Source organism: Marmota flaviventris, chromosome X, assembly GCF_047511675.1.
Source record: "Marmota flaviventris isolate mMarFla1 chromosome X, mMarFla1.hap1, whole genome shotgun sequence".
Taxonomy (NCBI): domain Eukaryota; kingdom Metazoa; phylum Chordata; class Mammalia; order Rodentia; family Sciuridae; genus Marmota; species Marmota flaviventris.
Window position 1 is genome coordinate 103,343,378 of NC_092518.1, and position 118,236 is coordinate 103,461,613.

Sequence of the window (118,236 nt, forward strand, 5' to 3'; positions counted from 1 at the left end):
CATTAACCATCACCTACTCTCAAGGTCTATGAGATCAACTTTTTTAGATTTTGCCTGAATGATGTAATGCAACGTTAATTTGCTTAAGACTCAAACCCAGAAGTGTCTAAGCTTTTACAAAATTCTGAGACAAGCGTTTTCTTGTGAGCGTCATGGTTTCTTTGAAAGATGTCCCTGAAAAACATGTCTGGACCACCCTTCAGAGGCAAAATGTCCCACAGCCCACTGATGGTCTCTTGGGTGTACTATTAAGGAGTGAGAACAGTAAATGCTGAAATTGTTAACCAGACTCAGATTTGTAGGTTTATTTGTGCTGCTCCTGCTGGTTATTAATTAAATCACCTCATTAGGTCAGGTATAACACAATTGGCATTTGTTGTTGTTGTTGTTATTGGCATCTTAACTGAGAAATTTCCAGGCACAGGAAAAAAAAAAAAAAAAAATCACTCATGAGAAAACAAAACCTGATCGAAAAGGAGTGTAAAAATGATAATTGGGCGCCCTCTTCTGGATTATCTGTGCAAGGGCTTTCCCAAAGAAATCTCCAGGTCTGCTTAATAATGGGACTTTAAAGAAAGATTGAGTTCCCACTAAGGAACTCAGGGCCAGAGGTACCAGGCCATGGGGAACTCAATAAGTCGTTCAGCTAGGGTCTGCATGGTGATAGCCTTCCACCTCCTGGTGAATTTTTATATAAACTGGAGAGCCAAACAACTATTTCTCACACCATTTGGATTTCAAATATAAACATGATTAGGGACTACACCAAAATTTCCCTTTTTCCATAGGGCCTAGAGGCCCTGTCCCAAGGTTAGAGGTCAGTGGTAAAATGGACAAGAATTGCATATCTTGGGCCTTTTACAAACCAGTACACAAATGACCATGGTCCTCACAATACCTGGCATCATGACAAGGGGATAACAGATAATATTCTCTGATTTTGTGTCCCTACTAACTTTATTATTATGGCTCCCACTACTGAATGATATGTTAGCATTTATGTGTTGTTTATGTGTACCCTCAATTACTTTTGCCCCCAAGCCCTGATAGGAATTATAATCATTATGGCCAGCTTAGTGGGAGCACATAGAAGACTATAAACCAGTGGGATGAATAACACCTATTGTCTCCGCAAAACAAGGTTAGCTTACTGGTGGAAAAAAGAAATTGGGGGCTGGGGCTGTAGCTCAGCAGTAGATTGCTTGCCTAGTAGATTGCTTGCGAGGCGCTGGGTTCGATCCTCAGCACCACATAAAAAGAAAGAAAGAAAATAAAGGTATTGTGTCCAACTACAACTAAAACATTATTTTAAAAAAAATAACTGCCCTTGCTGCTGAGCTTCAGGGAGCCAAAGTGCTCCATGAGACTAATTCTCCATTCCAGAGCCCCATTTGGCGCATGCATAATACCTGGTGCTTGTAGACTTACCATTAATTATAGACAGCTCAGTGAATATTGCCACTTTTAGCACCAATAGTACCAGACCTTGGAGCTGTTACAGAGGTTATTGTCCAAGCTGAGGAAACTTAGTATGTAGCAATCAATGTTACAAATGATGAGGATCCCTTTTCCTTTTATACTTTAAAAAATTTTTTTTTAGTTGTAGATGGACACAATACTTTTATTTATCATTATGTGGTGCTGAGGATCAAACCCATGGCCTCACACATGCTAGGCAAGAGCTCTACCACTGAGCCCCTTAAAATACACTTTTAAGGTCCTTCTACAAGGCTCATTTCTCTGGGTAAACAAAGATATGTTCCCAGCAAAGCTGTCTTCAGATAAGAAAGAAAAAGATTTTCACGAACAAATAAACAAAAAAGCTGAGGGATTTTCTTCATAAGAAATGTTAAAGGGAATTCTTCAAACTGAAAGAAAAGTACAGTAATATGTAACAAGAAATAGCTGAAGGCATAAAAGGCACTAGTAAAATTATGCAGATTTATATACATTAATACAGTGATTATGGTATATAATTCATTTATATCCACAATATGAAAGCTAAAAATAGAAACATTTAAAAAACAACAAAAACAACAGGCCTAGGGGCTGGGGATATAGCTCAGTTGGTAGAGTGCTTGCCTAGGCCCTGGGTTCAATCCAAGCATCACAAAAAAGCAACAACAAGGGGCTGAGATTGTGGCTCAGCGGTAGAGAGCTCTCGCCTAGCACCAGCGCGACCCGGATTGATTCTCAGCACCACATAAAAATAAAGACTTTGTGTTGTGTCCATCTACAAAAAAGATTCTCTCTCAAAAAAAAAAAAAAAAAAAAGGCAACAACAACAGGCCGTTTGCATGCAGATCACTCTCCACCCATTTGCCCACTTTTAGCCTGTACATCACCTGATGTTCACCTGCCAAGCACCCCCACCCCCACCCCCGGCAAACACCCCTCCCCCTATTTGCCGGCAGACCACCCATAGAGTGCCTGCAGAATGCCTGCTGCCCTTGCTGCCTCAAAGTCCATTGTCAGGGAACCCGCCATCTTGGGACATTGGCCAGGCCCTGGGAGTCCAGGGCCAAGGGGACTGCACATTTGCTGCTGCCACGACCACCATCTTGGAGCATGGCTGCCTTAGTCTGGGGACACCAGCCAGGGCCTGGAGATATATTGTTGGGGTACTTGCAGGTCTGGTTGCACCAAAGGTCTTCCTTTTGGGTGTGCTAGTGGCCACCATCTGGCTGCCTCTTTGCAGGGTCACTCCTTTGTGTGAGCACATCCCTGGTGGTCTTTCTGTAAGATAGAACAGCATTGACATCTTGGGACTGCAGCAAGACAGAACCCGGGGAATCTGAAGCCCAGCTTCGTCAGATTGCAGCTGGGTCTGGCAAGCCTGTGGAAAGCCAGAGACTGGGGACAACTCCCCAGGGAGAACACAAGTTGGAGAAACTGAAGAAGGGCTCAGTGAGCCCTGAAGTGCATGGGGATGGAAGGGGCCAGCTACAATGGGTGGGAAGACTGGAAGAGGGTGTGAAAGCATTTTGCTATCCACTCGCTCACCCAACAGGTCAGGCACCTACAGGATTGGGGAGCTACGACCAAATTTCATACAACCCCCACCTACCAGCAGAAAGGGGAACCTAAGAAAATTTTTGGAAGCCAGCAGAAGCAATCAGTCAATTTTCCACTGAGACTTTCCTTCCCTGCCCCTCTCATCTCTACCATCTTTGAATCCAAATATTTTTCATGCATCAATTAATTGAGGTGTGAGATATTTGAATAGTATATTACAGTTTGATTGTGTATTCTTATATTTTTACTTTTTAAATTCTTTTATTTTTATTTTAAAACTCTGTATGTATTTTTCTATCAATTATCTGTCTTTCTTACCTCTCTGAATTCTTTCTTACCTCTCTCATGCTAACAGCCAACCTCTATTAATTCCTCCTTTGCTCTTGCTATAAATTTTTACCCCTATCTTCTCTCCTTCTCCCCCATAAGCATCACATCCTACACTACTTCAGTTTCCTCTTTGTCCACTATTTGAAATGGTAACCCTTTTAGCAAACTTACCATTTATATTGTAGACAATAATTGAACACATCATTTCTCTTTATTGTGACAAAACTGTAGATGCCTTCATAGGAGCTATTTGATTTAAGGTTGTATATTGTTTGCATTGGGTCCTGTTAATATTGGTTTCCCTCTTAAAGGTGAGACACTGGAAGCCTTCAGGGACACGATAAGACTACAGAGTAGAAACTGTACTGCCTCAGATCCATACTGCTAGATGGGAAGATGTACAAACTACATGAAAAAAACAAGGGAACAAAGTTCCTCAAACAAACCAAGATGTTCCAACAACAGAATCTGTAGGCAACACAGTAGAAGAAATGTCAGAGAAAGAGTTTAAAATGTATATAGTTCAACTGATCTGTGAAGTAAAAGATAGTATAAGGAGTGAAATCCAAAAGAAAATGGAGGAAGCAAAAGATCACTTCAATAAAGAGTTAAAGATTGTGGGGAAAAAAACAAGCAGAACTCCTCAAAATGAATGAATCAATAAACCAAATTATAAATTCAATAGAAAAGCATCACCAACAGATGAGGCCACTTGGAAGACAGAACTTCAGGCAATGAAAACAAAATATATACTCTGGAAAATAAAGTCAATCATTCAGAGAAGATGGTAAGAAACCATGAAGAGAGGGCTGGGCTGGGGTTGTGGCTTAGTGGTAGCGCACTTGCCTGGCATGTGTGAGGCACTGGGTTCAATTCTCAGCACCACAAATAAATAAATAAAGGTCCATCAACATCTTAAAAAAAAAGAAACCATGAACAGAACTTCCAAGAAATATGGAATAACATGAAAAGACCAAATTCAAGATTTATTGGAATAGACAAAGGTATGGAGATACAAACCAAAGGAATGCACAGTCTTTTCATGACATAATATCAGAAAATTTCCCAAATCTAAAGAATGAAATGGAAAATCAACCACAAAGAGGTTTACAGGACCCTAAATTTACAAGATTACAGCAGACCTACACTAAGGGACATTATAATGAGAATGACTAACATACAGAATAAGGATAGAATTTTAAAAGCTATGGGAGAAAAAAAAATCAAATTACATATAGGGGAAACCAATTCAGATCTCAGCTGATTTCCCAATCCAGACATTCAATGCCAGAATGTCCTGGAATAACATACCAAGTTCTGAAAGAAAATGGATGCCAACTGAGAATTTTATGTCCAGCAAAACTAAGCTTCAGATTTGAATATGAAATAAAAACATTTCATGATAAACAAAAGTTAAAATAATTCACAACTAAAAACTATACAACATTCTAAACAAAATATTCCATGAGGAGGAAATGGAAAATAAACAATGAAAACCAGAAAAGGGAGGAACTACACTAAAGGAAAAGTCAATCAAAGGAAAAATCAAGTCAAGTTAAAAACCAAAAATAAACCAGAATGGCCAGGAATATAAATCATATCTCAATAATAACCCTGAATGTTAATGTTCTAAACTCATCAACTAAAAGACCAGCAGATTGGATTTAAAAAAGACCAAACAATATGCTGTTTCTAGAGACTCACCTCCTAGGAAAAGATATCCACAGACTGAAGGTGAAAGATTGGGAAAAAACATATCACATGGACTGTGGAAACAAGTGGGGGTTTCTATGCTCATATCAAATGAGGTAGACTTTAAGCCAAAGTTAATCAAAAGGGATAAAGGAGGATATTACATACTGCTTAAGGGAATCTGATATCAACAAGATTTAACAATCGCAAATATATATGCCCCAAACAATGGAGCATCTATGTACATGGAACAAACCCTTCTCAACTTCAAGAATAGAAAAGACCACACACAATAATAATAGATGACTTTAACACACCTTTCTCACCACTGGGTAGATCTTCCAAAATGAAAAAACAAACAAACAAACAAAAAACCTAAACAAAGAAACTGTAGAACTAAAAAATACAATCAATAATATAGACTTAATGGACATACATAGAGTATTTCATCCATCATTGAGCTAACACACTTTCTTCTCAGCAGCACATGGATCCTTCTCTAAAATAGACCATATGTTATGCCACAAAGCAACTCTTAGAAAATACAAAAAATAGAAATACTACCCTGCATTCTTTCAGATCATAATGAAATGAAACTAGAAATCCATGACAAAATAAAAAATAGAAGCTACACCTGGAGACTAAATAACATGCTATTGAATGATGAATGGATAACAGAAGAAATCAGGAGGAAATGAAAAATACTTAGAGGTAAATGAGAACACCAATATAACTTATCAAAATCTCTGGGACAGGCTGGGGTTGTGGCTCAGTGGTAGAGCCCTTGTCTGTCACGCATGAGGCCCTGTGTTTGATACTCAGCACCACATTAAATAAATAAATAAATAAATAAAAATAAAGATGTTTCATCCATCTACAACTAAAAAAACATTTTAAAAAAATCTCTGGGACACTAAGAAGACAGTGCTAAGAGGAAAGTTTATTGTATTGAGCTCATTCATTAAAAGAATAAAAAGTCAACAAATAAATGACCTAACATTACATCTCAAAGCCCTAGAAAAAGAAAAAAATAAAAAAAACCCAGAAGACAAAAAGAAATTAAAATCAGAGCTGAAATCAATGAAATTGAAACAAAAGAAACAATTCAAAAAATTGACAAAATGAAAAGTTGGTTCTTTGAAAAAAATAAACAAAATTGATAAATCCTTAGCTACACTAATGAAGAGAAAGAGAGAAAACCCAAATTACTAAAATTTGTCATGAAGAAGGAACTATCACAACGAACACTACTGAAATACAGAAGATAATTAGAAACTATTTTGAAAATTTATACTCCAATAAAATAGAAAATCTCAAAGACACTGACAAATTTCTAGAGATATATGAACTTCCCAAACTGAGTCAAAGGGACACATACATTTTAAACAGATCAATTTCAAGCAACGAAATAGAAGACACCATCAAAAGCTTACTAACCAAGAAAAGCCCAGGACTAGATGGATTCTCAGCTGAGTTCTACAAGACCTTCACAGAAGAATTAATGCCAACATTCCTCAAATTATTTCATGAAATAGAAAAGAGGGAACCCTCCCAAACTCATTCTATGAGGCTAATATCACCCTGGTATCAAAACCAGACAAAGACACATCAAGGAAAAAAAAAAAACTTCAGACCAATATCCCTGATGAACATAGATGCAAAAATTCTCAATAAAATTCAGGCAAATTGCATACAAAAACATATTAAAAAGATAGTGCATCATAATCGAGTGGTGTTCATCCCAGGGATGCAGGGTTGGTTCAACATATGGAAATCAATTTGGAAGATGGAAAGATCTCCCTTGTTCTTGGATAGGCAGAATTAATAAAACGACTAAAGCATTATACAGATTTAACGCAATTCCAATCAAAATCCCAGTGACATTTCTCACAGAAATAGAAAAAGCAATCATGAAATTCATCTGGAAAAATAAGAGACCCAGAATAGCCAAAGCAATCCTTAGCAAGAAGAGTGAAGCAGGTAGCATCACAATACCAGAACTTAAACTATACTACAGAGCAATCCAAACACAATGGGGTGTTGCCTTATATACTCTCTGTGAGTACCCCCTTTACATGTTAGCCCCTTTCTCTCCCCTATATGCTAACATACATTCTGATTGGGTGTTCTATACCATAGAGTTGCAATAGAGTTATAACAAAAGTTGCACACTAACACATAGACACTGACTGTACCACACTACCTGACAGACTCATGTAGTGCACATAGTTACTGAGTGCACCATGTCATCTTCTATTTGTTTTGGGAGAGCCCTTACCACATCCCTTCATGGTATCTTACCCAATGGTAGAGGACAAGCCTCATTAGGATAGTTCCTTGGATCACAGATTGAGAGAAGCTCAGTGTGATCTGAAAACTCCAAGGCAAAGCCCTACCCATCAATTTACCAGTGCGTGGGTGAGTTGCCCCCTTTCTCTTTATCTGCCTTGCAACAACCTCCCCCAGTCTCAGACCCTGTCCTACTGACCCTCAGTTTTACCAGTTTATACTTTATCAGACTACAGGGAAAGATAATCTTATTTCCTTAGGAAGAGTAGTGGGTCGCCCCTCCCATCTTTCTCCCTGGTGTGCTCCCACTTACAAGAAGGGTCCCATTCCCTAGGTTTCTAAACCTCCCAGTTTCCCTAGGAAAAAGTCCCATGGGTCTCCTGATGATAATTGATTCTCTAAGACATTTTGTCCATTGCTCCCCAACACTTATTGTTACTTGTATTCTTGATAATTGCCATTCTGACTGGAGTGAGATGAAATCTCATGTGGTTTTAATTTGCATTTCTCTAATTGCTAGTGATGTTGAACATTTTTTTCATATATTTGTCTACCATTTGTATTTTTTCTTCTGTGAAGTGTCTGTTCAGTTCCTTTGCCCATTTGTTGATTGTATTTTTTTATCATTGTTGTTGTTTATTTGGTTTTTGAGTTCTTTTTATATCCTGGAGATTTATGCTCTATCCGAGGTGCAGATGGCAAGGATTTTCTCCCATTCTGTAGGCTCTATCTCTTCATGCTCAAGTTTTATCTAAGTGCTATATAAAAGTTTGTGAAATGAAAGCTTATGCAAGTCTAATTCAGGTCAGCTAACTAATAAGTGCTGACTTTTAGGCATTGTGTCTGACATAAAGGGGCCGCATTGACATTTTAAAACCTGGTTTTACATGTGGTTGCTTTGAGCACACAAAGATTTCATTATCATATAAATGGGATGATTTATATATCAGATAATAAGTCTATTTCTTATCATTAACACTGTTTCTCTTATTAATTTCATTTTGTGTTTTCCTTATAAAACTTTATAATAGTGTTGCATATTAGTGTTTTGCAGAAGTACAACCAGACTGTATAATTTTTACTCCTGAGATAAGGGATGCAGTGTTACATGCAGCCCCTCTGTCCATTTGTGGTGCCCTGGTATCAATGTTATCCCCATTAGTAGGGCAGCACCTACAGCAAGAAACACAATTGATAGCAAATCCAAAAGAGACAGGAAAATTGTGGCAGAAAACCCAGCCCAAACTGGAAGGACCTCTCCAAGTGTCTAGTAGACAGATGTGGGTAGACTTAATAGCAGCAGGAGTAGATGAGAGGAAAAGAGATGAATAATGGCTGGTACACTCTGGAATCAATTGCCAAAGGACAAGAGGATTAAGTCATTGTTTTTCAATAAGAACAAAAAAGAGGAGACATTAAGATAGAATGGACTCATACTCCAAATGGACTTCTACTTTGTCTCCAAAAAGGGACAAAGACAATCCTCTCCTATTAGGAGATGTAATGGAAGCAGAGTCCATGGCTCTCCCTGACTTTTTTTTTTAATTTTAGTATTTTTTTTTTTATATTTAAGTATTTTATTTAAGTATATTATATTTAAGTATATTATAGTATTTTTTTATATTTAGTATTTGAGCCCTTGGTTATGGGCTGACTAGGGGTGAGGTCAAAGTTCAGTGGTCTGAGCCATGTCTCTGAACCAGAGACCATTTATAGAATTGGCAATACACTGGTCTTGCAAAAACAATCAGAGCCACATGCAGTGGCACATGCCTGTGACCCCAGTGACACAAGAGACTGAGGCAGGGGTATTGCAAGTTTGAGGCCAGCCTCAGCAACTTAGCAAGATCTTATCTCAAAATAAAAAGTAAAAAGAGCTGAGGCTGCAACTCGGTAGTAAAGGACCCCTGTGTCCACTCCCCACTACTGATAAATAAATAAATAAATAAAGTCAGAGAGTAACATCATTGGTTGGACATGGGAGCTGGGTGTACATTGATATATGGTAATCTTGACAAGTTCTGGGCAGGTTAACTGCTATTGATGGATATGGGAAGAAAACAGTGAATCTGAGCCGGAATATTGATGCTGTGACTTAGATTCCCACCACCCACCCACTACCTGGTGTCCATAGCTTTCATTCCTGAATATATTGTAGATATCAATATTTTATGGGGCAAACACCTACAAATTAGTATAGGGGAGTTTCATATGCATTGTCAGGGGATTAAGCATGTGCCAGCTGTAAAGTCAATATTAAGGGAACATGCCAAACGCCGCTCTGTTGTTTTGTCTATGCCACATTAGTTCCCTTGTTGCCATCAAGAGATAACAGAGACCAATCCCAATGGCCTGGGAGGCTGAGACAGGAGGATTGCGAGTTCAAAGACAGCCTCAGTAAAAAGCAAGGCGCTAAGCAACTCAATGAGACCCTGTCTCTAAATAAAATACAAAATAGGGCTGGGGATGTGGCTCAGTGGTTGAGTGCCCTTGAGTTCAATTCCCTGTACCCCCGCCCCCCCCAAAAAAAAAGAGTTAACAGAGACCATACTCCAATTGACTAAAGTAAACATAATTGGCCCAACCTACAGCCCTTTTAACTTCCCTGTGTGGCCAGTAGGATGGAATTTGGCATGTAATAGTGGGTTGCAGAGAATTAAATAAGTTGATTCTTTCACTTATCCAGCCTTTCACAACATGTCCACCATTCTAGGAGAGCTCAGCACGCATCTGGCAGCATATTGTTGTGTACCAGGTCTTGCTAATGCCTTCTTTAGCACAGATATAGCCCCTGAGAGTCAAGACCCCATTCGCCTTCATGTGAGAAGGCCTACAAAGGACCATTACCAGGCTACGTCAATGATGTCTCCATAGCCCCATCTAGTGTCCATGGTGTGGTAGCACAAAATTTAGAAACCTGGTCCTGACTTCTTTTTTTTTAAAGACAATTTTTTTTTTTTTTCAAAAAGAAGGAAGCACTGTTGTATATCTATTTATTTGCACTGCTAAGGATTGAACCCAGGGATTCATGCATGCCAGGCAGATACACTGCCACATCCTCAGCCCTGGTCCTGACTTCTATTGGTAAAAAGTTTTTGCATTTAAAAATTTTTTTTTTTAGTTGTAGATGGACACAATACCTTTATTTTATTTATTTACTTTTTATGTGGTCCTGGGGATCGAACCCAGTGCCTCGTGCATGCTAGGCAAGTGCTCTACCACTGAGCCATAACCATGGCCCCAGTTTTTGCATATTGATGACATCCTTCTCTCTTCTTCTTCTCCTCCTCCTTCCTCCTCCCACCTCCTCCTCTTCCTCTGCCTCCTCCTCCTCCTCCTCTTCCTTCTTCTTTTTCTGTGACTCATTTGCAAGGCTGAAAATGGGTCATGAACCCTAACAAAGTGCAGGGCCCTGGTTTATCAGTGAAATTCTTGGGTGTTATCTGGTCAGGTAAGATAAAATTTATACCAGTTGGAAATACAAGAATTTGTGGGGCTATTGGGTTTTTGAAGGGATTTCATTTCTCATCTGGCTCAATTATTATGACCCATATATAATTTGTGTGGGAGGGGTACATTATGGGACTGGACTGACTGGCATATTGAGGCATTTAATGAGGCCAAATGGACAGTAGAACAGGCACAAGGAACACTAGACACACCAAAACCTGCTGAACTTACTGTCCATGTCACTCTAGACAGCTATGATTAGGTATTATGGCAGTGGATTAAGAGACATAAGACCCCCCATCAGCTTTTAGCCACAGTTATAGAAGGGGGCAGAAGAATGTTATAACTTCTTGGAAAGACAACTGCATGTGGCTTATGCTGCATCCCTTGCCATGGAACTCATCACCAGAGAAGCATCAGTCAAGGTCATACAATTGGTAAAGATGGCTGGAGAAAGCTCCAGGAGAGGAAATTGCCACTGGGCTACTTCATAAAGCAAAGCATGCATGACAAAAGACTGTGTAGGCAGTAGTTACATGTTGGGGACTGCCCATATAGATGTCTGAGGTTGTTGCTGCATGCCACAACTGCCTTGCTTGCTCTCAGTACTACCCACGACAACAGGATGCCACTGAGAGGGCATATAAAACAAGGTGATGTCCTTGTTCAGTGAGAGCAGATAGACTGTAGGCCCAGTATCAGAGGGGCCAAATAAATATGCTTCGACTGTGTGGACACAGCTACAGGATTGATGTAAGCATTCCCAAGCCAAAGAGCCAATCAAAAGGCAATTATTAAGGGGCTGGGGTTGTGGCTCAGCAGTAGAGCGCTCACCTAGCATGTGCAAGGTGCTGGGCTTGATCCTAAGCACCACATAAAAATAAATAAATAAAATAAAGGTATTGTGTCCAACTACAACTAAAAAAAAATTTTTAAAGGCAACTATTAAGGGATGAGTCTAGCTGAGTGCCATGTATGGCACATCATAGGTAACTGAGAGTGACCAAGGAACCTACTTCACAGGCCATGACATACAACAGTGGGCTCAAGACCAGGATATAGATTTCCCCCTGCCACACAATCCAACAGGAGCTGGATTAATTGAAATCATGCCTGGCCTGCTGGGACAAGCCTTAAGGACTGAGGGTAACAATGCAGGGATGGCCTGCTCATCTGCCTGAGGCACTGAGGACCCTAAAGGACAAACCCAGATGTCAGCAGCCTGTAGCTGTTTCTATGTTATTTCACCCATGGCCACCAGCATAAAGGTTACAGATAAAGGAAACTTCCACTGAACATTTTCTCAAGTTGTCCTGGGCAACAAGTAACAATTTACTGTTGCCAGCATCTCAAAACATCACATCAGAGACAAGGAATCATGGAATGTGCAAGTAAGCCCCTGGTGGTTGCCTTACTGACTCCTTGCGGGGAGAGAGAATGTCTAAAATACAAGTAAAATTTACTGTGTTGGGAACTTGGCCCTTGCAAGAACAGGTGATGCTACCTTCAGGTGTCATCACCTGAGGAACACTTTGTGTTAGTTTAAGATGGTAATATGTTTCAGAGGGTTTTTTATTCTTTTTATATCACAAAGTTCAAACATACATTTGCCCCAGGAAAGCCTACTGTGCAGGCTACTTTACCAATACAAGATCATACAATAACCTGTATACTGCCTCAGCCCATTTTCCATTATTGATCCCTATTAAACATTTGTCATATTCTCCATAGATCAGCTACAAGGAACCTATTCCTGGACCGGACATACCAACCAGACAACTGACTATTGGCTCTCCTCAGAATTTCCTGGGATTGTAGCACAAGGACTTCCTGGGTAGTCCAACCTGCAAATGAGACCAAAAGGACTTAGATAAAACAGAATTGGAAGGCTGGGGTTGTGGCTCAGCAGTAGAGCACTTGCCTAGCATGTGTGAGGCCCTGGGTTCAATCCTCAGCACCACATAAAAATAAATAAATAAAATAAAGGTGCAAGGCGAGCTGAACCACAACCCCAGCCCAAGATCTTTATTTTATTTTTATGTGGTGCTGAGGATCGAACCCAGTGCCTCACACATGGTAGGTGAGCGCTCTACCACTGAGCCACAACCTCAGCCCACAAACTCCCTTTATAAGAGCATCTAATCCCATTTACGTAAGTCAATTCCAATACTATTGCATTGGGGCAAAAAGGTCATAAGGATAGGATTGATGGCCTTATAAGAAAATAAAGGCTTGTACTCTCTCCCACTCTCCCTCTCACTTTCCCCCCGCCCTCTCCTTCTCTCTTTCTCCCTTCACTCATATACACTAAAGAAAGGCCATGTGGTAAGCACACAGGGAGAAGGCAACCATTTGCAAACCAGGAAGAGACCACAGCATAACCTGACTATGTTATCACCTTGATCTCAGACTTTAAGCCACTGAGTCTGTGATATTTTATTGTAGCAGCATGAACAGACTAAGATACCATTCATGATGCCTTATTCTTCCTCAATCCCCACATATTATGTCAGTATATCCTGTCTTCCCTTCCTTCAAAATATGCTATGAATCTGATTACTTCTTACCACTTTCACTGTTACTACCCTGTTGCGGTTTAGATATGTAGTGTCCCCAAAACTCATGTGTGAGATAATAAAAAAGAGTTTAGAGGTGAAAAGTTTGGATTATGAGAGCCTTAACCTAATCACTGCATCAATCCACTTTGAATGGATTAAGTGGATGGTAGCTGTAGGAAGGTTACTGGAGGAGGTGAGTAACTGGGGGCATTCCTTTGGGGTTTATATTTTGTCCCTGGTGAGCAAAGCTCTTTGTTTCCTGATTTCTATGTCCTGAGCTGCTTTCCTCTATCACACTCTTCTGCCTTGATGTTCCACCTCATCTTGGGTCCAAGGCAATGGAGCCGGTCTTCTATGGACTAAGACCTCTGACATGAACCCCCAAATAAACTTTTCCTCCTTTAAAATTGTTCTTGTCAGGTTTTTTGGTCACAGTGATGAAAAAGCTAACTAAAACACTCCCATAACTAATTTATTATTAGCTCTTTGAACACCTGTAGTAGCTCCTTACTAGTCTTCAGGTCTCATTCTTTCCTTTCTCCCATCTAATATATTGGCCAAGGTCTCTTTTCAATACCTATATCAGTCACGTCAGTGATTAAAAGTAAACAAATTGAATTTCCACTATACCTTAGGATTTGATTTGAAATTTTTAGCACATCCTTTAAGTTTTTGTTTAATCTGTCTCTTGCTTAACTCTCCAAACTCCTTTGGACCATCTTTTCTCTTCACTCCTCATAATTTGGCCACTGGCCTCTCTTGGAATATATGAAACCTTCTGGGGGCCCAGGTTGTGTGTCAGTGGTAGAGCACTGGGTTCAATCCTCAGCACCACATAAAAATAAATAAATAAAATAAAGGTATTGTGTCAAACTACAACTAAAAATATATATTAAAAAAGAATACATGAAACCTTCCTGTATTAGACATTTTTCTGTCACTGTGACAAAATATCTGAGAAAATCATCTCACAGGAAGAAAGATTTATTTTAGCTCACGATTTCAGAGGTTTCATTCCATGGTTGGCTGGCTTCATCGCTTTGGGCCTGAAGTGAGGCAAAATAGTATGACAGTGGGAGTACGTGGTGGAGGAGGTTGCTTACCTCATGACAGCCAGCAAACAGAGACAGGAAGAGGCCAGGGACAAGATAGAGTCTCCAAGGGCATGCCATTCCCACAGTGACCTACTTCCTCAATTGGGCCCCACATCCTACAGTTTCCACTATGTCCCAGTAGTCCATTCAGCTACTGTTTTAATCAGCATTTGTGCTGCTGTGACCAAAATACCTGACAGAACAACTTATAAGAGGAAAAGTTTATTTGGAGCTCACAGTTTCAGAGGTCTCAGTTCAAGACGTCTAATTCTATTGCTCTGGGCCCAAGGTGAGGCAGCATACTGTGCTAGGGCAGAGAACTGTTGTGCTCATGGCAAGATCAGGAAGCAGATGGGGAAAGGGAATCACAGGAAAGATGCACCCTTCCAGGACATGTCCCAATGTCCCATCTCCTGCAGCCATGCCCCACCTACCTACAGTTACCACCCAGCCAATTCATTCAAACTAGGATAGAGTGATTAAGTTACAGCTCTCACAATCCAATCATTTTACCTCAGAACATTCCCGCATGATCTATGATTTAATCAGTTCCCACATCTGAATATTGTTGCAATGGGGATAAAGCCTTCAACACGTGAGCCTTTGGGGGACATTCTAGATCCAAACTATAAGGTTTCCCAACTCAGGATCTTTGACCAGTATCTTATCACCTGGCTTATTCTTATTTATCCTTGAGGTTCATCTTTCATATCCTTTCCTTGGAGTGAACTCCCATGGTCTACAGCCAAAATTAGAATCCATTGCATTTAGCTGGGTGTGGTGGCCCACTTCTGTAATCCCAGTGATTCAGGAGGCTGAGGCAGGAGGATCAAATATTTGAGGCCAGCTTCAGCAACTTAGTGAGACACTGTGTCAAAATAAAATTTAAAAAATGTTGGAGATTGTGGCTCAGTGGTAGTGTGTCTCTGGGTTAAATCCTCAGTACCAAAAAAAAAAAAAAAAATCTATTATATTCTATTTGTACCATGTTCCTTACATTGGCATACATACCACCATTTTTGTATTTATTGGATTATTATCTGACACCCCTAATGGGTGAAAGTAAGGAAAACATCTGTGTTGTTCACATATGTATTCCCAGCACTTAGCCTAGGTTCACCTAGAGTAAGTTCCCAGTTGACATGTGTTGAATAAGTAAATAAATGAATGGACTCTATGATGTTGATGTTATTAGCTCAGAGTAGTTTAGTGCCTTATTTGCTGCCATACAGCAAACAGACATAAGTGGATAAGAACCCAGAAATACAGTTCCTAGGTGAATATACATTTAGGAGACTGCTAGCTAGGAGGATGGGAAAAAGAAAGGGGGTATAAAGTGTGGATTGTGCAGGTGAGCAGATTCCAGATCTTTGATTCTCAGGGAGATGTTTATCTGGGGGTGGGAGAGTGAGAGTGAGTAAGATACATATTCAATATTTACATTAGTTGAAAAATATCTTTTGTTTTCATAATACAGATTGCTCTCCGACTCTTCTCGCTAGGAAAGATAACAGAAAATGTAACACTTCTCTGAGGGCAGATTTTTCTTTTGGTTTATCTTAAGGAAGCAATTTAAAAGGTGACTGGAAACTGCACTCGGGATTTCTGTCATTTGTCTGAACGGGGCATAGGGCTTTAGGTGTAGGTGTCATGGGTTGTGCCAGGACCATGCTCACATAGGGAAAAATATGACTTAGTGACATGGCAACCTAGAAGCTGCACATTCCCACCTTGCAGGCTGCACAGCCTCCTTCCCCAACTGCACATGACCCATCATCACACCAGAGACTTCTCTTTACACACACACCTGTCTCTACATTACCTGTCAGTTTCCACAAACACCCCATGACAGCTCCCCCAAGCTTCCCTTCACCGCACATCATCCCTAGGCCTCATCAGCTCGCAGACCCATGCCACCCCCAAAATGTCAAGAAATGTCCAGTTGTGAAAAACAAATATGAAGGACCTGGGTTGTGGCTCAGTGGGAGAGCACTTGCCTAGCACGTGTGAGGCACCGGGTTTGATTCTCAGCATCACATAGAAATGAATAATAAAGGTCTATCCGCAGCTGGGAAAAAAAAAAAAAAAAGGAAATACGGAAGATGTGGCAACAGGGGGGAGAGTTTGTGGCAGCCAGGAAGATCCTTGGGCAGAGGAGGCATTACGCCAACTCAACAGCAGAGGGCGCCCGAGGACATCGCCTCTCGGGACACTCAGGGACAGGAATTCCGGCAGGTGCCGCCTTCCGGTCTGGGTTAATTCTTTTGACAGGTGGTGAGCCAAACTCAGTCAGTCACTGCCTTTTTAAAAAGATAAACTACTCTTTCTTCTTCATCTCCTCTGCTTGGCCTTGAGTTCATTATACTTGTCTGTGAGAACATTTAAAATGGCCCTATGGACGCCTGTAAAATAAAGGCGAGTCACCTTCATTATTATCATTAACCAAATATGTAGGTAACAGATGATTTTAAGAATGAAGAAGGGTGGATGGAGACTGAATCGTTTGCTTTTGTTCTTTTTTTGTGGGATATCATGTTTCAATATATTTTATTTGTCCGTTTGTTAATATATCAGGTAGAAATTGTCTTTCGGGGGAAGGGCACTTACTTTTCTAGAGTGATTTGATACATTTCGGGTGAAACACATTAATTTTCCCTTCTCAAAAGATTGATGGGAAGGGAATAATGGGAACAACAAGTTCATATGCCAAAGAACACAGGTAAGACATGAAGAGGCCATTTATCAACATTTAAATCCCCATATGCCATTTATTCTTTTCTTTTAAAACTTCACTACAAATGAGATTCATGAGGTCAAAGAATATTAGAGCTGAAAGGAACCTTTGAAGTTAAACCAACTGCTTGTTATATATGTAGAACTGGAGGCCCAGAGAGGATAAATGACTTGTCAAAGGTCAAAGAGCATTTGAGTGCAGTCAGGGCTGATTTCCAGTCTGCATCTTAAGAGGGAAGCAGTGTTTCTCAGTGAAAGCACAATGGTGTGCATTTTAAAGATCTTATTCTATTCCTTTCCCCATGATTATTGTGGGAAAAATTAATGTTTTACATTACCTAGGGTCTCACTACCACAAGACGATAGTTATTAGTATTTTTTGCTATACAATTTTCCAGACTTTTAATGTACATGAATACTGGAAAATTGAATTTACTAAAATGAGTTGCACAGCCATATTTTTTTGTAATATGATTCCTAACAGATGCATAACAATTCCGGTGAATAGATGTATCAGGTTAATCAATCTCTTATTGATAGACATATAAATTTTACAAATGTTAAAAAATTCGCTGTAATAAACATTCTTATTCATACATCTTTTGTTGAAGCAGCATCCACCTACTGATCAGTGTGAATTTTTGTAGGAATGTAATGCAATGGTATAGGCTGAGTTTGAACTCTGGTTCTGAAACTTACTGTTTGTCTTTATATAAGTCACAACTTTTCTGGGCTCCGATTTCCTTATCTCCAAGTGGAATTGTCATACTACCAATCACTTAGGGATGTTGAGAGGATTTAATAAGGTAATACATGTAAAATAATTGTTTAGTGTCTAGCACATAGCAGATTCTAAATATATATTATGTATTATTATTATTGCCACAACCCCTGAAGAACATTGGCTTTTCAAATGAACACCCATAATTATTTATTACTCTTTTTAAATATTTCCCATATTTTTGTCAATGCATTAGAGTTGTACATAGTGGTGGAATTCATTGTTACATATGCATACATGCATAAAACATAACAATATGTATGTAATAATATCATTCTCTATTACTCTTCAAAAGAGAATAACCAAAATTTTATGAAGATGTTTTTAGGTGCAAAATTTTAGTAGCTAAATTAGTATTTCCTTTTTTTCTAACAATTTATCTAGAGGAAACATAGTAAATTTAAACTAGGTATAAGCTGTTTAATTACTTACCATGTTCTGGTTATAATTTAGTGACAGTCAAAACAAGAAGAATGTAGTATTTCATTGAAGGTTTTTAAGTAAAAATCAACTTTTGGTGATGAAGCCTTTTCTAATTCTTTCCACTTTAGAAAATGCTCAATGGGTCAGGTGCTATGGGACACACCTCTAATCCCAGTGGCTCGGGAGGCTGAGGCAGGAGGATTGTGCATTCAAAACCAGTTTCAACAACTTAGTGAGTCGCTAAGCAACTTAGGGAGACCCTGTCCCTAAATAAAATATAAAAAAGGGCTTGGGGTGTGATTCAGTGGTTAAGTGCCCCTGGGTTCAATTCCTGATTCAAAAAAAAAAAAAAAAAAAACCACCCCAAAAACCCTCAATGCACAGCTTATGCCATAAAATCAGCAAAATATCTTTGCATTCCCCCATCAAGCTTCCTAGTACCTTCAAGATGTTCTCCCATGTTTCTCTTGTGTCCCTGAGACCTATCACTATTTCATATTCCTAATAGGTGTGGCTAGCACAGAGGCAGAGATTTTGCCTCTGAAACTTTGCTTTTAATCTAGGAAGATACCAGGCGTCACACTGGGATGGATTTCAGGTTCATATTCCCATCTGAAGCTTTGGAAACTAATTACTGTTCCTACCAAAGCCTATACAGTTAACCCAACTTATGTGTCACTCTTATTTCTCCCAAGGTTGTAAAAACAATAAGGAATACCATCTTCTTTGTAAAGGTGGGTGGAAGGTTCAGCTTTTGATGGCCTATCTCAGAAGTCAGAGGTAAGTGACCAAAGATCATAGTGACCAGAAGCTTCCCCAAACCCTGCTAGTAACTGTCCTATTTTTCTGCTGCTCCACTGAATATTGTGGATATAGTCACTCAGCAGGATTTTGGGGGTGGATATAACTAGTTAAATGGGTCCTTCCTGGACACAGCTTTGGTTGATTTTGAGCACCAAACAATGGGAAGTCTTTGTCTATAACTGATGCACAGAATGGCCTGCATGTGTTTTTTGCCATGGTAGGTCATCCTTTCCGTCAATAGTGACCAGTTACGTTTTATCATGTCTCACATCTGTTATGGTGGCTTTGCCAACTTAGCTAAACTAGGTGTCTCAAGATTGCCTTCCTTATATAATTCTGAGTTAAGATTGACCAGAAGAATTTGTGCAAGATTTGGGAGGTAGAAGCGAAGAAATGGAGAAATAGACACCTTTGGGGAGGATGCTAGAAATGGAATCCAAGGGTGTTTTACCACTGAGCTATATTCTCAGCCCTTTTTTATTTTTTGAGACAGAGTCTCTCTAAGTTGCCCAGGCTGGCCTTGAACTTGTGATCCTCCTGCCTCAGCCTCTGAACTTATGGGATTACAGGCAATGTGCTACTACACCTGACTAGAAATGGACATTTCTAATATTGGGTGTAAAACTAGGCACTATTACTACTTATATACAGTGGCACACTTTGGTGATATGGGGCAGCAGTAACTTCAACTCCAAGATGTCTTTCCTCAAATTTTCTATGTACTGGGTTGGACATAAGGGCAACTCCATGTCAAAGGACACTGCCAGCTCCTTTGCCAGGCTGGTGGTAGTAAGAGACAGATGCAGGTTCCCATAAGTTTTCATAGATTTTAGCTTGTCCCTTGTGAATCCTCCCAGGTTCTAGATCATCTTTACTTTCCCCCATGTCACATCTTTCTTCCCAACCATGGGCCCTAAGTATATCTACAGGGACTTCAGGGACTTCAGGGTACCATCAAATGCAAAGGCACTAGCCTTCCATTGATGTCTTTTCCAGCTCCCACAATTGCACAAGGTCTAATTCCTAGAGTAATCATATTGCTTTTCACTTTCCTTCTCTGATCAACCCTACAGCTGAGCTCAGGTGATTTTCATTTTACACCCAAATTTGCAATTCAGATACAAGATTATACATACTATAAAAGATTTTTTTTATTTTGCAAAAAAGTCTTGTACATGAAACTTAAGTAACCATTTATTACCCTTGTTTCTTTTCTTTTTGATGTCAAACTTCTTGTATTAGAAACTTATTGTCAACTTATTTCTCTTCTCATTTTCTCTGAAATCTATTGGATATGACTTCTGCCTTACAAAACACTCTTTTAATTCTTCAGGGACTTAAAAAACACTAAATAGAAGTCTCAGTATACTTTATTATTTCTTGGGAGGTAGGTACTGGAGATGGAACCCAGGATTGCTTTACCTCTGACCTAGTCCTTTTTATTTTTTATTTTGAGATAGCGTCTTGCTAAGTTGTTTAGGGCTTTGCTGAGTTGCTGGGGCTGCTTCTGAACTTGTGATCCTCCTGCCTTAGCCTCCCAAGTCACTGGGATTACAGGTGTGCACCACCAGGCCTGGCTATTTCTTCATACACTTAACATTGTTGCACCCTTCCTCTTTTTCGAATTTCTCTTTTCTCTTGGTTTCCTGTACTCTTTGAGATTGTCTCCTATCTCTCTGTTCCCTCTCTGATTTGCCAGCTTCTCTTTTCTCCACCTGCAAAGTATAGAAGTACGTTACCCAAACTTTGTTGCCCCAAATCCAGTTCTTGGCACTTTTGAATCCTCACTCTATTTTCTCTACCTTTATGATCCTCTGTACTCTCATTGATTCAGCCACTATCCCTTTACACTAGTGACTTACAGATCTATGCCTTTATCTTTGCTCTCTCTCCTGAATCTCAGGGTCCTATTATAAACAGTTCATTGACTCACACATGATTCTCAAATTCAACATGCATAAACTGAATGATTTGTTTACCACAATGTCCCATGTTCCCTAACTTGGATAATGGCATTACCACTCAGATATTCACACTCCAAACTTCAGTTATTCAGCACTTTTCCTTATAACCAGTCTCTAGATCCTTGAATTCTCTGGTTTTTCCCTTTTTTATCAAATTTACATTGCAAGATTGTCATTAAGTTGTGTTGCTATTGAACTATTCCAACAAATTCCTACTTGATTCCTAATTTTAGCTTCCACCTCTCTTTTTCCCTACCCCCCAGCATTACCTTCCCAAAATATGAATGGGCTTATGTAACTCCTTTGCTCAAAATATCTCTTGGTTCCCCAGATATACAGTTTTGTACAGCATGGCCATATTTTGATTACCTTTTCAACCTTATAATTTCCTTTTCATCACACACACAATCTATGAATCCCTTTTACCCTCCATTTCTTGAATAACTCAATCCTTTCTGCTTGAGCTCTGTACTACACTGAATCCCTAATCAACCTCCCTATCCAGGCTCACTTCTCATTCCTAACTGAAAGATTTAGGTAAGAGTCTCTGACTTAGAGATAATTTCCATCAATAACGTGAGAGTAACAATGCATATAATAGCTCACATGGATCAAGCACTTACTGTGCCAGGCACAGTTAATTAATGACAAAAAATGATTAATGTCTTCCAGGATGAAAGAAGCTAAGAGATGGTTTGATCAAATTTCCTTGTTCTCCCAAAGCAGGTTTTATGACACAACAAGCCTGGCTTCTGTCTATGCACTCTTACCTTTCTATTCCAACTTGCTAGTGGAAAAGGGGCCATATCCTCTTAAGTTCAGTGAGTGGAACTGCTTCATCCATCAAGGAAAGAAATGACTTGTCTATGAGTGAGGTAGAGCCATTCCACCCTGGTTTAATTTATTTATCATGAGGATGATGACAAGGGTTGTTGTGAAGGTAAAAATAGGATGAATCATGTACAGTGTTAAGAATAGTTCATAGGGTTAGAAATTAATTTCAATATTCAGAAGATTAACACATTCTGGGCATTTGAGGAAACCCAGTGTATGAAAACTGGCTACCAAGGGTGGAAAATGGCAAGAGACTGAAGGAAGAGGTGGACGAATCCAGGATAGTGGAGAATACAATTTGGCACAGGACCAAGTGTTGGTCTTGTAGAGCCAGCATGCCAGGCCGCTAACTGTTCCATGGGTCATTGTCAGGGCTTTGCTCACCTTCCAGAATGGCCTGGAGGAGATCCAAGATGGCAGAATAGAGGAGGTCATGTTCCTGGATGCTCTGTGGCATTAAGCCAAGAAAACAGCTAGGCAGCTTCTCCACAAGTGAGGTACTAGAAATCTTCAGGGACATTATAAGTCTATAGATTCATACCGTTAGATGGGTAGACACACAAACAACATGAAAAAGCAAGGGAACAAAGCACCCAAGCAAACCAAGAAATTCCAATAAGAAAATCCATCCACACCACAGTGGAAGAAATGTCAGAGAAGGATTTAGAATGTACATAGTTAAACTGATCTGCAAAGTAAAGGATAATGTAAGAAAGCAAATATAGGTAGCAAAAGATCACTTCAATAAAGAGATAGAGATTTTGAAAACAAACAAATAGAAATCCTTGAAATGAAGGAAACAATAAACCAAATTAAAAATTCAATAGAAATCACCAACAGACTAGACCTCTTGGAAGACAGAACCTCAGGCAATGAAAATAACATATATACTCTTAAAAATAGAGTTGACCATGGAGAGAAGATTTCAAGAAAACATGAATAGAACTTCCAAGAATTATGGGATAACATGAAAAGACTAAATTTAAGATTTATTGGGATAGATGAAGACTCAGAGATACAAACCAAAGGAATGCATGATCTTTTTTAAAATTAATTTTTATTATTATTTTATATTTTTACGTGGTGCTGAGGATTGAACCCAGGGCCTCGCCCATGCTAGGCAAGCACTCTACTGCTGAGCCACAACCCCAGCCCTGCATGATCTTTTCAATGAAATAATATCAGAAAATTTCCCAAATCTAAAGAATGAAATGGAAAATCAAATACAAGAGGCTTACAGGACCCCAAATGTGAAAAATTACAAGAGACTCACATCAAGACACATTTTGAAAATGCCCATCATACAGAATAAGGATAAAATTTAAAAGGCTGTGAGAGACTATCAGATTACATATAGGGGGAAACCAATTTGGATCTCAGCTGATTTCTCAACCCAGACCCTAAAAGCTAGGAAGTCCTGGAATAACATATACCAAGTTCTGAAAGAAAATGGGTACCGACCAGGAATCCTATGTCCAGCAAAATTAAGCTTCAGATTGTAAGATGAAAAAAAACCTTCTATGATAAACAAAAATTAAAAGAATTCATGGGCTGGGGTTCTGGCTCAGTGGTAGAGTGCTTGTCTGGTATGTGTGAGGCACTGGGTTCGATCCTTAGCACCACATATAAATAAATAAAAATAAAAGCTTATCAACAACTTAAAAAAATTAAAAAAAAGAATTCATAACCAGAAAGCCTGCACTTCAGAATATTCTCAACAAACTATTCCATGAAGATGAAATGAAAAAAAAAGTGAAAACCAGCAAAGGGAGGAACTACACTAAAAGATAAGTCAATCAAAGGAGAAACTAATTCAAATCAAAAGCTAGAAATAAACCAAAATGACCAGGAACACAAATCATATCTCAATAATAATCTTGAACATGAGTGGCTTAAGCTCATCAATCAAAAGACACAGGCTGGCAAATTGGATTAAAAAACAAGACCCTACAATATGCTGTCTCTAGGTGAAAGGATCGGAAAAAATATATCACTCACATGGATTGTGTAAACAAGCAGGGTTTGTTATGTAAGTTATGTAAGCTATAAAATTGTAATTATACAATTGTAATATTACCTTAATACATTTTTAGCGTCTGTATGGTTGTTTTGATAGCTCCCACAGGTAGCTATTGATATTTTTTCTTGATTAGACTTGTTAGATTTTTATCAACTTTTAGCTGTATTATTATTTTTTTCTATTTCACATATTTGTGCTCCTACTTTGATTTTTTTCCTTGCTCCTAGATATTATATTTGGAAATAATTTGGGCTGGGGATGTGGCTCAAGCGGTAGCTCGCTCGCCTGGCATGCGTGCGGCCTGGGTTCGATCCTCAGCACCACATACAAACAAAGATGTTGTGTCCGCCGAAAACTAAAAAATAAATATTAAAATTCTCTCTCTCTCTCTTTAAAAAAAAGAAAAGAAAAAGAAAATAATTTAATTGGTAATCTATCTTCTTTCTGATACAAATACTTTTAAGTTATAAATATTCATCTGCGTAGTATTTTGTCCCAGAGATTCCGCTATTTTAAGATTTTATTATTACTTAGTTCAAAGCACTTTGTATTTACTTTTCTTGTGCTTTCTTCTTTGATCTGTGAGATATTTATAAGTGTGCCATTTAATTTTGAAGTAGTTGTGATATGGGGGTGGGGTTCTATATATCTTAAGGTGATTGATTGAATTCTTTCTTTCTTTTTTTTTTTTGGTGCTGGGGATTGAACACAGGGCCTTGTGCATTTGAGGGAAGCACTCTACTAACTGAGCCATATCCCCTAAGGTGATTGATTTATAATCTAAAAAATAATGCAGGAAACAATCTGCATAACTTCAAATTTTAAAAATATCGCAAAGCTTATTTTATGATAGAATATAGTCTATTCTTATTAATTTTCTACTTGTCATTTTTGTGTATAGTTCTCTATAAATAACAAGTAGGTCAAGGTGGCTGATAATGTTGATAAGCCTTTTATATCATTACTCCTTCCAGCAAACTGAGGGTGCTTAAAAATCTCCAAATATGATTGTGGATTTGTCTTTCTAGTTTTATTAATTTTTACTTCATGTATGTTGAAATTTTGTTATTAGGTACATACACATTTAGGATTGTTATACTTTGTTGAAGAAGTTACCCTATTATGGTTATGAAATATTCCCCTTTATCTTTGAAAGTACTTTTTCTTGAAATTTATTTTAGATTAATAGCTCTACTTCAGATTTCTCATGCTTATTTTCCCCTTCTTTTGCTTTTATTCTATTGGTGTATTGATATTTAAATTGTGACATATGTATACAGCATATAATCACTGTTTGCTTTTTACACATCACATGTTGAACCTTTTAATTACAATATCTGGTTCATTTATGTTTAAATTAATTATTGATATTGTTGAAAAAAAGAACACCTTCCATGAAGGTCAGTGGAAAATTGGGTAAATGATAGGTTTGATGATGCAGTATTTTGAAAAACGGGTTTAATAGTCTTGCTGTCAGGTTCAGAGAGAAGATTGTTGGAATGCTTTTGTTGCAATTGTTCATTCTCTCATCATATGGTATACAGCAACAGATTTATTTTATTATTTGTTATCACTTTTTATTTTTCAAATAAAAAATAATATGTACATATATGCATATATATGTATGTATGTGTGTGGGTATACTCACACACACACACACACACACACACATTACCATAGGAAATCTCTTAGGTATCCCTCATGGATTTAATGTGAAATTCTCTAACAACAAATAATGCTGGGGTATTTTTTCATATGCTTATTTGCCATTTGATTATCCTCTTCAATGAAATACCTGTTTATGTGTTTTGTTAATTTTTAATTGTATTACTTGCTGATTGTCGAGTTTTCCAGTCTTTGTACATTTTGTAAATAAATATGCAAATGTTTATTCACCGACTATGTATTGCTCCTTTATAAATGATTTGTTGACTAAAATAAAATAATAATTTAAAAAGGATGCAATTTATTAGGAACTTTCACACAGATGCAAGTGTTGAGCAGCAGCAAGACAGGAGGATCCTTGCACCTTGAGGCAGAAAGAAGTGGTTTATAGGGCTGGGGATGTGGCTCAAGAGGTAGCGCGCTCGCATGGCATGTGTGCGGCCCGGGTTCGATCCTCAGCACCACATGCAAGCAGGGATGTTGTGTCCGCCGAAAACTAATAAAATAAAATAAAATATTAAAAAAAAAGAAGGGGTTTATAAACTAATGCAGACAAACATGGCCTGCAGCCAAGTGGAATGTATCTGGGCTTTCTCCAACAACAACAAAACAACTTTTAATGTCAAATGTCAACTAAGAAGCAATCTGGGTGTTTGTGGCTGGTACAAAATCTTGCCTGTCAAACTTAACTTTGCTTTTCCTATAGGAATATGTGCCAGGGTTACCTGGCAGGCAAAATGGTGGTTATGATCAAGATGGATGTAGTCATGTCAAGTTGTAAAACATGTCTTGTGGAACCTTAGAGCCCTCACCCTAGGAAGATTTGACTGCTGGTATATTTGAATCCCCCCAACGTGAGCTGTACTCATTGGCCTTCTTTAAATTATATATTCATACAAAGGATCTTAAATCCTAAAACAAGAGAGTAAAAGCAAGGAATAAGACAGGGAGAAGAGGTTCATAATGTCACAATTTGCAGTTTGGGGACTTCCTAAAAGATTAAATATAATGTAAATCCCGTAACTAGGTTGCTAAGTGGACAGTAAAGCCTAAATATGGGGTTCTTTTCTTTTATTTTTAAATGTCAGGCATTTAAGGAAAAGCCTTGTCTGTTGTTGATCTTGTACTAAAATGCCTAGTTCCCCTTTCTTCCCTTAGGAATTGGGGATGTGATAAAAGTGGGATCTCCTAGTTGAGGAGTAGTTTGGCAAGATCCAGGGTTCCCTGCCACACTGGGCAATATCAGCCTCTATCCAGAATTCTGAATATAGCTAGAAAAGTGATAGCTGACAGTGTCCTAAACCCAGGAAAATTTGGAGCATGTGACAGATTAAAGCATGCAGAACTGACAGTGGTATGCCTCTCTCTCTCTCTTCAAATCATTGTGCAGAATTTTGAGTTTTAATGAATTTGAATTCAGTTGAGGTACACTTTCCATAGCATTATTGGATAATATCATGGCAGTAGTCAGAGCTTTAGGAACTATTATATCTCAGCAAGACCAGTCATAACCCCCACACTGGCCCCATGGCCAGGCATAAGTCTCAAGAGGATTCAGAGAATAAATTATCCTTTAATTGTGGTTTAAGGAAACCTGTCTAAAAAGTCAACATGCTCACATTGATTAGTTAATTCAGATTAAAGATGGACTTTTCAAATACAGAACTTTTTATTTTTTTATTTAAAAAAACTTTAAAACCTTTATTTTGTTTATTTAGTTTTCTTATGTGGTGCTGAGGACTGAACCCAGTGCCTCACGTGTGCTAGGCAAGTGCTCTACCACTGAGCCACAACCCCAGCCTCTTATTTTTTAATTTTTTTTTAAAGAGAGGAGGGAAAGAGAGAGAGAGAGAGAGACAGAGAGAGAGAGAGAGAGAGAAATTTATAATATTTATTTTTCAGTTTTCGGTGGACACAACATCTTTATTTTATTTTTATGTGGTGCTGAGGATCAAAGCCAGTGCTGCGTGCATGCCAGGTAAGCGCGTTACCGCTTGAGCCACATCCCCAGCCCCTATTTTAAAAAATTTTTTAAAAATATTTTTTAGTTGTAAATGGACACAATACTTTTATTTTATTTTTATTTATTTTTATATGGTGCTGAGGATTGAACCCAATGACTCATATGTACTAGACAAGCACTCTACCACTGAGCCACAACCCAAGCCCCCCCTTTTAAAAATATTTATTTTTTAGTTGTAGTTGGACACAAAAAATACCTTTGTTTTATTTATTTATTTTATGTAGTGCTAAGGTTCAAACCCAGGACCTCGCACATGCTAGGTGAGCACCCCACTGCTGAGCCACAACCTGAGCCCCAAATAGGGGACTTTCAAAGGAAAAAAAAATTTTTCCACTATTCTCACAGTTAATACAATAGTCAACATAGAACACTTTTTAACTTTTTTTTAGTTGTCAATGGACCTTTATTTTTATTTATTTGTATGTAGTGTTGTTATGCTCGAATTCGGGACCCCCAAAAGACCACCAGAGACCAAGATCGATGTAAGCAGCAAAGAAGTGTTTATTGCGAGCTAGCTCGGTCCTCCGCGCGCGCACACAGCAACTGGTGATGCTGAGAGGCCCGGAGCCCAGGGTTTGCACTCTTTGGGGAAGGCAGGGACTTCACATACATCATAGCATTTCTTAGCAAATCATTCCATACCGTGGGAAAGTCAAACAACAACTCTTAACATTGATTAGCACATTCACTGGCGGGAACAAGTTGGGTAGGGGTGATTGGTTACTATAAGAGGGGGATTCCTTTGAACTGATTGGTTTAAGCCACGAGGGGTGTACGTGCTTAACTACATGGTTTCCCAACATGTCCCTGTCTCATGCTGATTGGTGGTTGCTAGGGGTTGCTATGGCTCCTCACCTAGCCTGACTAAGTCAGGGACACCTGGCGCAGCAGATCTCTCCAGTTATTTGTAGATGAACAACTCAGCAGGGAGGGTTTGTGCTAGGAGTGCTCTGTGGGTCTTTCCAAGGGCAAGGGTCACGCCCCCTTCCTTGGACAGGCTTTGCTCTGAGGTAGAGGCTGGTTTTTCAGTGTTGAGAATCAAACCCAGAGCCTCACACATGCTAGGCAAGCGCTCTACCACTGAGCTACAACCCCAGCTCCACAGAGCACTTTTGATACCAGATTCTTCAGCAGACAGTACCAACTGGGAGCCCTATTATTTAATTCAGTTCTGACGCTATCTACCTAGAAATAGCAACAGGTCTCATGGGACTGCTCCACACGTCAGATGCCAGTCACAAGTTCTAGTTTGTCATCTAAACTTCTGACTGACAAGTTATAAATTGGGAGTTCCTACAACCTCCTCCTTGAGTTCAATTAATTTGCTAGAGCAGCTCAGAGGACTTAAGAAAAACAATTTACCAATGTATTATTGCCGGGTTTCTGTTCTGGTGACTAAGAGGCTCAGTCAGGGTTTACTCCAGTTGAACTGGGCTGACTGGGCTGCGCAAAATAACCACACAAGAGACACAAATACCTTTTTCTTTCGGGTCCCTGTGACAGCTCCTCTGACCTTAAGGGTCTGCAGGAAGAGAGAGCTTTAGAGTACGTGCTGACCCCTTTTATTGAGGAGAAGCTATTCAAAAGAGGCAAGGGGTCAGGTTTCAGGGGGCTGAGTCTATCTTCATGATGTCCACTGTCAGCATCATGAGTAGACCACATCCAAGGACACAGTAAGAGAAGGGGACACACACAAGGCACTTCCATGGAAGATTCTATCCTAAACAGGGCAAGGGGTTATATTACAAAGGAACAGGTGAGCTTAGCTTCACCCATGGGGCTGTAGCAAGACACACCCATGCACGAGACACCCACCCTCGAACCCAAGAAGGGTGGGGAAAGTTCTGCCACATTTCTGTGACTGAGTGCCTCAGCACCCAGCCGGGGAGTGTGACTCAGTCAAGTGCAAGGTTGGTCTCCCACATATTATAAAGAATATTATAAGGGATACGGATGAACAGCAAATGGAAGAGGTGCATATGGCAAGATATGGCAGAGGGGGCATGAAGATTATTTGCTTTCTTTAGGAATATCACCTTCCATGCACTTCCATGTGTATAGCCATCTGGAAGCTCATCAAATCTTGTTATTCAAGAATTTTTATAGTTTATCCTCTAGCTTCAGCACCCCCTTTCCTGGAGGTTGATAGGTAAGGTTGAAAGTTCCAATCTTCCAATCCCCTATTGCTTATTCTTTCAGCTGACCAGCCCCATCTTTGGCTATTGAGGGGCCTGGACCTAAGTTGCTTTGTTAGTATAAGCTCAGGTGTGATTAAAAGGGGCTCATTATGAGTAACAAAACATATTCTAATCACTCAGGAAATTCCAAGAATTTTAGGAGTTCTCTGATGAGAATGGGGATGAAAACCAAGTGTTTCTTATTAGACTGCAAGGATATTTCCTTCGATATGACTTTTCATAATGGTCAGCTTCCCCCAAGACCAGGGTAATACTATTCCTAGTAATGAGGAGGTAGAGGAGCTGGACAGCTTATGATCAGTGTTTTAGTCAGCTTCTGGGTTTCTGTGACCAAAATACCTGACAAGAACAATGTAGAGGAGGAAAAGTTTATTTGGGGCTCACAGTTTCAGAACTCTCAGTCCATAGAGGGCTGACTCTATTGCTCTGGGCCACTTGGCAGCACATCATGGGGGAAAGGCCCAAGAGAGGAAAACTTCTCAGTTCATGGAGGGGGCATCAGGAATCAGAGGGAGGCCTCAGGGAAGACACATCCTTTCAGGGCATGCCTACAGTGACCCACCTCCTCCACCTATGCCCCATATGCATACAACTACCCAGTCCATTCAAACTAGTATGAACTGATTAGGTTACAGCTCTCACAATTCAATCATTTTACATTCCTGAATTAATACAGGAATTTTGGCATGATACCTCATATCCAAACCATAACATTCCACCCCTGTCCCTAAGGCTCATGTCCAACTCATAGTGCAAAATGCATTTAGTCCATCTCCAAGAGTTCCATAGTTTTTACAGTTCTAGGATTGCCCAAGTCCAAGTCCAAAATCTCACCTGATACTCAAGGCAAACTGCTGGCTGTGAGCCCCTATAAAAATAAAAAAGAAAGTTACATATATTCAATCTATAGTTGCACATAGTAAACATTCCCATCCCAAAAGGGAGGAATAGGGGAACAGAAAGAAGGGGTGGGTCCAAAATGAGACCAAAACCCAGCTAGGCAAACAAGACCCATAACTTCACATTGAGCATCTAAGACACTTGGCTGTGAGATGTTATTTCCAAAGTGCTTGGGCAGCCTTTCCCTTTGGTCTTGTTGGTTGCAGTGCACATGGGCTCTCTTTCAGCCTGGCTCTATCTTCAGCAAGCAGTTTTTCTTGGCAGAAAGTTCACATTACTGGCAACTCTCAATTCCTGGGGTCTCCATTCCAGCTTCAGTTTCACCTTCACAGCTTCATGCATTGCCTTCTCAGAGGTAGCCTGCAGGGATTGTGACCCTGTTACACTTTGCCTGTCCTCCCAGGCCTTCCTTTGAAATCTCTGTGGAGGCTTCCATGATCCCTTATCTTGAGCATCCTGTGTTCCTTCAGAACCAGCACCATATGGATGATGCCAAGGTCTGCTGCCAGCTCACTCAATACCTGGGCCTCTTGAAATCACAGCAGTAGAGCTGGGGTTGCGGCTCAGTGGTAGAGCACTTGCCTAGCACGTGTGAGGCACCGGGTTCAGTCTCCAGCACTGTATTAAAAAAAAAATTAAATAAACACAATAAAGTTATTGTATCCATCTACAACTAAAAGAAACTTTTTTTTTTTTAAAAAAAAGAAATCATAGCAGTAGTGGCCTCTGAGTGCCTACTCAGCTCAGCATGGTGAAACAACTTCCTGTCCTCCCACCCGCATACAAACAGGGCATCCCCATGATCATCTCTTCTCAAAGGAATTTTCCCTACTACATTTTGGAGCCTGCAGTGGTTGTGGTTGTACTAATTCCTGAGATGCCCTGGAGGCCTCTTTCCTATTGTCTTTGTGTCTCTTTAGGACCTGTAATCTCTTCAATAAGCACATCTTCCTTGGTTCTAGTTTTACATGCACTTCTCTGGCCAAACTGTAAGTTTTAAAATGCTTCAGCATGGATTTCTGCTCCCAATTCTCACAGTACATCTGGCTAAAAGCTTTCAGCAATATCCCTGCCACTGACTGACTACTGTGCTTCCTTGAAATTTTCTCCACAGATTATTAGTCCATCACCTTTAGATTTAGCTTCACATAAAGTTTTAGGACATGAGCAAAACATGCCCAAGTTCTTTCCCAGAATATAACATGAGTGGCCTCCAGTCCAATTCTCAATAGAGTCCACATTTCCCTCTGAAACCTCATGAGCACAGTCCACATTTCTATTGGCAACAGACAGCTGACTTGACTGCTCTGAGCCAAAGGTGAGGCAGCACATCATAGAGGAAGGGCCCAGTGGAGGAAAACTTCTCAGTTCGTGGTGGTATAGGGACGTAGGAGTAGGGGATAGGAAGAAGAACCCTTCCAGGGCATGGCCCCAGTGATCCATCTCTTCCAGCCGTGGTCCATCTGCCCACAGTTACCACCCAACCATTCAAACTAGGGATGGACTGATTAGATTACAGCTCTCACAATCCAATCATTTCACATTCCTGCATCAATACAGGGGCTTTTGTGGGACACTTCACATCTAAACTATAACAGTCAGCTTTCAGGACACTAACATTTACTTATCCTGTTACCAGGCATGGTATAGACTTCAAGGACATGCACAGTGCAGTTCCTTAGCTGGATTTGCATCCAAAGACCTGGGAAAAATGAAAGAATGGGGATGGGGTTATGGCTCAGTGGTAAAGCACTTGCCTAGCATGTGTGAGGCACTGAGTTCGATTCTTAGCACCACATAAAAAATAAAGAAAATAAAAGCATTGATTGTGTCCATCTATAACTAATAAAATATTTAAAAATGAAAGAATGGTGAAAGTGTGAGGATAGAAATAAAGCCATAAGCCTAGTCCAAAGCTGGACAAACAGTTCTTGCTCACTAAGGGTGAGCTGAAGCGGGTTCTGCAGTATTAACTTTCCTAAGATATTTTAGAAAAAAAAAAAGAAAAGAAAAAAATAGCTTCTTCCATAGCTTCCATAGCTTCTTCTGAATAGCTTCATGTGGTTTAAAATTTCAGTAGCATATAAAATCGCATGTTGTATTTTTCTATTAAGAAATTAACTATTCAGGGCTGTGGTTTTGGTTAGTGGTAGAGTGCTTGCCTAGCATGTGTGAGGCACTCCGTTCGATCCTCAGCACCAAATAAAAATAAATATAAATAAAATGGGGATATTGTGTCTATCTACAACTAAAAAAAATTTAAAAAATAAATGAACTATTCAATATAGTAAACCAATCATTTTTCTCATTGATGGTTTAATTTAAGATCAAGTTGAAGAGTTGTCAGAAGGCTTCAGTTTTCTGAAATATGCAACCCACTGTCATGGGTCATCTTGTTGTCATAATCTTGGATGGGCCCTATAATGCCATCATTTTTCTAGAACTTGATTGTAATTGGGTTCTGGTATACTGTATCCCAGACATCTAGATTACCCATGCTGTCCTTGCCTTTTCAGTTCTTGCTTTCTCTACCTGTGCCTTCCTTTGCCTTGGCTTTGTTTGGCCTGGCATGGGCCCCTGTCATTGCTGTTCATTTTGTAGACTCCATTTTCTAGGGTCTGCTTTAATGACAATTTTTCCTAAGTGTTTTTCTGCCAGATTCAAATTCTGCATAGCACATCATCAAGAGTAATTTACCAAATGTCTGTTAAATGAATAAACAAAAAAGTCAGTTCATTTATTTTATAGGGCACAGTTTACATTTTCAATAAAGATGTAAATTTTCTATATATTTGTGTTTTGTGCCAAATGGGTTATGCATAAAAATTGCTAAGGAAAAGTCATTCAAACAGAATTGCTAGGAAGCCTCATTTCATGAGGTGACATTCCTGAGTCACCATCTCTGCACATCTCAGATACATACATGTGCAAAATAGGACAGGGAATACCTTGCAAGATATGGTCCACCTTCATTTATGCTTAGGAGCTCAAATACAATTCTATAGACTCTAATGGAATCTGATATGAATTCCTATTCATAGGGATATATGAGGAGGTGGTGGCCAAATATGCATCTGGTATGTTCTCACCTCTGTTCACTGTCCTCCCATTTTGTGGAGGACATAGGGGAATAGGAGCAATTCTGGCTCAGAGGTCCTGTTGCTTTAAAGGAAACAGAAGAAACTCCATCAAAACCAGAGTAAGGCTCTTCTTCCTTTTTCCCTCCAGTCCCAGCCCCAGCCCAGGGAAACATATTATTACACCTACAGCCCATCTAAGGAACTGATAATTATACATTCAGATGTATTTTGACTTATTCAACCTCTTTGAGAGGACACTAATGATTAAACACTAAAAAGGAGGATTTTGGTGTAGTGGTACTGAAAACGAGAAGATAATCCCTCAATTAATATTGCAATGATTAATCAATTGTTAAAAAGAAGCTGTCAGTCCTTGGCTTTCTTTACACTGTCTTCCTCATGGGAAACTTCCAGGCTAGAAAACAACAAAAATAGAAAATGAAGTGTGATCAAAACTGAGGAATTTTTAGATATGATAATGGCATGGTGATTATGCTTTCAAAAAAGAATGTCTATCTTGTAGAGAAATATGCTGAATTGTTTAGAAATGAAATAATACCTAGAATTAGTTTCAAAGTAATTCGGGGGGAGGGTGGTAACTTCCACGAGTTGATAACTGGGTACTCTGTACATGGGGATCCTTATCCAATTTCTATTTTTATATACATTTGATTTTTTATAATAAAATTTAAAGAAAAAAAGGCTGGCCATCTTCATTTTTCTTTGCTTTTTCTTGGCTTTCTTCTGTCTTTTTTAAAATCTTCATTTGACATGTTGTAATTGAGAAATATTACCCCTAAAACCTAACTTTAAGTAGATTTTTGCTGTCCCATTCATCGTTATAGGGAGATTAATTCATTCAAATATTTATTGCTACTTGTCAAGAACTGTGTTAGGCACTAGGGACATAGAAATGAAAATCACACTAGATATTAGATGATATGGGGAATTATTTAGTGAGTTATGGTATTTAAGTAAGAAAATGTCCTTTCTTAAAGAGATGCATATGAAATATTTAGCACTGAAGTATGATGACATTTGTAATTCACTTTGACTACCCCAGTAAAAAAAACATATTTGAAGTAAATATGTCACAATTCTAACAATTCTAGTGATAAGTTTATGGGTTTTTTTTTTTTGTTGTTGTTTTTGTTTTTGTTTTTGTACTTTGGATTGAATCTAGGGGCACTTGGCCACTGGGCTATACCCCAGTTTGTTTGGTTTTTTCCTTCTGAGATAGGGTCTCACTAAGTTGCTGAGGCTATCCTTGAACTTGCCATCCTCCTGCCTCAGCCTCCAAAGTTGTTGAGATTACAGGCAAGTACCACCATGCATGGCAATTATATAGTATTAATTGCACTATTTTCTTTTCTAAAAAAACTGAAACTTTCACAATAAAAAGGAAAAAAACTGTATGTGGCAGAAGAGGGCAATGGTTTTCTAGGAGCTGAGTGTAATGAAGGAGACAGATAGGTAAAGGGATAAATATAATTCAGAGTGACAAAGGGAAGCTTGGGGTACTATGGGCATACAGAGAAGTCTCAAAATTAGACTGATTTTTGGGAAGGTGGTTGAAAAATGGTTGACTAGGAAAAGATGATTCTTAAGCTAGTTCTTTTAAAAATCAGTTTATTACAATGATTGCAATGAGTGAGTGAAGCTAGATGCAGGAACAGACTGGCACTGTAGGCAAAGGGCCTCTCTGTAGTAAATGTCAGAGTCAAGAGAAAGAACATGGGATACTGAGGAGATAGTAGTTCTCAAGCTACAGACAATGGTGCAAGAGAGGGTGACAGGGCATATATGACTAGAGAGGGATCAATCAGGGTCTGAACTTTACCCTGAAGGCTAGGGAGATGTACTGAAGGATTTTCAGTAGGGGACTGACATGCTCAGATTTGTGTTTTTAGATAGTTCATGCTGGGCATGGTGGCATATGCCTCTAATCCCAGTGACACTGGAGGTTGAATCAGGAGGAATATAAATTTGAGGCCAGCTTCAAGAATTTAGTTAAGCCCTGTATCAAAATTTTAAAATGAAATAAAAAGGGCTGGGGATATAACTCAGTATTAAAGCACGCTTGGGTTTAATTCCCAGTACCAAAAAAAAAAAAAAAAAAAAAAAAGACCGTTTGATCTTCCAGCAATGAGGATAAAGAGTGCCAATGGGGATTAAGAATCCCAGGTGAGAAAAAAAGAATCCCAGGTGAAATCAGAGGAAGAGGCACCTTTGTGTAATGTGTCAACCATAAAGGAGGCACCTCTGGTCAATCATCAGCCAGAACAGGGCACAAAAAAATGGCTTTCTACCCCTGGAGTCCGATTCAGAATCAGAGTCACTATCACTATCTTCAAAATACTTCCTGTGTTTTAGATGATTTTTTTTCTTTCTCCTTTTCTTGAACCTTCTGAATAACTAGACTTCTTCTTTTCATCTGTACAAAGTACAAGTAAAAAACAAAAACCCTAACTTCTAAAGAAGTATTTCTGAACATCAATTTTAGTGTATTTATTTGCAATTTGAGGAAAAGCTAAGTCTAATATTTAACTATTTATAAATTTGTTTTTAAATCCTCAGTTAAAAAAGCTTTGTATCTTAAAAATACCTTCTGAACAAGATATTGAAATTGTATTTTTCTTTGGCTCTTCATCCTCTGTTGATGCTCGTTCATCAGGAATGACTTTAAATAAAATGATTGTAAAAATTAGGAAAGTGACAAAATGGACCACAGAGTATTAAAATATGGACTTAAATTTTTTTAGTAACAGCATTGATTGTCCAAGAACCATTAAAAGCAAGCACTGGAACACTTTTGTAAAAATATAATTCAAGAGCCTTCTACCTTCATAGTAATAGAATACTTTACATTTGAATAAAGCTCTAGAGTTTACAAAGTGCCATTCAAACAAAGCAGCATGAAGATTTATGTTTGCAGAAGAAATCACAAGGCAAAAGCAGAGAAAACAGGAACCATGATGAAAGATGAAAGAAACTGGAGATAAGGCTGAGGGAAGACTTCATGAATTTATTCCAAGTGCATAAGGACATGTTGTAGAGCAAAAGTTGCCCTGTTTTCCAGAGCAAGAAGAACCTAACAAACTACAGTCTAAAAAAGATTTCATTCTGGGCTGGGGCTGTGGCTCAGTGGTATAGCGCTCACCTGGCACATTTGAGGCACTGGGTTCTATCCTCAACACCACATAAAAACAAAATAAAGGTACTGTGTCCACCCACAACTAAAAAAAAATACTTATTAAAAAAAGATTTCATTCTGTTGTAGAGAATTTGAGAAATGAGTATTATTAAAATTCTAGAATGATTTAGAAAGGGATTTTCCATATTAAATAATCTTTTCCTTTCAAGATTACATCTGTGATAATTTGGGTATTGCCTCAAAAACTATTTTGAGAATTTCTTCCAACTCTAATTCTATTATTTCAAGCCCCTTGATGATTTTCCAAAGGTATTTATTTATTTAAAAACATTTTTTAGTTATACATAGACACAATATCTTTATTTTGTTTATTTATTTTCATGTGGTGCTAAGGATTGAACCTAGTGCCCCACATGTGTGAGGCAAGCCCTCTGCCACCGAGCCACATCCTCAGCCCTCCAAAGGTATTTATAAGAACAAATTTCAGATGATAGTGCTTGATCACCTTGTCATAAGTTACAGGTTTATCTGTCAAGCACATTGTCTCAATTCAACCTAATGTGGACCCAGAAATAGAGGAGAAGAAAAAGAAACTTATAAAATAACACTGAGAAGAAATAGGCAAAAAAATCAAAATACTAATCTTTTGACAGTATTGGATGTAGGAAAATTAACTTAAAAAACATACTGTATTTCAAAAAAAATCCCTTTGTAATATTATTATCAGATATGCAATCTGCTACTGGGTTACTTAAGACAAAATTTCAAGATATTATAAAAGTTTTTTTTGGTTTTGTCACCAAACCCTTCTATTAACAAGCAGTTAGCACCATACACATTAAAATTTAAAAATAACAGCTGGGCATAGTGGCAGGTTCAGTTAAAAAAGCTCTGTACCTTAAAAATACCTTCTGAACAAGATATTGAAACTGTACTTTTCTTTGGCTATTGGGAGGCTGAATCAGTAGAAATGCCAGCCTCAGCAATTAAGAGAGGCCCTAAATAATTTAGTGAGACCCTGTCTCAAAATAATAAAAAGAACTGTGGGTGGCTGATGTATCCCCAGTGGTAAAGTGCCCTGGGTTCAATCCCCAGTACAAAGAAAGAAAGGAAAGAGAGAGAGAGAGAGAGAGAGAGAGAGAGAGAGAGAGAGAGAGAGAGAGAGAGGGAGAGAGAGAAGAAAGAAAGAAAGAAAAGAAAAGAAAAGAAAAAGAAAACAACCAGCATGCTACAAATGACCAGCACAGCAACGCCCCCTCCAACCTTTGTACTGGGGATTTAGCTCAGAGGTGCTCTACTACTGAACTATATCCTCCACCCTTTTTTGTTTTATTTTGAGACAGGTCTTGTTAAATTGCTGAGGTTGACCTAGAACTTGGAATCTTCCTGCTTTTTGCCTCCGGAGTTTAGAATTCAAGGAGAGAGAGAGAGAGAGAGAGAGAGGAAAAAAAGTGAAATGTACTTAATTAAAATCCTTCAATCCTTCACTTAATAAAAATTGGACTTGGGTGTTACCCACTGGGCTTGGACAGCCCCCCTCCTTCCTTATTTGTCAAAAGATCATCGCATTGAAATCCTTTGAAGCCTCCTTGTATAAATAAAGAAAATGGCGGGCTCCTTGCTCTTTCTCCTTCCAGTGTGGAAGCAGGACCCCTAAGGTCACAGAGCCATCCCGCCCTTGTTTTTCAAAATTATTTCTATGTCGTGTGATTTTTTTGCCGTATTTCTTAGCCAGCACATTTCACGCAAAGGAAACCCAAATTTCATAGCCTGCATGGGACACAGGAGAGAAGTGTAAGAATCGAGAACAACAAGAGAAAAAATAGGTGCCTGCTATTTCACCAATTACAGTTTTAAAAAAATTAAAATAAAGGTATTGTTTCCATCTACAACTAAAAATATTTAAAATTAAACAAATGTTTATTTAGTTGTAGATGAACACATAGTACCTTTATTTATATTTATGTGGTGCTGAGGATTGAACTCAGTGCCTCACACATATGAGGCAAGCACTTTACCACTGAGCTACAGCCTCAGCCCCTACAACTAAAAATATTAAAAAATTTTTTTTAGTTGTAGAGGGACACAACACCTTTATTTGTTTACTTACTTTTAAGTGGTGCTGAAGATTGAACCCAGTATGTCACACATGCTAGGCAAGCACTATACTGCTGAGCTACAACCCCAGCCCTGCAATTACAGCTTTAATTGCACTCTAGTCTGCCTTTGCTATAGATATGATTTGTTGAAATGCTCAGTCACACAATTGCCCCTGCATCTGAGTTAAAGTAAACTTCTGCTTCCTGAGACGCTCCTTCAAATTGCCCAAATCCTCTAATAGTTTCTTTCTAACATCCTCCTATTGAGACACTCCACAGTTTCCTGTAGTGTGTGTTTGCCCTCCCTACAAAGAGTTATAAACTCAACCTGTCCACTATGGGTATGGTGTTTAGTTGAAGGGCATTGGAGTGTTCCACTTCCTAGAATGCTCTTTCCCAGATATTTTCCTGGCCCTTTCCCTTAGTTCATATCATTCTTTGCTCATGCATCATCTTTTCAGAAAGGCCAACCCCTGACCATAATATTTATACTAGCACTCTTATCATTCTCCATTCTTTTATTTTTTCCCTGTTTATTTTTTCTTCATGGAACTTATTACTGTCTGATATTATATTGTATAATATATATATAAATTATATATACACATATATTTAAATTATATATATTGTCTCCCCTATTAGAATGCAATTTTCATGAAGACTGGGATTTTGATTTGAGGATGACTTTATATATCCAGTACCCAGCACAGAGTAGTTACTAAATGATATGTGTTTATATGTATTGAACAAATCAATGGATGAATTTTTATTGTGTCAGGACTTATCCATTGCATTCCGTCATGTAGTCATAATCCTGTTGTTTGGTCTTAGTTGTCCTCTGTTATGGTTTGGATATGAGGTGCCCTCTCAAAAGCTCATATGATAATGCAATAATGTTCAGGGGTGAAATGATTAAATTGTGATCACCATAATCTAATCAGTGAATTAATCCATTTGTTGGGTTAATAATTTGAACTGAGTACTGAGTGGTAACTGTAGGCAGGTGGGGATGAGGTAGGTAACTGGGGGTGTGCCCCTGAGGATTATATATATATATATATATCTTGTCCCTCTCCTCTCTCTTTTTGCTTCCTGGCTGCCATGCCCTTCTGCTATGATATTCTGCTTCACCTCAGGCCCAGAACAATGGAGTCAGCCAACCTCTGAAACCATGAGCCCATTGCTGGGAGCCATTAGCCAAGTAAGTAGGTATGACAATTTCCTTGCCAGCGTACCCCATGTTGCAGTGACATTGAATGTAGGTGACCTTGCTCAAGGACCAAGGCGGATTAGGGCGTTCCCGGTTTAGGTTCCAGGTTTAAGGTTTAAGATTATTCCTGCTGGGAACAGGGCGTATCCTGCTGCCTGAGTTCCCCTTGAGTTCTAACGGGATTTAGACAGTATTTTTTGGGAGACAGAAGCCCAGTGGAGGTGGATTTGGGCAGAGAACGTGGATTTGGGCAGAGAACGTGGATTTCCCCAGAACGTGATTGTAGAAGGCTGGTGTGAGTTCGGGAATAAAGAGTTGCTGTTTGAATCTACAAGCTGTGTGGTGGCTCGTGATTGTGTGCCCAGCCAGACTGCGGCATTTGTGCCCAGCCAGACTGTGGCAGCCCATAATAAATTTTACTTCTTTAACTTGTTCTTGTCATGTATTTTTTTTAGTTATAGTTGGACACAATACCTTTATTCCATTCATTTATTTTTATGTGGTGCTGAGGATGGAGCCCAAGGCCCCATGCATGCTAGGCAAGTGCTCTACCATTGAGCCACAATCCCAGCCCTCTTGTCAGATATTTTGGTCACAGCAACAAAAAACTTATTAACAGAGGCTGGGGTTGTGGCTCAGTGGTAGAGTGCTTGCCTAGCATGTGTGAGAAACAGGGTTTGATTCTCAGCACTGCCTGTAAATAAATCAAGATCCATTGACAACTAATTTTTTTTTTTTAAAGCTTACTAACACATCCTTCTTTTAAATATATAGGCTCACTGTAAAATCTCCATTCTTAATTATTTGACTCATTTCTTATTTGACTTGATTATTTGACTGCATACTGCCAAGTAATTTTTCACAAATGACTCCTGGATAGTATATTCCCTCATTTTTTCTATGTTTGTAATAAGATGTCTATTGTTTTTGTAAAGTGCATTATTACTCCCTTTTCCACAGAAGGATTATTTATCCAGTTGACTTTAGAATGTTTTTAAGAAGAAAAGAGCAATTAGCAGCATTAAACAGGTAACTTAAAGAGAGATTTGTGGGATTAAGCAGAACAGTGGGTAGTGATGAGAAAGCAAATGTATACTTAGCATTTGCTTGGGTCCACGTACTTACTTGTTCAACATTAAGTAAGCATATCTAGCTACTATTTATTGGGCTAAGGCAGGCTTCACAAATTAATGCCTGAATTTGGTCCTTATGGAGGACCAGGCAGCTGGGTGCACTGGTGCATGCCTGTAATCCCAGTGATTTGGGAATCGGAGGCAGGAGGATCACAAGTACAAAAGCGGCCTCTGAAATTTAGTGAGGTGAGATCCTGTCTCAAAATAAATTAAAAGTAAAAACATAAAGAGGGCTGGGGATATGACTCAGTGGTTAAGCACCCCTGGGTTCAATCCTTGGTACAAAAACAAACAAACAAAAAACCCCAAACCAAAACCAAACAACAGGCAATTGCCAGACAATAGAAGGTGTAGCTGTGTAGATAAAAGGGGAATGACTAATCCAGGCTCAGGGTTCCAGACACACACTTGGAAGCAGTGAGCAGCATAGCATATTCTGGAAACTGTAAGTAAGGAGTTTGACACTATGCAAGGTTAATTCATTTAAACCTCAAAACAGGGCTGGGGATGCAGCTCAGTGGCAAAGCACTTGCCTAGCGTGGGTGAGACCCTAGATTTGATCCCCAGCACTGCAAACAAAACAAAACAGGAAAAAAGCCCCAAGCCCTCAAAACAATTTTATGGGGAGGTATTATTATCTGTATTTTACAGATGAAGAATCACACTGAAGATCTTCTTGTGTAATGACCTTACTAAATCTGTGATTCTAAATATAACTCAGAGGAAGGGCTCTGGAATGGAATGAACATCACTTTTTCGATTTTTTATTGCTATCAATGAATATATATTAATCATCCACAAGATTCTTGGCATTTCAGCACAGGATAGGATAGGACAGTTACTGCACTCATGGAATTCACAATCAAGGACAAGGCAAATAAACACTGATAATGTGGTTATAAAACCTAAATTGTCCATAATCAACCAATTGAAAACCTTTCTAGAATGTAAAATAATTTATACCTTCATATCCATTTGATACAGGTTCTTCTCTTTAAAATCTCCTGGGTTTGGGCTGGGGTTGTGGATCAGCAGTAGAACCCTTGCCTAGCATATGCGAGGCCCTGGGTTTGATCCTCAGCACCACATAAAAATAAATAAATAAAATAAAGGTATTGTGTCCAAGTACAACTAAAAATAAATACTTTTTTAAAAATATTGCTTAGTTGTAGATGAACACAATATCTTTATTTATTTATTTTCATGTGGTGCTTAGGATCAAACCCAGTGCCTCACATGTGTGAGGCAAATGCTCCACCACTGAGCTATAGCCCCAGCCCTAAAAAATAAATATTTAAAAAAAAATATCCTGGGTTGGCTGAAGTGAGGTTAAGCTCTCAGATATAAGGAGAGTAAAAGGTGAAATAATACAGAAACAGAAAACTAATGAAATTTCACAATAATCTTGCCCTAAAGGCAATTATTTATTTATTTATTTTTTAATATTTATTTTTTAGTTTTCGGCGGACACAACATCTTTCTTTGTATGTGGTGCTGAGGATCGAACCTGGGCCGCATGCATGCCAGGCAAGCACACTACCACTTGAGCCACATCCCCAGCCCCCTAAAGACAATTATTAAGGCCAGTAAAGTTTCTTGAACTGCTTTGCTTTCCTACAAACAAAATTCCTTTCCTGATTTTCTTTGATTATAGGTAGCTTTTCAACTTTAGTTCAGTTTTTTTTTTCTGGGTAGCAGTGTGAGGGCCTGGGAAGAAGGGAAGAGATTTCTTGTGCTTTAGAATGAACAATTTTTTTTTGAGAGTCACACCACCAATACCTTAATTTTTTTTATTTGTTCTAATTAGTTATACATGACAATAGAATGCATTTTGATACATCATACATAAATGGAGTATAACTTGTCATTCTTATGGTTGTACATGATGTAGAGTTACACCAGTTGTGTAATCATATATGCACATAGGGTAATAATGTCCTAATTCATTCTATTATCATTCCTATTCCCATACCTCCTCCCCTCTGTCTAATCCAAAGTACCTCTACTCTTCCCTATCCCCTATTCCCCTTACTGTGAATTAGCATCTGCATATCAGAGAAAACATTGGGTCTTTGGTTCTTTGGAATTGGCTTATTTCACTTAACACGATATTCTCCAGTTTCATCCATTTATCATAGAATGAACAGATTTTCACCATGCCTCAGTTGGGTCTCAACACTTTGGAAGCCCTTCAAAGAAAGAGACAAGTTTATTCTGTGGTAGCCTTGGTGTTGTTAATCTGGTGCAAAAGAAATTATATTGTGCCTTTCAGTTTACTGAAAGGTAATCAACAAACATGAAAAGTAGCCTCTACTGCCATTATAATCTGTATTTCAAAGATATATTGCATTTTAGTTTCAATGAAGCTAATGAAAGATAAACAGATTTTAAATTTTCAAGATATACTTTGTCCTATTTCCTAAGGGGTTTTTTTTTTCTTTTTTTTTTGCTACTACATTTTTGGGGAGTGTAACTCAGAAAAATGGTCATCAATCTGCTAACTAGTTTTTCCAAGTGTTCAATTGCTAGGAAAATATTAATCTTAGTTTATTTTACAACAGCACACTCCTATTTTCTGTGAAATGTGTTTATATTAAACAATAAAAATTTCATAATTTTAAGTCCTGAAGCAAAAATCAATAATGCAAATAGAAAAGACAGTGGAAAGAATCTGACACAACTTTCCTATGTACATAATATGAATACACCACAGTGAATCCCACCATCGTATATATTCACAAGACTGGAACCCTAATTAGGATAAGATATATTCCATGCATGTATAATTTTATCAAAATTGATTCTATTTCATGTATAACTAAAAATAACCAAAAAAAAAAGAAAAGATTAAAAATAAAACATCTGGGGTTAGTATTATTTTTGTTATTCCTGATTAGTGAGTAAAGCTAGGCTGCTTGACTAAATCTTCAATTTAATCATACAAATCAAACTAATTAAAAAATAAATAATGCAATAATTTCCACAATAGTCTTGGAGAAGAATTTAGGAAATTTTATATTTTAAGTGAAAATAAAGCTGTTGCACCACTTTGATGTTTTATTAGTGGCTTTGCTTTATTGAAGAGAATATGGAATACATTAGGGATAAATTTTCCTATTGAAGAAGATTAGATATAGTTAATTCTGTTTTCACACTGGAATATCCCAATGTACATTTTCAACAGGATTTTTGTAGAAAGAAGCACAGGAATTCCAACTAAGAGGTAAACAGGCACACATTCAAGCTTTTGGGAACTAGATTGATCATTATCATCCTACACATGTTTTTATTTCATTTGCTGCACTGGAGATTGAACTCAGGGCTTCACACATGTTAGGGAATGCCGCAGTCTGGCTGGGCACAATTCAGGAGCCACGAACTTTATTTTAAGAATACACGCCATACCACACCAGCTCTTCAGGAATTCCCTCAGAGCCCAATTGCCACCACGGGCTCTCCAGGCCAACCTCTCAACCACTCTTGAGCCCTATTGGTTGGGTTGTGTGGGCGGAGCCAAAAGAGTCCCCCAATGAACAGCTCTGTGGTCTGAAAGGGCCGGGAAACAGCCCAATGAGCCTCACTGCAGAGGAGCCAATCAGCTGGAAGTTTGCTGGGGCCACAGTGAGCCAATCAGCTGGAAGTTTGCTGGGGCCCCTTCGCTATGGCTCTCAACAAGGGAAGAACGTTACCACTGAGGTACATCCCCAGCCCTATCCCATACAGATCTTTAAGAAACAAAATGAAGGTAGTGAATGGCCTTAATTGCCACAGAAAAGTTACTACTTGTTTCCCTAGTTGAATATGATCAATAATCAGCCTGAAGGGAAATATTTTGCTTTCCAAACACCCATCCTGTTGTTTGTTTCATAATGGTACTTAGGAGGGTATTACCAGAGCATTTTTTAAAATTATGTAATTCACAACTTAATTTATTCATTAAATAATTACTGACTGTTAATTACTGACTGCTTAAGTCTGTGTCAGTCCCTAAAGGATGAAATGCTACGGAAATAATAATAAATCGACAATGCAAATGTTAATATTATTCACCTTTCAAGATACAGCTCAAATGGCAATATTCAGTTGGTTATTCCCTTCTCTGTGCTTCTATACCTTGTACAAATTTTTCAATGCTTGTGTGCCTATCTACTGAGCGCTCTGAAAAGGTAGAGACCCGTGGCTTTCCTTTTTTTTTTTTTGTATTCCACAGAGCCTTGCACATGCTACAGATCAAACAGGTGGTCAATAAATGTTAGTCGAAATGAAGAATTTAGCATTAGATTAAGACAGTATCTGTCCAAACGCTAGATTCCTTCCTTAAAAATAGTAACTGTAATTTACTGTTATCCTAAAACTTGTATTATCATGAGTTGATGAATTTTATTTATTCAGATTATATTTCATGGTGGTTCATCAAGATGGTCTATCAGGCTAGTACAGAGTAGAATTCAAACTTGCAAAAGAAAGGAAACCCATATAGTCTCTAATGGTTTTTATGCCCTTATACTGAATTTCGACGAAAGCGAGTAGCACCCTTTCCGCTCCCCACTGCTAGTGGCAGCGTTACCTGATCTTTCCCTTTCCTTTTCCCACCCTTTTGCCCTCCGGAAAGAGCTTCAAGAACTTCGCAGTCTTCCTCCGCCCCTTTGCGGAAAGAGCCGAAGGCTGAGTAGGGTGCCGAAGCGAAGTTGCGTATAGCTCGGGGCCTTCCGGAAACCCTCGGACTGCTCTCGGAAGAGGAGGGCGCCTCTGACTTCAGAGCTTCGCCCCCGCGCTGTGCCCTCTGTCGGTGGCGTGGGGCAGCTGTAGCAGCCGTGGCGGCAGGAGGCGGTAGCCGCGTCGACGTCGACCAAGACTGGAGCGACGTTTAAAGAAGCAGCAGAATCGCCCGGGAGTCCGGCTTCTTCTTGTTGGAGGACTCCCACCCTTCCGCGGCCGAGGAGCAGCGGCGGCGCCAGGAAGCAGGTGAGGACCCGGCCCCAATCCGGGAGGGGGCGAAGGAGCGCGTCTGCCTCCTCGGTCCCTGGGCCGCGCCTGCGTTTGCTTTCGCCTCACTTGAACCAGGAAGCGGCGGAGTCTTAGTCTTTGCTCCTCCGGCTCTTTCTTTGTGTGGGTCGGGGAGCGAAGGAGGGGAAGAATCCGGAGGGCCGCGGCGTGGTCCCTTTCGCCGTCAGGGGCTGAAGGGTTGCCGGTGCCCTGGGTAGGCCCCGGGGCGTGGGGACCCCACCATAGAAACCCACTTGGCTTTACCTCTCCCCGATGCCTTCCTTTCTGGGCCTCTTTTTCTCCGCCTAGTCCCTGGTTTGATTTGGAGCTTTCCTGCCTGGCCCATCCTCCCCTTCCGTCCCCTTCCTGGGGCATAACAATGCCGCCTGCTTAGCCTCGCCCCCCCCCACCCCAACACCGCACCCTACTGTTCGCCACCTTCTACTTTCCCCGGCACCCTTTACTCCTCCCGCCCCCACTCCACTGTTTGTACCTCCATCTATCTGTATTTGCAAGGAGCTGGGTTTCCACGTGAAATGGGGTTAAAAAACCTCAGTTGCAGCTGGTAGGGTGCAAATGGAGAAGAGGGAGGCGGAGGAAAGGAGATGGGGGTTCAGCTGCTGCAGGGAGCCGCGTGTCGGTTTGTTTCACTCCCTCGCGGATGGCTTTTCTCTCTTTTCGGCTTTAACTAGCCCCACTGAACCTGCCCTCGATCAAGGATTTGTCACACAATGATGTGAAATGGCTTTTCCACAGTCAGGTTGCCAATCTTGGGGGAGGAAGGGTGCAGACCAACTTGTGTTGACCTGGGCCCACCCTGACGCGCAGGAAAGGGCCACAAGTCAAATGAAACCAAGTCCCAGTGTCACCTAGACACGTACATTTGACGCATTCCCACATGGGGAAAATTATTTGCAAACGACAAAAACCGTGGGAGTGTAGTCTGACAACCCATCTCTCCACTTAAAAGTGACTTCTGACGAAATCCCCATATTTCGGAAGCCCTGGTTGTTGGCACTCCAAAGGTCACCCTTTCTGATGAATGCCTTTGGTAACCTAGAATTCCTTGGTACTGTTAACCAGGCAACACCTAACAGATGATGTTTTATATCCTTGATTTTTAGGCTTTTTGTTTGTTTGGTTTTTTTTGTGCTTAAGCTATAATTTTGAAAAATGAATTTGAGATGTTCTGCCTTTCAAGTGTGTTAACTGTGATAGTGATACTCTGGGTAACTTCAAAGGGAAAGAATATTAACAATAAAAATATATCTTTACTAAAGGTATTTATCAATAATGGCTGATATCCACATACACACACATACACACACGGAATTTTTTTATTTTTTACAACTTTGGCATCATTGTTACTGGAGATGTCTTTTGTTAAGTGCAAAAAAAAAAAGGTGCTTTGGAGGTGGTACATAGCAGTATGATTTAATGGCATGCCCCACACTCTAAAGTAATGTCTCCTCTGTTCCAATAAGTTAATGTTTTCTTTCTTTTTTTTTTTTTTTTGGTGGTGCTGAGGATTGAACTCAGTGCCTCACACTTGCTAGGCAAGCCCTTTACCACTGAGCCACATCCCCAGCCCCCAATGTTTTCATTTTTGCTAACTCATTTGGCAAGAAAAAAGTTTTCATACCAGTGCAGGATTTTTTTTCCCAGAGTACTGGGGATTGGAACCAGGGGCGATCTACCACTGAGCCACATTCCCAGCCCTTTATTTATTTATTTACTTATTTATTATTTTGACAGGGTGTTGCAGAGTTGCTGAGGGTCTCATTAAATTACTAAGGCTGGCCTTGAACTTGCCATCCTTCTGTCTCAACATCCTGAGTTACTGGGATTACAGGTGTGCACCACTGTGCCTGGCCAGTGAACATAATATGTTTATTTATTTGTTTATTTATTTTTGCAAGTACAGGGCCTTGTGCATGCTAGGCAAGCACTCTACCATTGAGCTGCACCCCCAGCATGTTTCCTTTTATTTTATTTTGAGACTGGGTCTTGCTAAGTTTCCCAGGCTGGCCTTAAACTTGCAATCCTCCTGCCTCAGCCTCCTGAGTAGCTGGGATTACAGGCGTGTGCACTCACTTCTTAACCAACAAAGTGAAATGTTTCAGTTTTTCATACAAATAAGCATTAAGAAATGGTATGCTTTCCTTTTACATTATCTTTTTTTTTTTTTTTTTTTTTTTCATGATAGCATTTGTTAATGGACTTCACTCAGCACTCTGTTTTTTTGTTTTTTTCTTTTTCTTTTTTGGTACCGGGGATTGAACTCAGGGGGACTTGACCACTGAGTCACATCCTAAACCTATTTTTGTATTTTACTTAGAGACAGGGTCTCACTGAGTTGCTAAGCGCTTGGCTTTTGCTAAGGCTAGCTTTGAACTCACAATCCTCCTGTCTCAGCCTTCCGAGCCTCTGGATTATGGGCATGTTCCACCCCTGTGGAGACAATCTGTTTTTAACATTCCACTTCTGGAGATTGTAAAGTAGAGGTGAGGTGGATGGGCAAGGGGATGAAAAAAGAGAAAGGGACAAAAAAGTATTTACTAGTTCATCAAGATGTGGCACCCCAATTTAAATAAGAACAAAAAAGTAATTGAGTTGTGAGATAATAATTGTCAGCCTTTGTAGTGTCCTTGGCTGTGGAGAGTAGCTTTTTAATATAATCCTAAAAATAGTTAAAATTTAGATGTGTAACCGATGTGATTCTCCAGTCTGTATACGGGGTAAAAATGGGAGTTCATAACCCACTTGAATCAGATATATGAAATATGATATGTCAAGAACTATGTAATGTTTTGAACAACTAATAATAAAAATTAAAAAGAAAATTTAGGAAGAGTATGTATTTCAGACTCAGTATTGAATACTGACATTTAAATCATTCATTACAGATGAAATAACTATTATGCATTTATGGTGAGGATTTTCCTGAAAACAATTTTTTAAATATTTATTTTTTAGTTGTAAATAAAATAAAATACCTTTTATTTTATTTATTTTTATGTGGTGCTGAGGATCGAAACCAGGGCCTCGCATGTGCTAGGCGCGAACAAACGCTCCACCGCTAAGCCAAAACCCAGCCCCTCCTTAAAACAATTTTAAGACAGCCAAATTAACTCTTGCCTGGTACGGTGGCTCACACCTGGAACCCCAGCACTTGCAAGGCTGAGGCAGGATTACATGTTCTAGGTGAACTTCATGACTTAGCGACACCATCTCAAAATTTAATTAAAATGGTGAGGTGGGGGGCTGGGGTTGTGGTGAGAGTGCTTGCCTAGCACATGCAAGGCCCTGGGTTCGATCCTCAGCACCACATAAAAATAAATAAAGATATTATGTCCAACTACAACTAAAAAATAAACATTAAAAAAAAGGTGAGGTGGGGGCTGGGGATATCTGTTGCCCAGTGGTAGACAGCCTCTGGCTTAAATCCCCGGTACTCTTAACAAACAAACAAAAGCAAAAAAATAACCCTCTTAGCTCTTCTTGAGGAGGAAACCCCAAATTGGGACTAAGTAAATGAATTCTAATCTTTAAAAAACTCCTAGTGGAGATGCATGTATTAGATTCAAAGGAAGGTGACTATGGAGATTACTGTTCAAATCTGTCTAGCAATTTAAAACTTGCTTGACTCTTTTCAGGAAGAAGTCATGAGATTTGATACATAGTCCAAATGCCGGTCTGTATGAACAGTTTAAGAAAAAGCCAAAAAGTTATGCCAAACTTCTGTTAAAACTTGATAAACTATTTAACGATTCCATGGCTTAAATACTGAATGATGAAGTACTTTTGTTTTTTTTCTCCCTAATCCTTCCTTGTCCCCTCCTCCTCCCTTTCTCTTATAGGCATGGAGAGTAGAAAACTGATTTCTGCTACAGACATTCAGTACTCTGGCAGTCTGCTGAACTCCTTGAATGAGCAACGAGGCCATGGACTCTTTTGTGATGTTACTGTTATTGTGGAAGACCGAAAATTCCGGGCCCACAGGAATATACTTTCAGCTTCTAGTACATACTTCCATCAGCTCTTCTCAGTTGCTGGGCAAGTTGTTGAACTGAGCTTTATAAGAGCAGAGATCTTTGCAGAAATTCTCAATTATATCTATAGTTCTAAAATTGTCCGTGTTAGAGCAGATTTACTTGATGAGTTAATTAAATCAGGGCAGTTATTAGGAGTGAAATTTATAGCAGAGCTTGGTGTCCCATTATCACAGGTTAAAAGCATCTCAGGTACACCTCAGGATGGTAGTGCTGAAACCTTGCCTCCTGATTCTAGTGACAAAAACCTTGTAATACAAAAATCAAAAGATGAAACCCAAGATAATGGGGCGACTATAATGCCTATCATAACAGAGTCATTTTCATTATCTGCTGAAGATTATGAAATGAAAAAGATTATTGTTACTGATTCTGATGATGATGATGATGATGATGATGTCATTTTCTGCTCTGAGATTTTGCCTGCAAAGGAGACTTTGCCAAATAACAATGCAGTGACACAGGTCCAGCCTAACACAGGCCCTGTTTCTATTTCAGATGTTGCACCTTGTGCTAGCAATAACTCTCCCCCTTTAACAAATATCACACCTACTCAGAAACTTCCTATTCCTGTGAATCAGGCAACTCTGAGCCAGACACAAGGAAGTGAAAAATTGCTGGTATCTTCAGCTCCAACACATCTGACTCCCAATATTATTTTGTTAAATCAGGCACCACTTACTACACCACCAAATGTCAGTTCTTCACTTCCAAATCATATGTCTTCTTCAATCAATTTACTTATGCAGAATCAGCAGACACCAAATAGTGCTGTTTTAACAGGAAATAAAGCCAGTGAAGAGGAGGAGGAGGAAATTATAGATGATGATGATGACACTATTAGCTCCAGTCCAGACTCGGCAGTCAGTAATACATCTTTGGTCCCACAGGCTGATACGTCCCAAAATACCACTTTTGATGGATCATTGATACAGAAGATGCAGATTCCTACACTTCTGCAAGAACCACTTTCCAATTCTTTAAAAATTTCAGATATAATTACTAGAAACACTAATGATCCAGGTTTAGGATCAAAACACCTAATGGAGGGTCAGAAGATCATTACTTTAGACACAGCTACTGAAATTGAAGGCTTGTCGACTGGTTGCAAGGTTTATGCGAATATCGGTGAAGATACTTATGACATAGTGATCCCTGTCAAAGATGACCCTGATGAAGGGGAAGCCAGACTTGAGAATGAAATACCAAAAACGTCTGGCAATGAGTCAGCAAGCAAACGCATGAAAGTAAAACATGATGATCACTATGAGTTAATAGTAGATGGAAGGGTCTATTATATCTGCATTGTATGCAAAAGGTCATATGTCTGTCTGACAAGCTTGCGGAGACATTTTAACATTCATTCTTGGGAGAAGAAGTATCCATGCCGTTACTGCGAGAAGGTATTTCCTCTTGCAGAATATCGTACAAAGCATGAAATTCATCACACAGGGGAGCGAAGGTATCAATGTTTGGCATGTGGCAAATCTTTCATCAACTATCAGTTTATGTCTTCACATATAAAGTCGGTTCATAGTCAAGATCCTTCTGGGGACTCGAAACTTTACCGTTTACATCCATGCAAATCTTTACAGATCAGACAATATGCATACCTTTCTGATAGGTCAAGCACTGTGCCTGTAATGAAGGATGATGGTATTGGGTATAAGGTTGATGCTGGAAAGGAACCTCCAGTAGGGACCACATCTACTCAGAACAAGCCAATGACCTGGGAAGATATCTTTATTCAGCAGGAAAATGATTCAATTTTTAAACAGAATGTAACAGATGGCAGTACCGAGTTTGAGTTTATAATACCAGAATCTTACTGAACTCCTTCGAAATATCAGGAAGTTTTGGTTTGGGTTAAGGGGCAGGGATTTCAGAAGACCTGTAAAACCAATTAAGGTGAAAATAAGTTAATTTGATCTGCCATATCAACTGAAAGTAGACTAGTTGGATTATCGTTGATGGTTTTTAGAAGCAAATTTTTCTTAAAGTTTCAGTAGAGGTTGAGAAGTTCCCCTCTCAGTATGTTTATATAGTTAGCTTTCAGCTCATTTAAAAGAGGCAAGAATGAAAAAGCATGGAGGGATAGTTTTCTGGCTAGAATTTGAAGCAGTCTGAATGTTTTTTGAAAATAACTGGAGTTACTAGCATACCCTAGTACATCATACAACCTTCCCCTTCCATGTTAGCACTTTACTGCTGAATTCTCAGTTTTCTTACATTGAGACTATAAATGTGTGTTGTCTTGTATATGACATAAAAAACTTCTGAAACTGTTCTAGAATATTTCATAACAAGTCTCCACTTGATTGTGTATTCTGCTAGTCCAAATGGATAGCAACCTGCTGCCTCCCCTCATGAAAATAGCCATGCAGATGAGTCTTGTATGAAGAATGACTTAGTTTTTAGTTAATTAGAATTAATACTTGCCTCTATTGCCATTGTCTGTGAAAGATTTTGGTGGCTAGGCCATACTCTGTACCTTTGCAATGTGATCTGTGTAGGCAGAAAACTAGTGGAAAAACAAATCTTCACAATGCAGGCAGGAGACACAAAAGTTCTGTCACACTTTTTTTAATTCTCTGCTCTTACATAAGAGAATGGAATCAAGTGGAGATTTCCTTTTTGTTCCATATGGTTAATATTCCCATAAAATGTTAGAAATTTTGAATCTGAAAGCCACCAAGTTAATTTTTATACATAATCTAATTATGTATAAATCTTTGTAAATGATAGATTTCATAGATGAGACTCATGTATTTTGGGCGGAGGCTATTGGCATATATTTTTAAATATTCATATTTCTTAGATCCTCTATAGGAAGTTTTCATTTGAAATAGTTGAAGCTGTGATCTAGTATGTTCCTTTCAGCAAGATCTTACTTTTACCCCTTCTAAAGTAAGTGCCATTCCATCTGCAAATTACCACAATATAGCAATCAGAAACTACACGTGGAATGGTATAGGCTTGTCAATTCCCATTAATCTTGACAACAATAAATACCAGCTTTCTTCCTTTTAAAATGACATAATTTAAACAGTTAGAAAGTAAAGTTAAAACTTAAGTGCTAGTAATAAAAGGAAGTGGGTTGGCACAAATATATAGCCTAGCATTTATATCAATTAACTTGTTGAACTGTAAATGTTTTTTTTTTTTTTTTGCAAAGGAAAAAAATAATAGATACTGATAAAGATTGTTGTGCATAGTTATTAGTCATTCATAAACTTGCTTAAGTATTTCTTAGTTCAACATAGATATTTTCTTTCTCCTTACCATGTATTTTTAAAAAAATAGTCTATTTCTTAACTTTGAACTTAAAGCTTTAATCATAACTTCTCATATATACATCATTCAGTGTATCTTAAGTTGGTAGCTGAGGGTATTTGGCATCAGTATTTGCAATAATACAAGGAAAAAGAAGAATTATCCTTTGTTTACCAAGTGGTGGAGTGATGTGCATTTATCTGTTTTCTGTTTTGTGAGTCTAGGCCTTCAAACCATTTTATCAACTAAACCTAGAAAATTTGAAATCATCTTATAACTTAAGACTCTGATCTCTGAAATCACCATATCTGTTTCTTTTCTGTGTAGATATAACATTACGCTCTGATTATAAAGTGTTCTCAGTGGAAATTTGAGTTTCATTAATGTTATTTCAGCAGTTAGTCTTAATTACTTATGCCATTGTAAATGATACTGATGCCAGCAGAGCTTCCAAGTCTTTTGGACTCAACTGTAGATAAATTAGTTTGTCATAATAAAACTTGGTCATTTCTACAAGCCTATTATGACAAACCAGGAATTAATTCTATAATTGAAAACTATCAGTTCTGAGTAATATTGGTATAATTATTTGCTGCTGCTGCTATGCTAATTCTGAATATGAAAATTTAAAAATCTGTGCATATTTAAAGGTATCTTCTGGAGTTTTTTGGGAGGTGGAAAACTGGAAAATTAAATTTCGATTTTGCCAGAAAACTCTTACTTGCATGTGTCTCAGGATCTTCAGTTTTTCTAGAAGTTTCCTTCTTCAAAGTTCAAGAGTTCATGTAGCATACTCCTTTTGGACAAAAACTCTTCACTCCCAGTCTTTACTGTATTGGAAATTTGTAGCAAGCTGCTGTTTAAAACTTACTATGGGGTTTTTCTATTTTATACTTAGCTTTACGGCTATTGAACTTCCTTTATTCTTTCAGGCGGGCTTCAAATTTGTTCTAATGTGAAATTACCTGTAAATATTCTGGACAGTAACTATTCAAAGTAGAAATTTGTTACTCAAATGCTCAGACTAAGCAGAGATTTTAAAATGCTATAACAGTCTTGCAGGATTAAACATTTTAATTGATTATTATCATCTGGGTGGTAATGATCCCCTATGTACAACCACTATGAGGGAATAATGCCACATTTTTTCCACTGTACTAAGAAGATAAAACAATTGGTAAACATTGATCAAGGTATTTTGTATCGTCAAGGCATGCATATTCTAAGTAATTAAGTGCTAATTCAGCAGCACTGGCTTCTTCACCTTTGTCAGTCATATGAACCATGTTCATTTCCCGTAATACTGTAATGTTCATACTTGTACAATCCTCCCTATCATGACTTTAAGTTCTACTTTTCATTAACCATCACCTGATATTAGTTCATAGAGCTTCTTATGGCAAAATAAAATGTTTTAATTCTAACTTCTGAGTGTGTTTCTTATTAAGAGTATATTTAAGAAATTATATAGGAGTTTATATTCTATTGTTTTTCAATTTTTGTAGCAGGGAACTGGAGCTGTGTTTCTGATGACCACATGGCAAAATATTACATTAGTTTTTTTTTTTTTAATTTTATTATTTTTATTTTTTGGTACCAGGGATTGAACCCAGAGGGGCCTAACCACTGAGTCACATCCCCAGCCCATTTTTTTTGAATTTTTTTTTTTTTATTTTGAGACAGGGTCTCACTAAGTTGCTTAGGGCCTCAGCCTCCGAAGTTGCTGAGATTTCAGGCGTGCGCCACCACACTTGGCCCCATTAGATTTTATATATTGGTTAATCATGTTTCATTGTTTCTTGAACCATAATAGTCCAAATGAGTTAGTTAGTTTAGAGCATTTGCTAAACTTTTATAGATACCATAAGGACATCTGTAACTGGATAAGGAGGAGGATAGTTTTATTAATTTGAATCATCACAAAAGCAGTCTGGGTTTTCAACATGGCAGTGATACAGATTTTAAGCAACATCCAGTTTATACAGGTTCTGGATTAATTTTTAATGTTTCATGCCCCGTTCAATACTCTAAAGCAGAATTAGGAATAAAGCGGTAAATATTACAAAATGCAGTCAAGATACATATTGGAAATACAAATTCCTTCATTACAGCAAATGTTTTGCAAAAGAGTAAAGCAGCAAATATTTTTCTAAGGTAACATGCACTTTATATAATTCAATGTAATAAAAAAGAAGCTGCTGAAATTAAGTGTTACAAAATCTATACTGTTTCAAGTTATTTTGTAAAGTAAGAAAAATACATAGAAATGAGTCATAGAATCTTAACACTTTAAGAAATGTAGGATATACTGTGTAATGGTGCCTTTAAAAATATACACGTTCACTAAAGCAAAAGGTAAAGTGTAAATGGCAAAAAATTCATTTTGAGTATTACAAGTTGACATTTGTATAATAAGTCAATTGGTTATTAGTCCCTTTTTGAAATCCATTAGAATTTTAATCTGCTCAGAACTGTAAAAAATAATAGGGATTTTGTATAACACATAGGATTATAGATTTTTAGATTTGAAATCTGGATAAGACATTCATGATGCTAAAAATTAAATGATATTTTGCAAACATTTACTGTGAACAATGAGTGCACTAGTTGTGCCTTGATGATTCTTAATGGTCAGGTGTCTACAAGGTAGATGGGAGCACCAGCATTTGTCTGCTACCTCTAATCCATCAAGTCAGGAGGTAGCAAAATTGGCTGGAAAATTTTCCAGTATATGTTCCATGTTTGCAGAACTGTCTACTTAGGTACCCTCCTGTAGCCCTGTATACAAGTGTAGGATTAACAATCTGTCTTTAAACCAATCAATTCTCAGGTTAACACAAGATCCCAATGAAAGTGTTCATTCTGAAGTGAAGGCATGGATGCCAAAGTGTCTTAAACTCATCAGGTTGATGGTTTAAAGCTATGTATAATTAAAAGAACTGTACAAATACCACAATGTGCCAGATGGATTTTAAATCTACCGTAACACTTAAGAATTTGTCAAGTTGGCTACATTTGAGGTTTTGCAGACTTAAAGCGGCATTGTAACACTCATAATCTTGAATTGAATGCTGTCATGATTGGTCTCAACAGAAAAAGGACCAATAAGAGCAGTGGCATTAAAATACAGATGATTCTTTTAGGGTGGGGTGCAGGATACGTGCGGTTTGCTGGGGTTGAAGCACAATATTTGAAGATTAAATAGTCACAAAGATTAGTAACAATTCATATTACAACCCAACCTAATCTAGCATTTTTAAACTCTGAATTTCAACTGTAAGATTTGTATCTCCTGTAGCAAATGCATTTTGCAATGATGCAACATGTAGTAAAACCAGTCTCCTAAATTATCAGATGTATTACTGAGATCTATTTAGAACAGCTTACATGTTGCTCTGAATTTCAGTGCTTCCAGATCAATCCTGTTTCCCACTACTCGAGAAGAGGGAATATTGCACTTTTCCCTTTAGGAGGTACCGATAACAAAAGCTGAGCTAAATGATCACAACAGCCACTTTTACAATACAGAGAAGAAAGGAGTGAGATATGGGCAGCTTTTTTCAACATCCAAATGAGCAAACAAAATCTTAGCCAGAACTCTCTGTATTGGAACTACTGTGTAGCTCCATCAGCTGGGAAATTTCCTTAAGGACTGACAGTAGTAGTAGGGAAAGATAGGGCCTATAAGCTGGGCGCTTCAACCAGGGTGCTAGGGTGGCAATCTGCCAAGAGCCTGAGGACAACACTCCTTTACATAAAGTGAAACAGATGGCAACCATGCTTTTGCTGAATACAGAGGTGGAGCATAGGGTAATGCAGGTCCAAACATGACAAGCTTCTTGCTGGGTTGGTTCCCCAGCCTCACTTAAAAGTGTGAGCTGCTCTTCTTGGGAGTGCTGGGTTCAGCTTAGCCACCCCTGCTCCGCACTGATAACAAATAAGCTTCATCCCTATCTCTCCCTAGCCTGGCAGGCCATTGCAAAACTTTATGCATAAGAGTCACACTTAAAATTTTGTACCCTACACACTTCCACTAAAGCAGAAATACAAAAGCCACAAAAATCTCAATAGTCAGCAGGCATTCATCTTTAGGGACTGTAAGGTGGTGGCTTTTCAAAAGGTGGATAATAGGGTGGAGAGTAACGGGGTGGTGCACTGGAGGACCACATGTAGCTGGGCGAGGGAGAAGCAGACTGGGGCTCATCAGAGAGTCCAGAGGGAGGGGAGGATGGAAAGACACTGGAATGCTGTGTAATAAAAAGAAAACATCAGCTTAGACAGTGAGTTTGAGTTTGTAATTCCATGAATAATCATTACTACATAAAAATGAATATGCAGATTTATTTCAAAGAGCTTCTAAACCTTACAAAGTTGATGAGGGATGTGAAATAGGTGGTCCCATGTTCTCTTACTCATTCAGGCTGCAAGCCTCACGTGATCCTCCGCTCCTTGCCCTTGAACCGTGCGTCTAGTCATCCACTGGATCCTGTTGCTTCTAATGTGTTGTCTCTGAATACACCTCTCCCTTTATTGCATCTAAAACTCAGGCCATCAGACTTATTGTCTCCCTTGAGCTATGCAACTACATCTCAACTAGTCTTAAAAAAGGTTTTTTGGGCCTTAAGAACATTTAATGAGGTGAAGTTATTAGTCCCTGGGAAAGTTTTCACTCCACGAATCTATCACAGAGAAGTAGTACAGTGGTCAGGAGCCCATCTCATAGACAAAAACAAACAAAAACAAAGCCAGAGAAATTAAATGGCTTTCTTGGCTCTGGAATCTTCCAACTCCGAGTCCATCATTTTCTATTCCATCTGAACTACCACTGCATCACCCTCCAGGTTTAGGGTAGGTTGGAAAGCAAAGAGTAACACAGGCATGGTGGTGAGAATACCAATGGTAAGAAGGAGGAGCAGTATGTCAGGTTGTAGAGACCAAGGATTCAATTTTACTTTGTGTTGTCTATCTTTGGGAAAGGAGCAGATCCAAATTCTAAAAATATCCAGTGAACTGGCATGTTAAGAGTCATTTCTCCTCTCTTTCCCTGGCCCATGTCCATGCTTAATCCTAATGCTCTTTGTGCTCAAGGAGAGTTGACTTGTTTTGCTCAGTGCCATATCCTCCAGAGTTCAGAACAGTGCTTGCTAAGTAGTAGGTGTTCAATAAGTCCTGAATGAGTGAATATATCTTCACATGTATAGAAGATGAGCTTGGCATGCTTTTTAAAAATAAAATCTATTTTCAAAGAATACTGTCACAGCTTAGGGGTAGTGTTTTCTTGTTCCAGTGGTATAACAAGACTGGTGTGAGGTCTGAAGACTGGAGGGAACTATGGGGATGGTGAGAGGCAGGAAAAACAGTTTTGGGCTCTCAGGAAGAACAAACATAAATTGACAAACAGAATGGAAGAACTGCAAATATTCTGTTCTGTCTTAGCTCTAGGATATATATCTATATTTATCTATCTATATATATATTGATATCTCTATGTGTATCTCTCTCTCTCTCTTTCTCTCTCTCTCTCTCTCTCTCTCTCTCTCTCTCTCTATATATATATATATATATATATATATATATATATAAAATCTTTGATATTTATGTGTGCATTCTGTGTGTGTGTGTGTATGTTTTGTTTTGGTACAAGAGATTGAACCTAGGAGCACTTCAACACTGAGCCACATCCCCAGCTCTTTTTATTTTATTTTTATTTTGAGTTCTATTATATTTTCAGACAGGGTCTTTCTAGGTTGCGTACAACCTCACTAATTTGCTGAGAGTGGCTTCAAACCTGTGATCCTCCTGCCTCAGCCTCCCCAGCCACTGGATTTATGGGTGTGTGCTACTGCACCTGGCTGGTACATATTTTTTTGTGGGGGTACTAGGAATTAAACTCAGGGGCACTTGATCACTGAGTCATATCTCTAGTCCTATTTTATATTTTATTTAGAGGAAAGGTCTCACTGAGTTGCTTAGCACCTCTCTAAATTGCTTAGGTTGGCTTTGAACTCAAGATCCTCCTGCCTCAGCCTCCCGAGCCACTGGGATTACAAGCATGCGCCACCGTGCCTGGCATGGCTTGTACATATTTTTAAAAGCTACTTATACCAAATTTTCTTAAGAGTTTAAATGCTATTGGGAGAGGGTGTGAAGCAGTCACTGTGACTTTATGCTGTTAACCAGAGTTTGAGTGGATCATGTCAACTTTCCAAGCCTATAGCAATCTAAGGTCCACCTTGATATGAGGTGTCTGGAGCCTCTGACCAGCTGTCTTATTCTCTGTATACCCAGTCCTAACCTCTGCATTCTTGGGAATGAGGTATTCAGGTTTCTGGGTCTTGCTTAAGATACTAAAATATCTGTCCTTTACTACATAATGGGTAATGATAATAGGACTGAGAAGAGACTGCAGCTGCCATCCTCCTTGTCCTCCTCTATTCCATCCATAATTTCACTGAGTAAAGGAATGACAGAGTCACCGAACCTGGAGAGCCTTTAAAGGCAGAACAGTTGAGGCACTGGACTCATGATAAGCCAAATTCCTTCCTAAAAACTCAGTCTTTCTCCTCCCTCCTCCTAAAATATCCTTTGTTAAAACCTCAGTACAGGGGTGTGTCACTCAGCATCAGGAGTATGTTCAGAGAAATGCATCATTAGGCAATTTCATCACTGTGCAAACACAGAGTCTATTTGTACAAACTAAGATGGCTATAATGTTACTAGGTGATATAATTTTATGAGACTACTGCTGTATGTGCATTCTGTCATTGATGAAAACATTATGGAGTACATGACTATATAGTGATTTCTTAATTTTCCACTCTGCATTCCATCACATTCTTCCTTTCTCTTTCTTTCCTCAATTAAAAACTCTCTCCTCCTAACCAGAGAGGAAAACAATGCCCCTAGGGGCCAAGAAACTCTGTGTCCAGGCATGTAGCACTCTGCCCTTCTAAATCCCTTTAGAGGGATGGGGAAAGGCAACAGGCCAGTTTTAGGTGTTCCCAACCACAGAAGGGAGGAGCAAGTTTCCTACAGTACAGCTAAAGAGAGTTCTGTTCTGAGAGGTATTAAAAGGCTTCTGTGGGCAGCAGCTGCCATGGGTGGCAGTTGTACACATTGATAATAAAAGGGGGGTGGAACAACGGCCCTTGGGTTTTCACTTCTCTGTTTCATGGTTGGGAAGTATTATGGGAGAAACCAGAGGAGGCGATTCTCACTTCCTTTGAAGATAAAATTGGGAGTCTTAAGGATAAAATTGACGGGTTTCTGGCAAAGCTAGAGAGCTAACTGGCTATGGTCCACACACCCTTGGGGTTCGGGGTGGGGGGGCACAGTACCAGTGAGTAGTTTCCTAGCAACAGGCAGGCACCTTGGGAAAGAGCTGGCTTTGTTGTAGCTAGGGAGCTGGCGTGGCACTTTGGTTCCTGCCTGAGAGTCTGACATTAGAGCTTTGAATCCTCACACACCATGGAACATGAGGAGCATCTAAGTAGCTCACTGCTGGGCCTAAGTCACCTCTAGCTTTCTCAGTCACTTCTTGGAAGCCTGGATGACCTATAGGCTGATGGTGCTAAGAGAGTGTCCCCTTCAGGGACATGCATGGCTCTCCTCTCCCACCTCTTCCACCATAGCCTGCCTCCTCTCTGCTCGATGGCTGGCCCATGTTTTTCAGGATCAATGTACATTTCTGTAAAGGCATGTGTCTCTCTTTAGGAGCATAATAGAGCTGTGACTCCAAAAAGAGCCCTGGAGCTGGCCAGTGACAATCACTAGCGAGGGAAGTTGCCCCAAAGATAAAATCCAGGATTCGTTAGTTCTTTACATCCCCTCTCTGTTTTGCCCCAGAAAGCAAAGCTGGGGAGATGGAGAGAAGGGTGGATGAAAGGAAGGTGAAGCAAAGGGAGGAGAGGAGCAAGGGAAAAGGAGAAGAAGAAAGGAAAATCTTGGCCGGGAGGGGGAAAATGAAAAAGGTGAGTGACAGCATCAACAGCCTTCTGAGGCACTCAGCAACCTGTGCCATAAACTGCCTCCCCCAGGATTAAAGCAATCCTTTTATTAAATGGGCCCAATTTATAATGAGTCATTTTGAGTGGTTTAGGTGAAACATAATGTACCTGCATGTGCTTAATAAAGAGCTTAAATAGAGACTCTTGCATTCTGCATAGGCTAGCTTTTAAGCTTCAACTTGCCAACTCATCAAATGGAAGGGACTAGTCCATGGTTAATGTCAGGGAACTGGTCCAGTATGCCAGACTGGAAAGTATGACTGAGAACTTGTGGGGTTGATATAAAGTCACACTGGGTTTAATTTCCCAGAGGAAATAGAAACTGATGCTTAATACACTATACATATTTTGGACTACTTGACTAAAGCTGAAGGGATAGTGGGAAAATGAGTGCCAGGGAAATGAGCATGGAGGTAAAATTAGTCTCAGCTTATGTCTTTCTTGCTTTGGAGTAAGGGGAGTTCATGAGAAGCAAGGACACTTTGGAGTACAATGGAAATGGAAATGGAAAAGTTCCATTTCTCCATACTCAGTACTTGAAACTGCTTCAGGGTCAGCTGATCAAAACCAAGTCTTTGCTCAGGTCTGACCACAAGATATGTTTCCCAAGCTCCCTAACTGGACAGCTATGCAATAAGGGCATGACTTTCCTCATCCTCCTACTGGCCTCAGAGTAAAAAGGAAATAGAAATCATCAAACCCAAAGTCACAGAAATAGTTCTATTTGGAAATTACAAAAATGGGGAAGTTGTTCAGAATAAAATCGAGGAAGATCAATTTTCTGGCAAGATCTTGGGTCATTTTTCAATCAGAGAAGAGCATGGGGGAGCTCTGGACTTTTGAGGGCAAGTTTGTGTTTCTGGTGGTTTTATCATCAGAGCTGGGGTGCATTTGCTGACTGCTTTATATTAATTTGAGAACATAAGCAGATGTTCCCTGGCATGTTGGCTTTCTTGGATAAAAGCTGGCCTTTCCTCCCATGAACTTATAATATAATGGACCTTGATGAACAAAAGAAAGTTCTACTCAAATACTAAGTTCTAAAAGGGAGACAAATTACTTAAAAGCATTTCCCTTGGAGGAAATGCAGAATGAATTTTAAGAACACTATATGCATGTATAAACATACCATAGGGGATTTCATCTTTATGTATAAATAGAACCAATCAAAAATAAATAAATGATCAAAAAGAAGATCAGTAGAGTGGAGGAAAGAGAATGCTGGGGGGGAGGAGGGGAGGGAAGAGGAGGGACATGAACTGAAACTGAATTCCATGCATACATGACTTTGTTGAGAAGAACACAACTACTATAACTCTAATACTCTAAAAAACATCCCTTGGGGGATGGGGATAGAAAAGGCAGTAAAATGAATAGGACATAACTTTCCTATGTTCGTATATGAATACACAACCAGTGAAACTCCACATCATGTACAATTGCAAGAATGGTATCCTAATTAGAATAAGTTATATTCCATGTATGTATAGTATGTCAAAATACACTTGATTGTCATGTGTATCTAAAAAGAACAAATAGAGCTGGGGTTGTAGCTCAGTGGTAGAGTGCTTGCCTAATACATGTGAGGCACTGGATTCAATCCTCAGCACCATGTAAAAATAAATAAAATAAAGGTCCATCAACAACAACAAATCCCCCTCAAGACCAACACCATATAACTATAAAGTCTCCAAAGAGAAAATACAAAAGACAGCTTGAGTTTAGGACAAGAATTGGAAGTTGGGGAATGCATGAAGGAAGGGAACCCCTTTTCAGGGGAGACCAATTTAATGATTTAATAAGGAAGAGTCAAGAGACTCTTTCTGGGATCATAAATGACTGCATGATGACATATATTAAGTTCTTAAGTATAATGCTTGGAACACAGTAAATGCTCAAAGAATAGTAGATGTTATTAAAAAGTAGAGGTTTCGGTCTGGGGTTGTGGCTCAGCAGTAGAGCGCTTGCCTAGCATGCGTAAGGCACTGGATTTGATCCTTAGCACCACATAAAAATAAAACAAAGGTATTGTGTCTACCTACAATTAAAAAGTGCTTTAAAAAAGTAGAGATTTCTACAGTCCCTTTAGTTCCTGTTATAAACCCAGAGTGTAGGTTTGTACTAGGTGGCTAAATCTGGATCCCTTCTCTGGATTAGGTACCCTGTTTCTATAGCATTTTGAGTAATAGTTTATTTATTTTTTAGTCACCAATGCTATCCCCACTCCCAAGTCCCTAGACAGATCTCTTAATGCAGGGACTGTTATTCAACCATCATATCCACAGCTCCTAGCATGGTTCCCGGCACAAGGGAACATAGATAAGTGTTGATTGAACTGCAACCCAATGCCGAAGTCATTGTTGACACTGTCAATCTCATTTTCATTCCTGGTATAGGGTTTGAGTGACAAATGACTGATGGAGTCATGGCTCTACACCCCAAAGAGGTTTTTCCTATCTTGGAGCTTCTGAGAACCATCACTAGAGATATTATTGTCCCAACTCAAGGGGCTCATTATAAAGTGTAAATCCCTAAAAATCAATGAAATTTACTTTGATATAAAATGAAAGTGGCCCCCAATCCCCAAATGGTTTCATTATAGGGACCCCAAGAGAATGGTGATCCTCCTTGTGTTAGCCTAACATGCCTGAGTTTTTTTAAAGGATAACTTCCTGCATCTGTCAGTACTGAACTTATCTGTTCCTTCTTGAGCATATTTGCATTTTCCAGCCTATATTTGGATAAGAAGTTACCTGAGGTTTCTATCTCAGTATATAGTAGGCTTTAAAACAAATTCTAACATCATTTTTCTAAGCTTTAATGGATACCTTCTTGTACTAATACTATCTTTTATAGGAGTGAACAAGTCCATGTTCATACTTATATGTATTATTATTGCATTATAAGGCCTCAGACCTCTCCAAACAGTGTCTAAATCAAATGCAATCATACTTTATTCTACTGAATAGGTTCTTTAAGTTTTAATTATTTTGTTCAACTGAATCTGAAATTAGGTTGCCCAAGGGCTTTGTATTGCCAAACTGGCTCATTAACTGGAAGTACCCCCCAAACAATCATGTTTTTATGTCACCATGGAGCATTCATGGGCTCTTACTCAACAGAAAGCAAATTCATTATTTCTTTCCCTTAAAAGGTTTTTCCTATGGTCCTTGAATTTTGAATTAACCAGATTTTAGTGTAACCCCACTTTTCTATGGTTGAAAGCTTATAATTTCTGCTCTGATTTGGAAGGGTCTCCCAAAGCCCGTGTATTGAAGACTTGGTTCCCAGCCTGTGGTGCTCCTGGGATGTGGTGGAAACCTTAGGAGATGGGGCCTAGTGGAAGGAAGTTAGGTAACTGGGACAGTTGTGGGACCCTGGCCCCTTCCTGTCTCTCTATTTGCTTCTTGGTCACCATGAGATGAATAGGCCTCTTTCATCACACAATCTTGCCATGATGTTTGGTGATGCTAGAGGCCCAAAGCAACAGGGCCAAATGGCCATGGATTGTAACCTCTGAAATTGTGAGTCAAAAGAAACCTTTTCTCTTCTTATGTTGTTTACCTCAGCTATTTTGTCATAGTGAAGGAAAGCTGACTAACACAGTCACTGGACATGTCTAAAGGACCACTTCATTTGTTTCCATAAAGTGCCCAATTCAGTGCTCTGCACATAATTAATCCCTTTTAATTAAGTGCCTTTTGGGGTTGTTTTTCTGCACTTAGTCTCACTCAAAAGGAAAAAGGGAAAGTGCAAATTTAGTACACTATTTCTGACCTATGTGATAATACAGCAGTAAAGGGGAGGGGTGTTATAAAAATATTTTCTTTATGTTGTCTTAGGAAGTCTGAAGAAAAAGGGACTTCCTCATTGCAGGTTTGATTCAAGTGCTTGTGTGTCTCAGAGGGCCCTTGTGCTAAGGAGCAGGGATAGGCCTTTTCCCATGGCAAATGAATGGGAAAAAAGCCACTGTTGTATAGGGGTCCTTGATAATGTACTAATGAGCTGCCATTTTCCAGCCAGTTTATCTTCTTGTAGGTATAGTTCAAGACAATTTGGGACACCTTGGTCCTATCCTCTTTCTCTTCCTTTTTCTTCCATCTCTATTTCTTCCCCTCTTGTGCTACTTCCACCCTCTCGTCTCTGCCATCTCTCATTTCCTGCCCACTAGTCCTTATCCTAGTCACTGGTACCATAGGATGCTAAAGGCAATAAGGATAGAGAGCCTGGCTACCTCGTATATGTTATGAAGACAATGGGAAGGTTCTATAAATGAACTGAGGGAAAGAACAAGATAGCCTGAGCAAGAACAAGGGAAACAGAGAATTATTTTTCTCTCCAAACATACCTGAAAGTCATAAGCAGAATAAGGTGGCAGGTGGGGAGGGCTATGGTAGTAGGTATTGTATGATGCCACCTGGGGACGAGCATAGTAAGAAACAGTCGGATGGGCATTTTCAACAGAACAGTTCAGTGCTGGGAGAGTAGGATTCTGCAGAAAAACACAAATTAGAAACAACATAAATGTTCATCACTAGGAAAATGGTTAAATAAACTGTGATACATCTATACCATGGAATACCATGTAGCTCTTGATAGACAATGAGACCTATATTTAGTGAAAGAGAAAAATTTCCAAAGCATATTGTTGATTTTTAATGCCACTATGATACATTAATATAGAATGATTCCAGTTTATGTTTAAAAAGGTTGAAATAGTTGTATATGTATGCATATTTATTAATGCAAAGAAACCTGGAAAGCTTCACAACAAACCATTGACTCTCTGGGGAGGGGACTAATATTAGGAGAATAGGGGCTCTTAACTTTCCACCAATGCCAATGTTTTTACAACTAATATGCACTGTGTCATTTTCCCCAAAACATTTTTTTTTTTGCAGTGCTGGGTATCAAACTCAGGGCCTCCCACGTGCTAGATAAGCACTCTACTGCTGAGCTGATCCCCAGCCCTTCCTGCAACATTTTTTGAAATTTTCATGCCTATATAAATATTGAAATTATTTATGTCATTTTTAAAAACAAGGACTAAAAAAGAAAAAAAAGACTCAAAATGCTAAATGTCAAATGGACAAGGCTGAACAGGCTACTGCTCTTGGTATGACAGAATGCATTCAATCATAAAGAGCTTGTATAAGTTGCAAAGATTCTTGTAAATTCCAACCTTACTAAGGAGCTCTCCTGTAGACATGAAGGGTATTAATTTCTCTTCAGCCCTGCATGGCTAGCAGTGCACAGAAGCTATGAAAGTTCAAGCAGAGTATATTGATCCTTTTTTTTTTTTTTGCAAACAAAACAGCACAGAAAAAAAATTATCATTTTTACAAGCTGATGGTATATGTAGCACTTCAAGCCTTCAAGGGTTTAAACTAAGGATGTCTAGCATAGAGTCCCTGCTCTCAATAGGGCCACAGAATGTCTAAAGGAAGTTACTACTGCTCATTAGTTCCCAGGTACATCTGTGCTTTGTACCACGTGGGTCAAGATATGGGGTAAATGATTTTTCTCTTTTCTCCACCATTGACTCCTTCTCCATTCATGTGGATAATCGAGAGCTATCTCAAAAGATCAATGTGTCTTCTTTCTGGAATATGTCTACAACACTTTAGCAGAAAGCAGAAGCTTCCACTCAAGTAGTGAAAATATGTGGGTAGGCTTTGGCAGTGGCACAGGCAACTGTGAGGGTGTTGGCAGGGGAAACTCCCTTACAGCAAGTTTCAACACAGCTCTACTGCTCTCTTCCTCGCAGTGAGTTACTGTTTACATCTCTAGGAGGTCTGAAGAGCTGCAAACCTCAGTCATTACAATGCAGCTCACAGACAACCTGAGAAATGTTTGTCAAACTCTTTAGTGTGTGTGATCTTGACCATTCCAAGGGTTGGCTTGCTTTTTACAGAAAGAGCCCTTAGAAATGCCCTTACCTCTCCACCAGAATTCTAAGAAGAAAATTCTACCCATGGGGAAGTACCAGAAATCATGTTCCCTTGATCTTCTGTCTGTTATAAACAGAATGAAACCAGCTCTTTTATCCAAATAAACTAAGCCCAACTATGGAAAGACAATCCCGCAACATCAGCTATATCTATAAAAGTGTTTGTGTGTTCAGTGAGGCTAAGGGTCAAGACCATATTTGAAAGGGCACTTACAGAGAAAGAAATACAAAAGGAAAATGGAACAAGCATTGGAAAGCCACTTTAGAGAAAAGAGTCAGGGATAGAAGATGCAGAGAAAATGGACAGGGTAACAAGAGAGAAAGAAGAGGGAGTGAGGCGAAGGGGGACATGAAGAATTGGGCAGGTATGAGGCAAAAGAGATGGTCCAAAATAATAGTTTGGCTATATTTTAAATCAGTAATTCTGATTTTACAGCAGATTTAGGCTCTCTTCTATTTGTGTGCACATAAGAACCTCTGTGAGTGTGTGCGTATTTGTTAAAATGCTTGGGCTTAAATTGTGAGACCCCCATTTTGAGCTCCAGTAAAACAAAAGGTTACTAGGTAGCACAGGGAATGGTGAAAGCAATCTTGCCTAGACAAAACTGAGTCAATTCTGAGACAATGATTGTGGACTTTGGAAAGACTGCTACTTTTATTCATCTTTAGTTTACTCCAAACCAGAGACACCAGTTAGGAGAAAAATGGCAATATATATTCACTTTTTAAAGATTCATCTTAAGTCTGCAGATATTTAGTCAACTTATACTTCATCAAACATTTGTTTGTTATCCTTTTCACCAAGCACCTCTGATCAGGGAATGAAGACATCCTTTTTCTTTTCAGGATCCCATAATTCTGGAAATGGTGGCTCCTAGCAGCTTCTATTGAAGGCTGCCAGCTCACAGACTTTGGCTTCTGTCCTCACTCCCTGGAAATGACTTCCATCATCCAGCACCTCTGGACCTCCTTGGAGACCCCAGGGCACTCTAGTCAGGGAGGAGACACAATCACCAATGACATTGGGACCTAGGCCAAGGATTTTATTTAGGCTCACCTGATTAGTGTTCCAGGACCTTGTACCTCATGCTCTTGTTTTAATAAAGTGATCTAAGTTATAGTCCCTCCTCGGTTGCCCCATCTTACATGCTCATGCTGTGAATCAAGTATCGTCTCCCCTGTTATTTACTTTCACCTTTCATTGTCCATACTGGTCCTTGACAGAGTTTGTAGGTTTGACATTTGATAGGTACTTGGTATTTCCCTCCCTCTCTACCCTTACTGTTAAAGAAGCTCCCAACAGTTAGAAAAAAAAAAACTCACTTTAATTTTTTTTTTTAATTAAAGCAACTAAACAAAGGAGGTAATGTCTATTACAACACTTGTAGAACCAGAAAGGATTAACCAAATGTTAGGGGCAGCGGGGATGGAGTAGAAAGTGCAAAGTCTCTGGCATTTGAAAGATCTGGGCTCCAGTCCCAGTTCTGCTATTTAGCTCTGGGAAAGTGATTTGACCCTTCTTGGAACATTTCCTCAACTGTTAAATGGGGACAGTAATACTTACCTCATGAGAGTAATAATGAAGATCAAAAAAAGTAAATGTGCAAGTATGCTTTTAGAAAGTTTAGAGCTACTACTGCATTTATCAGGATAGACTATCAACAAACTTATTTTTCCTCTCTAGGTTAAAGATAACAGTGAAATTAAGAATTTGGTGATGAACTTATATATCTGAGATTAACTGCTTTTTGACAAGGGGGCTAAGACCTAAAATGGGGGAAAGAACAGTCTCTTGAACAAATGTGCTAGGACAACTGGATATCCACATGCAAGAGAATGAAATTGAACCCCTTACCTCACACCAGATACAAAAAATAAATTTAAAAAATCTACATGTAACTCATATATTTGTGGTGGGACTGCAAATTGGTGCAACTACTCTGGAAAGCAGTATGGAGATTCCTCAGAAAACTTGGAATGGAACCACCATTTGACCCAGCTGTCCCACTCCTTGGTCTATACTCAAAGGACTTGAAATCAGCATACTACAGTGATGCAGCCACATCAATATTTATAGCAGCTCAATTCACAATAGCTAAACTATGGAACCAACCTAGGTGCCCTTCAACAGATGAATGAATAAAGAAAATGTGGTACATATACACAATGGAATATTACCCAGCCATAAAGAATAATGAAATTATGGCATTTGCTGGTAAATGGATGGAACTTGAAATTATCATGCTAAGTGGAATAACCCAATAAAAAAAAATACCAAAGGCTGAATGTTCTTGCTGATATGTGGATGCTAAAACACAATAAGGGGGCAGGAGAGAGGGAAGAATAGAAGTTCATTGGATTAGACAAAGGGGACTGAAGGGAAGGGGGGTGTGGATTAAGAAAGACAGTAGAATGAATTGGACAGAACTTTCTCATGTTCATATATGAATACATGACCAGTGTAACTCCACATCATGTACAATCACAAGAATGGGCTCCTAATTAGAATAAGTTATACTCCTTGTATGTATAATATGTCAAAATATACTCTACTGTTATGCACATCTAAAAAGAACAAATAAAAATTTAAAAATGTACGTGTAAGAGCTAACACTATAAAATTCTTAGAAGAAAACAGGAAATTCTTCATGTTCTTGGATTTTAAAATGGATTCTTACATATGACAACAAAAGCACAAGCAACAACAAAAACAGATAAAATTTAAAAACGTTTGGGCATCAAAGGACATTACTGATAAAATGAAAAGAGAACCCTTAGAATGGGAGAACATATTTTAAAATCACATATCTATAGAGTTCTAATATCCACAATATATAAAGAACTTTTACAACTCAATAACAAAAAGACAAATGCTCAATTTAAAAAATGGGCAAATAACTTAAATAGGTATTTCTCCAAAGAAGGTTTCAAATTGCCCACAAGCACATAAGATACCCAACATCATTGGCCATTATGGAAAAGCAAATCAAATCTACAATGAGATACCACTTTGCACTCACCAGAATGGCTACAATTAAGAAGAAAGCATCAGTGAGGATGTGGAGAAATTGGAACCCTTATACACTGTTGGTAGGAATATAAAATGATACAGCTGCTGAGGGAAACAGTTTGGCTGTTCCTCTAAAAGTTATATACAAAATTACTGTAAAATCAAGCAGTTCCAGCTCTAGGTTTATGCCAAAAAGAACTGGAAACATGTATTCCAACCAATACTTTTATTTTTATTTTTTTAATATTTTATTTTTTAGTTTTTGGTGGACACAACATCTTTGTATGTGGTGCTGAGGATCGAACCCGGGCCGCACGCATGCTAGGCGATCGCGCTACTGCTTGAGCCACATCCCCAGCCCAACAACCAATACTTTTATATGAATGTTAATAATGTCATATTCCCAATAGCCAAAAGGTAGAAACAATCCAAATGTCCAACAACAGATAAAAAGAAACAAAATGTGGTATACCCATAAATGGAATTATCATTCAATCATAAAAAGAAATGAAACACTGATATATGCTACAAGGTAGATGAATTTTAAAAATTATAAGTGAATGGAGCCAGACACAGAAATTCACACATTTTATGACTCAATATTTATGAAATACAGAGAATAGGGCTGGGCATGGTGGCATATGCCTGTAATACCAGCGACTCAGGAGACTGAGACAAGAAGATCACAAGTTGCGCTGGCCTGGGCAACTTAGTGAGACCCTGTCTCAAGAAAATAAAAAAGTGCAGGGAATGTAGTTCAGTGGTAGAATGCTTGGCTAGCATGTGTGAGACCCGCAGTTTAATCCCTAGTACCATACACAAAAAAAGAAAGAAAGATCCAGAATAGATGAATCCCTAGGCACAGAAAGCAGATTAGTAGCATCTGAGTCTCAGGAAAAGGGAAATAGGGAGTAACTGTTTAATGGATACAGGTTTCAGGTAATGAAAAAGTTCTGGAACTAAACAGATGTGACAATTGCATGACATGACATTACATTGTGAATATACTGCCACTAAATTATATACTTCAAAGTGGTTGACTTTATGTTTGTGACTTCCTCCTGCATTTTTAAAGGGGCACAATAAGGAAAAACAGGTCTGAAGGCCAAAAGCTAGGCAGAACTATATTTTTTATTGCACTACCTTCTCAATCCTTTCTTCTTTCTAACTTCCAGAAATTTCTTGAAGAAAAGATGTCTTCCCCAGGTACCCTTTGCCTTCAAATCACAGCCCCTTCTATCACCATGGAAAAGGATTTTATCCAATATTTCACACAGAGAGGGTAGTAGCACAAGCTATTATCATGTCTGTGGCATATTAGCCTTTTTCCTTTTTAAAATATATGCATTTTGAAAGTGGACAAGGAGAAAGAGGACAATGCCCATCTTCCAAAAATGGTGGAATTTTCAGCACTATTACTTTTAAAGTGTAAAACTGGAAAGAGGGGACATCTTGCAGGAACACCATAGAGCCTACCAAGTAGCCACCACCTACTCCATTTGTGCATCAAGATGGCTCTGCCACCCACGCCTGAAAGCATTAGGAACAATCAGGGAACTCCTACCAGTCCTGAGATCCTCATCTCCTCAACAACCAACTAGGAAGCTTATTTTCCAGTCCTTCCATTTGCCCATGGGGGAAAGTCTCCATGAACAAAGGGAATTCTTTTTCTCTAAAGAAGCCCCAATCCAGAAAGAGATTTCCTTCAGCTCTCTCACCTGAAAGCTCCCTCACAAGAAATCCTTTTCCATCCTAAGGCCTATGTTAGTGCTTCCCATACTCCTTAGAGCTTCAGATTTCTGTAGGGAGGGGAGAAGGTGAATAAGGAATGTGTATATAAGAGAGGGAAAGAAAAGAAGAGAAAGACTGAGTGTGGGCAGTAATGGATTTCTTTTGACATAGGGTCAGCAGCAGGGATGCTCAGTATTTCCTGTCAGTCCAGTTCTGCTGGGGACTTGCTGTTCAAACCTAGAGGTTTTTTCCCCCTTATCCAACCCCACCTTTCATTTTCCATCACCCATCCTTTTGACAGTCTGGGATCAAGTTACAAACTGCCTTTCAAGTTCCAGTTCCTTGGGGAACCTGAAACAGGGCCGAAAAACAGGCACAGGCCTAGCTCTGCTATAAGGTCCTTGCTTAGCATCTGGACAGCCATCTTAAGTGAAAGACCATTTTAAGAAAAATTTCACTTTCCCGCCCAAGGACGCATCACTACTCCCCCCATACCAACCACACTTGTAACCACCTGCATTAGGACCCATCTGGCTCTAATCCCTGAGCCTGCCCCATAAAAATCCCGACTATGTTGCTTTCTTCATAGGGAGAGATGGCCTTTATTTGTCAGTTCTTACAAATAAACTCTCGTGTGTATCTCTGCCTGGTCTCTTTCCTTTGCCTGATTCCTGATTCCTCACTTTCGTTTCACTGCCTATTCTCCTTTCTGGGGCCAAAACAAACTCCTTTTAGGCACAAATAATTCTCTAAGCACATTCCTTTGAAGAAGTGGTGCTCAACCATGGCTACAGATTAGAATTACCTGGGGAGCTTTTAAAACAATCATTGATGACTAGGCCTCAGTGTAAAATAGTTAAATCATAATCTCTGGAGAAGTGGCCCAGGCATCTGGGCTTTTCTGTTTGAGGTTTTTCTTTTTATGCACATTGGGTGATTCTAATATAAAGCCAGGTTGATAATTATAGCTCAAAATTATCATCTCCATAATTAAAGATGAAGGCTTATCAAATTAGCAAATAAATGCTTAGAAGTGCTTTAAAAGCAAAGAAAGGAAGAAACCTACTGTTAAAGAGTGCATACTATGTGCTGAATCCTGGCATACCTTTGCAGACACACACAAATATATGGAAAAGATTTGGAAGAGAGAAAAGGGAATGTGGGTAGGCTGAGGTTGAGGTTGAGGTTGAGATTGAAAGTAAGACCTGGCAAGCATCTTAGCCTTGGGCTGGCTCTTCAAATGCAAAAAGAAAAGAGCCTAGATGCTTTTTCTGGAGAAATTCCAGGGTGAAATTCCTGAAGAGGGGGAGACTAGTATTAATCCTTCTTTCCTTCCTTCTCTACCAAAAGCTTTTAAGGGAAAAAGTAACCAAGCTTTCTATTGAAAATGTCAGGGAGAGGTATGACAGACTGTTTACATAACTCGTATAAATGGGAGAACAGAAAACACCCCACCCTCCTCCCGTCCCATCCTCAAGATATGCCTCAAGAGCACAGGTAATTCATGTTAACAAGAAATATTTGCAGACTGATGACACTGCTTCAACTTGAGATGTCTGAAGGCAGCTACACCCTTGAAACAATTACTTCTGATTGCTCCCTTCAAAATATGGGTCTCAGGCTGGGGTCATGGCTTAGTGGTTAGCACATGTGAGGCACTGGGTTCAATCCTCAGCACTTCATAAAAATGAATAAATAAAATAAAGGTATTGTGTTCATCTACAACTAAAAAATACACATTTAAAAAAATGGGTCTCCATTTCCTCCAGTTACCTAGCCTTGCTCCCTACACCCAACAGGAACCACTGGGAAATGGAAAGTCACTTCCTTCCTTACCATGTCCTTAAAGCCTCCGAGGACCGCAGCAGTGATGATGCCCAGGAACAAGCCGACAATATTGAGGATGGTGGCAGACCAGAGCAGGTGGTAGAGATGGATGATATCCTGGCAGCTGCTGACATCGATGTATTCATAGTACCCACCAGTGATCTCCACCCTGCTACAAAGGGAGGAACACATTATAGTTAGTATTCTGGAGACAGGCTAACCCCCCAGGGATTTGACTACCATGTAGCTCAGCAAAGATACAAGTGGGCAGGTAGGGAGCTGTTGTAAGGGTCATCATAGCAGTGTACTTGGGGAGCAAGACACTATAATAAATAAAGTATGATTGCTATTTATCTAAACAATCAAGCAAAAACAAAACAAAAAAAAACCCCTCTTATCTGCCAGAGAAATACTTGTAACCATCACTAACACTATCCTAGATGGCATTTATTGATACTTGCTATATACAAGGTACAGTGTTGTTTTACATGTGTGGATTAATTAAATTTGAGTTTTCCAATATTGTAGCCACTAGCCATATGTGTCTATTTAAATGCAAATTAAGTCAAATTTAGAGTTCAGTTGCTCAGTCTCATTAGCCACGTTTCAAATACTCCATAGCCACATGTGGCTAGTGGTTGCTGTACTGGAGAGAACAGATTTCAGAACATTCCATCATCACAGAAAGGTCTATTAGACAGTGCTGCAAATCCTTATGGTATTCTGTGAGGTAGGTACTGTTACCCTTCCCATTTTGTGGATGAAGAATATGAAGCACACAGAGGTTAAGGAATTTGCCCAAGTCATAAGTGGTAAAGCTGGGATCCAACTAAGGCTTCAAAGACTCCAGTGTCTCCCTTGTCAAAACAAAACAACAATAGAAGTCCCACCAAACAAACAAAACAATGTCCCAGCAAAGAACCAAAAATGAGTTGCTGTACCAAACCCTGAATATCACCTCCTTGGAAAGGCTTCCCCTACCTACTCTTTCCAAAGACACCCCATCATCCACCCCTCTCTTGTTTATATTGCCTGCTATGGATCAAATTCATATGTTGAAGCCCTTGCATTAAGTGTGACTGTACAGTTAATATAGGTCCTGCATGTGCAGATTCAACCAACCACAGATTGAAATATTTTAAAATGGGGATCTGGAGCAAGATGGCTGCTGAATAAGATCCCCCTGTGATCTCTCTCCACAGACAAGTCAAGTAGCTATTCATGCACTACACTCCCAGCACAAGAGATACAGAAATCAGGTGAAAGATCATCGTGCCTGCTTTTAGTATGACAAAATGAGAAGATGCATGGAAGAAGACAGGAAGGGAAGAGGTGCCTGTATCATCCCTCCCCAACTCCAAGCCCCCCAGCATGGGGAGACATACCTCCCACTTGGGGAAGGAAGAGAGAATTAAGTCCAGGCCTCAGACTTGAAACCCAGTGCCAGGTACACCATGGTGAAACTCAGTGATGGGCAGAGCTCCACGACCCCCTACTGCCAAGCCAATACTCGTGAACTGAGGCTTTGGATTTGTGTTAAGCAAGGTAGCAGGAACTGCCTCCATCATCCCTTCCCTAACCATGGGAGACACACCAGGGAGCAGAATTTCACCCTCTGGGGAATAGGGCACAAAAGCTAGTTAAGGAATTTGTCTCACAGCCCTTTGTTAGACCCACTGGGATAAGACAAGCACCCAATAGAAACTGAAGGCCCCTTATGCAGGCCACAGATCACAGGCCAGAACCCAGATAAGGAGCTATAGTTCAGCTCTGTCATCAGGCAGAGACCTGTGCACTAGCTGGACAGACCCAAGTTTCTGTTGCCTCAGTTCCACCCTTAGAGTGGGCTTAAGGAACACCTCCCTCCTCACAAGACTATGCAGACCTCTGTGGCTGACAGTCAGGTTTGGCCCAGCTTAACACAAGCCTTAGTGGCCAAAAGTCTGTCTCCAACACCCATCCCCCAACCTCAGGCAACACAACTATTGCCAGGCCAGTGCTTACAGATGAGGCTCTAGAATTGCCCTGGCACCAGGCAGAGACCTATGCCCCAGTGGGACATACTTCTGTTTTAGCCTGCATCACTGCCATCTTTAGTGTGGCCTTCAGTGTACCCCTGAGACTGTGAAGATCCTTGCAGCTATAAGACTCAGGCACACCCCAACTTAGCATCACCTCAGGTGATGACCCTCACCCAAGGGCCTGCTTTCATCAACACTACCATAACCTCAGGCAGCATAGTGTGGTTCAAGACCTCATTTTCCCGGGACAGGACACAGTACTAAGCACACGACTTTGCCCTGGAATTTTCTACTAAGCTGGTAAAACCTAACACTGGGAAGATACTAATGGTCCCATCCCTATCTCTGCCTGTGGATGGAGCCTCTGGAAAAGCTCCAGTATCAGGGGAAGACACGTGGCCCTAAATTACTGAAATTCTATTCCAGCCAGTATCACCTGTGGCTGGTTGCTATAGCAACAGGCAATCCATGGAAGTGTGGACCTTGGTCCCACACAAGTGTTGTTGGTCTTGGTGGCCTGTAGGCTCACGGTGTGATAAAGATTGGTGGCTTTCATGGCCACAGGTATGACATAAGAGCCTGGGGCTGCTCCATCCATGGTAACTGCCTAGATCTGAGCAGAATACTACAGTGTCTGACCACAGGCAACTTCCCTGGGTAAGGCATCTGGGCCTACTATGGCATCAGGGAGAGGTTTGCGGGGATAGACTACTCTCTCTAGGTACTCTTCTATTTCTTTCTGAACAATAAACCCAATGAGTATTTGGGACAAACCTGGGCTTGGACTGACCTTTAGTATTGAAACAGTGACAATGCACCAATAGTGGACCTGGAATATCTGGACTTGGGTATAATGTAGTGCTGAAATGGTGAAAATAACTACAAGCTCAAAGAAAAGCAGTCTGCCCTAGAATTTCTCAAAAGAGAGGCACAAACTGGATTATGAAAATTGAAGTAAATACCTGATCTTTCAATGCCTAGATGATGGAACATGCATTTTTAAGCATCAAGAGCTGTTAGGAAATCATGACCTCACTTAGGACTCAAAAATAAAGTGCCAGAAACTTTCCAGGCAGTAATCAGTATAGGGACAGTCTCAAGAGAATTTTAAACAGCTGTTTTAAGGAAACTCAATGAGCTTGAAGAAAACAGAGAAACTGAGCAAAAAGATGGACTCAATTAAAAATTTCAAATAGAAATTCTTTTTCTAAAATTTTAGTTGTAGATGACAAAATACTTTTATTTTATTTATTTATTTTTTAAATTTTTATCTGGTGCTAAGGATTGAATCCAGTGTCTCAGACATGTTAGGGAAGGACTCTCCCACTGAGCCACAACTCCAGCCCTCAAGCAGAAATTCTTGATCTGAAAAATATACTCAGCAAAATTAAAAATGCAATAGAAGACAATGAAGCAGGATAGATCAAACAGAAGAAAGAATTAGTGAGCTCAAAGGCAGGCTATTTGAAAATACACAGTTGGAGGAGAAAAAAAGAATGAAGAGGAATGAAGAAAGCTTATGGGAACTTTGGGACAATATTAAAAGAGAAAATATTCAAGTTACTGGTGTTCAAGAATGACTTGAGAAGTCCAAAGGGGTAGAAAGGTTATTCAAAGAAATAATACAGGCGCTGGGATGTAGCTCAGTGGTAGAGTGCTTGTCTAATATGCATATGGCTCTGGGTAGCACTGCAAAGAATGAAAAAAATAATAATGGAAAAATTCCCTAACCTAAAAATGAGACAAATATCCAGGCATCTAGGTTCAAGAAGATCAAAGGTCACCGGTCAAATCTAATTCAGTCAAATCTAGACACCTGAAAATTAAGGTCCTCTCACAGATGAAAGGTAAAGAGAAGATTCTCAAAGCTGTTAGAGAGAAAAACAAAACAAAACAAAACAACAACAACAAAAAAAAAACAGGGGTGCCACAACTCTCCTGACTGCAAACTGCTCAGCCAAAACCTTAAAGGCCAGAAGAGAGTGGTATGAGATTTTTTTCACAGTGCTGAAGAAAAAAACTGTCAACCAAGAACAATGTACTCAGTGAAGCTATCCTTTAGAAAGAAAGGAGGGTTTTATAAAGACTTTCCCAGACAAACAAAAGCTGAGAAAATATATCTCCACCAGACCTGTCCTACAAGAAATACTAGAGGAAGTTCTTCAATCTTAAAGAGACATTAATGATTAAGAAGAAAACATAGGAATGTATAAAACTTATGGTAAGAGTAAGTATACAAATTCAGAATGCTCTAATATTTTAAGCATGGTACGTAAGCTATACATATGTTTAGCATGTATACTAAAAACTAAAACAATTAAAAATGATAATTACATTAATATGTTAAGTGATAGACAATATAGACAGAAGTAAAATGGGATATCAAAAATTCAAAATGTGGGGAGGAATGAAACAAAACTGGAGTTTTCTTATGAGTACACTTTATCTTTTTTGTTCACTTATTTGATTCTGTTCTTATCCTTAAGTTGCTAACATTTCAAAATAGCTTATTATAAGCAAAGATGTTTTTGTCTCATGATAACCACAAAGCAAAATTCTATTGTAGATAAATTAAAAATAATAAGCAAGAAATTAAACACACTACTATAGTAATTTACTTAACCACTAAGAAAGACTGTAAGGGAGAGAGAATAAGAGGAACTAAAACAAAAGTATAAAATAAGTTACATAATGGCTATGTTAAGCCCTTACATATCAATAATTACCCTGAATATAAATGGATTAATTCTCCAATTAAAAGACTGAATGGATAAAAAACAAGCTATAACTTTATGTTGCTTATAAGAAACTCACTTCACCTCTAAGGACACTCATAGACTGAAAAGTGAAGGGATGGGACAAGATATTCCATACAAATGAAAACCAAAAGAAAGCAAGAATAACCATACTAACATCAGATAAAGTAGACCTTAAATTAAACTTTGTGAAAACAGACAAGAAACATCATTATATTAATGACAAAGGGATCCATTTGGCAAGAGGAAATATCACACACACATACACACACACACACACACAGACAAGCAGAAATACATGCATGCGTGCACACATGCCTAATACTGGAGCACCCAAATATATAAAACAAGTATCAAAATAAACACCCTACTTCCAGTAATGGATCTATCATCCAGATAGAAGATCAACAGCAGAGTTAAATGGCACCTTATACCAAATAGACCTAATAGACACCTGTGAACATTCTACACAACAGCTGCTGAATACATACTTTTTTTTCATCAGCACGTGGTACATTCTCCAGCATAGATTATATGATAGGCCACAAAACAAGTCTTAATAATTTTCAAAAATTGAAATCATGTTGTTTTTTTCTGAACATAATACAATAATGCCAGAAACTGATAATAAAAAGAGTTTTGAAAAATATACAAGTACATAGAAATTAAACAACCTACTTTTGAACAACCAATAGATCAAGGAAGAAATCAAGAAGGAAATTTTAAAATTTCTTGAAACAAATGAGAATGAAAACACAACATGCCAAAACCTATCGAATATAGCAAAAATAGTACTAAGAGGGAAGTTCATAGCAATCAATGCCTACATCAAAAAAGTAGAAAATTCTCAGATGAACAATCTTCTACTGCATCTCAAAGAACTTAAAAACAAGAACACACATGGGGCTGGGGTTGTGGCTCACAGGTAGAGTGCTTGCCTAGCATGTGTGAGGCACTGGGTTCGATAATCAGCACCACATAAAAATAAAGATATTGTATCCACCTATAATTAAAAAAATAAATTTTTAAAAAACAAGAACACACAACACAAACTAAACCAAAATTAGTAAAAGGAAATAAATAATAAAGATTAGAGAAGAGATAAATGAAATGTCTAGAAAAGTAATGAAACAAACAGCTGGTTCTTCCAAAAGATAGACAAACCCTTAGCTAGACTAATAAAAGGAGAGAGAATACTAAAATAAAATCGATGAAATGGGAGACATTACAACTAACACCACAAAAATACAAAAGATCATTGGAGATTATCATGAACAACTATATACCAACAAATTTGATGATCTAGAAAACTGGACAAATTCCTAGACACACACACCTTACCAAGACAGAATTAGGAAGAAATAGCAAACCCCAAAAGACCAATCACAAATAACAATATTGAATCAGTAATAAAAAGCCTTCCATCAAAGAAAAGCCCCAAATCAGATGATTTTACTGCTTAATTATACCAAACATTTAAAGAACTAATACCAATTGTCCTTAAACTATTCCAATAAAAAAAATAGAAGAGAAAGAAATTCTTCCAGATACATTCTATGAACTCAGTATTATCCTCATACCAAAACCAAACAAGGACACAACAAAATATAAAGAAACTATAGACCAATATCCTTGATGAACATAGACATATCTGTAACAAAATACTAGCAAACCAAATCAAATAGTATATTAAAAAGATTATTCATTGCTTGGGGATGTAACTCAGTGGTACAGCACTTGCCTAGTATGTATGAGACCCTGGGTTCAATCCCCAATACCACACACACACACACACAAAAAAAGTTATTCACCATGATCAAGTGAGATACATCCCAGGGATACAAGGATGTTTCCAAATACACAAATCAATAAACATGCTACACCATCTCAAAGGAATAAAGGACAAAAACCATGTGGTCATCTCAGTCAATGCAGAAAAGCATTTGAAAAAATTCAACATCCTTCATAATAAAAACACTGAACAAATGCATATAAAGAACATACCTCAACATAATAAATTTCATTTATAATAACCCTTCAGCTAAGATTATCTTAAATGGGGAGAAGCTGAAAGTGATTTCTTTAAAATTTGGAACAAGACAAGGATGCCCATTTTTATCCCTTTTATTCAACATGGTGCCAGAAGTCCTAAACAGAGCGATTACGCAAAGGGAAAAAAAAGGACATCCAAATTGGAAAAATTAAATTATCACTGTTTGCAGATGACATGATTTTTTTTTAGAGAGAGAGAGAATTTTTTTAATATTTACTTTTTAGTTTTCGGCGGACACAACATCTTTGTTTGTATGTGGTGCTGAGGATCGAACCCAGGCCGCACACATGCCAGGCGAGTGCACTACCGCTTGAGCCACATCCCCAGCCCGACATGATCTTATATATAGAAATCCCAAAAACCTCTACTAAATAAATTATCAGAGGTAATAATGAATTCAGCCAAGTTACAAGATTCAAAATTATACACAAAAATGAGCAACTCTGCTCTATACCAATAACAAATTATCTGAAATAGAAATCAAGAAAACAATCTCATTTATAATAGATTCAAAAAATAAAAAAGATGTGAAAGATCTCTATGATATTAATTATAAAAACATTGATGAAAGAAATTGAAGAGAACACAAAAAGTAGAAAGACATCCTGTGTTCATGAATGGAAAGAATCAATATCATCAAGATGTCCATACTACCAAAGCAATTTATAAATTCAATGAAATCCTTATCAAAATACCAACAGAAAAAATTCTAAAATTTATATGAAACCACAAAAAATATTTTTTAGGGGGCTGGGGTTGTGGCTCAGTGGCAGAGAGCTTGCCTCTCACATGTGAGGCACCAGGTTTGAATCCTCAGCACCACATAAAAATAAATAAACAAAATAAATATAAAAAAAATATATTTTTTAGAAATGCCAAAGCCAAATTGGCCAAAAAGAACAAAGCAAGAGATATTTATGCTATCTGACTTCAAAACATACTACAAAGCTGTAATAATCAAAACAAGATGGTATTGATATAAAAACAGACACATAAACTAATGGAACAGAATAGAGAGCCTAGAAGCAAACCCACATATCTACAGCCAACTGATTGGCACTTAGAACATGTACTTGAAAAAAGACAATCTTTTCAATAAATGGTGCTTGGAAAATTTGATATCTGAATGCAGAAGAATGAAGCTAGACCCCTATCAACCCAAAATGTATTGAAGACTTAAGTGTAACACCTAAAACTATGAAAGTTCTAGAAGAAAACATAGGAGAACTTCTTCAGGACTTGGAATGTGCAAGGATTTTTTTTTGGGGGGGGACAAAACCTCAAAATCACAGGAATTGAAAGCAAAAATAGACAATTGTGATAACAACAAAGTAAAAAGTTTCTGCACAACTAAGAAAACAATTGATGAGTGAAAATACAATGCATGAATGGGAGAAAATATTTGCAATTAAGGGTTCATATCCAGAATATATAAGGAACTCCAAAAACTCAAACTACGAAATAACCCCATTTAAAATGGGCAATAGATCTAAATAGACATTTCTCAAAAAAGACATACACATGGCCAATGGGCACATGGAAAAGTACTCAACATCATTGATCATTGGGGAAATGTGAATCAAAGCCACAATCAGGGCTGGGGATGTGGCTCAAGTGGTAGCGCACTCACCTGGCATGCGCGGGGCGCTGGGTTCGATCCTCAGCACCACATAAAAATAAAATAAAGATGTTGTGTCCACTGAAAACTGAAAAATAAATATTAAAAAATTCTCTCTCTCTCTTTTAAAAAAAACACAATCTCTTTAAAAAAAAAAAAACCTTACCATATTTAGAATGGCTAATATCAAAAAGACTCAAGATAACAAGTGCTAGTGGGGATGTGGAGAAAAAGGAACCCTTGCACACTGCTGATAGGATATGGAGGTTCCTCAAAAAATTAAAAATAGAACTACCATATGATCCAACAACTCCACTGCTGGGTATATATTGAAAGGAAATGAAATCAGTATGTCAAAGACACATTGCACTCCCGTGCTCATCTTAGCACTAGTCACAATAGCCAAGAAATGGAAATGACCTACGTGTCCATCAACTGATAAATGGATCAAAGAAAATATGGTTCATGTACGTAATGTAATCATATTCAGCCTCAAAAAGAGCAAAATCTCTTGTTATTTACAGCAAAATGTGTAGAACTAGAGAACATAAAGACAGAAAGACAAGTACCTCATGATGTCACTCATATGTAGAATCTAAAATAAGTTGAGTGCTGCAATAAACATGGGAGTGAACATGTCTCGTCAATCTATACTGATGATTTAGGTTATTATAAGTAATGTAGAGATGATTTAAAGTATACAGAGGGCTTATGTAGGTTATATGCAAATATTATACCATTTTATATAAGGTACTTCAGCATCTACTGATTTTTGGTAACAGGAAGGGGAAGGGGGATAGAACAAATCCTCCCTCAATACCAAGGGTACTGATAATGAATCTGAAACACTGTAGTTTTTAAAATCAAACTCACAACCAAATGCCCCAGCATCAAGATGGCTACTGCATGTGACTTTCCTAATATAAGAATACCAAAAATGAAAAAAGAAAACTCCAAGTTTAATCTCCAAAATGAACCAGGGAGAAATTATTCATATAAGAAATGTTTTAAACTTTATAGTTGAATTTATATTAATATTCTTTAAAATCAGCTTCTCTGATGAAGTGAAATCAGTGTGGATACAGGACAGACTACATCAGAAGCATCAGTGTTTGTGCCCACGTGTATCTGCTTGTGTGTGTCAGTGTGTTATTTGTACATGCCTATGACAGTCTGTGTATGTAAATATGCTTGTGTGCATATGTCTTGTAGAGAGACATGGTTAACCATGCAGATTTCTAGGCCCAGCCCCTGTCCTACTGCATCTGGCAGAGCTTCTGACAGTAGAGCTGTGTTAGCAAGCCCATCAATGTTGGAGACCCACTGTTTTCAAGTTATGAGCTTCCACAGAACTTTAAGGGTGTTGTGATTCATCAGAATTTGAATTGGATTTCAATATTTTCAGGAACGTGTCTCAAGAGCCCATTCATAAACGTAACTTGAGTGTTTCCTGTAAGTTAGCACTGTACTCAGACTTCAGAATGGGATCAGGTGGATATACAGATTATTTATTGTCCCCAAAGGCACAGCTAAACAAGGAACTATCCCCTGAAATGAGCAGGCATATGTATAAAGGTGAGTGTGGAATTGTAGAGGTTAGGGGCCAGCTTTTGACATCCTTCAAATTATCTTTGCCTGTCTCCTAAAACACAAAGTGTGGGCTGGTAGTATACATAGACAGGCAGTATGCCACCACAAACTCTGGAATCAGGCTGAATTTGAATCCCTATTTATTGTCTGACCTTGGGCAACTTTCTTAACCTCTCTGAGCCTGGGGGATTTAATGAAAACATGCATGAAAGCAGTACTGCAGCACATAATAAGAGACCCCACAAAAACACATGGTTACATTTTGTCCCTTCTAAGAGCCACCTTCTGGCAACACAACTCAAATCTCTGGATGCTGTGCCTAAAGTCATTAATGCTTTAAAAGCACAGATATGAACATGAACATAGATGAGGAGTTAGTTTATTTTAAAGTATTCAGTAATTTGGGGCTGGGGATGTGGTTCAGTAATAAAGCATTTGCCTAACATGCACAAGGCCCAGCATCACAGAAAAAAGTAGTCAATAATTTTATAGAAGATATGTTTGGTTTCAATTAAGTGAGTTCAACAGCTTTTTAAAATTTTAAACTGAACCATGAAGTGAAATAATAAAAATACCTAGATGTGGTTCAGGTTTTGGAAAATTAATGTGGTTTGCTTCTGTTTTGAGATTTGTGATTCCATCTGGTCCAGTCTCTGAGCACAGCTTCCTCTGGAATTGCACATTTTCCATTGCCACTGCCTCTACCCTCATGCCTCCAAGACTGTAAGCCCCTCCTACTGGTCCCTATGTTGCCTGATTGCTCATCCTAAAACACTTTTTAAACTATGTCATTTGCTTAATCAAAACCTTTTCGGGCTGGGACTGTGGCTCTGAGGAAGAGCACTTGACTTGCATGCGTAAGGCACCGGGTTCAATCCTCAGCACCACATAAAGATAAAAAAAATAAAGATATTGTGTCCACCTATAATTAAAAATAAATTAAAAAAAACAAAAAAAATCTTTTCATAGCTCCCCATTATCTTCAGGAAAAAGTGTCCAAATTCCTCAGTCTGCCACAGTCTGGCCCCAAAATGGTGACCACATTCCAGTTAGGCTGAAGTTCTCCAAAACTGCAAACTGGCTATGCTGGATATTTATTCCAAACCTTTACTCAGATTTCTCCTCTTCCATGGGAGATACTGCCTTCTGTTCTCTACCTGTTGTAATCTCTCCCACTGCTCAAAACTTCAATAGTGCCCTTCTTTGAGGACTTCAGAGCCCATTCCTTATCTTTTCTCCTGGACTCTCACAGCCTCAAATTGTCTATTCCTTTTAGTTTAGATGAATTGTTCAGTTATTCATCTAATCCAAAATATATGGAGAGCCAACTCAGTACTGAATACTGTACTACAACAAAGTTTGAGGTCACCATGGTGACTGTTGAAATCGTAACCTCTTGAGGGCAAGGGTTATCTCTTACACTTCTTTGTGTCTCCCTCACTACCTAGCACAGTGGTAGAAATGTGACAGATTATGGTTAAATACTTGGTGAATGAGTAACTGAGTGTGCGACTGATCACTGCACTTGTCATGAGATTGACTATCCCCATATAAGTGACTTGCTCCCACTTGCTCTCAAATTGCTGGGTGGGTCTGGAAACAGATTACCTCTCTGTATTTCAGTCTTCACTTAACAAAGGAGAAGGGATTATATCTTGGATAAGGCAGGAGGGCATCCTTCTGCTCTTCAACAGGGATCTGAAACCACTCAGCAATTGTGGGTGGGCAGGCAGTGGCAAGGCATTGTCTCTGTGCATCTCTGTCTCTGCATGTATTATATACATTCTTTAAGTCTCCTTCCCTACAACCCCCCTGGTAAAGTCAGTTCCTTAAAGGCAATACCATGCCTTGATACCTATTTTTTGGGAGCGGTACCCAGGATTGAACCCAGGGGGGCTTAACCATTAAGCCAGCCACATCCCCAGCCCTTTTTTTAAAAAATATTGCACTTAGTGATGAGTCTCGTCTTGCTGCGTTGCTTACTGCCTCTCTAAGTTTCTGAGTCTGGCTTTGAACTTGCGATCCTCCTGCCTCAGCCTCCCAAGCCACTGGGATTACAGGCCTGAGCCACCGTACCCGGCTTGATACCTATTCTTATAGAACATTATATGGCACATAGTAGGAGCTCCATAAAAGTCTGTCAAAGGAAGTAATGAATAGAAGTAAGCTATCTTCTTTCATTTTATTACCAGCTGAAGCAATTCACGAACCACTCCATTTCCTTTCATTTCCTTTAGATTACACACTGAAAACCAGTGATATTGACTTGACCTCTCCAAAGATGAGTGAGTAGATGAAAGCCAGAGGTTCTCTGAAAGGCAGCCGCTGAGGAGCTGTGTCCTAGAGAAAGCCACCTCCTGCACAAGGCTAAATGGAATAATCTATGTTTGGTATTAAAACCTCACCACCCATGACGTCAAAGAAGGTCTGTGGGTTCGAGGGGACAGTAGAATCTCTGTTTCTGTAGCACTGTACAAATGACTGCCTGATGTTTTTGTTCCCACTTTTTTTTTCTTGGCCTCCTTTCCAGGAAATGGACTGGAGGAGCTGGCAATTGATTAAAAATAGGCTTCGTGTAAGGAAAACAAATACGCATTGGGCAAAATTAAAGTCTCCAAGCCTCAGAACGCTTGTTTGCTAGCTATATTTAGGCTTTGAGTTTAGGTCTCATTGGTTTTGGCTGAAAAAAGCCCTGGGTCAAAAAAAATTTTTCCCTCAACGTTGGGACCGTCCCCTCTTCAGTCTCATGGCCTAGGTTTATGACCTGATGAAAAGTTAAGCATGTCCTTTTCTACTGGCTTTGCCCCTGAAATCTTGGCATTATGACCTTGGAAAAGGGCATTGAAGGATGCCTGGGACTCACCTCTGGGCACCAAGTAGATAAAATTCATTTCCAGGCTTGAAGATCTTTAGGAGTAGTGCTCCCATGACCCCTGTCAGTTGCCTAATCTAATATTTTATGTTCCTGTTGAAAAAGAAATTCTTTTGTTCCTTTTCAGCAAACGTCACTTGCTTTTCATCAGCTCTTTACTTATACCCCTCCCTGTGCTGAAGTCGGGGGATAATGAGATTTAGTCATGTCCCCTGCCCTTTGGGAGCACACAATTTAACATAGCTCCTCATAAAGTTCCTTGATTAACGACAACACTGGTATAACTTGCTTTAAGAAAGTAAGTCAGTTATTAAGTTCAGATTGACAGGAAGATAAATTATGTTTGAGCCTTCAGTTTCAAAAAAAAAAAAATAGAAAATATTCACCTGAGGGCTCAGCTAAATGGAATTTAAAAGACAGATTTTATGTATTCAATCTTTTTTCAGAAACACCCATTTCAGAAAGAAAGGTGTGTCTGCAAGAAATCACTTCTCAGCCCTCTCTGTGGGCCTCTCCTTCTCCAGATCTCAAGCCCAGTTCCAGCCAGCTCCCAGCCCCCACCTCAGGAGGCCATGAAATGGAAAAGGAGAGAGAGTCAGGCCAGAGGAGAACAGTGAAGAGGAGAAGGGAGGTGGCAAGAGGAGGGACAGAGAAGGGAGGAGGTAAAAAACAGGCAAAGATAGAGCACAAGAGGGAGGTGTAAGGAGAGGCAAGAGAAAAGATAACAAAACAACCTCAATTCCCTTAAGACCTCTTTTATATTCCTTTGATCATTTTTGGAAGGATGGGCTCAGGAAGTGTAATTATAGTCAGCTCTCAATCATTGCTGCTAAGGAGGGAAGTCCTTTACAAGTGTTAGCTATTATTACTATATGAATAATTGAACCCTCCAGATAATCCCTAAGCTTCATCTGAATGTCTTCCTCTTCTGCCAGAGCTTTCAACAAAATAAGACTGATTTTAGCAAAGTAGGTAAAGGGCTGATGTTGAGTTCTCCTTTTCCTTCCTACTTCCAGCCTGTCAGGTTTTAATCCTCAAACCAGAGAAAAGGACCCCCAATACCAATAGTGAGGAATGTGCATGATGAGGAGGCTGCATCTCTCTGAAGCCTCTGGATCTACTTCTTTTCCAGTTCCCATCTGCCAGTTCTTCCTTTACTCCCTCCCCTCGCCCTCACCTCCCCTGCACTAAGTCTGAAAAAACATGTGTGCATGGGCAGGCATTGGCTGAAAACACCTTGCATGGAGAGGTGTCTGCTCATGTTCCATCACCTGCTCTGCCTTCCTGTCTATTACACCTTCTAGATTGCTCTTAAAACTATATCCTGCTTTCTATTATCCCCAAGCCAACTTAACCTGGGCTTCATTCTCTGTAGCCTGCATTATTACAATGGTCTCGTAGCTGCCTCCATTCCACCATTCAAGTGTATCTTCCATGCTGTACTCTTCAATAGCTCCCAGTTGCCCATATTGTCAAGTCCAAAGTCATTCTTAAAGCCAATGAACTCTCTGCCATCTGACTTTTGGTGACAGCCCTGCCCTCACCTCCTATCAGGCCTTCTGTAACTTCCTCCACTCCTTGCCTCCTGAAGACTGCCAGAAATACCCTCTCCAATTCTACGGCCCTTTTGGTTTGTCTTCTAACTTTCTACTTACCCTTTAAGTCTCAGGTCCCACATTACCTCCTCTTTGATACTAACATCCCCCTGAAAACTCTGATTTTCATTCATTTAGGTCACCAGAGTCCCTATTATATCTATGGACCCCCACAGCACTTTTACTACATTGCAATCGATTATTCACATCTGTTTTCTCTACTAGTCTGTGGGTTCCCCAATGGCAATTTATAATCCTATCACCTATATATGTTTTAAAAGAAAGAATAAGTGATATTGTGGCAATTAGAAGGCAGAGAGCCAGAGCAGTTACAGCAGAACTAGCACCAACTCTGCTTCCACATCAGGGCCTTTGCACTTGCTGTTCCCTCTGAAATACTCTTTCTTCAGATGTCTGCTTCAAGTGCCTTCTCATTTCATTCAAGTCTCTGCACAAATGTCACTGTTATGGTTGGGATATGAGGTGTCCCCCAAAAGTTCCTGCTAATGCAGGAATATTCAGAGGTGAAATGATTGAATTGTGAGTGCTGTAACCTAACCAGTCCATTCTAGTTTGAATGGACTGACTTGGTAGTAACTGTACACAGGTGGGGTGTGGCTGGAGGAGGTGGGTCACTGGGCGGGGAGGTTGTGCCCTCGAAGGATGTGGCTCCTCCCTCCCTCCCTTTGACACTAACATCCCCCTGTATCTTCCATGCTGTACTCTTCAATAGCTCCCAGTTGCTCCCAGTTGGGGATCTGGTTCCAGATCCCCAAAGACCTGAACAGCTTTCCTCCACTGGGCCTTCTCCCATATGTGCTGCCTTACCTCAGATCCAGGGCCATGAAGTTGGCCATTTGTGGACTGGGACCCCTGAAACCATGAGCCCCAAATAAACTTTCCCTCCTGTAAATTGTTTTTGTCATGTATTTTGATCACAGTGACACAAAGGCTGACTAAAACACTCACTTTTTCAAAGAGGCCTTCTCTGGCTATTCTAACATAGCATGTGTGCATGCATGCACACACATGTGCACACACACATGCGTCATCAAGAGCTTTCTACCTCTCCTACTTTATTTTTCTTTGGAGCTGATCACCAAACTTGCATTATATTACATATTTGTATGATTATTGACTGTCTCCCCACCAGAATAGAAGCTCCATGAGGCAAGGACTTTTGCTTTGTTTGCTGCTGAATCTTCAGTGTCCAGAACAAGTCCAGACACAGTGAAGGTGCTTAACTATTTGTTGAATGGTGTTAAACTTGGACACAGAGTTGGATTCAACTCCTACTTCTATAGTTTTCAATTTTGTTGTGAACTTGGGCTAGTTGTTGCTTTCCTCTAAGCTTTGCAGGGCATGTGCCTTCCCCAACTGCAAAATGGAGACAATTCTACATAACTCATGGGTAAGAATTAAATGAGGTCAAGTACATGAAAATACCTAACACAATGCTTGGCACAGAGAAGACCGTTAGCTGAAACCTTTTGACAGACCAATGTCTTCTACTTCTCTGATCCCTACCACACACCCATTGCCACCCTTGGCTTTTCTAGTGCCTATTTTGATCAAACTGTTATTCCTGTGCTGGAGGCTCAACACTTACTTGCCACAGTTGTAGAGGTCACAGCAGAAGCAGGTGTTACCCCGAATGCGAGGTGTGCAGAATCCACGGCTGAGGTGAGGGCAGTTCACCTGAGGGTACATAGCAATGAAAACATGAGCTAGCATTGCACAAGAAGAAGGACCCTCTGAGATTGGAAATGCAAGTTAGTGACTGATGGAGATGGTAAGGATGACTGTGAAATGAACACACCCACACATGAGAGGGATGGGGCTGGGTGGGGAGGTGGCTAGACTTGTGCATTAAGCAAGTCACTGTGTAGCTTGGGCTTGTGCTTAACCTCATCCATAGCCCTCAGTGCCCCATCCCTGAATGGTGAACATGGAGAGGAGAAAGGATGGATGGAAGGACAGACAGAGGAATGGACAGGAGGGAAGGGAAAATTAGGGTATTGGAGGAAAGAAGACCATGTGGGAAAGAAGACGGAGGGGCCATCACATGCACTCTGAAGTACAATAGTACCTCTCTAGCTGCCTGGGTAAGGTTCCTCATAACCCTCGCGGAAGGAGAATTTTTGGTTGAGGAACTTATGACCTTACATAGGAAAAATAGGATTAGGGGGACCAGGGTTACAAGTGAACCTATGGAAGTCATTATTAATATTTTTAAAGTCACCAAAGTAACACAAGAAAGCCATTACAGTGAAATCAAGAAAATAGCAAAGACATTGTACACATTTTGAGTTTGCAATACATTTTTTTGAAACTGAAAAATGTATTTTCCTTTACCACCTCTTGTTTGCAAGAAAATTTCCAGATTCTCTCTTTTTATAGATGCAATGAAGTACCTGTAAATTTGTTTTTCTTTGTTATGGAAAATATTCACAGTAAATAGGCACTCTTTTCTATAGTGGGTCTCTCATCCAACATCTCACTGCCTTTCTGAGAAACTATTAGCACATACACATTTCTATTCCTCCCTTCTAATCCAAGAATAGTTAGAAAACAATGATAAATTTGTGGTTGGTAAAAGAAAAAGGAGGTAAGTGGATAGCAGAATCATAATAAAAGTATTTGCCATGATGTCTTGGGGACAGGTCTGTCACTCTGCCTAACTTCCAGGGCACCATTCACATTGTTTTTTTTTTTTTTTTTTTTTTTAATGTAAAATGGCTTTCCCTGAATTTGTGCAATACAGTAGCCATTTTGCCTTCACTTGCTTCCCTCTTCTCTTCCCAATCACTAATTTATCATTTTTATAAGTATTCTTTGAGGGACTGGCTTTCAAGTTGAGTATAATAGAGTACCAAACTGTCAACAGTCCTGAAAACATAAGTAGAATTTCATACAAAGCGATCCCTGAGTTGGAGAGGGATTATGGTGTACTGAAATGAAAGCTCTCCAAAAATGACCTGTGGCTACCGCCATTGCCTATAGTTCTGTGTGAGGCGTCATGGAATACAAGGAGGGATTCATGATGCAGGAGAGATGCTCTCATGTGCCTACTCAAGTATTTTGAGAGTCTCTTGGGGGTGTTATGAGAGGGATCAGGCTAATAGTCTGGACCTCTCTAGAGATTCAAGATAAACCATGTTGCTCAGTTGCTACTACTTGGCCTCCAGGCATTTTCTATGTGTAAGGCTCAGGCTCTGCCTGCTTAGTCCAGGCCTTGTGCTTTGGTGGGATTCCCACCTTTCTTCCAGCTGGGCACCAAGTCCAGGTAACTGAATCATCATTCACAGAGACCAGGGAGGAGCATGCTCTGTGGCCTCATCTGTCTCATGTGTACTCATCTGTCCCTCTTGGGATCAAAGCCACATACTGACAGGCTGATGGCTGGGGTCATAGGGGCAGCCTGTGGCCACAGAACAAAGTAAATCTGATTAGGCCTCATAAGGCTCCAACCTATGACCATGACCATGGCCTCATTAGCACTGTGCTCTGACCAACTGATCGAATCAGCTAAAGCACCTAGCAGGACATCATAGGCCTGTGAAAATGAGTTAAAGAGAGGGGGTTTCAGGCAAAATAGAAGACTTTCCCAGGAGGTAAAGACACACATCCTCATTCTGGCTCACCTCCTCAGCTTCCTTCTGGGATGTCTTGGGGACATAGTGGCACCGGTTAGCGTAGAGTGGTTTCAGATCCTGGAAAGGGAAACAGCAAACCAAAGGGGTTTTGGCTTTGGAAAATAAAAAATCAGGAGCTCTGCTTGGTAATAAAAGATTTACAAACACACACACAAAACACACACACACACACACACACACACACACACACACCATAGGAGGCAGTCGATTGTGTTAATTACTGAAATCTCCCATCTAGGGAACCTGAGAATGTAAGGGTCAGACAAAAATGTTCTAATAACTGCTTGCTATTGGGGTACTTGGTTAATAAGAAATTAGGAAATTGATTGAGAAATGAGTTTCTTGAAATTTCCTCTCTGGTTTTCTGTTATTAGTCTTTGTCTTCTTGAAGGCAGTCCCCAGGGAACAAGATTCAAAACTCCAGGTTACTGCGACATTACACTCCCATACTGAGAGAGCACAGCTCCAACAATGAGGTCTCATTATCACCTGCAGATGGGTCTAGGGTTGGCTGACTTGTACTACTTGCTGTCATTTCCACAGCTTTTTCAGAAGGAAGAGCTTAGGAAAGCAAGACCCTAAAGGATGGGCAGCTATTGAGACTGCTGTAGATTTTAACTCAACTGAACTCTGAACCATTTTTCACTCACCTACACAGATTAAATAAAGCCAGTTAACTTCAAAAATACTGCTAAAGCTCAGAAAACTAACAAGGGGCTCAAGGACAGTTGATTTAACTGCTGGCCTGGCCAGCTTCCTGGTGTGGGAGCTCTCAGGTGTTGGGGGTAGGGAAGAACACACACATCCAGGGCTGTCTGGAACCCTGCAGCCTTGGGATGCTGTTCACCAACATCCCTGAGCAGTAGAGGGCTTCTGCCAAAGGCAGGTTAGGACAGGATAATAGTTTATGCAAACTGACCCTAGAGGTTTTGTCCAAGTGCCCAGGCAGAGGGAATTTATCTTTTGTCATTCTCCCTTCTGCCCCCACTTCTCTTGCCATTTCCAATCTGGTGGCTGCTTTTTCCCACACACATGATTTAGAATCTACTATTCGAGGTACCCAAGTGCCTCCTGCTTCCTAGCCAGCACCCTCATGAAAGAGCTAGGGCTTCTCCACCAGCTGATTCTAAATGAATATCCTGGCCATTCAATGCTCTGAAAGTACATTGCCCTAGCTCAGCCTGGAGTCAGGCTGGAAAGAAATAAGGGTTCTCATGTTCACAGCTGTCAGGGTTTATTTTCCATGTTTGGGTAATGGTAAAATCATTATGATTCTGCTGCAAAAGAGGCTTAATATACTGGTCATAACCTCCCTAACCTTTTGGTTTTGTGCATTCAGCCACCAAGGGCCTTAAATGAAAACAGGTATGCATGGCGACTACCCATTTGCTGACTCTGGCTGCTATTCTTTGAATCGAGGCCTCAGGAGAAAAGCAAGAACAGGCAATTAGGAGGTGAGAAAAGGTCACTCAGCCAGGGCTTGCAAACTCTGTAACCTGCAGGTCTACCAACTTATGCAGGAAAGCATGGAAAGGGAAATTGCTTTATGTTGAATGTCTACTCTATGCCAGAATCTTTTAGGGAATGTTCACACTCATTGCTTACTTTCATCCTTGTGCTCACCCTGAAAGGAAGGTTACCATTATATAAATTTGGAAGAGAAAGAAACTGTGATACAGGAAAGTAAAGCAACTTTCCCAGCGAGTTAATGGCCATAGCAGGGAGATGGAAAAGGAAGGAAATATGAGACCAGAGAGAGAAGTCACAGGGGGATTGTGAGAAGGTATGCCTTGAGAGGATGTTCAGATTCACCCAAGCCAAAGGAATAGGGCAAGATGAGGCTAAATGGCTTCAATAATAGGACACACTGACTCTAACCCACCTAAGCTGTGCTAGGGTCCAATGCCTTTCATTTAAGTTGGCTGAAATATTACCATAGATTAATAAAGACTCCTACCTCAAAACTCTTGGATGTCAATAAGGACTCCCAGATGTCTTAGGGCAGGTGCAGTGTAAATAGAAACATTTTCTTATCTAGCCTTATCCAAAATCTCTGAATCAAATGCAACAGTACAATTCACTAACTGCAGGATGTACAGAGGGACTAGACTCAGAGGCAAGTAGTTGATCATTACAGGAAACTTCCAATAGATAGAATTTGGATTTTTACCTATTGCCTTTCACTGAAGTCAACAGTCAAAAGCATTTAGGAGTATCAGGGAAATACAAATCAAAATGATAATGAGATACTGTTTCATACTCACTAGGACAGTTAGAATCCAAAAGTCAGATAATAATGAGAGTAGGAGAGGATTTAGAGAATTTAAGAATCCTCATAGACTGCTGGTGAGAATGTCAAATATTGCAGCCACTTTGGAAATCAATCTGGCATTTCCTCGAACTACTAAACATAGTTATCATATTACCTAACAATTCCACTCCTAGATGGAAAGGAAATCAAAACAAAATATATGCCAATGCAGAAACTTGTACATAAATGTTTATATTAGCATTAACACAAATGTTTATAGCAGCATCATCCACAATAGCAAAAAAGATGGAAACAACCCAAATATCCATCAGTTGGTGACTGAACAGATAAAATGTAGTACATCCATACAATGGAAGTTATTAGGTCTTAAAAAGACATGAAGCACTGATACTTGCTATAAGTTGGATGGACCCTAAAAACTACTAAGTGAAAGAAGTTAATCACGAAAGGCCACATATTATAGGATTCCATTAATATGAAAGGTGTAGAATACGGATGTATATATAGAAAAAGAAAGTGGATTTTTGGTTACTTAGGGACAGGGAGGAATGGGGGGATAAGGAGGAGACAGATAAAAGGCATGTGGTTTCTTTTTTAGATAATAAAAATCCTTTTAAATTGACTGTAGTGATGATTACACATAACCATGGATATACTAAAAACCATTGAATTATACTCTTTAAATGGGTAAGTTACACAGAATATGAACTATCTCTCAATAGAGTTGTTTAAAAAAAAATTAAGAATGAAAGAAGGTGGGAAAAGAAGGAAGCCATTTTAACTCATGATGCCATCAAAATCTACTGCAGGCTTCCTAGCTTCTAGGCCTGTGTTGCCATGGAGACTGCCTCAGAGTGAATACTCCTTGTCAAATGGGGATAATAATGCCTGCCCTACATATCTCACAGGATTGCTGTGGGTCTCAAATGAGATAATAGATGTGAAGGCACATTGAAAAGCTAAATGCACTACACAAAAACAAGGAATTAGTGTTATTAAGATGGCTTCTGTTGAATACAAAATAGCATGCATGCTATGATTGACTGAAACCATGCTACAAAAATAGGTATATATATTCAGATGGTAAAATGCAAAAACAATAAGAATTACTACACTGTGGTGGTAGAATTATGGATGTTAAGAGTTACTGATGTGTCATTTGTCTTTTTAAGAGGAAAAATGAAGAAAAAGATGACTGTTCCTAGCTAAAATCTGAAGGGATGGGTCTGATAGAGGTGCTTGTATTATATCCCTGGCCTTGAAAGAAAATCAGGCTGAGGTTGTTCTCTCTCATCCCATATATCCCTCCTTCTCAGAAATTATGTCCTGAGATGCCATTTCAGAGACTGCTTGGGCAACAGAATTGACCATATAAATTTCTTTAATCTTGACAAATGAGGGGCTGACTCTTCTGTCTGAGAGAACGGTCCAAGAAGAAGTTGGAGTTGAAATAGTGATGTCTCAAATTGTCTTAACCCAGACCTAAACATACACATGACACTCCCTCAGATGACCTGAACAATTATCCAGTCACTAAAAATGGAATTTTAAAAATTCTGATAGTATAATTTTGCTCTGATTCAATTGTTTTAGAAAATATAATTTCCAATAGTTCATGTGATATTTTCATTTTCAATGTTGATTTAGTTGGGGAAAAAAGGACTCTGAGTTTGTTGTGAGGGCTCAGTAAGTTGCTGTGGCTCATGCTTGGTTTTGGTCTGTGACATACTTTATGATTTCCTAAGGCTTAGGTCCTTTTGCCTTTTTGAGCTCCTTTCTCCATTAAAATATTTAAAAATCATATTTCCCTTGTTATAAATGTGCTACATTTTATGACTGCATTGGTACAAAAACAAATATATGTAAAAATATATATATGAAAAATATATATAATATATATATAAATAAAGGTTCATCATTTTTCTTTTTATTTGAAATGAAATAATAATATTTTTGTGGGACTCTTAAAGTACTATGGGTCCTAAGCCCTGTGCTTACTCTGCTTAATGGAGAAACTTTCCTTGTGCCAGAAATCTGCTATACTGTGAAGCAGAAAGTACTGAAAGAGGGGCAAGGACTCTGATAGAAAGCTAAATGGGAATATCCTTAGAGCCAGACCTCTCCAGAGAAGAAGCACAGGTTTGGGACTCAGGAGTAAAATGGTTCTTACTCAAGGCAAAGCTTCTCCAGAGCAGGAAGCGTTTGGCACCTGAACTGTGGTACTGGGCTCTGATTGGAGGCTTTTGGCTCTGGGCTTTCTCCAAATCCCCAATTACATCACCAATCTCTGAGCACTGTTGTAGGAACATTAGAGTTCAAGTGCCTGAGAAAAGATGACTGTGTCCTCATCATCTGCTCTTGCTATTGCAAGGGAGGCCATCCATGAAAACTTTCAATGCTTTCAGGAAGTTTTGTGGTTTCCCGCTTTCTCTCCCTATCCGCAATACTAGTTTCCAAGCCATTCCTCCAACCCCAAGCCCCATGTGTCTTCCTTTCCAAATCATACAGTCAAAGGTCTAGATCTAGCCCTACTACTACTGGGCAGCCTTCCCTAAGAGAGTCCAAGATAAGCCACTGTGGCTTTCGGAGTTTATACCCCTGGCTAAGACCTGATTCTCTAGAAGCTTATGTGTCCTTTGGTGTTCTCATCCTAATTGTCAGCTCTTGAGGAAAGAGACCCTGCCTTCTACGTCATGTGTACTCTTCAAAGCACTTAGCGCAACACTCAATGTCCAGCATACATTCAACGGAAACTTGCTGTACTACACATTCACTTCAACACAGGGCTAATAATACTCACAATGTGTCTGGCAGCAAAGACCCCGTCAACTATGGCACAACAAAAAGCTGCAATCACACCAAAGCTGATAAACACGATAGAAGCCACCAGCTGCAAGGGGGGAACAAAACAAAAAGTATCTGTTAGCCTTCTACAGTTGCTGTTTCTGGAGACGGGGTGATCCCCAAGAGACTGCCAGCCAAAGCACAACTCTAGCCTGCCACCCCATGGAGATGCTCTTTTTTTTTGTCATGCAGGGTGAATGGGAGTGGGGCTAAGTGGGGAGAGAGAGAAGAGGCAACTGAAGCACTTTTTTTTTTACATTTTCAGAGAAAGGTAAGAAATTCACTCTCTGAGCACCAAATGGAGAGGAGGTTTGCTGGTATCAAGCATGCTGTCCTTGGAGGGATTTGACTTGTGAAGCCCTTCCATCCTCAGACTCAGAAAAATGTTGGACCACTGACATCATGTCTTCTAACCCTCTATTTTATTTATGTGGAAATGAAGGCACAGTGAAGCAAGTGGTGTGCCCATGGTCTCCACGTAGTCTATAGATAAACCTGGTGTCTACCAATTCCTACTGCATTGCTATCTGTACCCCCTCACACTGCTGCTGGACAGCATAGTGAATCCTGATGAACACAAAGGTGATTCTGAGGTCCTACGTGCCCTTCTCCTTCACTGAAGAAAAACAACATTCAACTTACTAAAAATTAAATGTCAGGGACATTTTACAAAGGCTGAAGTCTCTGAAACTGAACAATTCTGTGTGTTATATATGGAAACGTTCAAATAAGAAAAAATGTTTGCTCAAACCAGACTGCCCTATTCTCTAATGATGTTAGGTAACACAAATTTTCCTAATAACTGTGTTCTATTATAAAGGTAATACTACAACCCAATATGTCAGTACAGAGGTATTTGAAGGTGTTTCCAGGGGCAGGTCTTTCCTACATGCTACCTAGGTCTACCATCTGCCTTTGTTGACTCTCAGAACTAGATAAAATCCTCATTTTTTCTTTCTTGAGGTTTGAGAGGGGAAAGATAAGGAAACAGCATGGCATCAAGCTACTCTCCAAGGAGAAGGAAAAAAATCAAAGTCAAGGCCACCTTAGGGTTTTCCCTACTTCAACAGGCTAGAAGGAAATACTTATCTCCTTTGGGAGTTGTTCAGAAACCTCTCTCCATAAATCTCAATTCACAGCACTACAGAGAATTGGTAAATAATGGATGAACAATGTCATGAAATTGGCATTATTAGCTATGCTATAATCAGCTATACAATTAAAACTTGCCCATTATTTTGAATAATTTAAAACCAAAGTGCAAACACAACTGGATGGGGGAGAGTCCAGGTAAAATGGAAAAAAGAAAACTATTAGAACTCCCCCGAGGGTGATTCTCCATATTGCTAGGGGAAAACGTATGGTTAGAGTTCTGTGTCCCTGGAGCCATTACATTATCTGATTAAACTTGCTGTTAAATAGACCCCATTATCAAAATTTCAATGCCACAGAGACTTGTGCAGGGGGAGTCTCATCAGTCCAACCTCTGACCACTCACCAAGTTCTTTGATTTACAAGTCTATAAAACAGCAATATACTTTCAATTCACTCTGTACCTTCTTTTCTTGTCCTGGAGAAAGCTTTCTTACACTGAACCAGGGAAATACAACAGCTTGCACTTAGGGGTTAGTATTAGGGTATTAGGACATTAAACTTTCCAAGCTTCACCTTCTGTTATATACTCATCCTTCCTTTCCACCTTATGACATACTTTGGACTATGGGTAATGGAGATGTTTGGGCTGGCTTCACAATTTTAGTTTGTCTTTTTTGTGCACCAAGTACATTAGTTTTCTTAATCAGAGTAATCTCCTAAAAGTCAGGAACCCTCTGTAAAAACTTTCCCAAAAGATTATGTGTCAGAAAGGAAGATGTGAGGGTCACTAATAATTCAGGACTGCAATGGCAGAAATCACAAAAGCAAAGGTATTTCAGGCAAGGATGACAGCCTGACTTGACAGGCTGGAGCACTCCTTTGAGAGTGAGGAGGAAAGCAAAGGACAGGATCCAGAATATTCTATCCCCATGGCTTAAGGAGACTACTAGCTAGGCCACTGAGGAAGCATTAGGCAAAATGAGAACAAGTCCCATACCACAGGCTCACTGTAAAACAAATTCTCTAGAGGCTTAGGAAAAAAGACAAAGTAGTAATTTCTTTTGTGGCCAAATTTGTGCCAACTTAAGAGATATGTTACTTATCCACATAAATGTTGAACCTTTTCAGAAGAATTCTATAGGGATGAAAACTTACCATCTGCCGCTTGTTCTCAACAAGGTTTGATCCGATGATTCCGAGGAATGATCCAAAGCCGAGCTGAAAAGCAACATGGTATACATAGTCTGTGGGAAGACAGCTTCACCACACAGTCATCCTGGCTCCTGGATATGATTCAGGATGATGGAAAATAACTGGAGTGTAACTGCTAAAGCCACATGCAGTTACTTACACAAATAAAGCATGTGCAATAAAAGTATTTTCTCTCCTACCATTTGTCAATTTTCCCTTGTCACAATGAATCACACCTAAAAAGAACTTATGTGCCCCCAACTAAAAGTAAAGGTCAACTATAGCTTTTCAGAGCCTGCCTATTTCAATTTCAATATCCATTACCTAGCATGTGACTGGTGAGTCAGTACAAGACATATAATGATGAAAAGCACACATTACATTCTGATCTTTATCTGTTTTTGAAAAGGACCTTCCACTTTGATGCATGGGTTATAGTATAAAGGTTTGCAATAGCAATTTTTGATGCATCTGGCGTACTAATCAAACTCAGGAAGTACTTTAAAAATCAGCAAGCACCTTAACCCACACTAAAAAAATAAAAATAAAAAAGAATTTTTTTTGAAAGCCTATATTTGTGGTTGACCCACTGCAATTTATGTTAGCACTTATTCACCTCTTCTTCCATCTCTGCTTCATTTATGGATAGAAAGCATTCATTAAAGGGTGAATAGAAATGGCAGTGTAAAACCCTGAAAAACAATTTCCCTGTCTAAGTGGCTTGGATTATGGCTCAGTGTAGCAGATCCCACTGCCCTCTCAGCTTTGCCATTAGTGGACTGAGTCTGCCAGTCTCAGCCGAAAATGATCACTAACCGATAGCTATTGATGAAGATGAAAATGGAAGAAGTAAAAAGTGGTGAGAATGGACCAATAAATCTTAACACAAGTTCAGCAATGTAGTTACATTTCTCTTTAGCCTCACTAATGGTCTGGGTTTCCATCTGCAGCTTTACCTTGGCTCACAGGAGCATCTATTTCAGTCTGAGGCCCTGAAGCCTTACACTGATGCCTGGAAACTTAATGAACCCAAGGGCTGGGCTTGGTGGGGTGCTGCAGGGGAACTAAGTGGTTGTCTCAGGACCCCGAGAACAAAAGAAAATGAAAGGCAAGAATGGATGCAAATTTCCAAGGACTCCTGTTGAGTCACTCAGTGAGAAATCATTTTTTTTTTCTTTTTGGTACTGCAGGATTGAATCCAGGAATACTCAACCAGTGAGCCACACACCCCAGGCCCTTTTTATTTATTATTTTATTATTTTTTTATTTTGAGATAGGGCCTTGCTAAGTTGCTGAGGCTGGCATCCAACTTGTGATCCTCCAGCCTCAGCATCCTAAGCAAGCAATCACTCTTAGAAAACAGAAGCTGAAGGGTATAAAGGCATTTTCCATGCCACCCAAGACTCTACTGAGAAGATTCTCATTCAGTACTTAATCTATGCCTGTCTCCCACCTAGTCTTGTTTCAAATACAATTAAAATGTGTTGCCATAAAGCATACTGATTAAAACCTGGATATGACATTAGCCTGGCTTGCCACCCGAGCTCTTCTACTTAGACCCATGCAACCACTAGCAAACTGATTAACCTCTCTAAACCTGTTTCCTTATCTGTAAAATAGGAACCATAATAAGTGGCTACCTCATAGGGACTGTGTGAGGATTAACCAAAATGACACATTCAAAGAACTTTGCATAGTGCCTGGCACCACAGTAAATACCAAGTAAATATTATTTTGCTCTAGAGGTTATTATTACTATTTTTAAAGTCCTTTAACTTTTGAGCCACTCTAACCTGATACGAGCTGGAAAATCCTATCATTATTTGCTTTATTTAATGATAAGAGACTTTCCCTGTTCTATCTTATCTTCCCCTCCAATATGTTCCACAGCTTTTATTTTTTTAGAAGAAATTCCATGGATAGTCTGTGCTTGTGGCACTCTGGATCACTTGTGGAGATGGAAAGAAATTTGGATGCAGCTTCTTACAGGAAAAATAAGTCCTTTTCCCAAACAGTTCATCAGCTTCTACAGATATTCATAAAATGTCTCCTGAACCTCAAAAACAATCTTTTGCCTAAGAGAGGAAGCAAATAAACTGATTATTCCTGAAACTCAAATAACTCTCCAATGGCAGTGGCCAGAAGAAGTGGGCCCAGTCCTTGAGGAACCGACTAGAAAGAAAAGACACTCCAGAACTGGAAATCCTCAGCCAGCCAGTCATTTCATCTAGTTCCCCCACCTCCTTTATATTCCATTCTATTCCACTCCAAACCATTCAGTCTTCTAACATTTACTGAGTACCTCTGTATCAAATGTGTAAGAAGGCATGGTCCCTGTCTTTTAAGAGGGCACAGTCTTGTAAGGAACAGACAAACAATGGGTTAAGGACCACAGGGGAGGTAAAAAGAAAGTGCTATAGGAACAGAGAAGAATTCTGTATTTTATCCCTGGCTCGGCTATTTGTAAACTGCGTGACCTTGTGCCAGTCCCTTAACTACCCTGTGCTTTGGTTTCCTCATCTATAAAATGGGAATCATAATAGTATCTACCACACAGGGATTAACTAAGATAACATATGTAACATACTTGCATAAGTTAGGCTACTAAATAAATGGTAGCTCTAAGATTTCACAGAGAAGGAGACATTTTATATGGGTTCAAAGTATAGACACAGTTCAGTAGGCAGAATTAATAACCTACTGAGTCATGTCTGGAAGAATTCACTTACCTGGAATGATAGGTTGAGGAAATCATCAATGTCACTAAAAAGACCTTACATTTAAAGCATTTTAAGTTAAAAAAGGACTTACCCTCTATTTTGGTCACAGGAATGCTATGGAGTTTGGCAGAGCTGGTATCATTCCCATTTGACAGATGAGAAAATGGAGGACTAGAGAACAGTGAGAACTTGCCTACTCTTAGAGCAAGTTAACATCAGGCCTAGGATTAGTCATCTGGTCCCTGACTAATATCCAATGTTCTTTTTGCCACATCTTGCTGGATTTGTGACCAGTGTTACTAGAATAGTGACCTCCAAGTAACAAGGGACTCTTTGTTGCCCCCTAGGGAAGAAGTTCTCTGAAAAGAAGGAGTGAGAAGTCTTATTTGATGAAAAGTTGGAGAGCTGAAAATAAAGAACTGAGCAAGCATAGTTGTGCACACCTGTAACCCTAGCTACTCATAAGGCTGAGGCAGGAGGATTGCAAGTCTGAGGCTACTACCTTCAGCAACTTAGTGAGATGAGACCCTGTCTCAAAATATTTTTTAATAAGGACTCGGGATGTAGTTCAGTGGTAAAGTACTTGCCTAGCATTTACAGGCCCCGTGTTCCATCCCCAGTGCTGGAAAGAAGAAGGAAAAGGAGAAGATGAAGGGGAAGAAGAACAACAACAACAAAACTGAATCAACAGAGTTTCCTGAAAATGGGCAGCTACTTCTAATAAAGTGCTTGCTCTCTTCAGACCTCAGAAAGGTAAGCTGTGTGGTCCCCCATCAAGAGCTTCATGGAATCATGTAATAATGTTCAGACCTTTGGACCTCCATCTTGATTCCCCACTACCTGAACAAATAATTAGTTTGCTTTGTTTTTGGCTGCCTTCCATATTTGGAAGAAAAAAAAGATAAATCATTAGAAATCAAAGTCAGATTCAAGGGCTCTGTTTGGACTGCACCTCCTCACCTATGCCTATTCCCATCCACTGCTCCAGACACAGAGGGTTGAGGCTCAGAAGGATTAGTCATTTGGTAAATATTATTGGAAATCTACTCTGTAGCAAGCACTGTGTTTGATCTGTGATTTAGAAGTTAGGAGTTGGGAAGGGGTACAATACTCAGACCAATGAAATTCAGGCTTAAGGAGCTCAAACTATAGTTAGGTAAACCAGTGCACAATCCCTTTCTGTAATCTTGAAATCCACAAAGCTCTTAAAACAAAAAGAGTTCTCTGGTAACTAACTTGGTAGCAAAGTCTGACCTTGAGCTAATATGAGATTATTTTATAATCTTTATCCCACTAAATGTAAAAATTCATACGTTGTTATAGAAATGTGAAGACATTTGATTATGGTACTTGATACTTCTCAAAGCCTTGCTGGAGTGCTAGGTAATATATGGCACTTGCACTGTATAATTTTTCTAAAATAAAAAATAGTCTAAATTTGGAATCACACCTGGCTGAAATGTTCAGATAAGAAATAATGGACTCATATAAATAAACCTAATAAAATATAGCCCAACAGATGCCACAGAGAACATATGAGTATTTTCCAGGAATCACAAGTAGGAGGAATCCATAGTAGAGAGTTTAAAGATGGTAGATACCACTGTGGACTCCAGTAACTGAGAAATGTTCCCGCTATGTCTGTAAGTTGGGATGGGACAGAACATTTAGATAGATAACAGAGAGGACATTTGGGGAAAATGTGAGCAACTGCACCAAGGCAGAAAGATCCAAATCTTGTTCATGGGACTATGACAATCTTGGCAAAAGAGAAGTAATGGGAGACAGTCAATGAATTGTGCCATTATAAAACTCTTATCCAGAAAAATCAGGATTTAAGTCTCATTTTAAAATATACTTCAAATTAGGGATTTATATTTTAGAATAAACTTAGATTTTAGAAACATTTTCAATAAGAGATGGAAAAAGTTTCTGCCTAATTCACACTAAACCACAAAAACTAATATCCAGAGCTTCTTATATGTCCTCAGTATTCAAGTTAATTTTAAAAATTGGTATTGTCAAAAGAATCTTCACAAGTGAAGCTGAAGTCACATTGGCCTACAAGTTTTAGACTACTGGCTGTTTTGAATGATTCCTGTTGTCCCTGTCTCCTAATACTTCACTGTAACTCTGATGTGATTGTCAATCAACTGACCCCCACCTTCCAGGAAATGGAGCAGAAACACCTGTTTTTTTTCTCCTGAAAGAAAACAGGAAAGTAGGGACCTAATAGTACAACAACTGGAGAGAAGTTACCGAAATGAAAGCCTTTCCCTACTGCTCAGTGGGCCCACTCCATCTTGTGGGTTGCTTGGGAAACATATTTAGAAGCTTCATTCTCTTGGATCTGAGGTAAAATGATTAGAGGGAAGGAAAGACCTCTCTCACCTGCCGTTTTCTGCTAGAACCCAATCAAGGGTCTTCAATTTTTAGGCCTTCAAAGTAGAAAGCTCACCAGAACTCTTTTGGAATGAAATATGTCTTCAAAACATTCAAAAACAGTGAAAGCCTTAGTTAGCCACTTTATCTTTGCCAATTTTAAAACCTTACTGTTCATCCTGTAAGGTTATGTCTTTAAAAATGTGTTTATGTGTCTTAGAACAATGATACACTACTTTCCAGCTCAGGTAGAGAAGCTAACACACTGTTATAATGTACCTCACCATACAGTGGCATCTGGTTGGCAAAATGAAAATGCCCCTGAATAGTCTGACATGACTTGACAATTATGTAAATTGAATTATATTTTAAATGCCAGAGATATCAATATTTAAATGAACTGTATGCTGTATGGTAAGTTTCTTTTAATCTAATAATTTTCCCTAATTTGTCTGTTTTGAAATTTTAAATTCTCATATATTGTTAACACATTTAACCAGACTCCAAAATAGCCTGGTTCAGAGTTACCTGACATTTTCAAAAAATTCTATACAATGGTAGTTTATATTAAAAGTAACCAATTTGACAGTGCAGAATCTTAAAATGTCATATTATACTTCTGGTTTTCTTGCTAAGCACATTTTATTAAGTTTTATTTCTCCATGTGGTTGCTGGTCCACCAAAATTATACTCCCCTGGGGTGCTCATTAAAATGTAGATTTAACATGCATTACTTTTTCAATCAAAGGTTAGCTTATGAAAAGCTCCTGAAATGCACGTTTGTAGGCCCCACCCAGAATCAGAATCTCTTGTGGGAGGGAGGAAAGATCTATATTTTTCTCAGTTTCACCAGTTTCTTGGGTGGGGAAAACCACTGGTCTAGGGTTTACATAGTAACTCCCTAATAACCAAAATATTCAATTAGTGAAAGCTCCTCATTCCCAGACGAATCTGGATTCTCAGGTGTTTACTATTTTAGAGGTAGGAGTCCTGATTTGTATTTGTTATAACATGATCTGACTTATAAACTCAAATGGATTTTTTGATTTTTCAAGCTGTTATCTTCTCCCCTTCATGTTAATTTTCTGTAATTAAAACCCATTTTAAAGGAACAATCTACAGGAACTATGAGAGCAAAATTTTAAAGGTTAAACCGTGGGGACACACTGTCCAGTAGGATGGTTCTTGTATTAACACTTCCATGTTAACTTTTAGTGAAACCCACACCTACACAGACACTCGCCCCCACTGCTTCAACTTGCAATGCTAGCTGAACATCAGGTACTTGAATAACAACAATCACATTCCCTCCTTCCTTTATTAATATATTCCAACCTAGCCACCCACAGTCAGATATTCTACAGGGAAGGTTTATAGCCACTGTTCATGAATAGTAGTTTGTACTCTTGGGAAAATACCTTCCCCTCACCCACCGTGACTGTGAATCTTGGCTTGAGCATTTGCTCATCAGTCAGAAATATTTTACTAATGCAGCTACCTGAAACACACAAAGTCACACAGACCCTATAAATTGCTTTTCCAAGCCACCAAAATGCTCTCTTACCCCCTCCTTTCCTCCCCTTCACTTTGCTTGTGTTTAAAAATAAAACCCAATTCTGCTGACGACTGCTTTTCTTGCTTCACCACAGGAAGTAGACTGGGTGAGTTCTCACATCATGTGTTTTTCAGAGGGTACAGAACACCAACCGGTGTCTGTTAGACACCTGCCCTCTGCTGGGGCTGGGGGTAGCCCTGCCTGACCAAAAGCTTCAAAGGCACTTCCCCTGGAAGCCTTTAGCTTGAGGGAGATGCAGCTCACATCAGGCCCCAGCCTCACAAGGACTATTGAGGAGGCTAACTGTGGAATGGAATCGGTGACCTAGGCAACAGGCTCCAGGCTTGGTCAGTCATAGCACTGGCTTGTCAAAGGCATCATCTTTAATCCGTTCTCCACCCTTTGCTTCTCTCTCCACAGGGGTGAAGTGGGATGCAAAGAGATACGTGTGTGTGCCCACACGTGTGCATGAGGACAACTAACAACAACAACAAAATATATCTGACCTCTTTGTCTTCCTAAAATAAAAATAAACTGTCCTAAACTTCTTTCTTGTTCTCTAGCAGTTACAATCAGGGAGCTATTTGATATTTAAAATATGATCCAACCTCCAGAGTTAGGTTTTTGGGTTCAACAGCAGTGTCCACAGAGCTGAATGAAGATTTTTTGTTTTTATATTTGAGACAGGGTCTTCCTACATTGCTCAGGCTGGCAAATGAAAAATTTTAAGTGCAATGAATTTGACTTTCTTCAAAGTGTATTGGATGTCCTTTGAAGGTGGGTAAAACAATCCACTGGAATATGGAAAGTAACCATTAGAACTCCTGTTTCCTATTTATTATTTGTCTAAAATAAGAAGAAAGAAATTAAGTATTACTAATAGTCAATAAATGGACTGTCACTGGCACCGTCCATAAGTGTGAATGTCAGATGATCAGGTGAGCCATCCTTCTCGAAGAGGGCAAGTTCCAAGCAGCAAAAGGTTGATGGTGGGGTGATTTATGTATCCCAGATTGTATTATCTAGTTTTAGTTAAAGTAGTTCCAACAAGATGGACAAGAAATTTGGAAAGACTGTTGAGAAATCACAAATTGAAGATGATCCTAATAATATAAGTACAAATGAGCAACAAGAAAATGGCAGAGTTGATACTTCTAACTCCTAGGGAGAGTTCTTTGTCAGCCACATTGTGAGGTCAATAAAAATCAGTGACCTAATAAGATTAGAGTTAATCATACCTGATAAGAAGTCAGTCAAAAACATCTACAATTATCTAGCAGGGTTATTTGAAATAAGGATTTATAGCCACTATCTTTACTGACAAACTTCACACTAAGCACATATTTATCCTGTGACATTTTAGTTAATGTTTATAAGAAGATATTAAAAATCATTTATTTCATTTTAATCTAATTTTTGAATTTCCATGTTTGTATAACTTTAATGAACATGTACATACCTTATAAGTGAATAAACACACATACAACTCCTGCATCTTTTTCCTGATGGGAGTTCAGGGTCATTTTGAAGAATAGTGCTGTTGGTCATAGTGTGTCAAGTTGCCAAGGTCTTCAGATTTCAGGTAAGGTCAGATGACCTCTAATATATATAGGAAAGCAGATGTCCAGAGAAAGGATCTTAGCTAAAGGTTAACACGCTAATTAGGAACATTTCCTAAACTAGAAAACAGAGGTCTTAAAAAGTAAGGTGATCTGCTCAGGACCACACTCATAGTTAGGGATGGCACTGGGATTCTTCCGAGTTTTAGTCTACAGTTTTTAACAGGGTTAGAGTTGCCTCTCTGTATACAGAAGGATATAAAGAGAAAATCTGAACAAACACTAGAAACTCAAACAGAATTGAAAACCATCAAAGTAGAGTAGGAATCTCTGTAGCCAGCAAGCTATGGAGACCTACCTATGTTTTCTATACTTACAATGACTCCTGGGTAATAACCTCCAACGGTCACATTCTGGGTCCTGGTGGTTGCAGCAAGGCCCACCGTGAGAATTAACACGGACACTATAAGCAAAGTCACGGTGACATAGATGGAGTTTCGTTTCCTCCGATTGAAGGCTCCTGAAAACATACAGAGAAACTGAAATTGCTCATTTCAGCCAGGAAAAGGAGTGACTTAAAGAAAAAATTTACTAGTTTTTTTCCTACTCCTACTGGTAACTGGGGTTATCTCTGGGGAGTGGGATTATGGGGAACAGATGGAGCTTTCGTTTTTGTGGTCATTGGGTGCCACTTTATAATAAAAAAAATACATTTCCAGTTTGAAAATAAACAACAGAATAAAATTCACCAGTTACATAAAAACAAAACAAATTTTGTACTTTTGGCATTCTATAAAAGATGTGTCATACCCACTTAGCAGAGTGTTTTTTTAGGCCAAATTATAAGGCATATGATGAATGAGAAGTGTTTGTGTGGAGATATTAAATGAAAATATTTTAAAGCCAATATGAAACTAAGGAGGTTTTTTTCATAAGCTTAGAGATATGAAATTTCATTTTCAGTGTAAATATCAGAACCAAGCCAGGTACTGGGATTCTTTTTCATTTATTTCTGACATTTGCCACCTCATGTATAAACTTTAAAATGGTGTGTTGGCAAGATTTGTCACATAACAAATGTGTGTAATAAAGTAAGTGTTTGGAGGCTATTAGTCCACAAAGATATCTATCGGGGGAGGTAGATGGGAAAGATTATAACTTATACACATTTAGGCTTATGTGAGGATGACATAAATATAAATGATGTGAAACCCATTCTTCTAGTCAGGGCTTATCAGACCTGATAGCACAAACCAATATTTTTTTTCAAGAACAGGCTTATTAAGTCAGATAGAAAAATGGTGTCTAGGCTCAATTTTCAATTTAATTTTTTAAAGGAACCATGCATTGCTTCACACTTTGCAGGCATTTCTCTGGCATGGGAAGGAGGTCCTCAAAAGAAATTCCAGGGGGGAGTTACTATATAGGAGTTGGGGGTGGCTGTAATAATCAAATGGGAATGCTAAATGCTATGAGAGTCTGGTTATCTAATGGAAGCATGGAAGGTAGGGAGAATGAAGCAGTGGTGAGTCTTATGATGGGGTTGCCTGCCCCAGGTGGCTTAACTGTCATTTGAAGCCTGAAAGAAATCCCTTCGGACAGCTCCTAAGACCAGGTCATTCTGGGAAGCCTCACTGCAGCCTCAAGAGGCAGTGATAGAAAGATGCTGCCTAGACTGCACCATAAGGAGGGAAGAGGGAGAAAAGGGGGAAGGGGAAAGAAAAATCAGGAGGGCCTTGGTGGTGAAAGCGGGGGAGGGTGCCATGTTGGGCCTTGCAGCCTCCTGCACACATCCTCCCACTGCCGCCCCCAGTATGGAAGAAAAGCCTCAGTAGTGCCACCCTGGGTTAGCCCCACCATCTATCTTGTCTTCCCTGTGCAAGCCACCGGAGGTGGGAGGGGCTGGCAATCTCCCCTGACGTCAGCCTCAAAAGTGAGGGATGTGACTCATCAGGGTCATTTTTTATATAGTACTGTGCTTTGACCATTTTACATCAAAATTTAGAAGTGGTTTGAGCCTTTATAAGCACCCATATAGTAATGTGCCAATCACCCTGGGAAGAGAGGTTACAGTTGGGAAATGTGGTTCCTCTCCAGTGAGACCTGAATCCAGGAAAAACATAAAGGCCCAGAGACACCTGTAACATCAGGGGCTTTTGTGTGAGATGGCTATTAGGGATGCAAATGGCAAACTGATGAGCAGTAAGCATGATGAGCAAAGTAAGCCATTCAGACAGCCTGGTGCTGGGAAGAGAATAGAAGAGGGGTGGGGTGGGTGGGGTGAATAGGATTTATTTCTTCTGTTTATCTGAAGATTAGTTATCCTTCCTCTCCAAAGCAAGGCCACTAAGTCTATTCGATGATAGATACTTAGTGAGTATCTGTAAGTTGGTTCAAGGGAAGGACTGTAATGTAAACTTAGCAACCCCACCTCCCATTCTTGTAAGCCTTCCTTTCTCCTTTGTCACCCCCACAGGATCTCTAGCCCTCCCCTGCCTCAAATTGGCAAAAGAGAGTAAGGGAACATCTGGATAGATACAAGGTGTCTTACATGGAAAACATGTAACCTTACAGATAAACTGGAGGAGTGTGTGTGTATGCATGGTCTTGCTAATTTGTTTGTTTCACCAGCCTGTTCCTTCTCCACCAACTGACCTTTAATTTTCACAGCTCCTGGGTCTTCTTTGCAAATATCACTCTAACTCTTAAAAGCACAGGAGCCAGGTCAGAAAAGTGACTCAGCAAACCGCATGGTGTCATTCGGAAATCTATTTCCCCCCTCTGCTTTAGAATTGAAAATTCAGTCAGTTGAGAAACCCAAAGATCCTACAACCCCCACAGGGTTCTTACCTCCAGAATAGGATTTGCTTTGGATAAAATTGCTAAGAAAATGCTCCCCTCATTATGTTGAATTATCTGTTCTTGGTCCCTCCCCGCTCCCCCATCAACCCTTATTTTACACTAAAAGGCCCACAGTCGTATAAAATTAAATTTTTTCTAGTTGCACTGGGGGAGTTGACTACTTGGTGAAGCTCCTGGGTGAATCTTTTCAAAATGAAGAATCACCCCTCAATTAAACTTCAGTGTTAATTTGACTTAATACAATCGACATCTACTTAGAGCAAGACATATGGATAGTATGTTCTATGAAGATGTGGCCAGGGATCCTAAAAGGTGGCTTATTATGTTTGCTTAAAACATTCTCCTGGTGATTGTTTAATTTTAGAAGGAAAATAATCTTATTCTAATTAAGGTACAATTTGGGGTTTGCCTTCAATTTTTTCTGTGAACATGTAGCATTGTTTTGTTCCTGTTTTGCTTAGTAAACCAGCACATCATAAACTAAGACACTGTGAGCTAATTAAAAACAGCAGCAGGTACTTGAAAACAGTGCCTATCACAGTGTTTAGTATCTAGTGAGCAGTCGGTACTTGTTGAATAAACAAGGGGCAACATCTCAAAATTATCTCCCTTCTAATTAAAAAGGCTTGGGAAGAATTGTGTAAATAAATATTGGTTAGGTTCATAGAACTGATTTTTTAAAAATAGGGTACAACTGAGGGCTCCCCAGAACTGAAGGCCTTCTGGACATCTGTGTCACAATACCAGTATCTCCCACTAACCCATCCCTTTGGTGCCCAGTATATTTATGCTTAAACAATAACTGCTAAAACCAACAGAACCGAGAGTCTGAGATCTCCTCACTGGCATTGCCTCCCCCCACCCAGCAGCCTCCCTGCAGAACTACTGCAGCCCTCCCTCTCTGCAGTGCCCCACCTCCATCCCAGAATCCCAAGGACCAGGATGCTCAGCTCTAGAGGCACCCAATTATTTGCTATCTCCACTCTTCCAAATACAGCCAGCTTCTCCCTCCTCTGGGTTTTCCTCCTGATCAGAGCCCCCACCTGCATTGCGGTCTTTGAATCCGAGTCCCTCCTTTCATTTGAAACCTGCTCAAAATTCACCTCCTCCAAGTTTTTCTTGATCAAGCTCTTTCTGCTCCATTCACCCATTATTTCCTGCCCCTAAATTCCTAGAGACCATACTCAGTAAGTATTTTAACTGGAACTGCTACAATTACAATTGTAACTGTGGGTCTGGTCCCACCAGTTCCAGGACTAGGTATCTGACAAGATAAGGTGTGGGCTGCTTAAAGCACAGGATGTTGTCTCTGTCCACTTGTGTTTTACCTTGTACATGTTCTTGATTACCCCCTCCCAAGAAAGTAGATAAGGTGTGTAATCTTTATTGGGGTGCAGCAAAGATGGAGGCTCAGTATCCTGTCCTGTATGCTGTGCTATTGACGATTGGCTAATTCTCAGGGTTGATCTTTTGAAACAAACCCATTAGGATTTGCTTACCTGAATCTGCTTTGCCACACAGGTCATGGATGGATCCCAGGAAGTCCCCCGCTTTGAGAGTCCGTGCAAACAGGTGGCTGCCCACACAAGAGCTTCAAAGCTCTGCCAGCCTCCCAAACATATCTTTAAAGGTGCTGAAATCCACCACCTCTACCCTCTTAGTCAATTCTTTGAAAGGAAACAGCCAAGGCCTCCCGGTGAATTATAAATGTGTTATTTGGGAAGGAAGGAATGCCCTGCTGTAATAGAGATGCCTTAGCGCCTGGGGGCAGTGTTGCCAAAATGGAGAAGGGGGTTTCTAGAAGGGGATGGAGGGGCGCAGGAGTCAAATTACCGGCTTTATAATTTTCAAGCGCATGCTCCGCTCTGAGTCTTGCTCATCCCCAGGCAGCCAGCAAACATAGAGTGCAGGCACCTTGATGCAGTGTGTGTCTGTGTGTTTAAATTTTTATTGTTTTGGCTGCGGTTGTGTCTTGACTGTAAAGGGACTCCCCTCAGAAATGCTGCCCATAGAGGCTGAAACACTAACCCACCCACTCACTCCCGCTCCCCTCCTGCAAGGAAAGTGTGGCATTGCCAGAGATAAGTGGGAGTAGCTCCTAAGTAGCCTAGACGCTGATTCAGGCCTGGACTGTGCGGGACCAGTGCCAGGGGACTCCGGGGAGACTCCCATGTTCAAAACTGTTGGAAACCCAGGGTTACCACTCAGCTCAGGAATTTGCTCATGCTGTAGGTCTGCGGACTTTAAAAAGCGGAATGCGTGGCACCGGTTCCGCGTCCGTATGAAATCTATTCTTTTCCCACAGTGTTGAGAATGGGCAAATCCCACTTAAGCTTCTTGTTGTGCAGACCTTCTGAGAAACACAACACGGGCTGGGGGCCCTTGGGAGTCCAAGAAAGAACTTTCTTAGTCTTCTTCCCCCAACCCACAGTGCAGTGTGTTAAGTAGCAACCCTTTATGCCTTGATCTTCCATATGCCCACTCAGTCAGATGCGCCAGGGCAATGAGGCTTGATTTGCAGGTGGTTGCCCGCTGCGGGAATGGTCGCTGAGGAACCCTTGCCCTCCTCCACCCAACCCTCCCTGGAGCAACAGCTTGGCGTCGGGGAACCAGGGCTGTGCTGGCGCCACAGCTGGCCAAGGTAAGGAGTACATTCTGTGTGCGTGCGTGTGCGTGTGTGTGTGTGTGCGTGCATGTTGGAGAAACAGCAAGAGAACCCTGGGGTTAAGGAGGGGGCGGGGGAGTCTGGTACTGCTGGGCTCTAGATTCGACTCTGGTCTCGTTTGTGCCCCGTTGCAAAACAACTACGTCCTAAAAAATGAAAAGAGCAAAATCTTATGCTGAATATGCAAAACCATTGAAAATATGGATCTTTCTCCCATCCCGCAGATAACAGTTTCTGGGGACCCTTCTGTGAACGAATTTTGTTGAGATGATGTCTTTTGCAGGCAGTAGAGAGCTCGCATAAGAGATTCAATCTTCTCCCCGCCCCCTCCCCTTGAGATGTTCCAGCAAATTCATCATAGAAAACCTGAGCAGAGTGAATGGCAGGAATCCGGGTCGGAGGGATTTTGCGGGGTATAAAGTAAGTTGGAAAGAGCGAATTCGATTTGGTTGAAGTGTATCCGCGGCGAATTTTAAGATTAGGTGGGATCAGGGTTTGACAATCCCCTCCTGCTCTCCTGGGCTCCAAATTAATTTCTCCGCCCAGTGAAATCATAGGGCTTGGGAAGGTGTCTAACAGTTGAGGGGGCTGGGTTTGTTTTTGTTGTTGTTGTTTGTTTGTAACTACCAAATAACAGCTTTGAGGACAGCCAAGTAGGTGCCCAAAGGTAGCGGTTCCCCAGTTTCTAGGAGAAAAGGTGTTGAAAGGGGCCCCTCCCCCTCCAACCACCGTGAGAGGAAAAGCGCGACTTCAGAAGATGAGCGGGCTCGCGCTTGGTCTTCTTTCTCCCACTCTCACTTGTCCACCCCCCCCTTTCCGTGTTTTTCACACTCACGCACATTCCGTGCATTTGGAACAGAATAGGAATCAAATTCAAGGAATGTTGATCCTGCACTGCAGACGGCAGGGCTGGGCTGTCTTGAGTGATTCCTTAGGAATTCCCCTCCCGCCAGTCCCCCCCTCCTCCCCCCGCCCATCCCCCAGGGTTGCGCAAACCCCCATTAGAGAGGTGCAAATCAGCACCCCCCCCCCATCATCTCTGCAGCTCTGAATTTTAAGGCAGCTTCAAGAGAGTTGGGAGGGGGCGAGGATCCTGCTTCTAATAATTATCTTTAGTCGTGAGCTCTTAGAAGTGACGAGGACTTTGCAAAGAGGGAGCGTCGAATGGAAAGCGAAGGCGCAGGTTGAAGGGAAGTGTTTTGATCCCCAGACAGCTGGGATTTACCACTGGCTGCAAGTCTGTAGACACACGCACACAAACACGCACACACCCGCACTCCTGGGCAGGGATACTCCGCCGCAAGCTTGGCGCTCCAATATCCGCGCGTCGCCCCCCGCCACAACCGGGCCGCTTCCCTGGGGTTCTGGTCCGCCACCCTGACTCTGGGGCTTGTGGACCCCCCCCCCTCAGTCCCGCTTCCCGCTCTCTGGCTCTCAGGGCGACTAGGGCGCTCGGAGTCCAGAGGGCAGCGCACTCACCCCTTACTGCCGCCGCCCGTAGATAGGGAGGCTAGACTTACCCATGGAATCGGGCAGGGACATGTCGCTGGACCGCTGCTGAGTCAGGGACTGATGCATGGTGAAAGCTGCCCGGTTGCCCCAGTGCCCGAAGCTGCTTCAAGCGCCCCCAGCTCAGGGCGCCCCGCAGAGCATCCTACTCCGAGGCTGCCTCTGCTGGTCCCTCGGAGAGCTGAGAGAGACTGCCTCTGGTTGAGAGCTGCAGCCCAAGTGCCGCCTCCCCCCTCCCTTCCCCTCTTCTCCCTCCCTCCTCTTCTGCCTCCCTCTGCTCTGGGAGGCAGCAGCACTGGCGGTCCGTGCAGCGGCGTGCGCTTGCGCAAGACCCCCCCCCCGCCCTCCCCCTCGGCCTCCCCATCCTAGTTATCCACCTCCCAGCCTCCCAAGCCAGACAGGGAGCCGTTTTAGCCCCTTGGGGCCAGGGCTGCGCAGAGAAAGGGAAGGAGGCTTCAGCCTGAGGCCAACCCACCTTCTCTGTAGTTTGGAGAGAGGGTCTTGGGTAATCACCCTGTTCTAGGACTTATAATTGGGGAGGGGGACAGAGTCAGAGGTTTAGTGGAGAGAACACGCGCGCGCGCGCGTGCACACACACACACACACACACACACACACACACACAATTTGTGCAGGTCTGGTCTTAGTGCTTCCAGAATGACATAATGGAGCTGGAGATGATCCAGAGAAGGGCCACTCTATAATCAAGAGGATGGTGAGGGGAGGCTGCCATATGAAGATAGATTAAACAAATGCAGACTCTTTAGTCTAGAACGATGAAGGCTGGGAAGGGATGTGACCAGAGTGTATAAAATTATGGAGAGAGAGAGAGAGAGAGAGAGAGAGAGAGAATATGAACACAGCCTCATTCATCAGATCTGAGAATTCTAGAACCAACAGCCCCCTAAAAGCTACAAGGAGATTAAGCCAAAGCAAGTATGACTTTGCATCAGCACCCCAATTTAAATTTTTATTCAAGTGCTTTTATATCAAAGATCTCATTTTTTCATCATAGCAGACATGTAAGGGAGGAAGAAAAATTATCACTAACCCCATTTTATAAATGAGGAGACTGAGTCTCAAGTGAAATTTTCCTGTGGTTACTCAGCTCTTAGTGGGATAAGTGGAATTCGAACCTAAATCTGTTGGACTCCTGGATCAATGCTCTTCTTGCTACCGCAGCTGCCTCCATACCCCCATTTCTCCCCCCAGAAATCCAAACCAGATTAATTACAAAATTCTCCTGAAAACCAATGGAATGTAAGATAGTATTTGGTTCTTTCCAAATCTTTCTTTGCTAATCTACTGTGAGGCTTTGTTTCCTTATCCAGGAAATGGAACCAAAGGCCCTTACTCATTTTTACTTTCCAAAGGTTTTTGAAAAGTTCCTGAAGGTTAAAAAGGGAGACCTTTGTGAAGTACTCAGGCCCCTCAGGGGCCAGGTTGAATGCTGTGTCAGGTATTATTAGCAGCCCTACACTATAGATTTGGTTTTGAAATCTGTGATATATGTCCTACATAGAGACAAGATGCCCACTATTGTAGGGGGTGTGTGTCTTAAGAATGCTATGTGTTTGAATCAGAGTCTCCATAATCTCCACAAATGCAGAGAGAAATCCCAGATTTATACTCTTGCAATGATTGTTTTTTCAGTCATGTTTACTTATCTCTTCCTCTTCCCACTCTAAATATCTCATATTTAACATGGAGACCTCAGGCAACCAGCACTGATTTCTCAGGAGTACTTCATTATTATTTTGCTTCTGTAAAAGTAGCCTTGAGGAAAAGAGGTTTTTAAACAGGCTAGAAAAGATTGTTTAACACCTTATTTAGAGATGCTTGGCTCCCCTATAGCAGCCATACAGCTAGAGGTCCCCAAAGAAAGCAAATGGAATCTTGTTACTGTACCATGCTGGTTTCAATGGATAGAATGAAGCTGTTTCACTTTAGATAGTAAAACACTACCCATCAAATGACACAGAGGGCATATGTAGCTTGACCTTTAATACAAGCCACAAACTAGTGAGGTACCCTTAATGGGGGTGAGCTTTGCTTTTGCAACATCTGTATTCCTGTATCCTGTGTGAACACTGAATATTATTTTAAAAGTACTAGAGGAGCTAACTGTTTAATAGAACTGCATACTGTATATATTTTGTACTGTCTCTTGGGGTGCCTTATGGGACTTGGAACACAGCAGGCACTCAGTCAAGTTAAAAATGACTTTGAGACCAGTAGCAGTGATAATAGCAGCAGCTGCAGCGGCTCAGAGAGTAGTAGCAGCCGTCTCCCCAGAGATGGTGTGCTTGTTTGGATCTGGGAAAAGGGGAGGGACTAGAATGAAAACTAGGGGGAAAAAACCAGTATTTTAATCTAAACCTCTTTTCCATCAAAAAAAAAAAAAGGTTTATTTGGGGACTGGGGTTGTGGCTCAGTGGTAGAGCACTTGCCTAGCACGTGTGAGGCACCGGGTTCAATTTTCAGCACCACATATAAATAAATAAAATAAAAGTCCATTGACAACTAAAAAAAATTATTTTAATTCAGAGTGAGCTGGGCAGTTAAAACATAGAAGACAATCTTTCCTGGGCTCCATTCTAATTTTCTTCATGTCAAAACACATGTGGATTTTATACATAAATAGGCTCATGATAAAAATTACCAATAGATACGTCATCTAGATAAAGGAATATGTCTTTCATGCAAGTGGGGACTACTATAAAACTGCTTGGTTAGCTTCTGATAAAAAGAGATTATTAAAATGGCTTAAAATAAATCCTTTTTATTGCAAGCTTAATCAAGCATACAGTGTTGTCTTAGGTCGCAAACTATTTTATAGCATAAGGAAACGTTTGCCAATGGGACTGCAGCCTACTTCTCTCTGTCTTCTTCAAGCCAATGATGAGGGCCCTCGCCAGAAGCCTTCAGACCACTATAAAAATGCCAGATGGTGCTCTGTCTCTAAAACATTCACCCTGGGAATAGGCATAACACTCCATCACCTCCTTATTTTGACGATCAGTCTGACTAGTTTAACTACCATTGTACCTTCCAGATTTCAAATCTGGGAATGTGGGCTAGAGAGGATCATGTTTACAAGTATACACATATGTACCTGCACATGTGCATATTTAAAA

General features: G+C 39.8%; 2 protein-coding genes across 2 annotated transcripts; one reads left to right on the forward strand and one right to left on the reverse strand.

Annotated features, from left to right (window-relative positions):
* The first annotated feature begins 46,210 nt into the window (after positions 1-46,210).
* Positions 46,211-55,184, forward strand: Zbtb33 (zinc finger and BTB domain containing 33). The gene is made up of 2 exons (XM_027931054.2): positions 46,211-46,414; positions 50,296-55,184. The coding sequence occupies exon 2, from the start codon at positions 50,298-50,300 to the stop codon at positions 52,317-52,319; it is 2,022 nt and encodes a 673-aa protein (XP_027786855.1). The 5' UTR covers positions 46,211-46,414; positions 50,296-50,297; the 3' UTR covers positions 52,320-55,184.
* A 460-nt stretch (positions 55,185-55,644) lies between these two features.
* Positions 55,645-115,218, reverse strand: Tmem255a (transmembrane protein 255A). The gene is made up of 9 exons (XM_071606027.1): positions 115,111-115,218; positions 108,441-108,583; positions 99,812-99,874; positions 97,518-97,607; positions 92,434-92,502; positions 90,399-90,487; positions 74,294-74,456; positions 66,115-66,258; positions 55,645-58,007 (listed from the first exon to the last, which is right to left on the reverse strand). The coding sequence occupies exons 1-9, from the start codon at positions 115,166-115,168 to the stop codon at positions 57,849-57,851; spliced, it is 978 nt and encodes a 325-aa protein (XP_071462128.1). The 5' UTR covers positions 115,169-115,218; the 3' UTR covers positions 55,645-57,848.
* Positions 115,219-118,236: the final 3,018 nt, after the last annotated feature.

What these genes read in the sequence shown, in the direction of transcription:
- Tmem255a (XM_071606027.1), bottom strand. Translation starts at nt 115,168, where the DNA reads ATGCATCAGTCCCTGACTCAGCAGCGGTCCAGCGACATGTCCCTGCCC. An exon ending in TCTTTGCTGCCAGACACATT is followed by an intron (nt 92,503 to 97,517) that starts GTGAGTATTATT and finishes TTCCCTTTCCAG; the next exon opens with GATCTGAAACCACTCTACGC. An exon ending in ATTCTGCTTATGACTTTCAG is followed by an intron (nt 58,008 to 66,114) that starts GTATGTTTGGAG and finishes TTTATTACACAG; the next exon opens with CATTCCAGTGTCTTTCCATC.
- Zbtb33 (XM_027931054.2), top strand. Translation starts at nt 50,298, where the DNA reads ATGGAGAGTAGAAAACTGATTTCTGCTACAGACATTCAGTACTCTGGC.